Source organism: Chiloscyllium plagiosum, chromosome 3 (genome assembly GCF_004010195.1).
Source record: "Chiloscyllium plagiosum isolate BGI_BamShark_2017 chromosome 3, ASM401019v2, whole genome shotgun sequence".
Lineage (NCBI taxonomy): Eukaryota > Metazoa > Chordata > Chondrichthyes > Orectolobiformes > Hemiscylliidae > Chiloscyllium > Chiloscyllium plagiosum.
The window spans coordinates 82,213,761-82,357,939 of record NC_057712.1 but is presented as its reverse complement, the minus strand read 5'-3'; positions in this window follow the sequence as shown (position 1 = coordinate 82,357,939).

The following is a 144,179-nucleotide window of genomic DNA, read 5'->3' as shown; positions in this document are numbered from 1 at the left end:
CTGCTACATTGATGACTGCATTGGCGCCACCTCGTGCTCCCGCGAGGAGGTTGAGTAATTCATCAACTTCACCAACACATTCCACCCCAACTTTAGATTCACCAGGACTATCTCTGACACCTCCCTCCCCTTCCTGGACCTATCCGTCTCCATCAACAATGACAGGTTCAATACTGACATTTTTTACAAACCCACCGACTCCCACAGCTACCTGGATTACACCTCTTCCCAACCTACCTCCTGCAAAAATGCTATCCTGTATTCCCAATTCCTCTGCCTCCACCGTACCTGCTCCCAGGAGGACCAGTTCCACCACAGCACACATCAGATGTCTTCCTTCTTTATGACAGAAATTTCCTGTCCCACATGGTTGAAGATGCCCTTCAATGCATCTCATCCATGTCCTGCACCTCTGCCCTCAAACCCTATCCTTCCAACCGTAACAAGGACAGAACCCCCCTGGTCCTCACCTTCCACCCCACCAACCTCCATATAAATCACATCATGCGCCGATAATTCCGCCACCTCCAAACGGACCCCAGCACCAGGGTTATATTTCCCTCCCCACCCCTATCCGCTTTCCATAAAGACCATTCCCTCCGTGAATATCTGGTCAAGTCCACGTCCCCTAACAGTCCACCCTTCCCTCCTGACACCTCCCTCTGCCACCTCAGAAATTGCTAAACCTCCGCCCACACCTCCCCTTCACCTCCATCCAAGGCCCCAAAGGAGCCTTCCACATCCAAAGTTTCACCTGCACATCCACCAATGTCATTTATTGTATCCGTTGCTCCCGATGCGGTCTCCTCTACATTGGGGAGACAGGACGCCTCCTAGCAGAACGCTTTAGGGAATATCTCTGGGACACCCATACCAATCAACCCCACCACCCTATGGCCCAATCTTTCAACTCCCCCTCCCAGTTTGCCAAAGACATGCAAGTCCTGGGCCTCCTCCACCGCCTCTCCCTCATCACCCGAAGCCTGGAGAAAGAACACCTCACCTTCTGCCTAAGAACCCTTCAACTCCTTGGCATCAATGTGGATTTTACCAGTTTCCTCATTTCCCCTCCCCCCACCTTACCCCAGTTCCAACCTTCCAGCTCAGCACAGCCCTCATGACCTGTCCCACATGTCAATCTTCCTTCCCACCTATCCGCTCCACCCTCCTCTCTGACCTATCACCTTCACCCCCACATCCATCCACCTACTGCACTGCTTCTTTCCAAATGTCGATTTTCCTGCTCCCCGAATGCTGCCTGACCTGCTATACTTTTCCAGCATCACTCTAATCTTGACATATACCTATCCTTGGCAATGGTTATTGTAAACATAATTAAATTATGGTCATTATCGCCAAAGTGCTCACCTGCCTCCAAATCTAACACCTAGCCGGGATCATTACCCAGTACCAAATCCAATATGGCATCGCCCCTTGTTGGCCTATATGCACATTGTTTCCGAAAACCCTCCTGCACACATTGAACAAAAACTGACCCATCTAAACTACTTGAACTTTTGCATTCCCAGTCAATATTGGGGAAGTTAAAGTCCCCCATAACAACTACCCTGTTACTTTTGCTCCTATCGAGAATCATCTTTGCTATCTTTTCCTCTACATCCCTGGAACAATTCAGAGGCCTACAGAAAACTAACATTCTCCAAGAATGCCATCCTGTTCTCCCAATTCCTCTGCCACTGCCACATCTGCTTGGACAAGGAGACATTCCACTCCCAAATATCCACCTATTTTGAACAATGTGCTTTCCGCCCACCTCTGTCATGCAGATAGCCCTCCACCACACCACCTCCATTCCCTGTTTCATTGCTCTAAACCCCCCAATGCATTTAACACAGAGCCCCCCCTTGTCCTCACCTACTACTCCAGCAGTCTCCATATCCAACGCATCATCCGAAAACACTTCAGCCAACTCCAGCTGGACCCCATCACCAAGAACATCTTCCCCTCCCCATCTCTTTCTGCCTTCCGCAGGGGCCACTCCCTTCAACAGCCCTTGGTTTGCACCACTCTCCCCACCAAACCCCCGAACCTTCTGTACCTTCCCTTGCCATTGGAAAAGACCCAAAACCTGCCTGTACACCACCCCCCTCACCTCCATCCAGAGCCCCATCAGTCCTTCCAGGTGAGACAGAGGTCCACCTGCCTCTCTTCCAATCTAGTTAACTGCATCAGGTGCTCCTGATGTGGTCTTCTCTACATCGGGAGACCAAATGTAACCTTATGGAATGCCTCACTGAGCATGTCAGTTGGGCCCACAGGGTGCAACCGGACCTCCTGGTCACCATCCATTTTAATTCCCCTTCCCTTTCTGACATGACCATCCTTGACCTCCTCCATTGCCACAATGAACCAAACCGCAAATTGGAGGAACAACACCTCATCTTCTGCTTGGGCAGCCTACAGCCCAGAGGACTCAACATTGACTTCCCCAAATTCAAATAACCTCCCTTCCCATCCCCTGACTCCCTTCCCAGCCCTTCCCCCTCCCTTTCACTCCTCCCAGCCACCTACTGGATGCATTCCCCCTATTGACCCACTAGGACATATCCTCTACCTGTCTTCACCCAACACCATTTCACCACCCTACCCCCTCCACCACCTTTATCTGCAGCTCCCCCCACACCCACCCCTAGCCCTGAAGAAGGATTACACCTGAAACGTTGACTTCTTCATCTCCTGATGCTCCCTGGCTTGCCATGTTCTTCCAGCCTCCTGCTGTCTACTGTATTAAAATAGTGTGACGGTATTCTGCTTCATTTCGAAGTGTTTTAGTTCCGGGGATTAAATTGGTCAATGGGATTAAAAGTTACAGAATCACAGAATTATTACGGTGCAGAATTGTGCCTGCACTGGCTCTAGTATCAAGTGCCTTTTTCCCATTTTCCTGCAGCTCATTACTCTCCAATGCCCTCTTGAGCGTGCCAATTGAACCAGCCTCTACCAGGTTTCCAGGCAGTATATTCCGTATCCTAATGATTCACCTTGTGATGTTTTGTCTCACATCTCTTGCTGTGTTTACACATCACTTTAAATCTCTGCTCTCTTGTTTCTTTTGTATCCACATATGATAACTTCATGCCAAACGGTTGCAGTGGCAACCATATCTAGTTTCCCTGAAACAAATGTAAGTACAACGAAAAAAGAAATCAAAGGCAACCCTAAAACAATTTGATTAAGTTGCGTGGGAGGAGACCAGTGTCAACCATAAACACTGATATTGACCAGTAAGTCATTTTATTTGCTATAAATGCAATGTAAATTCTCCTAATTAATTGAAGGAAAATTACATAATTGTTTCCTGAAAAAGCATTCTAACCCATTGGCCATCTTTGACAAGGGTGAAAGAGGTTTGGGAAGCCTAAGATGTATCAGAATAAAAGACAGGAATTGAACTCCAATATTTCAGTCTGAGTCTTCAATAGAAAGCTGAACAGTCTAAGACTCAAAGCAGCTTATTGGTTATGGAAGGTGATTTGACTGAGAGGATGATGGCCCTGTGTAGAATACAATTACTGTTTCCAGAAGTCAGCATGTCTGAAAAGAGGCACAAACAGATTTAAAACTGCAGCTGAATGCTATTGCCGCTGACCATGCCAAAACTAAGTGTAAATTAACTTCAAGTATCTTTGCAGGAGATGGCACAATTTGGAATCTGCTGACTCATAAGAGTATAAGGAATTGGAGCATCATATGGCTCCTGAGACTTATTCCCTACTGAATAATATCACAGCTGATCAACTCTACTTTCCAAACCTATCTCCTTGTCTTCATTTTCTATGAATATAGTTCCTTCCAGGTAGGCATGACAAGAATGGAACATGAAGCATTTTAACCATTGAAGGCAGTCAAGCTGTTGAATGTAGCCATCCTGGCACACCTCCTTTCACATGTAACATAGTCTGCTTTCAATGAATTATTATAGCTAGTCAATTGTTCATAAGTTCCATTTATGCCAATGGTTTCTTTTTGGGAATTGAAACCTCTGCACACTCTGAGCACAAGTCAGAGAAAGCTGCCCCCATTTGACTGACAATGGACCAGCAGGTGGAGAGAGAACAGTAATGATGCAGCAGCACCAGTGGGATGTATCTCAATGATTCCTCCATTGTTTTGTCTGAAATCTTTCCAGTTATTCAAGCTCTCCTGGGATACCCCTTGTAGATGTATGGGATAGGGGTTGATGGAGGAGGACGGAGGGAGTAAGGTGGGCAGGAAAGGCTACAGAAAAGTATCCCAGATTTTCCTTAGTGCAAAATGAGGCTATTCAGCCCATTGTGCCTGCATTGGTTCCATTACCCAGTGCCTTTTTCCTATAATCCTGCACACTTCTGTCCAAGTAATCATGCAATGCCCTCCTGAAAAACTAAATAGTAATTGAAAGAAAATTGATGCAGAGTTAAGCTTAAAGAGTTTCTGTGCCCAACTTTATCTCCCATTTTAAATATTTTTAACCACAAACATTCACATATCAAGTTTGGCAGAAGTGGAATAAAACTGAACACCAATGTGCACTCACAGGATATATTTTTTCTGATATTTCTTCCCTAGGACATTGATAGCCTGAGCACTTACCTGGGGCCCTTGGTTTACAGGCTGTAACTGAGAGGAAATCACTTCTTTGCTCACAGCCAGTAAGACTAGGCTCTGGGCAAGGATCAACTCGGTCCAGGAGTTTATCATTTCTACAATGCCTATTTTCCAGCAACACTGAGAATGGTCTTGCTGAGTCTGCAATGTGGAAAAAATCTGCCTTACCCTATTCATGACAGCAGAGTTCCCACAGAGGACATTCTCAGCCAGCTTATGAGAAAATTTAATCCAACCTACCAATCCTATGAAAAGTCAATTGCATATAGCAGGAAATCACTTTAGACGTATCTGTGATTCAGACCAGAGCCAACAAGTTTGTTATGGATTCTGACATTTTACAAAATATAAGGGGAAGCAATGGCCTGCAGGTAATACTGCTAAGCCAGAACCTTGGCTAATGTTTGGGAACCTGGGTTCAAATCCTGCCACAGCATCTAGAGTCATTGAGAAAACAGACCCTTCAGTCCAAATTGTCCATGCTAACCATGTATCCTAAATAAATCTAGGCCCTTTTGACCCATATCCCTTGAAACCATTCCTATTCATATACCCATACAGATGCCTTTTAAATGTTATAATTGTACCAGCCTCCACCACTTCCTCCGGCAGCTCATTCCATATACGCATCACCCTCTGCATGAAAATGTTGCACCTTAGTCCCTTTTAAATCTTTCCCCTCTCACCTTACACCTATGTCCTCTAGTTTTGCACTCTGCTACCCTGTGTAAAATACCTTATCTATTCACTTATCCATGCCTATCATCATGATTTTATAAACTTCTACAAGGTCACCCCTCAGCCTCCGACGCTCCTGAGAAAATAGCCCCAGCCTATTCAACCTCTCACAATAGCTGAAACCCTCCAAACCTGGCAACATCCTTTAGCTCTTTTCTGAACCCTTTCAAGTTTCACAGTATCCTTCCCATAGCAGGGAGATCAGAATTGCACATGGTATTCCAAAAGTGGCCTAACCAATGCCATGTACAGCTACAACCTGACCTCCCAACTCCTATACTCATTGCACTGGCCAATAAAAGTGAGCATACCAAAAGCCTTCTCCACTATCCTGCAACTCCATTTTGAAGGAATAGTGCAATTTGAATTCAATAAATAATAACTGAAATTAAGAAATAACGATAACCATGAAACCATTAGCAATTATCAGGAATAACCTATCTGGCTCACTAATGTCTTTCAGGGAAGGAAATCTGTCAACCTCACCTGGTCTGGCCAACATATGACTTCAGACCCACAGAAATGTGTCTGATTCTCTACTGCCCTCTGAAATGGCCTAGCAAGCCATTCAGTTGTACCAATCACTATGAAGTTTCAATAAAGAATGAAACTGGATGGACCACCTGGTATAGACTTCAGCACTAGAATAGACAAAGGTAGAAACAGCCCTGTTTACACTGCAAAATCCTCCTTACTAACATCTGGGGGTTAATGGCAAAATTGGGAGAGCTGTCCCGCAGACTAGTCAAGCAACAGCCTGACATAGTCATACTCACAGAATCATACCTTACAGACAATGTTCCAGACAGCACAATCACCATCCCTGGAAATGTTCTGTCTCACTGACACCCAGCAGAGATGGCATCACAGTAGTATACAGTTGGGAGAGAGTTGCTCTGCGGGTCCTCATCAATGACACCAGACCTCATGAATACTCATGGCTTCAGGTTAAACATAGGCAAGGAACCCTTCTGCTGGTTATCACATATCATCTTGCCTTAGCTGATGAATCGGTACTCTTCCACGCTGAACAACACTTGGAAGGAACGTTAAGGATGGCAACGGTGGAAAGTGTGTTCTGGATGGAGGATTTCAACATACACCACCAAAAGTGACTTGACAGCAATACTACTGTTCGAGCAGGTGAGGTACTGAGGGACATAACAGGGAACATTTTCAGGGGACAACTGCCCTGCTGGTTGGAGTCATAGCTGGTACATAGGAAGATGGTTGATGTTGGTGGTGGTCAGTCATCTCAGCTCCTGGACATCTCTACAGGGGTTCCTCAGGGTACTGTCCTATGCCCAACTTTCTTCAGCTGCTTCATCATTGACCTTCCCACCATTGTAAGGTCAGAAGTGGGATGTTTGCTGATAATTACACAATGTTCAGCATTGCCCCTTGAAAGTCAATCATGTTACCATCACTACACCCCACTCTTAAAATCTTTGGGTTTACTATTGACCAGAAATTCAACTGGATTGCTATATAAGTACAGTGGCTACAAGCGTAAGTCAGAGGCTAAGAATACTGCAGCAAATAACTCACCTCCTAACTCCCCAAAGTCTGTCCATCATCTGCAAGGCACAAGTCAGGAGTGTGATGGAATACTCCCTACTTGCCTGGATGGGTGCAGCTCCAACAACACTCAAGAAGCTTGACACACTCTAGAACAAATAGCCCCCTTGATTAACACCACACTGATCCAAAAGTATCCATTCCCTCCACCACTGACACTCAGTAGTTGCTGTATGCATTATCTACAAGATGCACTGCAGAAATTCACCATAATTCCTAAGACAGCACCTTCCAAGCCCATGAACACTTCAGTCTAGAAGGACAAAAGCAAGAGATACATGGGAACACTACCACCCACAAGTTCCATGCAAGCCATTCACCATCCTGGCTTGTAAATATGTTGTCGTTCTTTCTCTGTCACTGGGTTAAAATCCTGGAATTCCCTCCCTGACCAATTGTCACGAATTGCTAGCGATACGCACCTCCCACAGATGAATGAAAATAAACACTGTGTCTGTCAGTCTGTCTACATGTGAGGTTATGATCAAAGAAGATTGGGCTTGAATCATAGATACTGATTACCTTGTTTAGCTTTGCCTTACTAAACTTACAGCATTAACAACTATAATTTTTTGCTGAGTTATAAACTTGGTTCCCAAGATTTGTTATTCATAATGACTGGTTGGGAGGAATTGGACAATTTTGATGGTAATTGCATATTTTAATTTCACTCTGTTGTGAATCCAGTGATAGGAAGGCTGATTTGGTTTGGTTAGCTATCTCTGGTTGTAATATTATGGAAAATAGGGATAGTGCATAACAGGCTTAGGCTTTGCTGTCATGAATAATCTCATTTAATGAGTTAACTTGTACACTTGTAAGTTGTTAATAAGTGCGCGATGATGTATTTCTCAGTGTGTCCATCCTGAGAATGACCTGTGCTAATGAAAGTAAGATTATATTTATTCGATGTTGACATCCACTACCTGCAATAATAATGTTTCCTATTGCTGAAGATATGTGCTGAGCAGGAGCTCTTTTTTTGAGCTCATAATCAGCTGCAGTTTTCTGACTCCTAAATTGCAACATGTCTTGAGTATCACCGCATTCCTTGTGTTGACATGTAACTGACAATATCATCACCAGACAGAGTGATAGACAATGTACATGTATCTCTCGCCTTGTGCTGCATCCATTGCTGGACTGACCATCATCTCACCCCTAACTGAACCACCCAGATCTATCCTCCCAGCATCCAGGGCTATGACATCCAAAACTATCAATGTCCAAATGGCTTGGGCTTGGAAAATGTCAAGAAGCTCAACCAATTTCACTTGAGCTGCTTTCAGAATCTTCTGAAAATCAGATGCAGGATAAAATACTAGCCACTGGGGCACTCACCCAAGTTGGGATACAAAGCAATAGCACCATGTGAGACAATCAATGCTGAAATCAGCAGAGTACAACCACTTACTGAAACAAATCTTCTATACAGAGCTTGGGTCTGGATGACCTTCTCATGGAAGTCAAAGGAAGCACTACAAAGACACTCTGAAGGCTTCACATAAGAGTTTTATACTTGACTTTAAGTTTTGACGTTAACCTCACCCAGGATTGTTGTATCCGGTGTAACCAAATAAATACAGGACAACCTCCTTTGAAAGGAAGTACCTGTCAGAGACAGAGATCAACCCAGGGAGAGGAAATCCTAAGCCAGCAACTCATCCAAAACTCAATTGCCTGTAATATCCAGTCCCACAATATTTACTGAAGAATGTTACAGCACACATCAGTTTTAGCAGTTACCTATGGACCCACTGGAACCCTGCCCAGCACCACACATGGTGAACATGGTCATCTTCACATCCAAGGACAAACAAGATTATTATTCCTTACACAAAACAAAGTTTGCTGCTTTTATTTAAATCTCGTCTTCCCCATGGCAGTCAGATGATAGTAGCAGCTGCTAAGTTTATGCAGCAAGTTGCATGATTTCTCTGTGGGCTTGGCTGGCTTGTTCGTTTAGTAAGTTGCCGATTTTTGGAGGCAGAGCTTGGCTGTGGTATCATGTCTACTGGGTCTGAGCTGGCTGAAATGCAACTTACCTGTCAAGCTCAGCAGCTGTCAGAAAATGTGACCTTCTTTCACCCAGTCTGTGCTGAATTTAGATCCAAGCCTCCAAAAAGAAAGAGTAGGCATATCCACCACAACTGTCTTCTGTCTTTACCAGAATATTTTGGCTAACAATGCTGCCTGCTGTATCTTGTATTTTAAGCCAATATTGTTACCTGTACATTGAGATTCCAGTTTGTTGTCTCTCAGGTGTGGGTGTCTGCATGTAGACTGTCCCAGAAACTGCTTGCTGCTAATCACTAAGAAAGGTTCTTCCACACTTTACATACTGTAACATTCCTTTATCTACATCTATACCCAGCAGGTTACCAGATACAGCTCTCTAATGTAGTGTCATGGTGTTTTTCACAGGCTCATTTTGGATTGCTGTCAAATTCTTTACAAATATCAGAGTGATCAGTTACATCATCATGATTGGTATGAATCTAATTATAACACATGCCTGAGGAAAAAGGCAGACTTTAACATTTTGTAGAAATGAAAGCTTACTGATTGACCATTCACTATGCATGCATCAATTAAACATTAGGAACCAATATTTTTATTCGAGTACAATTAATGAAACCAAAAGGACTGTCTGCTTTTGGTCAAGGCACCTGACTAACATCTGGGGGCTAGCGCCAAAATTGGGAGAGTTGACTCACTCAGGACTAGGTAAAGAACATCCTGATTTAGATGACTCATGGATCCATACCTTACATACAACGTCGCAAACATCACGATCACCACCTCTGAATATGTCCTGGCCCAGGTCTAACAGAGGTGGTCGAAGTGAGGACTGCAGATGCTAGAAACCAGAGTTTAGATTAGAGTGGTGCTGGAAAAGCACAGCATCCGAGGAGCAGGAAAATCGATGTTTTGGGCAAAAAGCAAGATCAGAGTTTTTTCCTGGGAGTTCTCAACATTGATTCTGAGATTCTGGATGTCATGAAGTCTCATGGCATCAGGTGAAACATGAGCAAGGATACTTCTTGCCATTTACCACATAATATGACACTATGCAGGACAGAAGAACCCACCTGAATGGCACCACATTCTCAAAAACTACCTAAAAATTCAATAGCAGCATCGCATACCATCTACAAGATGCATTGCAGAAATTCACCAAGGCTCTTTAGACAATTTTGGAAGATTTCCAACTGATCTGCCTTAATAGACAGGAAAGGTAAGAGGATTAAAATCTGCTAATTTTCTATAAAATTCACCCCCAGTCACTGACAATGACACTACACCAAACACTCCCCATTCCATGTAATCTAGAACTAGGGGTCATAGTTTAAAATTAAGGGCATGCTCATTTAAAACCAAGATGAGGAATCTTTCTTTTCTCCAAGAGGTTGTTAGTCTTTGGAATTCATTTCTGAGTGGGCAGTGAATGCACAATCTTTAAATCTTTTTAAGGCCAATGCATATAGATTCTTGATTTCCATGGGGATGAAGGATTATTAGGGATATACAGGATGTAGAGTTGAGGTTAAAATCAGCCATGAGTCTTATTGAATGGATGGAGCAGGTTTGTAGGGCTAAATGGCCTACTTTTGTTCCTTGTTCATCTTCAGTCAAAAGGTGTGGCGCTGGAAAAGCACAACCGATCAGGCAACATCCCAGGAGCAGGAGAGTCTATTTTTCTGATGAAGAGCTTATGCTCAAAACACCGACTCTCCCATTCCCTGGATGCTGCCTGACTGGCTGTACTTTTCCAGTGCCACGCTTTTTGACTCTGATCTCCAGCATATGCAGTCCTCACTTTCTCCTTGTTCATCTTGCCTACTTTATTTCTGTTGTGCCATCCACTTCTGAAAACATTATCGATGCTTTATCTCCAGACTTGACTGGCCTAATTTTTGCTGACCAGACTTTTATGTTCCACCTCTTATTAAGATCTGCCAAAGCCTGACTGCCAAGGTCCTAACTTACTGCTCTCTGTGGTCTAGGCCAACGCCACATCATTTCAAAACTCTCATCCTCCTATTCAAATCACTCAAAGACCTCATTCCTACTTATCTCTGTCACCTCCTCCAGCTCTACGAATCTCCAGAATCTCTACATTTCTCTACTTCTTGTTGCTTATCTATTCCACAATTTCCCTTGCCTCTTCTTTGGGCACTTTCTGCGTTATAGGCTCTGGAATTCACTCAGTGACCCTCTCCACTTCTCCACTCTTTCTCTTCCTTTGAGAAGCTCCTTACAACATATCATATAAATAAGATAATAAGATACATTGAAGTGCAAAATAGAACTCATGCAATTGTCAGGGTTATTCACATCAGATCAAGGTTATCCTCTATATCCATGGTGATATAATTTCTCTATAGACTCTCTGGTATTGAATAATGACAACACGCCCCCCCCCCCCCCCCCCCCCCCCCCCCCCCCCCCACCCACCCACCCACCTCCAAGGCTTTGCACTAAATCAGCGAGTGTGCAAAAGAGTTGTGGCTGGTCAGGTCTTTGTGCACTTTGTTTTCGATGATTCCGGTTCATGTCCAGTGCACACATATGTATTCCAAATGCAAACTTAAGAATGCTGAAGGGGTCACTCACCTTGATCTTGCTCTTGAGCACCTCTTTCTTCCAGGCCCAGAAGTCATTGATTGAATTGACTCAATGAAGAATCACTCCACAAATTGTTGACACTTTGAGATTATACTAGATGATTATCTTGAGGCCCAAATAATATCAGTGTCCCTCAGGATGCTCCCTCTAATTCCATAGGTCATACACCCGTCGAGAAAATGATATAACAGGAGAGAGAAACTTGAGCTCTGTGTACCTCCAGTGTACCTTCTGCATTGGATCTCAGCCTTCAGCATTAAACAGGACAGTACATCTCCTCTATGCACTTTTCTGTCACCAATACAAACTTTTCTTTCATGACAAACTGCAGCCACTTAGCTTTATAAGCAGGTATTATTTTCTCATTTAAGTGTGTTTTAGATCAAGCTCCATGGATCTTAATGTGGATAAATGTGGATCAAGCTTAATGTGGATAAATGTATGGTTATCCACTTTGGTGGCAAGAACAGGAAGGCAGATTACTACCTAAATGGAATCAATTTAGGTAAAGGGACAGTACAGAGAGATCTGGGGGGTTCTTGTACACCACTCAAAGAAGGTAAGCATGCAGGTACAGCAGGTAGTGAAGAAGGCTAATAGCATGCTGGCCTTCATAACAAGAGGGATTGAGTATAGAAGCAAAGAGGTTCTTCTGCAGCTGTACAGGGCCCTGGTGAGACCACACCTGGAGTACTGTGTGCAGTTCTGGTCTCCACATTTGAGGAAAGACATTCTGGCTATTGAGGGAGTGCAGTGTAGGTTCACTTGAACCCGAGTCACAAGAACATTGCTTGGATCTCTGGTTTAACAGTATAGCGATAATACCAGTAGGCCATTATCTAAAAGTTGGATAGAACTCTCAAGGATAGTGGAATCAAGGATTATGGAGATAAGGCAGGAACAGGATACTGATTAAGGATGATCAGCCATGATCATATTGAATGGTGGTGCAGGCTCGAAGGGCAGAATGGCCTACTCCTGCACCTATTGTCTATTGTCTATTGACATGACAATAAATTATTCAAAAAGGGAGCATGTCTTCTATCACAAGATTCAACACAGGATAACCATGGGCAATAGTCACATACTTGCAGCACAATCCTAAATTCATTCCCCTCCCAAACTCACGGCTCCATAGTGACCGCAACTGTGGTTCAAAAAGGCCGCTGTTTCAGCTATTGCAGCTCAGCATGACCACTGCATGAAGCTGTTACTTCCAAGCTGTCTGGCGTTTTGTTTCTTGGAGGTTTAAAATGATTCAGATTTACACAGAAAAATGGTTTGACAGTGAAAAATAATTTTTTTTTACCAGTATCATTGATCTGTTTTAGCACAGTGTTTAGCCTCTTCTTACAGCTTTGAATTTAGTGATAGTATGAAATGACAAGGGAGTAAGGAGTTACCCAAAGTCCAAACTAAGTGGCCAATGTGGTAACACAGCACCTCAATAGTTTTAGAAATGTTCCCAAGAAGAGGGGGTTCATTTTAACAGCTCACTATCAGCAATGGAACAGTGATTTGGTTATGTGCAGCTATGGAATGAAAAATAGAGAGGGGTGGAAAGTAGCTGGCAGGTCTGTTGCTGATCCATTCTCACCTGAAGTTAAAAGTAAAAGTAAAGAAGGAACATTTGACACCTATACTTTCACTGCTCCCTGCCATTTCTTATCTGGGTACATTTTATTCTCACCCTACTTGATATATAGGTATATATGTGTTTTCATATATGATGACTTGTTTTGCAGGAATGTTTGTATGTTGACACTGCATTATTGATAAAGTGCAAAATTTCTGTTCGTCCACCATGGATATTCATCCCACCCACACAGATACTGAATTGCTTTGGAAGGTTTTGCATTTCTATTGTAGAAATTGTATAAGCAGCAAGGTATTGTCAGGGTTGCTTTCTGACTTCTAATCTCTCTAAGGAGCTTACCAACTTCGGTAGGTAAGTTCAAGAAGGAGAGAGGTGAATAGACTGAAACTATTGTGAAGTTTAATAGGGAAGGCCGGATATTCTTGCTGTGAAAGGGTTTATAACTGAACTGAATGCCAGTCTTTCAAGAGAGAAACAATAAAGAGGAATTTGATGAAGTTCTTTGTATTCCATACTGACAGAATCAAATGCGACTTGCTTGTACTCTGTGTGACGAATATTGGGAACAGTGCAGTGTTAATTGAATCAGTTTTGATAACAGCTTATTTAAAAGGTATGCCAGGTTTAAGCTACCAAGTCTGGAACAAAATTGTAGTATTCACAGTCACACAAACCCTGATTCAGTCAACATGGCAGACAGCATTAAGTTACCAGTCGCTGTTTACTAGGCTGGTTGTTGAGAGTCAGCAGAGTTGAAAGCCCAATGCAACCATGGGAGTTTTTGTTCCTCGTTAGTATAATAAGCTTGGAGAATTCTGTGGGAGCCACAAAAAGCACAAGTTCCCTCACTTATCGCATTCTAAAATTTAAATTTCCTGATCTGTTTGGCCAGTGGTACATTTTGCTCCGTATAAAGCATGAGAGCCTCATTTACCAATTTAAATCAGATTCCAAATACTGATTAATGGGGGAGCCTGTGATTTTCTGCATCTGCAATGCATTAATCTTTCCTATTTTAAGTGGGTGTTAAAGGGTAACCATGTTCTTGTATGTGGAGAACAGATTCCTTCAAGCTACATTGCCTTTTGTTGCCACAAATTGAAACCAACAAGTATTGCTTTCATTGTGCCCCGCTAGAGTTAATGGAGAAGGAAATAAAGGGGGAAAAGAAAACATAGAATTGTTATAGCACAGAAGGAGACTATCTGGCCTCTTGTGTCCATTCAGCTTTCTGAAAATGCAACTCTGCCATCCTCACTCCCTAACCTTTAGGTCCTGGCTCTACAATTATTTGTCTGTTTATATTCTTGTCCAATTTTCTTGTTGAAAGCCCTCACTGCCTCCGATCCAATTCGCACTCTCTGCCTGTGCATTCCAAATCCTAATGACTTGCTGCAACAAAAAGATTTTCTTCATGTTACCATTGGTTTCTTTTTGTCAATAATCTTCAATTGGTGTCTTTCCCAGGTTTCAACTCTATTACTAATTTTAACTGTTATTCCCTGATTACCCTTCATGTTTCCTTTCTCTAAGGAGAAAAGTCCGAGTTTCTCTATGGTTGAATTAGACAGATTTTTTTTGATCTACAGGAGAGTCAAAGGCTATAAGGGTCTGCCAGGAAATTGAAGTTGAAACCACAATCAGATCAGACAAGATCTTATAGAATACCAGAGCAGACTCAAGGGGCAGAATGACCTATTCCTGCTCTCATTTCTTATATTCTTATGATCTTAATTTATTCAGCCACTTTATACTATGTCAATACTTTTAATGAACTGAAATATCCAAGTGGACGCATGTTCAACTGGAAGTGGGTTTGAACTTATAGTCAGCCAAATAAATCTGCACTGATTTTGTGTAGTACTCCAGCTTAAGTTTCATTGTAATGTTGTGAGTGAACTGCAAGCAGCACAAAGTCTATGCAGTAGCTCTAGAAGGGCTGAGAGGGAGCAGTTTGGAAGGCAAGAATTATCAGAATTACTTGCAATATACGAATTTCAAAGAAACAAAAACTTAAAAAGCAGAGTCCCCAAATTTTCAGAGGCAGCAGAAAATTTGTAGAAGAGTACCAGCCAGAGGAGAGAGAACACCATTTGACGCAATAGGTTTTCAGGTTCTAAAGTAATTGTTCATAAGAAACTGAAGGTGGTGTTCAGGGCAATGACATACTAAGCTGGATATCTCCACCCAAAGCCCAGCAATGTTGAAAGAAAATAATGATCTCATCAAGACTGGTAAGGCAAGAGGCTTGACTTCTAAGACTGAACTGTACTAAGCCTGTTTGGGATTTTCAACAACCTCTGTCTTAACACTGTGTTAATGTCTTTTAATCATCTCTTTTTAATGGTCACAAGGCAGCCTTCATGTCCTTATCCATCAATGGCAAAGGTTTGTCTTTTCAGGTATTTGAACTCCAGTAAATCAGAATAAAATTCACTGTTTCATCTGCTTATCAGATCCTCAGTAAAGAAAAATCTATTTTTATATCTGCTTTTTTAAAGAAAAACATCTTTAAATGTTGAGGGACATCAGGTGATAGCTCTCCAAACTGTTGACATCTCATCGAGTATGACGCTCAAATTCTGAAACCTAAGTGCAGGAGATTGTACATTATTTTACAGGCTTAAGGATATATGCAAACTTCAAGTTTTTACTTGAAGCATATACAATTTACGTGAATCCGATTCTTTAAGAAGCCATTGCCAGCTATCTTTCTCTTTCTCCTCCTCTAGAAAATTTTGAATATGGATGTGAAAGTTCCAAAACAAGAAGTTGTGTCAATACTCTATATCCAGTCATTCATAAGCACAAGGGCCTCCATTACAGGGACATAGGGATGAGGAGGATATATCCCGGGGTGGCACTATGGTAGAAGGTTGTGGGTCAGGTTCCTTGCTAAACAGTTATGTGTTAAATCCTAGCTACCACTCCAGTACAAAAAGCAATGCTACACTGCTAGAGGTGCTGTCTTTTGAAAGTGATGTCCTGTCTAGACATAAAAGATCCCAAAGTACTTTTATGTCGAAGAGCAGAAATTAGTCTTGGTGTTCTAACAAGTATTTAATCTTTAATATACATTTCTGAAACAGATTTTCTGTAATTATTTCATTGCTGTGTATGGATCCTTGCCAAGTATAAATTGATTGATAACTTTCCTACAATGGAAAAGTAACTGATCTGAAAAGTGGCAACGTGTTTTAAGGAGCCCTGTGATTTTGAAAAGCTCTATGTTGATTCAAAGACCATAAGACCTAATAGCAGAAGTAGGATATTCAGCCCATCAAGTCTATTCTGCTTTTCAATGAGATCATGGCTGATAATCCTCAAATGTACTTTCCTGCCTTTTCCCTATATCCTTTGATTCCATTAACAACTTCAGGCCATAAACACTGCCCTCTATTTTGATTACAAGGTCCTTGCTTCTTCCCAAGGACTTGTTGTATGAGTTTGCTGACAGTTGGATTTTTCCCGCTATTAACAACCAGTAACACTTTCTATCCATCTATATCTCTTGCTCATCATATTAGCATGCCCATTGTCTTTTGCTCTGAGCACCTTTACCATCTGTTCCAATTGCTTCTCCTATCCCTATTTTCAATAACATAAAAAATTATCACTTTCCCTGACCTCTTCAGTTCCAAAGAAAAGTCATATAGGACACAAAACATTAGCTCTGTTTCTCTCTCTGTAGATGCTGCCAGACATGCTGAGTATTGTCAGCACTTCATTTTTACTTCAGCTTCCAGCATCTGCAGAACTTTGCTTTTATTTGAATGCTTTCATATATCTGTTCCACGTTTATACAAAGACTATTTATAACAATCAGCAACTCCGAAGAAGAGTCGTTGGACTGAAATGTTAAGTTTGTTTCTTGCCCTCAGATGCTGACGTTTTTCAGGATTTTCTTCTTTTAGTACAGAAATGACAGAGGAAAGGCAGTATCCCTGCGAATGCTGAAACAAATATCAGATTTAAGAAGGTGACTCATTCCCTTGCATTTTTGAATCATTGAGAGTATAGGCAAACATATGTTTTGAGGTATTTTGTCATCATTCTGCAATATGCCCCATGGTTATCATCCTTCATACAGCAATTCTCTTTCTATACCCTCACAGTAGTGGTTGTGTGAATGTCCTTTGAAGAAAAACATTGTAACAACGGATAATGGATAGTCCTCATTGGAACTCATTCATAATCTCAGATTTTTTGCATCAGCCTTACTGTTTTTGTAGCACCTCCATTTATATCACTTTCTTCTTTCCTTCATCTTTTCCTCAGGGCATGGGATTCCCTGCCCTGAGGAAAGTCCTGTTACATGTTATCTTCTCTCTGGAGGGCATACAGCATACAGCAGTTTATCATCTGATAGTACAGAACTCGAATATTGCCAAAAAAAAAGACATATTTGTTGAGCCTGTTGTCTTGTAATGATTAGGACAATTCACGATAATATCAATTAAATGTATACAGTATGAGAGAACAGTATTGATTGGTGGATCACTTGTGACCATATAACAATTTAGGTTCAATTAATGACTACAGAATGTTAATATCCTTTGTGCCGCCTGCCATTAAAGTGTAGGTTTGGGTTTCTGAAGTCTGAAACCAACTGAGCATTTAGAAAGTGATATTCTTTCTTTATGATGAGATGGAATTTCTGTTGAGGCCACATTCTCCACGTCCCAGTGTGAGCCTCTCTCTAACGAATTGGCTGGCTTTGCCACGTTAATTTTTTTGGATGATGGCTCTTTAAGTGGGATAAATTTGGATTTCTCTGGAGCCAGGCTGACAGTCTCTAGTGAAGGGCAACGGGGAGGGATCACGTTAGGGGCTAACGTGGACAGGCAAAGCAAAATTGAGGGGCAAGGACATTGTGGGTCAAAAATATGGTACACCTCCTTTCACTGGCCACCAGATCAGTGGGGTTTTCACCACCTATTTATAGCAGAGTGGCAGCATAGTCCTTAAATGGACATCAATTGCATACTTAAGATTCTCAGTGGAGTCATGGGTGGACCCTGCTGATCCCACCCTCATTGCCCACAAAATTATGGCTAGGTAGGTGTGGCTGGGTGGACTGGCATGCTAATTTACCAGTTGACCCATCTGTTTTCCTGCCTGAAGCATCCTTTAATGTTCAACCTCATGTGGGCATTCAAGTTGGTGTGTGGAGCCTTGATAGCCCTGTATGTTATCGAGGCTTGGGAAGTTTGCCTTGGGCTAAACAGTCTGTGCCATCTCCAAATTTTGCAAACCATTTTCTTTGGAAAATATAACACTGGGGGAGATAGTGCTATTATGGTTATGTAACTGTACTAGTATTGGTGAGAAAATTGTAGTCCCGATATTGTCAGCAGTTGAGACACCCCTTGAGGACAACAGAAAATAAACACAATTTTTGGATCATTTTGGGGTAGAAGTGACCTGTACAAGAAGGTTGATTGCACATTAAATTGGAAGGGGACTAATATACTGGCAGGGAGATTTGCTAGAGCTGCACGGGAGGATTTAAACTAGTAAGGTGGGGTGGGGTGGGGGGTTGGTGGGACCCAGGGGGATAGTGAGGAAAGAGATCAATCTGAGACTGGTGTAGTTGAGAACAAAGGAGAGTCAAACAGCCAGGGCAGGCAGGAACAAAACAGAGAACATGGTGGGCTGTTAACTTAAACTGCATTTATTTCAATGCAAAAGGCCGAACAGGGAAGGCAGATGAACTCAGGACATGGTTAGGAATATGGGGCTGGGATATCATAGCAATTACAGAAACATGGCTCAGGGATGGGCAGGACTGGCAGCTTAATGTTCCAAGATACAAATGCTACAGGAAGGATAGAAAGGGAGGCAAGAGAGGAGGGGGAGTGCCATTTTTGATAAGGGATAGCATTACAGCTGTACTGAGGGAGGATATTCCCAGAAATTCATCCAGGGAGGTCATTCGGGTGGGGAACTGAGAAATAAGAAAGAGATAATCGCATTATTGGGATTGTTTTTTAGACCCCCTAATAGTCAGAGGGAAATTGAGAAACACATCTGTAAGGAGATCTCAGTTATCTGTAAGAATAATGGGGTGGTTATGGTAGGGGATTTTAACTTTCCAAACATAGACTAGGACTGCCATAGTGTTAAGGGAATTTGTTAAGTGTGTACAAGAACATTTTCTGATTCAGTAGGTGGATGTACTGACTAGAGAAGGTGCAAAATTTGACCTACTCTTGGGAAATAAGGCAGGGCAGGTGACTGAGGTGTCAGTGGGGGAGCACTTTGGGAACAGCGACCATAATTCTATTAGTTTTAAAATAGTGATGGAAAAGGATAGACCAGATCTAAAAGGCCAATTTTGACAGTATTAGGCAAGAACTTTCAAAAGCTGATTGGGGGCAGATGTTTGCAGGTAAAGGAACGGTTGTAAAGTGGGAAGCCTTCAGAAATGAGATAACAAGAGTTCAGAGACAGTATATTCTTCTTAGGGTGAAAGGGAAGGCTGATAGGTATAGGGAATGCTGGATGACGAAAGAAATTGAGGATTTGGTTAAGAGAAAGAAGGAAGCATATGTCAAGTATAGGCAAGATAGATCAAATAAGTCATTAGAAGAGTATAAAGGGAGTAGGAGTATACTTAAGAGGGAAATCAGGTAGGCAAAAAGGCGACATGAGATAGCTTTGGCAAATAGAGTTAAGGAGAATCCAAAGGGATTTTACAAATACATTAAGGACAAAAGGGTAACTCGGGAGAGAATAGGGCCCCTTCAAAGATCAGCAAGGTGGCTTTTGTGTGGAGCCGTAGGAGATGGGAGAGATACTAAATGAATATTTTGCATCAGTATTTACTGTGGAAAAGGACATGGAAGTTATAGAACATAGGGAAATAAATGGTGACATCTTGAAAAATGACCATATTACAGAGGAGAAAGTGCTGAGTGTCTTGAAATGCATAAAGGTGGATAAATTCCCAGGACCTGATCAGGTGTACCCTAGAACTCTGTGGGAAGCTAGGGAAATGGTTGCTGGGCCTCTTGCTGAGATATTCGTATCATCAATAGTCACAGGTGAGGCATCAGAAGACTGGAGGTTGGCAAACGTGGTACCACTGTTTAAAAAAGGTTGTAAGGATAAGCCAGGGGACTATAGGCCGGAGAGCGGTGGTGGGCAAGTTGTTGGAGGGAATCCTGAGGGACAAGATGTACATGTATTTGGAAAAGCAAGGACTGATTAGGGATAGACAATGTTGCTTTGTGCATGAGAAATCATGTCTCGCAAACTTGATTGAGTCTTTTGAAGAAGTAACAAAGAATTTGATGAGGGCAGAGCAGTAGATGTGATCTATATAGATTTCAAAAAGGCGTTTAACAAGGTTCCCCATGGGAGACTGATTAGCAAGGTTAGATCTCATGGAATACAGGGAGAGCTAGCCATTTGGATACAGAACTGGCTCAAAGGTAGAAGACAGAGGGTGGTGGTGGAGGGTTGTTTTTCAGACTGGAGGCCTGTGACCAGTGGAGTGCCACAAGCTCAGTGCTGGATCCACTACTTTTTGTCATTTATATAGTTGATTTGGATGTGAGCATAAGAGATTTGTTAGTAAATTTGCAGGTGACACCGAAATGTGATCTTGATCAGATGGGTCAATGGGCTGAGAAGTGGCAGATGGAGTTAGAGTCATAGAGTCAGAGATGTACAGCATGGAAACAGACCCTTCGGTCCAACCCGTCCATGCCGACCAGATATCCCAACCCAATCTATTCCCACCTGCCAGCACCCGGCTCCAAATCCTTCCTATTCATGTACTCATCCATCTGCCTCTTAAATGTTGCAATTGTACCAGCCTCCACCACTTCCTCTGGCAGCTCATTCCTCTGGGTGAAAACATTGCCCCGTAGGTCTCTTTTTTATCTTTCCCTTCTCACCCTAAGCCTATGCCTTCTAGTTCTAGACTCCCCGACCCCAGGGAAAAGACTTTGTCTATTTATCCTATCCATGCCCCTCATAATTTTTTAAACCTCTATGAGGTCACCCCTCAGCCTCTGATGCTCCAGGGAAAACAGCCCCAGCCTGTTCAGCTTCTCCTTTTAGCTCAAATCCTCCAACCCTGGCAACATCCTTGTAAATCTTTTCTGAACCCTTTCAAGTTTCACAACATCTTTCCGATAGGAAGGAGACCAGAATTGCACGCAATATTCCAACAGTGGCCTAACCAATGTCCTGTTTAATTTAGATAAATGTGAGGTGCTGTATTTTGGGAAGGCAAATTGTAGCAGGGCCAATAGGCTGAGAAGTGGCTGATGGAGTTAGAGTCATAGAGTTCAGAGATGTACAGCATGGAAACAGACCCTTTGGTCCAACCCGTCCATGCCGACCAAATATCCCAACCCAATGGTGAGGCCCTGGGGAGTGTTGCTGAACAAAGAGATTTTGGTGTGCTAGTTCATAGCTCCTTGAAAGTGGATTCGCAGGTAGACAGGACAGTGAAGAACACGTTTGGTATGCTTTCCTTAATTGGTCAGAGTATTGAGGACAAGAGTTGGGGCGGTCATGTTGCAGTTGTACAAAACATTGATTAGACCACATTTGGAACATTGCATGCAATTCTGGCCTCCTTCCTATCGGAAAGCGGTTGTGAAACTTGAAAGGATTCAGAAAAGATTTACAAGGATGTTGCAAGGGTTGGAGGAGTTGAGCTATAAAGAGAGGTTGAATAGGCTGGGGCTATTTTCCCTGCAGCATCAGAGGCAGAGGCTGACCTTATGAAGGTTTATAAGATCATGAGGGGGATGGATAGGATAAATGGACAGTGTTTTCCCTTTGGTGGGGGAGTCCAAAACTAGAGGGCATAGATTTAAGGTGAGAGGGGAAAGATATAAAAGAGACCTAAGAGGCAACCTTTTCATGCAGAGGGTGGTATATGTATGGAATGAGCTGCCAGAGAACGTGGTGGAGGTTAGTACAATTACAACATTTAAAAGGCATCTGGATGGGGATATGAATAGGCAGGGTTTGGAGGAATATGGGCCATGTGCTGGCAGGTGGGACTAGATTGGGTTGGGATATTTGGTCGGCATAGACAATTTGGTCTGAAGGATTTGTTTCTGTGCTGTACATCTCTATGACTCTATGATAATGTTCAGCAGCATTCACAACTCCTCACATACTGAAGCAACCAAGATTCATGTGCAGCAAGATCTAGACAAAGCTGAAACAAGTGCTGGCAAGTGGCAAATAAGATTTTTTGCCACACAAGTGGCCATGACCATCTCCAACAATAGAAAATCTAACCATTGCCCTTTGATGTTCACTATGTGCTGAAATTTTATCAACATCCTAAAGATAACCAATGATTGAAAACTGAACAGGACTGGTATTCAAGTATTATGGCTGGAGGAGCAATTCAGAGGCTGAGGATGCGGCAGTGAGTCACTTACCCCCTGATTTCCCCAGTGCCTCTCCACCATTTACAAGGTGCAAGTCAAAAGTGTGATGCAATACTCCACACTTGTCTGGATGATTGCAGCTCTAACCCAAAAAGCTTGACACCATCCAGGATAAATCAATGTGTTGACACTTTGTCTACCTGCATCAACATTCACTCCCTTCACTATCGATGCACAGTGTTAGCAATGTGTACTATCTAAAGGAGACACTACAACAAATCACAAAGGCTCCTCTGACAGTACCTACAAAATCCATGATCTCTCAGCCTTGGAAGGACAAGCGCAGCAGATAGATAGGTGCATCACCATCTGCAAGTTCTGTTCCAAACCACTCATCATCCTTTACTTCAAACAAAATTGCCATTCCTTTGTTACCCTGAGAACAAAACCCTAGCACTCCCTCCCAAATAGCACTGTGGTGTACCTACATCTATTTCACTGTAGCATTTCAAGAAGGCAGCTTTTCACCATCTTTTCAGGGCCATTAATGATAGTCAATAAATACTGGCTTAGCCAATGATGCCCACATCCCATGAGTGATTAGATAAATTTTAAAAAACGTGCATTTGACTGAGCAATCGTGCTGATCATTCATTCTATCTAAGATTATGCCTCAAAATTTATCTGTATTAGGAATTCAGCTCTTAAGGCTTGGGCCTTGATTTCCCTGACCCATGTATACCATCAGAGAATCTCTTCATTGCTGGAACATCCTTGAAGATTTACCATCACAGATGTTTGCTGTTCATCTGGAAGTTTTAATTGAAAGTTCACATCCCACTGAACTTTTTAGCTACACAAATATCGGAACTATTCCAATTTGTATATTGTATGAATTCTTAAATGGTGACATCATTTTTTGTTCTCAAATTAATACAGCACAGATGCTTGAGTAAAATCTCGATCTTTTGATCCAAAGTTGCTAAATTCAATTACTTGATAATTTAATTCTTTCAGCAATATATTTCCACTTTCCTATGTTATTTACATTGCTTTATTCCAATTATTGGATAATTCAATCTTTTGTGCAAAAACATCTTTAAATTATTAATTTACTTTATAGAGCAAGCTTTTCTGATTTGTATTGGTTTATTTAGTAACTACAAAAACCTTCTTATCGCTTGATCTGATAGTAAAGTATTTATGGCTTTCTCTGCTGTTTATTTATCTCAACTATCGTTCTCATTATTCAGAGAAATATGAAGAGAGAAAATGGGAGAGCGCAGAGAAGGAAGGAAGTAACAGGGAGACTCCCCTACATCACACACTTTTCAAAGTTTGCAGAAAATGATGGTCAAGATGTTACAGGCTCGCCATAAACAGAGGTTAATCTTTGATCATTGGGGAAATCATACAATCATAGAATCAGCACTCAGAGGCCATTATCCCAATGTGCCTTTGCTGGTCCCCAATATTCTAACTAATCCACTCATAAGTCTGCTTACACTACTCTTGTAGGCAGTATATATACCAGATCACAACAATTTGCTGTGTAACCTTTGGTTCTTTTGTTTAAACTGTGCCCTCTCATTACCCTACTAGCTGTCACAGAAATCAATTTTTCCTTATTTACACCATCAAAACCTTTCATGATTTTGAATACTTGTCTCAAACTTTTTGCATAACCTCCTCTGCTCAGTTTCCCCAGTCTCCTCACATATCCAAAAGTGCCCGTCCTTCACACCAGTTTAATAAATCATTTTGACACCCATCCTGAATTGTGAACTTCAGAATCAAAGACTGAATGTTGAATTCAGCCTAAATACTGTTTGATAGTTTGAGCATAATTCTTTGCTTTTTTCACTCTGTAGCTCTATTAATAAAGTTATTCCTCAGTAAATCCTTAAGTCATAAGAATTTCTAACAGCCTGCTCAATTGAATAGCCAACTTCAAGGATTTGTGTATATGTCTTCCTGGCTCTTTTAATTGCTACACTCCCCTTCACTTTAAAATTGTATAATTTAGTTCATGTTGCCTCTTCTCATTCTTTCTATTAATCTGGATCACCTCACATTTTCCCATGTTAAATTTCATCCATTATGTGCTTGCTCAATTTACTAGTTCATAGCCTCTTGAAAATTATTGGAAATCTTCAACATTGTTAACTATAATTCTGAATATTGTACCATCTGCAAATTTGGTAATAACCTTCTGTGAATATCCAAATCAACTCTGAGAGAATAAGAAAATTAATCCTGAAGGAAGTAACAAATCAATATCTGGCAGATAAGGAGAATCATCATCAGAGTGGACAGCCTCCAATTAAAGAACAGAAACATTGACTGGAATGATTTCTTCCTGACTAACATGGATATTCTGTCCCCATAGAGCTTTGTCCTACTTTTCTAAATTTGGGCATAAGTTGCAGATCCACGTGTTAGGGAAAAGGGCACTGCTAGAGTTTATCCAGCTAAAACCATGCAGAGTACGTAAATGTTTTGTTACATTAAGTTCCTGTTGTTTCGTAACTAAAAGCCTATCATGAAAATTCAGTGAAGAGCCTTGTAAAACGAACAAAAAGTAAAAGAAATACACATTTTATTTGTTAATCTTTTCCTTTCTGCTTTAGTGAGAGATAACGTAGAGACATTGAAACATAGAAAATGGGGACAAGTGTAGGCCATTTAGCCCTTTGAGCCTGCTCAGCAATTCAATACGATGATGGCCAATCATCCAACTCAGTATCCTATTCCAGCTTTCTCCCCATAGCCTTTAATCTATAAAGCCCAAAGAACTAAATCTAATTCCTCCTTGAAAAAATTCAACATTTTGGCTTTATTTGCTTTTAGTAGATGAGAGCTCCACATGCTTACCATTCTCTGGGTGAAGAAATTTCTCCTCATCTCAGTCCTAAATTGTCTACCCTGCATCCTTAGACAGCTTTACAAGCACCTGGGAAAAAAAAATCCATCAATTCTCCCCATTCTACATGTCATACTATTTTGGGGAAACTAGACAGACACAATTCATTGTGACTGACTGACTGACTGACTGACTGATTCAAGCATCTGTTCAATGGTCAAATATCCAGAACTTGGAACAAAGTCAAGTTCATCCTGACTGGAAATTCTTTTGCCTTTTATTCCTGACTGGAACACATTTCAGCTGAGGCAGTAACAACTTGAAAGGTCTTAAGAATCAAGGACTTGTTTTGTTCACTTACATTCAGTCATTGGTTATTTAGTCTTCTATCAGTTAGATAGGATTAAAAAGACATTTTGCCTCCACTGCTGCTTAATCTCATGTTTTCAATAAAAATAGTGCATGAGTTTTGATTGGATTCAAATCACTATTCACACCAAGACACTGTTAACGAACCCAATGTAGAATTAACTGCAGCATTCGCTTCTGTGACTCATAGCAGGGACATCTCACAACCGTCTTTTCAAAGAAGAGTAAATTCCCCAATTACAAAAACAAAGTGGTTTTGCTGCATTAGACATTACCTTGCATCACTTCAATTTGAGTCCACGCCTCTTCTCATTAACTTTCTTTAAGTGATTATATGATTTCCCTGCAGGGCACACAGATACTATGGGATTTAGCACGACAAAGCAATAAAAAGTGAACAATTGAAAATAAAGTACAGAAACAGGATGGTGAATTAACTCTTTATCATCCAGGGTCTACCAGTAATGTATTGCTACATTTATTACAGAAAGAGAATAGTTAATATCACCAACATATTTTCCATTACCGGCAAACTGACATTTCATTTCCGGCAGCAGTAGCAGAGCTGTAAATGGGTTCACATCAAATGTATTTATTTTTTCTTAACTTGAAAAGTTTCAATTCATTTGCAGAAGTCATGCAACGCTCAATTCCTTCTGAACACATGACTAAAAAGCTGTGAGCCATTTTGGAAGTGATGATTGCTATTTGAAATTCCAAGTGTGAAATTCAATTATAGGAAATGTATGTTTATTTTGTTAGAATCTGATTTAATGTACTATTTTCTTTGCCATTTCAGTGCTGACTTCTAAGAGAAAGGAACAAACTGAATAGCTGCAAGCTCAGTAAATTAATAACAGTAGCTAGAATCAGTCCTCAAAGGATTTAGACTCTGGGTCCACTGGCTATGTACCAGAGGTCTCCTGTGATTCCACTTCAGAATTAAAGACAAATCCACAAACTCGGAAATATGACCGATGCTGAAGATCAATCATCAGCTGTAAATTTAGTAGAAGACAGACCTCACTAGGAACTATAGACAACGAAACCAAGAAACAACCACTGGGAGAGCTCTGCATTTGTCAGCCTCTCAAAGAACATAACATTTTAGAAGACCTGGTAAATTTAAGGATAGGATCAAAATCACAAAACATTCTTTGCCCTAAAGCAGATTATAACACATTACACAGGCATCAATAAAGCCATAGCCGCAGCATGAGAAAAAAAATAAGATCTAAAGGACGATGGTCGCATTGGATGAAGTATCACTGTATATATAAGAACATACAAAGGGAATGAATGATTGAAGAGAATTCTTAAAAGGTTAAAGTTAGGTAATGAAGATAATGGAATTTATTCCCATCTGGTCTTTCTGATTAAAAATAAGGTTTAAGACGCAGGCTGAATGATACAAAAGTTGTTTATTTATTAACCAGCTCAAGTAGAGGGTTCTGCCTGTCTAGAAACGATAATCATAGGGATTTCAATATGTAGGTGGACTGGGAAAATCAGGTTGATAGAAAATCTTAAGGAAAGGAATTTGTAGAATGTCTACAAGATTTTCTTTGGAGCAGCTTGTGGTAGAGCCCATGAGGGAGCAGGCAATTCTGGATTTGGTGATCTATATAAGGCAGACGTGATTAGGAGGGTTAAGGTGAACCCTATGGGCAGTGACCGTTGTATGATAGAATTCACCCTGTAGTTTTAGAGGGAGAATCAGATGTAAAGGTATGACAACTGAGTAAAGATAACCACAAAACAGAGAGTGGAGCTGGTCAGAAATAAATGAAAGGGGACCCTAGCAGGGATGATGACAGAGCAGTACTGGCAGAAGTTTCTGGGCGTAATTCAGGAGGCAGAGCAGAAATTTATTCCAAGTAAAAAGAGACATATTAAGGGGAGAATGAGAAAATTGTGGCTGACAAGGGAAGTCAGGGACAGCATAATAGCAGAAGAAAAACATATGATATGGTAAAAGTTAATGGGAAGTCAGAGAATTGGGAAGCCTTTAAAAACCAGCAGAAGATAACTTAAAACACATTAAAGAGGGAGAAGATAAAACATATGGGGTAAGCTAGCTTGTAATATGAAAGGAAATTGCAACAGTTGTTTCTTAGATATAGAAAAGGAAAGGGAGAAGCAAGAGTAGACATTAGACACCTGGAAAATGAGTCTAGAGAAGTAGCAATGGGAATAAGGAAATGGTGGAGGAACTGATTAGATACTTTGCATTAGTTTTCACAGTGGAAGACATTAGCAACATACCAGAACTTCAAAAGAGTCTGTAGCCATCACTATGGAGAAGGTGTTGGGGAAGCTGAAAGGTGTGTAGTAGGATAAATCACCCTGACCGGATGGACTATACCCCAAGGTTCTGAAGAAGAGAGTTGAACAGGTTGTGGAGGTATTGGTGGTGACCTTTCGGGAATCACTGAAGTCAGTGAGGATCCCGCAAGACTGAAAAATGGCTAATATAACTCCCTTTTTAAGAAGGAAGTGAGATAGAAGACAGGAAATTATAGGGCAATTAGCCTGACTTTAGTCATTGGTAAGACTTTAGAGGCCATTATTAAGGATATGTTTGTAAAATTCTTGGAAGTGCATGGTAGAATAGAGCTAAGTCAGCATAGCTTCATCAAGAGGAAGTTATGTCTGACAAATCTGTTAGAATTCTTTGAGGAAGTGATGTGTAAGGCAAAGAACAACCAGTGGACATGATCTATTTGGATTTCCAAAAGGCCTTTGAAAATTAGCACATTGGAGGCTACTAACTAAGATAAAAAGAGCACTTGGTGTTAGAGGCAAGGTATTGGCATTAATAGAGGATTGGCTGACTGGCAAAAGGGAGAGAGTGGGAATAATTCCAGGATTACAGCTAGTGACTAGGAGAGTTCCACTGGGGCCACAATTATTCATGCTATACATTCACAATCTGGGTGAAGAAACTGAGGGCATTATTGCTAAGTTTTCAGATGACACAAATATAATTGGAGGGACAGGTGGTGTTGAGGAAGGGGGCAGACTACAGAAAGACTTGGACATACTGGGAGAGTGGGCAAGGAATTGGGAAAGTGTGAAGTTATGCACTTCAGTGGGAAGGATGGAGGCATAGACTAGTTTCTAAATGGGGAAAGGCTTTGGAAATCTTAAGCACAAAGGAATTTGAAAGGCCTGGTTCAGGACTCTCTTAAGGTTAGCTTGCAGGTTCAGTTAGGAAGGCAACTGGTAATTTAGCTTTCATTTAAGAAGGTTAGAATACAAGAGCAGAGATATACTGCTGAGGCTGCTGAGGTCAGACCACATTTGGAATATTGTGAGCAATTTTAGACCCGATATTTAAGGAAGGATATGTTAGTGCTGGAAAGGGTTGAGAGGAGTTTTACGAGAATAATCTTCCAGATGATGGACTTGTCATATTAGGAGCAGTAGAGGACTCGGGGTCTGTATTCAATGAAATTTGGAAGGATTAGGGGCATCCAAGAGACTAGATGCTGGAGAGACTAGGACTCGAAGGCACAACCACAGAGTGAAGGGATGAACCTATATAACTGAGATGAGGAGGGCTTTCTTCAGCCAGACAGTGGTGAATCTGTGGAACTCATTGCCACAGAAGGCTGTCGAGGTCAAGTCATTGAGTGTATTTAAAATAAGGATAGATAGGTTCTTGATTAATAAAGAGATTAAGGGTTATGGGGCGAAGGCAGGAGAATGGTGTTGAGAAACATGTCAGCCATGATCAAATGGCAGAGCAGACTCAATGGGCTAACTGGCATAACTCTGCTCCCATATGTATGATCTTATGGAAACTTTCAATAACAGAGATCAGAAGGTGTTTATTAAAGAAAATGTTTAGTACTTGTTTGGACTGTAAGCCACCAGAGATCAGGTACAAAGTTGAAGCTATATTTGAACTTTGGGGATGAACTAAAAGTGAGTGTAATGATTGTAACAAGGTAAGCCAGATGGATCTCATCGAATATGAATTCCCTGATTGGGGTTGTTTACCTGGTCCAATAAGGGAGTCCTGGCTAAACAAGAGGGTCAGAAGTTCTGTTCACTCTGAGAGCTAGCTTTGAGAAAGCTGGATCCACCTCAAAGACTTCATGGACTTATCACAGGCAACAAAGTTAGAGAATGGGAACATTAGGGAAAGTCCTGTTATGAGCTGCAGAGAAGCCAATGAAAATGGGATGATGAATGAATCTACTGATAAAACAATGAATAAAGTAAAAGAGATGTGCAGAATTATTAACAACTGGAGAGTTGGGGAGGGAGAGAGGGACAGTATGAGGAAGGGAGGAAAAGAGAAGGAGATGGAAAGGTGAGAGGGACAGTGTGAGGAAGGGAGGGAAAGAGGGTAGGCAAAGTATTGGAGAAGATTCTGAGAAACAGGATTTATGATTATTCGGAAAATCATAGTTTGATTAGAAATAGTAAGTATGGCTTTGTGAGGGGCAAGTCATGTCTCACAAACCTTATTGAACTCTTTGAGAATGTGACAAAACACATTGATGAAGGTAGAGCAGTCGATGTGGTGTACATGGATTTTAGAAAGGCATTTGTTAAGCTTCCCCATGGTAGCTCATTCAGGAAGTAAGGAGGCATGGTGTACAGGGAAATGTGGCTGACTGGATACATAATTGACTAGCCCATAGAAGACAGAGGGTGGTGGTAGATGGACAGTATTCCACCTGGAGCTGGGTGACCAGTGTTGTTCTGCAGGGATCTATTCTCTGTGATTTTTATAAATGACTTAGATGAGGAAGTGGAAGGGCGGGTTAGTAAATTTGCCGATGACACGAAGGTTGGTGGAGTTGTGCATAGTGTGGAGGGCTGTTGTAGGTTGCAACGGGACATTGACAGGATGCAGAGCTGGGCTGATAAGTGACAGATGAAGTTCAACCTGGCAAAGTGTGAGGAGATTCACTTTGGAAAGTCAAACTTGAATGCAGAATACAGGGTTAAAGGCAGGATTCTTGGCAGTGTGGAGGAACAGAGGGATCTTGGGGTCCATAGATCCCTCAAAATTGCCACCCAAGTTGACAGGGTTGTTAAGAAGGCATATGATGTATTGGCTTTCCTTAGCAGTGGGATCGAGTTTAAGAGTTGCAAGGTTATGCTGCATCTCTATATATCCCTGGTTAGACCACACTTGGAATACAATGTTCAGTTCTGATTGTCTCATTATAGGAAAGATGTGGAAGCTTTCGAGAGGGTGCAGAGGAGATTTACCAGGGTGCTGCCTGCACTGGAGGGCATGTCTTATGAAGAAAGGTTGAGGGAGCAGGGCTTTTCTCATTGGAGTGAAAAAGGATGAGAGGTGACTTGATAGAGGTGTACAAGATTTTGAGAAGCATAGATGGAGTGGATAGCCAGAGACTTTTTCCCATGGCAGAAATGTCTATCATGAGGGGGGCATAATTTTAAGGTGATTGGAGGAAGGTTCAGGTGAGATGTCAGAGGTAGTATCTTTACACAGAGAGTAGTGGATGTGTGGAATGCACTCCCAGCAGTGGTAGTGGAGTCAGGTATATTAGGGACATTTAAGTGGCTCTTGGATAGGCATATGGAAGATGGTACAATGAAGGGTATGTAGGTTAGTATGATCTTAGAGTAGGATAAAAGGCCAGCACAATATCGAGGACCGAAGGCCCTATACTGTGCTGTACTGTTCTGTGTTCTATGTTTTCATATAGTATAATAATATATTGAAATAAACCCAGGTTTGTAAAGGATAAATAAAACAATAAAGTCAGTTTTAACTTTTGTTCCTGGCTAAAAATAGGCAATTGTGGATAGTAAACAGTAATGCATTTTCCTCCCATTCAGTTCAAGTTGGAGCAAATGTAATAGAAATTCAAACATATGTATGATCACAGTTTGGACTGCCATCAACAAATGTTATAATTATACCTTAAGATTCCAAAGAAGACTTAATCACAAAAGCAGAAAAGACAACTTTGAAAATAAAATAAAAATCACAACTCAGTGGGAAATTGTAAAGATGAGGCATTCTTTTGCAGTAAAACAGATTTGTGTCTTTAAAGGCAATCATTTGGATTTCCTACTAATCTCTTAATGTAGTTTTGGCAGAATATTGGTGGAACCTTCAAATAAATGTTTTATTTGTAGAGGCACAGGCCATAATCTTCTAATTCTCCTTAGATTTAGAGGGATGGAGATGTACCTCTACTCAAAAAGAGGGATAAAACTTAAACCCACCCATTATAGAGCAACCAGTTTAACCTTGATGACAGAAAGACTTTAATAAATGATAATATAAGACAAATTCATTTAGACGCATCAGGATTCAATCAGCAAACACAGCAAGTTGATCGGTTTTGAATAAAGAAACAAAGAAGCATAATGAAGGTAATATGGTTGACGTGACATGGACTTCCAAAAAATATTTGATAAATGTAACAGAATGTTTTGTCAGAAAAAATAAAATCCATGGAATTGCAGGACAGGGTTCCAACATGGACCGGAGGTTGGGGGTGAGTGATGGGATAGACAGTATTGGTAAATGTTTCTTTATGGACTGGAGGAAGGTACAGAACAAACTTCCTCGGGGGGTAATACTCAGACTATTGGTTTTTTTGATCAATACCAGTGGTCTGGACTTGGGTGTGCCAAGCTCCATTTCAAAATCTTAGGTGATATAAAACTTACAAGACAAAAAAAGCATGAGGAGGGTTGTGCTCAACTTCGAGAGCACATATACAAGTTAGTGAAGTGGGCCGATATGAAGAAGATAGAAATTAATGCAGCAAACATGATGTGATACATTTTCGTGAAGGCATTAGAGAATGCGTAAAAAGTTTTCAGGCTATTATTCCATGGATATGGACTTCAGCTCAGTAAACCTTAGCAGAACCTAGAGTGGTTATCCTTAGTGGGGTAGGTGGAGATTTGATAGATATGTTCAAATTCGTAAGGGGTCTGAACAGAGTAGATAGGGAGCAACTGTTCACAATAGAGGAAGTATCAAGAACAAGAGGGCACTGATTTAAGGTGGCTGATAAAAGTACCAAAAGCTACACAGTACATGATTAGGATCTTGACTGCATTACTTGAGTGTGTGTTAAAGCCAGATGCAATCATGGCTTTCAAAATTGAATTAAATAGTTACTACTAATAATAAAAAACATGGACTGGGAGATGAGAGGGATTGGTGGGGTTGCTCTTCAGATTGTTGGCATGCAAAAAATGGGCTAAATGACCTTCTTTCAAATAGTAGAAATACTACAATTCCATGATAGTATGACACTACCTGAATTTCCAGCAGGAAATTCTACCTTACTACCAGCAGGTTACTGCCTATCATGGTTGAAGCGTCAAACTATGAAGATGTTTCAGTAGGATTCCTGAAAGTAACCAGGAAGTATGCAGAAGTGGTCAGTGAAATATAGGGTTAGATTTGGCTCAACTGTTAACACCTCTTAGTGATAAAATCTTCCAGTTGAACTCTTATTCTAGCACTTCAGCACAAAAACCAAGCTGACATAACTATTGTTTGGGTGCTACACTTTTAGAGGTACATTTGATAAAATGAGATGGTAAAAGTATGCCCTGTCTGATAAGGTGGATGTAAAGGCAGTGTCTCATGACACCAGCATCTCTTAGAACTGCAAGTGTATCAATCTGGAAAGATATGCATGTACAATTCCAGCCATGTTACATCACCACGTAGAGTTCTGATGATATCTTATGCAAAGGAGCTGCACATGTGCAGGTAAGAAGTTCAACACTGAAGTGGAGTTCAGTGAGGGTGGAGAGAGGTGAGGGGGTTACTGAGAGCCAGTGAGGACACAGGAAGGGGATAATGAGGACACGGGACAGGGAATTTGAGGACACGAGCAGAAGGTATGAGGACCGGGGCAGAAGCAGTGAGGACACGAGCTGGGGGGTGGGGAAGGGAAATGGTCACGGAACAGAGGTGAACACTGACCCCACCTCTTCACAGCCCCCCTCTCCCATATTGATTCCTCAATCAATAACAGAAAAACAAATAACCTGGTCATGATCACATGACGGTATGTTGGAGATTGCCATGCACAAATTGACTGCCATGTTTCTTATATTACAGTTGTGAATTTATCATCAAAACTCATCATTGGTTGTAAAGCACTGTGAAATGTCCAGTAGGCAGGACCCAAGGTTTGGAAGAGTTGATGAAAAGGTACGTGTTTTCTATATCACCCCTTAAGGCCTCATTTAATACCTTTACTCCATCCACCTCAAAAGCAGATTGGTACGAGCATGTACAAAGTGCACTGCCACAACTTACCAAGTGTCCTTCTACATTACTTTCCAAATGCGCGAATTCTACTGCCCAATAGGCAAAGGCACAGAAACATCACAGTCCTCCAAGTCACAAACCATCCTGAGTTGGAGTTATATTATTCATTCACTGTTGCTGGGTCAAAATCCTGGAATTCCCTTCCTAACACCACTATGGGTATACTGACACCATGTAGACTACTGTGATTCAAGAAGTTACCATCTTCTCAAGAGAGAAATTCAAATGGTGATGAATGCTGGCCTAGCCAATGATGCCTGACTCTCACAAATGACTGAAATAAGATGAACAAGTTTCTCTTATGGTTGCACTGGGTTGTTGGGGTGCAATCCATCAGCGTGCAACAGTGGAAGAAAAAAACACAAGTGTTTAAAGGGGCCTCACAGATATCTAAATTAAGTCCAATGTCCACAGCAGCTATTACCACCTCAGAGATCGTAACCCTAAAATCTTGTCTCATGACCCATTGAGATATACGAATCATAGTTTAGGAAGACCGGCATCAATCCCTTTGGAAATCTTCCTGCTGACATATTTCAGAGACAACAGGATCTGTAACCTGTGTTGCTATTTTACCCTGTAGAAGTTACCAGCTGCCTACATCCCATTTAAGAGGTGCAGTAAGTGGCATTGGGAGTCTGGCCATCTAATCATTCAGACAAGCACATTGCCAAAATGCAATACAGGCAGTACTGACTGCATAACTAACCGATTACAATGAAATCCCAGTAAAAATTTCCCATCATCTCAATGAGCACATAAACAGTTGTGCAACCCATAGATGTGCTTCTGGTCACAATGAAATTACGAGACAATGGATAAAGACAGTGGCTACAAATATAAAAAGTACAAGAGATAACAAAACACACTTACTCCCACTGTTGTAACTTTAGAAATGGCCTACAGCAGAAGCTGCTGATCTAAGCACTGTCAATGTGAGCTCGATAAAACCAAATAGAGTTAGCTGATGGTGCCCAGACAGTTTCAAAGTAGAACAAGAAATTCCTCAGCTTATTGAGGAAATTAGAGGACAAACCCATTCAGTTTTCATTTAAAAACATCAGATTAAGTTAGTTAAATAAATAAATCAGCAAGCATTGAAATTAAAGTAAAAATCCACATGACATGGTTTTATGTTTTCGTTGTAGAGAAACTGCAGTAGCATTACAATGACTAATTTCCTGAGCTCAGCCGTGGAAGATGAGAAGTAATGCTTGCACACACCAAAGGCCAATTATTTACAGTGATACACAATATCACAGTTACATTACCGTGATCTTGTTGGAATGAAACTGATTGAATTCCAGAGTAAATTTGACTGTATAACTGCAGCTGAATTGCACATCCCGGAGTGTGGGTTTCATATAATCGTTAACCAAGATACATTCCAGTGCAAAAAGGCAAGTAATCATTGGAGGCCAATTTTTTTGACAGGCATGAAGACTGACAGAGACCATATTCCTGCTTGTCATTCAGCCTTAACAAGTCTATGTAACATGCACACATGACACCTATATTAATTTTCTTTCTCAGTGTACAATTACTATTCATTGTCTCTGCCCACGTGCAATGTCCATCAAACTTTCCATTCGAGTTTCAAAAGTTAAATAGGACAGGCTTATTTTTCCTTTCAGCCTAATTTTTAACATTTCACTTGCATTACAGTAACTAGATTTTTGGAAAAAAATAATTGCTATGTTTTCCCTTTATATCTGTAGCCATCCACTTCTTTCCCCATGGACAGAGATAATTCACAACACTTTGGAGGTTCGCAGGAAAAAGCTGTCTTATCAGTAATAGAAGTATTCTGTTACAGGAGATATTGAAAGGTGGCAGTTCCACTTAATTTAGTCTTGAATAGCTACAGGCGAAGGTGAATTTATGAAATGACAATCACAGGAGTCCACAGTTTAGAGATAAAACTACAACATCATTGTGCCCATTTTCTTGACCTATTTGTCATGGCAGCCCATGGAGACTGGAGCTGGTGGAGTTTCCCCTTATTTAATTTTATGCTGAGCCTGCAGGGAAGAACCCCACAAAAGCTGTCAACAGAATCATATGCAAACAGCTTGGAGATGTTATTTTCTCTCTCCCATAAATAGTGGAAGAAGGACTGAAATAAGCAAAGCAAGGAATCAGAACAGTGACATTACCTTTTTAATTCTGGGCTATGGGACCAAAACTACTGATCACTCATTTAATTGGAATGTCAACACAATCTTTGCTTTTATTTGGAACTAATGGTGAGAACATCACTCACAAACTCATTTTGCATAAGATCCATGAAATGTCCGTCCCCTGATGTTACAGAGTCCTGTTAGCTTTTGTCTTCCATAACTGCTATCTGCCAAATGGGAGATACTTTCACTTGCTTGTCATCATCTAATGACAGAAGTATTACATAGAGTTATACCACCATTCAATATGAAAGTTAACTGACCATCACAAGTTCCAAATGTAGTCATTGCTATAGCATATGGGAGAAAGTGAGGACTGCAGATGTTGGAGATCAGAGTGGAGAGTATGGTGCTGGAAAAGCACATCCGGTCAGGCAGCATCCGAGGAGCAGGAGAATCGATGTTTTGAGCATAAGCTCTTAGAGACATAGATGTAGCTCAGCTTTCTTCCTTTTCTAGCTTTAGTTTAGGTTCACTACAGAATGGAAACAGGCGCTTCAGCTCAACAAGTCCCCATCAACTGTCTGAACAGTAACCCACCCAGACCCATTCCCCTACCCTATATTTACCCCTGACTAATGCACCTAACACTATGGGCAACTTAGCATGGCCAATTCACCAGACATGCACATCTTTGAATTGTGGGAGGAAACAGGTGCACCAGGAGGAAACACACACAGACATGGGGAAAATGTGCAAACTCCACACAGGCAGTCACCCAGTGCTGGAATTGAACCCAGGTCCCTGGTGGTATGAAGCAGCAGTGGTAACCACTGAGCCAACATGCCACCCCAACATGAAAGCTATTCTTAAGTAGCTATTCTTAGCTATTCTTAAGTAATCAGATAAAAAGGCTTAGACTACATTTTTATCGTAAAATTGCTGGCGTATTGTAAATTTGAAAGTGCAAGATGCTAGGCATCAAAACCTTTAAGCTGACTTTCACCAGAGAGGTACATCTCACTGCTGGACCTGAAAACAAAAATGACCACTGCCTGGGCGGGCATCAGGAGGAATTTTTTGTCAGCAATTAAATAAAATACTGACACAACTACATGGTCGTCAATCATGGGGCCATGAATTCAACCCTTGGCAGCACCACTGCCAGTGATGACCACTGCTGAGACTATATTTTGCAAGAGAGGGAGACTGGTAAGACTTTGGCAGAAGGCAGGTCAGGTATACAAGCCATGTTCCCATGTGGTGGTGTCCACTCCCATCACTGATAAAATGTCAGTCTTCTGCCCTTACCTGGGCAATTATGTGCCTCAGTTGTCTGCCCAGTTGTTACACAATGGAGATTCCTGTCATTGATAATATGCCATGTGTTGGAAAGATATCTGGCTCCTTTCCTAACACCTTGCCTCATTATATTGCCAGCCCTTCTACCTCCCTTGCTAGAACGTAAGGCTGGCAATTCAGCCCCTTGTGCCTGCAACAAATTAAATGAAATAAAGTTCATTCACAGATTATTTTCTGTGGGGCCTACACCCAGTGCAAATTGAACTGAAATGCTAGTTTTTACCGAACAGGTCTGCTATGGAGAAGACTGGGGGTGCATGGTTAAAACAGCAAGGTCGAGGTATGAGGTGCATTCCTAACACAATTCTCCATGTCATTTTAATAGTTAGATTTCTGGCAGCCCTCCAACCTGGCTTCATTAAAACTAATGGCACCCAGGACAGATTAATAGTAGGAAAATAATAAGATGAAGGACATGGGATCAAAAGCAGGCCATTCAGCCCATCGAATCTGCTCTACCATTCAGTGAGATCATGGTTGATCTGATAATCCTCAAATCCACTTACCTGTTTTTCCATGTACCTTTGATTTCCTGACTGATTCAAAATCTTATTTCCCACCTATCCATTCCAACCTCTCCTCTGACCTATCTCCATCACCCCCCACCTCCATCTACCTGTCAGTTTCCTAGGTACCTTCCCCCCAGACCCACCCCCCTCTCATTTATCTCTCAGCCGCCTTGGGCCTCTCCACATCCCTGATGAAGGGGTTATGCTTGAAACGTCGACTCTCCTGCTCCTCAGATGCTGCCTGACCACTTTTCCAACACCAGACTTTTTGACTCTGATTCAAAAATCTATTTCAGCTTTGATAGCCATCTGTGGTATCAGAGCAATGTTCCTCCAACATTGTAAAGACCTGACACAACAGTCAGGGTTAATCTTGTCATGTTCCCATGTGATGGTGTCCACTCCCATCACTGGTAAAATGTCAGTGTTATGCCCTTACCTGGGCAATTAAGTGCCTCAGATGTCTGCCCAGTCGTTGCACCATGGAGATTCCTGTCATTGGTAATATGCCATGCTAAAGGAAAGATATCTAGTTCTTTTCCTAACACTTTGCCTCACCAATTCAAACAATTCCACAAATTCACTACCATTTGAGAGGATAAATTTCTCTTCATTTCTGTCCTAAATGTGCGACCCATTATTTTGAGATTATGCTGTCTGATCCTAGATTCTTCCACAAGGAGAATCAACCTTCCACCCCTACCTTGTCAAATCCATTAGGAATCTTTTAAGTTTCAATTAGGTCACCTCTGAGTACAGACACAGCCAGCTCAACCACTCCTCAGAGTGTATTCATTGTTGGAAATCTCTAAGAAGCATAATACTGTCATCAAAACAACACTGTTAGCAGAGGGCATCAGAAAGTTTTGCCCGCTTATGGCAGCACAGAAGTGATCCCTTGTTTGCAATGTTCTGTGCTGTTTTTGGATTTTGTTGCTGTATATCTTACTTATCTGCAGTCCTCACTTTCTCCTGATTTAATTCAAAGCAATGCAGAGGTAGTTCTTAAGCAAGAAAGGTTAATTATGGAAAATTAAACATCTTCATAACATGAGTTTCACAAAGTTGTGTCATTTCAGGATGCTCAGTACTGTCAGAACACTCTTGTACAATCAACTACTTTACTCTCTAATTTGAAAATGCTGAAGTGATCAAGTAATGCACAAGGATTAGTAACCAAACTCATCAAATACCCAATCAATTACCATTAAACATTGCACTTTGTGGCATCCTTAGTTCATGATTAAATTCAAAATTAAAACTAATTCTTTCTCATTTTCCAAAGTAATGATACTAATGGAGGTGTAATGATGAGATGATTCCTTTTATTTTTGGACAGTCTCACATCTGTCATCTGCAAGGTATTAGAAAGGATTCTGAGGGATAGGATTTATGACCATCTGGAAGAGCATGGCTTGATTAAATGCAGTCAACACGGCTTTGTGAGGGGCAGGTCACACCTCACAAACCTTATCGAGTTCTTTGAGGATGTGACTAGAAAAGTTGATGAGGGTCGAGCTGTGGATGTGGTGTATATGGACTTCAGCAAGGCATTTGATAAGGTTCCCATGGTAGGTTCATTCAGAAGGTCAGGAGGAATGGGATTCAGGGGAACATAGCTGTCTGGATACAGAATTGGCTGGCCAACAGAAGATAGTGAGTTGTAGTGGAAGGAAAGTATTCTGCCTGGAAGTCTGTGGTGAGTGGTGTTCCACAGGACTCTGTCCTTGGGCCTCTATTGTTTGTAATTTTTATTAATGACTTGGATGAGGGGATTGAAGGATGGGTCAGCAAGTTTGCAGACGACACGTAGGTTGGAAGTGTCATTGACAGTATAGAGGGCTGTTGTAGGCTGCAGCAGGACATTGACAGGATGCAGAGATGTGGTCGCCCTATTATAGGAAAGATGTGGATGCTTTGGAGAGGGTTCAGAGGAGGTTTACCAGGATGCTGCCTGGACTGGAGGGCTTATCTTATGAAGAGAGGTTGACTGAGCTCGGACTTTTTCATTGGAGAAAAGGAGGAGGAAAGGGGACCTAATTGAGGTATACAAGATAATGAGAGGCATAGATAGAGTTGGTAGCCAGAGACTATTTCCCAGAGCAGAAATGACTAACACGAGGGGTCATAGTTAGAGGAAAGTATAGGGGGATGTCAGAGGCGGGTTCTTTACACAGAGAGTTGTTAAAACATGGAATACGTTGCCAGCAGCAGTTGGGGAAGCAAGGTCATTGGGGACATTTAAGAGACTACTGGACATGCATATGGTCACAGAAATTTGAGGGTGCATTCATGAGGATCAGTGGTCGGCACAACATCGTGGGCTGAAGGGCCTGTTCTGTGCTGTATTGTTCTATGTTCTATGGTCTATGTTCTAAATGTTAAACTACTTGTATCAGCACATTTCAACAGCTACTGCAAAGGCTTGATATGCAAACGTGCAGAATGCTCGTGAGGAACAAGGGACATCGATCATTTTTTTCCTAAACAGTAGTGTTCAGGGTTTTCCTCACAGATATCGAGTTGTGTTGTAGAACAATTGATAGATATTGATTGCTACGATAACAATTGCATTATTATTGAATTGTGCAGCCAACAGGGTAGTGCAGGAATGATAAATGGATCTCCCCTTCAGCTAACAATACCCATGTTCAGAGTTAAAAAAAGACTTTGGCAATATGGTAGCCAAAAGAATATAAATGACAAGATCATAACTTTTGAAAACACATGCAAGTAAATTAACAAGATTATGACAATGTACTGTTTACGCATTCAAATTTTTCAGAAAGTTGATTCAGGGTATGTTTGCTGTATGAAAAACTACATTTTTGAAATAATCTATCCAAGTTCCAAGTCAATAAACTATGTAAAGTATTTCAGGTAAAGCTGTAAATTAAAAGACATGCATCATCTCTCATTTCGTGTATTAAAGTAGGTGTTATAATTGGTTTTGCTATACTGCAGGATAACAGATTGAAATACTGATAGTTGAATACGTATTGGGCAGCCATTGCACACATTAGCTGAACTGATAATGTCAACATCAGTAACACAGTGTGTTAATTAAAGGTCATTATGTTCAGCCTGCAAACTGGAAACATAGAATGGCGGCTTAGGTCCTTCAAAAATAATAACATTTACAACTCTGTCTAAACTTTCATTAATATAAAAGAAAAATAATTCTGCACCTCACTGAGCCAGTTGATGACCAGCTGTGATGTAACTAACTTTAAACCAGTGTAGAATAAACAATCTGGTTTTAATCTCCACTATATATTAATCACCCCATGACACTCACTGCCATGTCTGTCAGACCGTAAACCTGATACTGCACCACAACAGGTGGGTGCCACAAGAGCTAACCCAAGCCATGGGTTGTGAAAATAAATCAGCCTTGCCACTTTCCTTTGAGAAATACCGTTGAAGCATTAATAGAATCACAGAATTATTAGAGGAGATTGAGGCCATTCCACCCATCGTGCATGTACTGTATCTATTACCTAGTGTCAATATTCTACCTTTTCTCCATATTCCTGCACACCATTACTATCCAAACAGCCATCAAATGCTCTCTTGAAAGCTTCAATTAAATCTGCCTCCACCACATTTCTTACAGTTCATTGCAGCCTTAAACGACTTAAACTACTCACCGTATAAAAACATATTTTTCACATAACCCTTACTTCTTTTGCGCATCACTTTAAATATGTATAATATATGTTAATGTAATAACATACTAATATTACATACTGCTAATGAGATCCAAGACACTCAGCTTATCTCTCTCTGGATGCTACTGAGCTGATATCCAGCACTTTCTGCTCTCATTACCTTTAAATCCTTAGTTTTTTTTAACTGCAGAACTTCTCAAAAAGTTAATGGAAAAGATAAACAAGGTTTCAGGCTTTTGAATAAAAATAACATCAATTAGTTCAAGTTATATATTGGACTCTTCTTGTTCTATCATTCAATGGTTTCAACACTGACCTGTGCCTCAGCTTTATGTACAGTACTTGCCTTTGCTTCACAGCCTCTTACACAAAAACATCTCGGCAGAGGCAAATGGGAAGGTCAGTGAGCGTGGAGGAAGTAAAATTACCCTGTTAAACGTAAGTCTTTTCAGCAAGGCAGAGAATTAAAGTGTAGCACTACATGGGTCAATTATTTTATTTAGATAGCAGTCAGGAGTCTTTGAATCTCATGAGCAGACTCATTCTTGGAGTCAAAAAGTATGGCGTTGGTAAAGCACAGCAAGTCAGGCAGCATCTGAGGAGCAGGAGAGTCGATATTTCAGGCATAAGCCCTTCATCAAGAAAACTTGTTGGAAACCTTTCAAAGGAAAACATTCTCAGGTTCATAAGTCTGATTGTTAGAGCAATTTACACCTGTTTATTAGCCTAGCACATGGAAACATTTTTCTCCCCTCTGTCATTTTATGCTGGAATTCATTTTTCTCAGTCCTCAATTTCAATTAATTGACCTTCATCCTTCCACCTACTCCTGAGATCATCTTCTCCATCTTTACACTTTCTAGACCCTTTCCTTGCCCAACTCACTGCGAATCCCAGATTATCTTTAATGTTGCATTGCTTTTAGAATAAAATGCTTTAGGAGAATGTCAGAACACCGTTAACAAGACTGGAGGCATTATGTTCTATCTTCGATTTATTCATAGATGTGATTATTACTGACAAGACCAACATTTGCAGGCCCACCTTTAGCTGCCTCAAAAAGAGGGCAGTGTACCATCTCCTTGAACTGCTGCAGTCCATGTGCTGCAGAAAACCTACAATGCCGTTACAGAGGACTTCAAGGATTTTGACCCAACAGCATTGAAGGAATTGTTATACATTTCCCAGATCAGATGGTGAGTGACTTGGGAGGGAACGTTTGGGTGTTGGTTATCCGATTTATCTGTTGCTCTTATCTTTTGAGAAGGAAGTGATCATGGGTTTGGAAGTTGCTGTGTAAGGAGTTTTGATTAATTTGAGCAGTGCATCTTGTTGATGGTACACACTGCTGCCACTGAGCGTCAGTGGTGAAAAGAGTGGATTTTTTTTTGCTGTGGTGCCAATCAAATGGGCTGCTTTATCACGGATGAAGTCAGGAGTCTTGATTGCTGTTGAAGCTGCACCATTAAGGTAAGTGGGAAATATTCCAACATTTTCCTAACTTGTAGATTGTGAACAGATTTAGGAGATCTAGGAGGTGAGAATCTCACAGCAGGATTCCTAATTTCTGATCTACTCTCAGGGGCTCAGTGGTTAGCACTGCTGCCTCACAGCACCAAGGTCCTAGGTTCAATTCCAGCCTCGGGTAACTGTGTGTGGAGTTTGCATATTCTCCCTGTATCTGCGTGGGTTTCCTCCAGGTGCTCCAGTTTCTTCCCTCAGTCCAAAGATGTGCCGGTCAGGTGAATTGGCCATGCTAAATTGCCCGTAGTGTTAGGTGCAATAGTCAGAAGGAAGTGGGTCTGGGTGGGTTACTCTTCGGAGGGGTGGTATGGACTGGTTGGACCAAAGGGCCTGTATCCACATGTAGGGAATCTAATCTAATCATAATGTTATGGCAAGTCCGATTCCATGGCAGAGTCAGTGATGGTAATGCCATTGAATGGCAAGAGGTGATGCATATTTATGAGACCAGGCATGCAGTTAATAAGGAGAAAGTGAGGTCTGCAGATGCTGGAGATTAGAGCTTAAAAATGTGTTGCTTATGCCCGAAACGTCGATTCTCCTGTTCCTCTGATGCTGCCTGACCTGCTACGCTTTTCCAGCAACACATTTTTATGCTGTTAATAAGGCCATTAACAAAGAATAATCCCTTAATTTTCAGCTCACTTTGCCTGGAAATTAGTTAGAAGATGCAGCACGCTGCACAGTAATTCAAGTTAGGTGTTGCAAGACTTGTCATGTGATTCTGCCCAAATTGATCACCACCACCCATCAGATTCTATAAGATTCTGCTCATTGTCTCTATAATGCTTCAGTGGATGCGTAACATGACCATAGCTACTCTTCATAAGTTGTCATGACTTGGTTGTGTACCTTCACTCTGCGGTGCAGATCATTTGTTGTAGATTTATGGTTGTTGGCTGCGTGATGCCTTCTGTATCAACTTGACATCTGTGTGATGGTTAGTTTGTCACCTATTTCTTCACAGGACTTGACCAATAACCATTCAACATCTTATGACTTTGGCTCGACGCATTAATATAGTATATCTGAAGAACCCAGATGTTTGTATGAAAATTTCAAATTTCTGATTCAAGTTGAGTCGACTGTCTTTGAAAAATACAATATTATTTCTTTAAGTTATCAACCTTTCTTACGAATCAGGGACGATGGATCCTCCCCTTGGAGTTTTACTTTCTCTATGCAATGTGTCTGTTCTAGGTATTCTGAAATATCCCCTTAAATGTTTGCCACTGCATCTACACTGACCTGTCCCTTAACCTTATTTGCTAGTTCTCTTTAGCTCACACTAATTTCATTCCCTCATAACTGCACTTATTTAAATTTACTATACTTGTCTCAGATTCACTCTTCTTTCCCTCAAGTTGAATGTAAATTTCAATCATATTATGGTCCCTGTTACTGAGGATCACCTTCTCAATGAGGTTGTTAGTTAGTCTTATCTTGTTGCACAATACAGTACGGTACAACTTGGTCTCTGGTTAGCTCTAGAACATTCTCTTCCAAGAAACGTCTCTGAAAACATTCCATGAACTCTTTGTAGGATAGAATCCTTGATTCATTGAATCCCTCCAGTGTGGAAGCAAGCCATTTGGCTCATCGAATGCACACTGACCCTTCGAAGAACGCCCCCCACCCAGGTTGACCCATCCCTGTAACCCTGCATTTCCCATAGCTAACCCCTCTAACCTACCCATTCCTGGACACTGGGCAATTTAACATGGCTAGTCCACCTAACCTGCACATCTTTGGACTGTGGGAGGAAACTGGAGCACACGGGGGAAAGCAACACAGACATAGGGAGAATGTGCAAAATCCACACAGTCACCTGAGCCTGAAATCAAACACTGGTCTCTTGCTGTGTGAAGCTGCAGTGTTAACCACTGAGCCAGTGTGTCACCCCAATCTAGGCTATCTTTGCCAACCTGGTTTTCCAGTTCATATGGGGATTAAAATTCCCTATGATTATCTCCATACCTTTTTGACAAGGTCCCAATATTTTTCCTTTTATATTCCATCTTACCACGTGGTTACTTCTATAGAGCATGTACTACAAATGACTTCTTGCTTTTATAATTTCTTATCTCTACACTTCGTAAACTTGGTCTTTTGTCTTTATTCTGTTAATACCATAATTAATTGAAAAAAATCCGTCCTTCTTTTCCTAACTTCCTGTTCTTCTAAATGACATGTATTCTTCAATATTCAGACACCAATTTATGGTCATTTTTTGTCAATCATTATCAAATCATATATATTTATTTCTATGTGCTCTATCTGTTAATCTCTTTGTTTCAAATGCTATTTGTACTGTATGGATTCTTTAGTTTTTTAAAGATTTTAATTATTTTTGTAACCTCTAGCATGATCTATTAGGTTACTCTTAGATTTGTACTCACATTCTATTTCTGTTACAGTCTGTTTATAATTTATCAATTTATCTGTTTATCAATACCTTTACCTATAATCATAGAGTTGCCTTATCTTCCCTAATTTGATCCACTATTTAGTTTAAATTTTAATTTCTTAGTTATTTGAATTGCTAGAACACCAGCCCCAGCATGGTTCAGGTGCAGTTTTTTTTCCCAACAGTACAGCCCCAGTTTCCTCAGTACTGGACTGTCAAGCTGAAGCACTTCTACTGAATCAGTCTTTGAGCCCCACATTTGTTTTTTTCAATCTTGTTTACCCTACGCTAATTTACACACGCCTCACATAATAATCTGCAGATGTGATTTTGCTTCTTAAGTTTTTGCCCAGATCCTTATACCTATTATATAATACCTCATTCCTGGTCCTGCCTGTACTCTTGGTTCCTACATGGACCATAGTGACTGGACATCCCTCTTCAGCTTGCTCCCCTGCCCAGAGCAGATGTCCCAAAAGCTAGTACTGGGCAGGCAATTCAGCCTTGCCCTTTGCTGCAGCGCTTGATGCAAATCCCCCCTCAATATATTTTGTTTAGATTAGATTCCCTACATTGTGGGGACAGGTTCACACTAACCCTCCAAAGAGTAGCCTACCCAGATCCCCATTTCCCTCTGACTAATGCACCTAACACTATGGGCAATTTAGCACTGCCAATTCACCTGACCTGCCCATCTTTGGAATGTGGAAGGAAACCGGAGCACCCGGAGGAAACCCACACAGACAAGGGGAGTATGTGCAAACTCCACACAGACAGTCGCCTGAGGCTGGAATTGAACCTAGGACCCTGGTGCTGTGAGGCAACAGTGCTAACCACTGAGCCTTCTCTATTACTTATATATTCCCTTTTGTTCCCATCTTGCGAAAGGATTTTAGTTTCTGATGCCACACTGCAGCATTCACTCCCATACAGACAAGCTGATGGACAATTACAAAGGCTAAGGCTCCTGTACTTCTGCCATCTGGGTGCTTTTACCTGGCTTACTCGAAGTCACACCCATGTTTCCCTGAATGATTTATAGCATTGGTAATGGCACTTTATTTGCTGATGGTTGAGAATAGACTGATAGAGTTGTAATAGTCAGATTGGGCCTTTAGGCAGGACATACCTGGACAATGATTCACATTTTTGGATGAGTGTCAGTGTTGTAACTGTTATGAAATAGCTTGGGACCTTTGTAGCAGCATCATTTGATAGGGTGGTAGTAAGGTCTCAATGTCACAAAATTTGTTGACGTGGATTTGAATGCTAATATGCCATTGTGTTATTGCAATGTAATCAAATACAATTAATTTAGAAAAGATTCTGATCTTAGTCTGTGTTCTTGTCCTATTGTTTTATATACAGTTTTAATGCAGATTTTATCAAATATTCTTTGAATAATTAAATGCATTTAAAGTTTATTGCAGTCAAATTGAATTGTCACTTCCTCAAAAAAATCAAGAACTTTGGTCAGAAATTATCACAAATGTTTAATTTTCTGTGGTTTACTGGGTTGTTTTTGCAGAGATAATCCTTACTTTTTTTCCCATTACTTAATATGGAACTGAATTAAGACTGATAGCTGCTTATGTTTCTTTCAGCCATTCCTTTTGAATACGGGAAACCACATTAGACTGTTTCCAATCTACTTGTACCTCTGCAGCAATTCCTTCATAATGATTGACATGCCTGACCAATTTTCTTTCTTAGTTTCTCTCAACACTCTCAAATAAGTATTATACATTCCTGTGATTGTTTCAACTTTTAGCTTGACCAGGACTTCATTTTTTTTCCTGAAAATCCATTGACTACTACTTTTTATGGGGTGGCATATTGTTCATGTCAAGTTCAGGTAGAGTGCTGTGGATCATTCTACCTTGTGGGGACCAACTGGACCGATTGCTTTGAAAAGCTTTTAGAATTGCTGGTGATGTGACTAGGACATAGGAATTCTTTTCTTCCTGGGGTTAAGGTCCAGGGGCATAAATGATCTAGTGGGATTTAAAGCCACTGCCAAAATCATGGATAGCAAAATTTCAGGCTAACACATGAAATGATTGTGTCTAGTAATATCAGGATGTGATTATTTTCACATTATGCAGGACACCATGAAAATGAAAGATAAATTCTTTGTTGAAAATATGTGTGATTGATAGGTTTGATGGAAATAATTATTTTCTCAGGCAGAAGAATCTTGGTGAGGTGGGACAAAGAAAATGTCAAAAGTAGACATTTCATGAATACTTTATAACCCCTTTATGCACAAATAGCCTTTATGTGACTCTATATATGATCTCCATATATGGGATTTGTCATAGATTAATAATTGTAAGCATGTCAAAAAAAAAGGAAGAAAAACTCCAAATCCAAAAATGTAAAGGTCTAAGAAGTAATCACTGTAGGTAAATGAAAACTAGACTGATCAGTTAATTACTGAAACTAGCTTCCTTAGAAATCTCTTGTGAGATTCTAAAATGCTGCACTAGTAATCCCTGTCTTGGCTTAATCTAATTCCATTTCATGAGAAGAAATGGCTAGGTACTGAGTATTAATTATCTAATGGTCATTCAATAGTCTTTAGCAATAAGCACAAACACACAGAGCAAGTATTCACAATCATTCCATTTTCTTACTTCGGATGCCAGTCAAATTGAAAAAAATTCTCATCCAAAAAGGTAAAACAGAATTGATGTTGGGGAAAGAAAGCATAAAAGCAGCGTGAGTTTATATCATAATCAATTATCCCCATGGGCTTTTTTATTGAAGCAAAATCAGATACTGAACACTGCTGTGAACATAGATAATCGAAGCACAATCAAGCAGAACATTATGAGGAACATTTTGGAGGAAAGCAGCCTGGTATCAGCTAGAGAGCTTTACTAATAGCGGTCCAGAGTCAGTTGTGGAGATAGTTGTTGAAGGATCTACAATCAAAGGATGAGGAAAGCGAGAGGAATTCAAAGGAAATACAAGTCACAAAACTAGATGATACTGGTATGAAAGACTGGAGGAAAAATTAAAGGTAGAGAGGGGTTAGACTGAAGGGACTTGTAAATGGGAACATGGATTGCAAATTTGCATAGTTCAGAATAAGAAGCCATTTGAAGTCGGTGAGGTCATGGAGTTATTAGGTAGTCTAATTTAAGATGGAATAGGATGTGAAGAGTAAAGATTGAACAAGTTATAGCTTATGAGGGTGGTTCTAAGGAGATTGATGAGAAGTGGTCAAGCCTATACTGATAATGAAATCAAATATAAGATCTTCAATACCATTGCAGGATGAGGTGCAAACAGAAATGGATGATGTGTGAAGGTGGTAATAGACAATATCTTTATTATAAATAATGCTGAGATTGGTACAAATAATATACCCAGATAGCATATAATCATTGAGCTCAGCTTGAGCAAGCATCAATGCAGCAAAATCAAATCAGTGACTATTATGAAGAGTTCATCGAGGAAGCCAAAAAGGATTGCATCGATCTTGCTGAAATAATATTTGTGAATTTATTTCACTTCCAAACTTGACGGCAGAAAAATAGTTTGGCAGTATGATGGTGGCAACTGAGCCAGGGATAGTGGTAAAGAGCTGGAACTTTAGTGTAATCAATGTAAATTTGGAAGCTGGTGCCATTCCTTACCAATGAGGGGCAAGTGTCAGGCAAGATGCATATGTAGCCAGTGTGGAAAGTTAACAGCTAGTGGGCGGAGCTTCCCCTTCAGTGACAGAGATGCTGGGGGTGGGAGAGATGGACACAGATTTCAGCCCAAGGTTTGTGGCACTGGGATTTACAAACTTAGGGGCATAGGAGTGGAAGAAATGTTCCATAGAAAGTCACATCGCCTGAATTTCTATCTTGTACTTACAGGGATTACTATTATAAACACATTTTATATAAGATTAGGAGAGGATTAATCAGTAAGGGAAATAGGTTTATCAGGAAAAGGCAGGAAAATGGACTTGAGGATTATCAGGTTAGCCGTGATCTCATTGAATGGCAGAACAGAGTTGATGGGCTGAATGGCCTATTTCTGCTCCTATGTCTAAATGTCTAATGGACCTGCACATAGACAAGGTTACACCTTAGGTGACTAGATGGCTTAGATGGAGTAAACATTGCTGATGTACAGGCTGCATTGAGACAGGTGATAATGGAGCTGAGCAAATTCTATACCAGACAAGTGAACATCAGAGGAGAAGTGATAGAAAAAATGATAGAAGAAATTAAGTAATTAACTGTGTCAAACAGGGAAAGGATAGAGGATAAGGACTAACAATGCATCATGATGATGGTCACAGCAAAGTATTGACATTGTGGAAACTAGACTGAGAAGATACAGTTTGGAATTTAATGGGTAGATATGGAAAAGAGTGAAGATTGAAGAAGATTGTAGCTGGGTTATTTCCAGAGGTCCAGTGCTGATCACAGTTTTAAAGGGCAGGAGGAAAGGAAACATGAAGATGGGAAGCTTTTGAAAATGCCAACAAAAGAGACCGTTTTTGAGAAAACTAGAAACAAAAAAGAAATTGCTCGAAAAGCACAGCCAATCTCGCAGAATATGTGGAGAGAAATCAGAGTTAACATTTTAGGTCCAGTAACCCTTCCTCAGAACTAATGGCAGCTAGGAAAGAATTGTCTTTTATGCAGAAGACAGGGTGGAAGGAGAGGGTAAAGAGTAGATGATAGATGGAATGGGGCCAAAGAGAAAGAAGAACAGTTGGGAAGACAAAGGAATGGATAATGATCAACAAGAAACTAGATTAGGAGAATGAATGTCAAGTATTAAATCACCTTACTGAGAGTCAGGAAAGATGGGAAAAGGCAGCCCAGAATGTATGCTGCATAGAAGTTGAGGAAATAATAGAAATCCGAGGCAGCCAAGTACATAATTTTCACTGTAAAAGTAAAATCCATTAATTTCTCATAGCATGACTACATTCAGAGGTATCTGTTTCCGCATTTGAATTACTGTTATTGACAAGGTTAGAGATCAACAGCTTAAGTGAGATTCACCTGGGTAGTTTTCATTCAGCTGTCATAGATACAATGAGCCGTATGGACTCCTTCTATACCATAAAGTTCTGCGATCCTATGAATCAGTCAGATTTCTGTCTACATTATCAATTGGACAGAGAAAGTAGCAATCTCATTGGACTAGTAAATCAGAGCTGAGAGCTAAAGTGCATGCATTGAAATCCCACCATGGCAAATGGTGAAATTTGAATTCCATGAAAAACACCTTGAATATAAAGCCAGTCTAATAGTAACCATGTAACCACTGCCAAATTGTTATGAAGAGCTATTTGGTTTACTAATGTCCTTTAGGACTGGAAATCTCCCATCATTACATGTTCTAATCTACATGTGATACCAGCACAGGATGCTCAGCAATGTGATTGTCTCAAAGGTACATCAGAAGGCATTCTTTCTTGTCTAACTTTGCTTTCCTGTGTTGTACCATCTGTGCCAAGTACTTATAAAATATGATCCATAGGAGTTGATTCATAGATGTCCTCAAGAGAACTGAGGGATGAGCAATAAATACTGGCCTTCTCACTAGCGTCCACAATTTATCAATGAATCAATACATAAAGGAAAGGTTGCTGGAGCATGAAGTTTGAATGCCATTGCATCCTTCCAATCCCCTGCAGGGGCACCAGTCAATTAGCAATGCACATCTGCATCAAACAAACATCAAAGACTTGCAAGGTGAATCAGCTTCATCAGTTTTACTGTGAAAAGGCTGTATCAGCTAAACAGAGCATTTGCTGACTTTTTCTTCTGAATGCAGGGGACATTTTTGTGAGAATCACAGCCTTATGATTAATCAGCACTGGTTCTCAGATTGACAAAGTTTTGTACTTAATCGCAAATTGAATATTTCACTACAAAAATAATTCCTCAGATCAACGTCCATAACTATAGAGTGATTTGCTGTTCCCCTTAATGTTTGAAAACAAATTGAAGCGCTGATAACCTGAAGCTGTAACAATAACTAGACATGGCTGTGGAGTTCGTTGTAAAATTCTCTAACACGAGAAAAGCTCCTCACCTTCAATGGCCCTGCAATTTTTTTTGTTCTTGCTTGATTGTCATTACTGCCTTCTAGGAAAGGATGTAGTCTTAATTTCACACAGTTTTAATATGGTGAAAGAGTGTATAGTTTAAGAAGTAGCATTGACAAAGGCAGGTAAAAAAACAAAATCACCCTGTCACCATGCCTTCTTTTCCCATGTCTACATGTGGTAGACAACAAAAGATAAGCTAGAGGCATTCGTAGCAGGAGCAACAGTCAGATCATGTGGAGGGCCTTTGGGTCATTTTCATTCCCCATCATTACTGTGATAACATATATGAATTCTGGTGCTCTTCTTTCATCCCATGTTTGAAATCTAAGAAATGATAAAGAGTGCAGTTATCTATCTTGTTTCTGATATTATCAAATACTTTCATTTTTACTCAGATGAAAAGAATTTGGGAGATTGCATTGACTCAGTCTATGATCTCTTTCTACTGGGAGATTGTCCTTCAACCCCATGTAAAGCCATGCTCATTTTGTAACTTTCCTGTATTAGCACTTGCAATCCTTCAAAAGCAACTGTCCATGTACCTGAGCTTCGTCATTGCAGATAAATATTGAATTTTACTTTTGCCACTACAGATGGTTTAAACACTGCCAGCTTGCCTGGAATTCGTGCTGCTCAGCTGTAAGTGTCACAGATCAAGTTACACAGGCAAGCTTCTCACATGCCAAGTTAGAGGAAGAGATTAGACTTTGGAAAAATAGTCAATGTGAGCTGACAGTAAGGTATTCATGGACCATAAGACTATGTTTGGCATTTTCAGAAGAATGGGGTGAAAAGAGGGTTCAAACCATTGCATTATTAAAGAAAGAGACCAAGATACTCTACAAAAAAGACTGTTAAAAGATCCTCTTATCCAGTGGGAGTTTCTTAAGGCAGTGACTGCCACATCCTGAAGCCTAATGAATGTGGTAGGAAAGGTCAGTCCTGCTGTTAGTACCGGTAGAGGAAAGGAAATGGAGACCAAGTGGTGAGGAAGCAGAGGAGATCAAAACTTACATTTTTCTGTATATCTGACCACAATCCTACTTGATTTTGAAAGGAATAAAATCCCAAAATTCTGTGACTCTACTTATTATTTTCATACAATGAGAAACAGGGCTAACAGTTCCCCTGACCCCCTGACCCTTTTTCCACCCTCCTTTTGTCTTTTATTCACTATTTACATTTCAACAAACCGGAGATCCCTCATCTGTTTCACATTAGCTGTATACACAAGAAACTTCCTACAAAAATTATGATAAATTAAACAAAGCTTAAAACTTAGGAATTTTTAGAGGAAATTTTTAATTTTTTTGCTATGCACATTGGCAAACAATCCAAACATATGCATGTACTTAGATGTTACAGTGTACAAGGAGATTCAGCCATCCATATGTTTCGCTGCACTCTGTCCAAATGCATGTCAACACTAGCTCAGAGCAAAGGACATGCTGATTTCCCAAATGATCTTTCCTATGAGTATTCAATTTTATCTTCATCACATACAATTATTTTGAATAAACTTCAAATGATAAACAAGACAAGAGCAATCAATTACAGCTTGTAACATGAACAACCTTTAAGCGAAGGAAATAGTTCCATTTTAAATTGTTACAACTATCTTCTTGTCAAGAACATCATTTACAACATTTAACATTTTAGTTAATGAACAGAACATAAAGGTACAAAACAATAACCCGGTGAGAATGTTTCAACTTTAAAAGCCTTTAGTATCTAACACACTGAATCACTTTAGAGTTACATTCTAATTTTTCATGTTAGGAACTGACTTAGCAGAGAGGGCTTTAAATGAGAATGTCTGGAAAGGAATACATAGGCTTACAGAGTAAAAGCGTATGGCAGGATTTCAGGGCAGCTACTTAGCTAATGATACCCAAAGTGGTACAGGAAAGGACAGAGTGTACAAGCATAGGAATTAGGATCATAAGCGAACAATGGTAAAAGGCAAAATTAATGGCTCTTTACTTAAACATGCATAGTATTCAGAACAAAATAAATGAATTAATGGCAAAAATAGAAGTTAGTGGGCATGATCTTATAGCCATTCTGGAGGCTTAGTTGCATGGTGATCCAACTCTGGAAATAAATATTCAGGGCTACGTAACTTCTTGAAAGGACAGGGAGGAAGAAATGGCATTGAATAAACTTTGATAGTATAGTGTAAGGTTGATTGCAATAAATTAACTTGGGATCAGAAATGTGCAATTTATGTGGATGGAGGTCAGAATGTTTCAAGTTTAATAATCTTTAGCATCTAACATACTGAATCACTTCAGAGTTACATTCTAGTTGGAGGTAAGAAATAACAAGGAGAAAGAGTCATTAGTGGAAGTAATCTATAGCCCCCTAACAGTAGCCATAGGACAGAAAATATGGGTAACTTTAATCTTTTATGTAGATTGGGACGAATGGCAAATAGCCATGAGGAAAAATCCATAGAGTGTATTTGAAGCAATTTCCTAAAACAATTTGTTGTGGATCCAATCAGGCTACTTTGCATCTAGTAATATAGAATGATGTAGGTTTAAAAACTACCTCAGAGTAAATGATCCAACAGAACATAATAACAATAACATGGTAGAAATTTTAATTTAGTTTGAGAGTGAGAAGCATAGATCAGAAACATTTGCATTAAACTTAAATATGGGTGATTACAAATGAATGACAGCATAGTTGGCTGGAGTGGATTGGGACAGGAGTTAAGCAGAAAAAAAACAACTGATTCATAATGTCAAATGATAAGAAAATGAACAGTTCATGAGTCACAACAATGATATATCCCAGTGGGGAAGTTGGACTTCAGGAAGGGGACAATCCAATCATAATTAAGGATAGAATCAAACTGAAAGAAGAAAAAACATAAAGTGTGACAGAGATTTGTGGTAAACCAGAAGATTTGGAAAGCTTTAAAATCTAAATGAAGTTGACTCAATGAAATAAAATGAAGGGTAATAAATAACTTTGAGGATAAACTAGTAAGTAATATAAAGACAGCAAATGAGGATAAAGTTATTAGAGGCCCCTGAGAGAAGAAGGCTGGGGAAATAATAATGGAGAACGAGGAAATGGCAGAGGAGTTGAACATATATTTTGCATCAGTCTTCATGGCAAAAGAAACTACTATCCTTCAAAAATACTAAATAATCAAGGAACAAAAAAGGGTAGAGGGAAACAAATAAATACAATACTATCAAGAGAAATAGGAAACTCATGGGACTAAAGACCAATAAGTGCCCTGGACTTGATGGGATGCACCTCAGTGTTGGACGCACTGGTAATGATCTCCCAATGATACTTGGATTCTGGAAATGTCCCATAGGATTAGAAAACTCACAATGCAACTCCCTTATTCAAAAAGGGAAGAAAAAAATAAACCTGCTAAATATTGGTCGGTTAGAGTCATAGACTCATGGAGATATACAGCATGGAAACAGATCCTTCAGTCCAACTCTTTCATGCTGATTAGTTAACCTAAATAAATCTACTCCCATTTGTCAGCATTTGGACCATACCCCTCTAAACCCTTCCTATCCATATATTCATCCAGATGCCTTTTAAATGTTATAAATGTATCAGCCTCCACCACTTCCTCAGCCAGCTCATTCCATACATACACCACCCTGTGCGTGAAAATGTTATCCCTTTGGTCCCTTTAAAATTTTTCTCCCTCACTTGAAACCTATGTCGTCTACTTTCTGACTCCCCAACCCTGGGGAACATACCTTGTCTATTTATGTTATCCATACCCCTCATGATTTTATAAACCTCTGTAAGGTCACCCCTCAGCCTTTGACACTTCAGGGAAAATAGCTCCAGCCTGTTCAGCTCTCCCTATAGCTCAAACCATCCAAACCCTGCAACACCCATATGAATCTTTTCTGAACTTTTTCAAAACCTCTCTATCTTCCACTTCTCCTTGAAGGTATTCCATAAATCTAAAGATCTTAAACCAAGCTTTTAATCAGTTATTCAAATATTTTGATAGGCGTCTCAATGTCAAATTTTGTCAGAGTATACCTATAAAGTACTTTGGGACATTTATTTATATTAAGGTCCAAATAAATGGAAGCTGTAACTGTTTAATGATAAAATTGACTACGTCACGGCATAATAGTTTACAAACTTTCTCACAGCAGTTTTAGTGCCTTTGGTGTCAATGAAACTCCAGATCTCCTCTCAATTATAGCTGGGTATGCAGCCCATTCAAATGGACAAAAGCAGCTCTCTCTCTCTCTCATCCCATTCTTAGTTCAATGAGTTGGTTTGAGACATTATTGATAATAGTCCACAAAAATATGCACAGTCTTAATGAAGAGAAAGTCACAAAACTTTGATCCCCATGTATGCTCTATTGCCACCAACACTTCACCATATAAATGAAACGTGGTAAGAAAAATAAACAGAACTATAGACCGGTGAGCCCGACATTGGTGATGGGAAAATTGTTGGAGGGAATCCTGAGGAACAGAATTTGGAAAGGCAAGGACTAATTAGGATAGTCAATGTGGCTTTGTGTGTAGGAAATCATGGTTCATGAACTTGACTGAGTTTTTTGAAGAAGTAACAGAAGATTGAGGGCAGAGCAGTGGATGTGATCCATATGGACTTCAGTAAGGTGAGTGACAAGATTTTTCATGGTAGACTAGTTAGCAAGGTTAGGTCAGACGGAATACAGGAAGAACTAACTACTTGGATACAGAACTGGCTTGAAGGTAGAAGAGAAAGGGTGGTGTTGGTGGTGGAGGAGGATTGCTTTTTATACTGGAGGCCTGTAACCAGTGGTGTGCGATAGGGAGTGGTGCTGGGTCCACTGCTTTTCATCATTTATATAACTGATTTGGATGTGAACATCAGAGGTGTGGTTAGTATGTTTGCAGATGATACTAAAATTGGAGGTGTAGTGGACAGCGAAGGTTACCTTAGAATACAACAGGACCTTGATCAAGATGGGCCAAGGAATGGCAGACGGAGTTTAATTTAGATAAATGTGAGGTGCTGCATTTTGGAAAGGCAAATCAGAGCAGGACCTATACTCTTTGGTAAGGTCCTGGGGAGTGTTGCTGAACAAAGAGACCTTGGAGTGCAGGTTCATAGTTCTTTGAAAGTAGAGTCACAGGTAGATAGGATAGTGAAGAAGGCGGTTGATATGCCTGCCTTTATTGGTCAGAGTATTGAGTATAGGAGTTGAGAGGTCATGTTGTAGTTGTACAAGACATTGTTTAGGCCACTATTGGGATATTGTGTGCAATTCTTGTCTCTCTTGAGGAAGAATGTTGTGAAACTTGAAAGGGTTCAGAAAATCTTTACAAGGGTGTAGCCAGGGTTGGAAGACCTGAGCTACAGCAAGAGGCTGAATAGACAGGGACTATTTTCTCTGGAGCAACAAAGGCTGAGAAGTGATCTTATAAAGGTTTAGAAAATCATGAGGGGCATGGATAGGGTAAACATGGTTAGGGTAAAAGTGCCTTTTCTCCAGAGTGGGGAAGTTGAAAACTGGATGGCATCAGTTAAGGTGAGAGTAGAAAGATATAAAGGGGCTTAAAAGACAACTTTATCACACAGAGGGTGGTGCATGTATGAAATGAACTACCAAAGAACGTGGTGAATGCAGGTACAATTACTATGCTTACAAGGCATCTGGGTGGGTATATGAATAGGAAGGGTTTCGAAGGATATGACACAACTGCTAGCAAATGTGACTAGATTTATTGAGGATATATGGTCGGCATGGACAAGTTGGACCGAAGGGTCTGTTTCTGTGCTGTATATCTCCATGACTCTTTTTTAAAGATTAGATTAGGTTACTTACAGTGTGGAAACAGGCCCTTCGGCCCAACAAGTCCATACTGACCCTCCGAAGAGCAACCTACCCAGACCCATTCCCCTACATTTGCTCTTCACTTAACACTACGGGCAATTTATGACTCTAAGTTTCACAACATCCTTCCTATAGGAGGGAGACCAGAATTGCGAGCAGTATTCCAAAAGTGGCCTAACCAATATCCTGTACAGCTACAATATGATTTCCCAACTCCTATACACTATGCATTGACTAATAAAGGCAAGCAAACCAAACGCCATCTACACTATCCTATCTACCTGCGACTCCACTTTCAAGGAGCTATGAACCTGCACTCCAAAGTCCTTTTGTTTAGCAACACTCCCCAGGACCTTCCCATTAAGTGTATAAGTCCTGCTCTGATTTGCCTTTCCAAAATGCAGCACCTCAAATTTATCTAAATTAAAATCCATCTGCCACTCTATGGCCCATTGGCCCATCTGATCAAGTTCCCATTGTACTCTAAGGTAACCTTCTTCACTGTCCACTGCACTTCCAAATGTTAAGATCTGTCATTGGGAAAATATTAGAGTCTATTATAAAGGATGTAATAGCAGGGTACTTAGAAAATAACATAATCTAATCAAACAGAGTCTGTAATTCTTCATGTGGAGAAAATCATTCTTGACCAATTTGTTAGAATTTGTTGAGGAGGTAACAAGCAGAGAAAATAAAAAAAAATCAATAGATGCAATAGCTTTGGATTTCAGAAAGGCTTCTGATAAGTTATCTCACTTAGGCTCACTTAATAGATAAAACTTTTCATGGCATTAGGTTTGGCTACTTAAGAAAAGGCAGACTGTTGTGATAATAGAACATTTTCAGGACAGCAATGTGCAACTAGTAGAGTGTCATAGGGATCAATGCTGGACCCAATTATTTACAATATATATGAATGACTTGGATGAGGGAAGTGAATTCACTATTTTGAATGACTCAAAAATAGTTCAGAAGGTAAGTCATGAGGATAACACAAAAAGTTGACAGTGAGATGGAGACAAATGGACTGAGTGGGCAAAAACTATTCAATATGGGACAATGTGAGGTTATCCACTTTTGCAGGAAGAATAGAGGAGCTGGAAATTATTTAAATGGAGAGAGACTGCAGAAAGCCACAGGACGTGGAGATTTGGGAGTCCTTATACATAAATTGCAAAAAGTTAGCCTTGAAGTCCAGTAGTAATACAAAAGGCAAATATAATGTTGTCTTTTATTTGAATGGGAATTGAGTATAAAAAAAAGGAAATCTTGCTAAAACCACACAAAGCATTAGATAGACCACATCTAGAACATTGTGAATATTTTTTGTTCCATCTAAGGAAAGATATTCCGGCATCATAGATGGTCCACTCAGTTAATTAGCATGGAGGGATTTTTTTTCTGAGCAGAGGTTGTGTAGGTTGGACTTGTACTTATTGGAGTTTATAAATATGAGACAAGACTTTTTTGAACATAAAACATTCTTAGAGAATTTGACATATAGATGCTGAGACACTGTTTCTGCTTGTGCAAGAGTCTAAGACCAGGGGGCATAACCTCAGAATAAATGGGCAGCACAGTGGCACAGTGGTTAGCACTACTGCCCCACAGTGCCAGAGACCCGGGTTCAATTCCCGCCTCAGGTGACTGACTGTGTGGAGTTTGCAGATTCTCCCCGTGTCTGCGTGGGTTTCCTCTGGGTGCTGCGGTTTCCTCCCACAGTCCAAAAATGTGCAGGTCAGGTGAATTGGCCATGCTAAATTGCCCATAGTGTTAGGTGAAGGGGTAAATGTAGGGGAATGGGTCTGGATGGGTTGCTCTTCAGAGGGTCAGTGTGGACTTGTTGGGCCGAAGGACCTGTTTCTATACTGTAAGTAATCTAATGTAAAAGATCACACATTTAAGACAGAAATGAGAAGGAATTTTTTCTCTCAGATAGTTGTAATCTATGGATTTCTTTACCAAAGAGGGCTGTCAAGACTGGATAATTCAGCGTATTCAAGGCTGAGCTAGGCAGATTTTTAACCAGTAAGATAAATAAGGGTTATGGGGAAAAGGCAAGAAAGTGTGCCCATGGAAAGTGTGAAAAAGGCTTCAGTGTTTATGATTAGAACAGTCAATGGAGATGAAGGAAGATGGGATTAGTTTATTCTGGATATGTGAGCAAGAATCCATTTTGGGCAGGTTCATGTTGAGGCTCTGACAGTACTATGAGAGAGGAAGTTCCAGGAGTTTGACAAGTGGCTATGAGAAATAGTAAAATCTTTCCAAATATTGGAAGGATAACTTGGGGTTGCTGTTGTTCCCAAGTGCCTGCTGCCCTTGTCCTTCAACTGGTAGTGATAATGGATTTAACAGGTACTGCTGGAGGAGAATTGGGATGTTACTGCGTGTATTTTGTGGATTTTGAACTAAGAAAAGCAGGCTATTAGTGTACCACTAACTTGGAGAGACCTGGAAAGTGATGAGATTCATACTACAGGGAGGAAGCAATGTGAGTCAGGTGGCAGAGGGGTACTCTGAGTTGTTCCATAACAGTGATGAGGGGTGGGGTAGATTAAAAGAGTTAGGCTACTGGGTGCTCCTGCTAACTTTTCCTTCCCAAAAAAAAGTATTGATCAGCTTTGTCCTACTCTGATTGGGCAGCCTTATAGTTTCCTCTCTTGGCCATTCAATCAGGGCATTCGAATGGCTGACTGAGGGGGATTGTTTGGAGATTCTAGGAGCATGCTTAGTTTGAACCCTACAATTCCGTGCATGCAGCAGAATGGAAATTCCTGCTCAGAAGAATTTATTATTTTTGAAAAATATTGCTTTTAACTGCATTCAATTTAAGTTCCTCTGGAATAATGTACTTGCCTACTTTACTTTCAAAAGCAAAATGCACGCTAATAAAATAAGACTGTTGGAAGGAATGTTTGGAACACAGAACCCCATGGATTATTTTCTTGAAATAAAAGGGGAGAGTGAGATAGATAGATAGATAGATAGATAGATAGATAGATAGATAGATAGATAGATAGATAGATAGATAGAGTAGATCGCCAAGGGATAAAGGGAAAGATGTACAAGTGGGGAAAATAAATGGAAAATGAGAGACAGAATGGCAACATGGAGCAAAGGGAGAGATAGAGGCAGAATAGGAAAGAAGAACAGCAGTGTATTGGACCAGACCAAACCCCCTCAAAATATGTTAAGAAAATAGCCTAGACCCGAACTGTTTTCTTATTTTAAAGGCAAGTGCCAGGCTTTGTGTTCCAAATGTAATTCAACAGATCAAACTATCAGTATTGAAGCAAAACACACTTTATTCATGTACTATAGTTGAAATACAACAAAAGAAATAATTGGAATAACTTAACTCTATTGGAAACTTAACAGGATAATAGATTATTTTAGCAGCTGTTCCAATATAGCAAAGTCCCATAAACACACCCTTGGCAAAGGCAAATTCAGTAAAATAGATTGCCTCACATGTAATTCTAGTAGCATGTAGAGAACCCTAGCTTTTAGCTGTAACAGAGAGAAGAAAAACAGCTTCCTCACACAGTGCTAAGACCCTAGCAGCAACTGCTACTGGAAAATTAAAATTAAAAATCCTGGTTCTCTGGCAGCTTGACCCCACCCATCCAGGCTGCTTCTGTTGTTCCAATTTTTAAAAAAGGCCTCACAAGCCATTTACTTTATTGGCTTTGGAGCAGAGCAGACTGCTCAAAAACTCTGTCTTAAACCTCCTTCATAAAAACAAACAGGACAAAATACACCTCTTAAAGTCTTAGTATTATCACAGTCGGAATGATTGACATGGAAAGGAGAAAGGACTAAGAGTAGGAAAGATTTCAGGATGGCTTTAAGTTTCTTAAACTATTTTTGGAGCTGTACTCATCCAGGCAGGTGGAGTTTATTTGATCACTCACATCCAAACTTTTACATTGCTTATGATGAAAATACTTTGGGAGCTAAGAGTTGAATCAATGGTCACATGATGCCTAGCCTTCAGATTTTTCATTATGCTGGGTTTTGACATTACTGAGGATAGAAATGTTCATGCAGCCACCTTGTTCTGTTGTTTTATTGTCTACCATCATTCCTGATGAAAGCAGCAGCTCTGCAGGGTTATGATCTGCTTCATTCGTTGTGAGATTGCTTAGCTCTGTCGTTGGAATGCTGATTCTGCTAGTTACCATGTAAATACTATGATGTAGCTTCACCATGTTTTCTCTTCCCTTTTTGGCATGGAAATTGTTGCTCCTGGCTTGTCTCCTTCCAACTTCATTGAAGTAGGGTTTGTCCCCCTAGCAATGCTGAGTGAGGTAGATGATAGGACACTATTTGTTTCTGAATACATTTCTGATGCTGTTGATGGCCCACAGCACTTTTTGCTGTCACGTTCTGGGCTGGTAAATTTGCTCTGTATCTATACCACTTAGCAGGTATGCCACAAAACACAATTGAGAATGTTCTCAGTGAGAATGGGGACTTTGTCTCCACTGAGGAATATACAGTGGTCACTCCGTGAATATTATAATGGACAGAATCATTAGTGATTAGTCAAACCAGTTGTTTTCTATTGTTTATGGTTATTTCACCACTACAGGCTTAGCCTCGCAGCTCTAATTTTTTCTTGTTGCCAGTAAACTTGGTCAGTAACAATTCCAATTATTCTGCTACTGTTGTTGATGGATTTTGCAGTGCACATCCGGACTGCATTCTGAGTCTTTTTTGCCTTCTATATTTCTTCCAAATAATGTTTAACATGGAGGTACATTGATATAACAGCTAAGGGAGGGTGATACATAGTGATCAGCAGGAGGTTTCCTTGGCAAAAGTAAGGACTGCAGATGCTGGAAATCCGAGTCGAGAATAGAGTGGTGCTGGAAAAGCACATCCAGTCAGGCAGCACCTGACGAGCAGGAAAATCGATGTTTCGGGCAAAAGCCTTTCATCAGGAATCAAGGCAGGTAGCCTCCAGCATGGTGAGATAAATGGGAGGGAGGTGGGGCTGGGGAGACGTCCGACAAGAGTACAATAACTTAATGGAGGTAGGGATGAAGATGATAGTTCAGAGAGGAGGGTGGAACGGATAGGTGGAAAGAAAGATTGGCAGGGAGGACAGGTCATGAGGATGATGCTGAGCTGGAAGATTGGAACTGGGGTAAGGTGGGGGGAAGGGAAATGAGGAAACTGGTGAAGTCCACCTTGAATGCCATGAGGTTGAGGGTCCCGAGGTGGAAGATGAGGCGTTCTTCCTCCAGGCATTGGTTGGTGAGGGAGTGGTGGTGCAGGAGGCCCAGGACCTGCACGTCCTCGGCAGAGTAGGAGGTGGAGTTGAAATGTTGGGCCACGGCACAGTGGGGTTGATTGGTGCGGGTGTCCCGGAGATGTTCCCTAAAGTGGTCTGTGAGAAGGCGTCCAGTCTTCCCATTGTAGAGGAAACCGCATCGGGAGCAACGGATGCAATAAATGACATTGGCGGATGTGCAGGTGAAACTTTGATGGATGTGGAAGGCTCCTTAGGGGCCTTGGATGGAGGTGAGGGGGAGATGTGCCCGCAGGTTTTGCAATTTGAAGTGAAGTGAAGTGCAGGGGAGGGTGGGTTATTTGGAGGCATGGACCTGACCAGGTAGTCACAGAGGGAACGGTCTTTGCGAAAAGTGGAAAGGAGTTAGGAGGGAAATATATCCCTGGTGGTGGGGTCTGTTTGGAGGTGGCGGAAATGTTGGTGGATGATGCGGTTTATGTGAAGGTTGGTCAGGGTGGAAGGTGAAGACCAGGGGGTTCTGTCCTTATTATGATTGGAGGGGTGGGGTTTGAGAGTGGAGGTGCGGGATGTGGATGAGATGCATTGGAGGGCATCTTTAACCACGTGGGAAGGGAAATTGCGGTCTCTAAAGAAGGAAGCCATCTGGTGTGTTCTGTGGTGGAACTGGTCCTCCTGGGAGCACATACGGTGGAGGCAGAGGAATAGGGAATACGGGAAGGCATTTTTGCAGGAGATAGGTTGAGAAGAGGTGCAATCCAGGTAGCTGTGGGAGTCGGTGGGTTTGTAAAAACTGTCAGTGTCAAGCTGGTTGTCATTGATTGAGATGGAGAGGTCCAGGAATGGGAGGGAGGTGTCAGAGATGGTCCAGGTGAATTTAAGGTCGGGGTGGAATGTGTTGGTTAAGTTGATGAACTGCTCAACCTCCTCACGGGAGCACGAGGTGGCACCAATGCAGTCATCAATGTAGCAGGGGAAGAGTTGGAGAGTGGTGCCGGTGTAATTACAGAAGATGGAATGTTCTATGTGGCCAGCAAAGAGACCCATGTGGGTACCCATGGCTACCCCTTGCGTCTGGAGGAAGTGGGAGGACTCAAAGGAGAAATTGTTAAGGGTGAGGATCAGTTTAGCCAAACGAATGAGACTGTCAGTGGAAGGGCACTGTCGGGAGAGGAAGAAACAGAGGGCTTGGAGGCCCTGGTCGTGGCAGATGGAGGTGTAGAGGGATTGGATGTCCATGGTGAAGATGAGGCGTTGGGGGCCGGGGAAACGGAAGTCTTGGAGGAGGTGGAGGGTGGTGTTTTGAATGTATGTAGGGAGTTCCTGGACTATGGGGATAGGACAGTATCAAGGTAGGTGGAGATGAGTTCGATGGGGCAAGAGCATGCTTAGACAATGGGTCAGCAAGGTTGGTCAGGTTTGTGGATCTTGGGAAGGAGGTAGAATTGGGCGGTGTGGGGTTCCCTGACTATGAGGTTGGAAACTGTGGATGGGAGATCTCCTGAGGCGATGAGGTTCTGTATGGTCTGGGAGATGATGGATTGGTGATGGGAGGTGGGATCATGGTTGAGGGGGCGGTAGGAGGAAGTATCTTCGAGTTGCCGTCTGGTTTCAGCGGTGTAGAGGTTAGTGAGCCAAACTACCACTGCACACCCTTTATCTGCGGGTTTGATGGTGAGATTGGGATTGGAGCAAAGGGAGTGGAAGGTTGCACGTTGTGAGGGTGAGAGGTTGGGTGGTGGAGGTGGGTAGACAGGTTGAGGCGGCTAATATCTCGGCGGCAGTTGGAAATGAAGAGATCAAGGGCGGTGATGGTGAGATTGGGATTGGAGCAAAGGGAGTGGAAGGGGTGAGATTGGGATTGGAGCAAAGGGAGTGGAAGGTTGCGCGTTGTGAGGGTGAGAGGTTGGGTGGTGGAGGTGGGTAGACAGGTTGAGGCGTCTAATTTCTCGGTGGCAGTTGGAAATGAAGAGATCAAGGGCGGCTAATAGGCCAGCACGGGGTGTCCAGGTGGATGGAGTGTGTTGGAGGCAAGTGAAGGGGTCCTCAGAAGATGGGCGGGAATCTTGGTTGAAAACGTAAGCTCAGAGGCGGAAGCGGCGGAAGAAATGTTTGATGTCATGACGCGTATTGACTTAATTGATGCATGGACAGAGGGGGATGAAGATAAGGCCTTTGCTGAGGACTGATGATTCGTCTTCAGTGAGGGGGAGGTCTGAGGGGGATGGTAAAACTCGGCAGGGCTGGGAGCTAGAACCTGGGGTAGGTGTGGAGCTGGGAGTGGGGGCAGAGTCTGTAACTGGAGTGGGCATGATGATAGGGGGAATGGGGGTGGAGTCATAAGCAGGGGTGATGTGTCCTTGCCCTGTTTTGACCTGATACCATGAGATTTCATGGCTTGAGAGCCAATTTTGAGGACTCCCAACTCAACTTCCTCACAGCTGTGTATCGCAATGCACTACCTGTGATGGGCCACGGTTGGACCATGACCCCACCAGTGAACATTAAGTTGTTGTTACTAGGACATTTCCACACCTCATCTCCTCTGGAAATCTTCACTTCAATTCCCACCTCATGGTCCCTAAATCCTCGTGTTACTTCTATCTTCTTCCAAAAATCCACAGATAAAGTCGCCTGGAAGACCCATAATTTCGGCCTGTTCCTGCTGCACTAAACATGTTTCTTCCAATCTGGACTCTAAAGTTTCTCCCCTTATTCTCACACTTCCCAATTACATTTGTGAGTCTTCTGATCCTTTATGTCAGTTCCAAGTTTTTGAGTTTGCTGGCCCCATGTTCCCCCTGTTCACCATGGACGTGGAAACCCTCTTCACATCTATCCCTCATCAGGATGGTCTAAAGGCTCTCCGTTTCTTCCTCAATAGGAGGCCTGAACAGTCTGACGCAGCACAGTGGCTCAGCAGTTAGCACTGCTGCCTCACAGCACCAGGGTCCTGGGTTCGATTCCCGCCTGTTTGTGTGGTGTTTGCACATTCTCCCCGTGTCTGTATGGGTTTCCTCCCACAATCCAAAGATGTGCAGGTCAGGTGAATTGGCCATGCTAAATTACCTATAGTGTTAAGTGCATTAGTCAGGGATAAATATGGGGTAGGGGAATGGGTTTGGGTGGGTTTCTCTTCGGAGGGGCAGTGTGGACTTGTTGGGCCGAAGGGCCTGTTTCCACACTATAGGGAATCTAATCTAATCATCCTGCTTCACCTGGCCGAGCTCATTCTCACTTTGAACAACTTCTACTAAATTCATGATTACAGCCATGAGTACCAGTTCTACTTTTCTCTTTGTGATGTATGTGCTACTTGGGCCCACTCCCACAACTCCTTCTCCAGTATATCAATTATGTGTTCCTTCTTGTTCACATCTGAAATTGGAAATATTAGTCAATTTTGCTTGCAGTTGCTAGTAATTTGAATACACTATCTTGGTCCTGTGCTATCATTTCCATTATTTCCCTGTTGCAGTATTCTGGCAAAGCCCAATACTTTCTAGAGGCACAACAATTCATTTCCTGCTGAGGCAAATTACAATTTTTAGGACTCAACATTAGTTCAATTTCTTTAGAACTGGAACACTGTCCTTCATTTTGATTACACCCCATTGTCTTGTTCATGTGAGTTTGCTATTGGTTGTTTTTGACTATCCACAGCTATGATTAATACCTATTTTGCATTGAGGTCACTCCTTTACTACCATTAGTATATACTTTATCTTTTGCTTGGGACACCCTTATCATCTTACCCACTCAATCCTCCTCCCCCTTTGTCAACATCATAAATATCATCACTTTCTATCCTTGTTCAGTTCTGAAGAAACATCACAAGATTCAAAACATTAACTCTGTTTTCTTTTTCTCCACAAAGTTGCTAAACCTGGTGAGATTCTCCAACATTTTATGTCTTGTACTTCAGATCTTCAGCATCTATAGTATTTTGCTTTTAAATGCAGTCGGCCTGTTCTACTGATAGGATAAGATACAGCCAGAAATAGTGAAAGAAGAAAAATAGAAACATAGGAGCAGGTGTCAGCATTCAGTCCCTCGTGTCTGACATGTTCTGACAGGTAAGATACTGTGAGATTATATCTGATTTTGTCTGGCTCACTTTTGGGACAACTAATCAAGTTTTCATCTTAGTTTCCAGATGTCATTATGCACAATTTTATAGGACTGACTGAGATAGCTGTACCATTTTGATTCTGAATATGTACCTTGATTGATGCCTCACAAACGTCCCAGTTATCAAGTAAGCCTGTTTGACCATTGGAGAGGATAACTAAGAATCAGTTACATTGATCTAATAAAACAAAGAACTGCACATGCTGCACAATGAAAGAAATTGCTGGAAAAATTCAGCAGGACTAGCAGCATCTATGGAGAGAAAGTGAGTTAATGTTTCAAAACTGGTAACCTTTCTTCAGAACTCTGTTTCTGTTTTTGTATCAGTTGCATTAATGTGGATCTGGAGTCACATAATAGCCAGACCAGTTGAGATCAGCTAATGTCTCTCTTTAAATATTGTGAACCAGGTGGGTTTTGTTATAATCTAATATTCATTCATTATATATAGCATTGTTAGCTAAGACAGCACTTATTGTCCATCTGTAATTGCCCTTGAGAAGGTGGTGAGCTAAATGATTATCATTACTGATGCTCTATTTTTATTCCAGAATCATTTATTTAATTGAATAGGATTTGAACTCATGTCCTAATGCTGTTTCAGTCTTTGTACATCATAACTATCATACTAGCCTTAATTTTAATGACAACAGTGGCACTGCGAACCCTCATTGTTTTGTTCAGCCTAACCTGACATTCTGTAAAGACAAATTCAACTATCATCATTGACCAGCAAACTTTAAGGTCTGCATGTCTGAATGAAATATTACATCGTGTAATTATTCAGAGTCCTTGGGGCAGTGTACTAAGTTGTAAATACAGCAAAGTGCTATGCTTTGAAGTAACAAAGGCCAACTAGATGTGACTTTGTTGGGTAGAAACTGCTTAGAAAAAAAACGTACTGAGAATAAGTATCAAACTACACAAAACATTGAACAGGAGTTGGGATGAGAACTTTGAAAAATAATTCTGTTTCTTATTCTTAGGCTGTCCCTCTGGATTGAGAAAGATTTACTCTATTCTGATTCATTGGATTGTTAGGTGACTGAGAAGTCTAAATCATGATCTGCAAATACCACCACATGTGGGATAGATAATGCTTAAAGTTGGGGGAATATGTCAACTCCTTCTAATGCTCCGACTTCACCTCCGAATGTTTCTGACAAAGTGTTTTGGTGTACTTACTGTATTTCCTGTTGAGTCTTCTCCATTTTGGTCACTCACAAGGTTGGGATTCAAATGAGTTGGGTTGTGTGCCTGACCTCTTCAAGGATGTTTTGAAGACAAGTGTTCCAACCTTATAACACTTGAGGGTCACCTGCTGTGACTGAGTTCTGAGTAAAGCAGCTGTTAAGCAGAAGTTAAGTATACAAACAATAAGTCATCTAATGGAGCTGGTAATGAGTGACTGGCACCTTAATCCTGAGGAGAGGATGCAACTTTTGCACTGCCTTTCTTGTCGCCAGATTCGGAGGATCACGTAAACTATGGCACTACTCTCAGCTTTGAGATCCTGGTACTCAAATACTCTTTTCCTCAATAACTGACAGAACTGTGGAACAGAAACAAAAATAGAAATTGTTGGATGTACTCAACAGCTCTGGCAGCATCTGTAGAGAAAAAGCAGTTAATGTTTCAGGTCTAGTGATCTTCTTCAGAACTAGTTTTTTTAGCAGTTTCTATTTTTATTACTTTTTCCTTCAGTGAGCTGAAGGCTGAGCTGATGGACTGGAGCCAGGAATGAATTCCATTAGCAATGTCTGCATTTTCTGAGAGGAGGCTTCCAAGATATGGGAAATGGTCTACCTAAGGTCTTTCTAAGGTCTTTCTACAATCACGTAGCACAGCAAAATACCTCTCCCCATAGATTTATACCAATAGTGACCTATGAGAAATGGGCTATTTCCCATAGGTCGCTATTAGTATAAATCTATGGGGAGAGGTACTTTGCTGTGCTATGTGATTGTAGAAAGACCATGGTTTTCGAGGTGACAGGTTCATTTTCTCGTGATTTGGTGAAAGAATTCAACTCCTGAGTGATCGCATATAAAAGTGTTACCTGCTTAAATTCATGTAATTGAATACAAGGAATAGCATTTTGTGAACAACAAAGTGTAGCAGGATGGCATATTTTGAAGTTTTGTTTAAAAAGTATGTTGGATTGAAAACATGAACAGAAACTCAAGGAGAACAAATAATACACTATTGAAATTATTATGTGAAACAGAGATTGTTATTACACTGAAAAATAACTTGCAGTGATTAGAGATAAAGCTGTTACCTAATAAGAGAGATCATTTCCTTTACACCTTCTGTAAAAGGTCTCATGTACATCATTTTGATAATTAGCGATAAGATGACTCAGATGTTGGTTTACACAAATTAGCTTTTAAATATGCCCTAACCATGGTATTGCCAAAGATAACATTGTGGAGCATTCCCTGGACTTGAGAAGTAAACTAAAGCTCTCAAAATGATCTACATGTGCAAATAAAAGCTGAAACAAATACTGGAAATACACAACAAAGTTAATCATAACTGGAAACAATGATTCAAATTGATCAAATTGCATTACAGCGACAAATATTACAAAAATAAAAACATATTGGCTGTACAGAATATTGAAATGCCCTTGTGAAAGTTATTATATAGATGCACGTCTTTCATAATTAAATTTAGGTCTGGTCTTGGTGTTCTGATGGTAGTTTAATACTGAACTTTGAATCTACCATTACCATTTACAAACAGTTGGACATACTGAGCAGTTTTAATTTTTATGCCATTAGCGAGCATTTGTGCTACTCAGATGAGAAGCTATCCAGTTGGTCAAAGTTTTATGAAAATGTCACAAGCAACTTAAAAATTGCTATGCACTGCTATTATTTCTTTTTTTTAATATTTGCGGCTATATAGAAGAAAAGTAAAGCAACAAGGTATTGTCTCCATTTATAGTACACTTCTGTATTCCATTTGCTGGGCACAGAATTGCCATTGTCACATTATGGGATCTCTTGAGAATAGCAGGCAGACATGAAAAAGGTGCACTTTTTAGTTATTGGGAAAATAAAGAAATATTGTCTGTAATTCACTGGAAGTATTATTCTGTGAAATAAAACACACATAAAATCACTTGGTAGCTGTGCAAGGCAGAACAAAAAGTGATGTGTGTAGGAGTGGTCGGAAGAAAGGATGAAATGCAACTATAAAGACAGAAATTGCTGGAAAATCTCAACAGGTCTGGCAGCACTTGTGGAAAGAAAGCAGAGCCCAGTGACCCTTTGTAATGTTGAAGAGCAGCTTTGAAGGACCAACTATTGACCAAGCTGGCTGAGCCCTAAACTGGGACTGCTGCAGCTAGTGAGGGAGCAACAAGTGGGGTAAAACATCCATCACCTCATTTTCACCAAACTACCTCTGCAGATGCATCTATCCGCAAAGTACCAGTAAGAATGGTTCTGCAAATTGCTTCTGGAGACAATGTCCCCTCTTGCACATTGAGAATAACTTCCATTGCTGTAAATGTGCTAAACGGGATAGATGAAGGCTCCTGCTGATGAGCTTTTGCCCGAAACGTCAATATTCCTGCTCCTCGGATGCTGCCTGATCTGCTGTGCTTTTCCAGCATCACACTCTTGACTCTAATCTCCAGCATATGCAGTACTTACTTCCACCTAAACAGGACAAATGTTGAATAGACTTAGCAACTCAAGACTGGGCATCCATGTCATGCTGTGAACCAACAGGATCAGCAATATTGTACTCTCATACAACCTACAACTTCAGTATACCTCTCATTCTACTACTATCTTCAAGCAAAGTGAACAGATCTGGTTCAATAAAAAGTACAGGAGGGCATTCCATGAGGAGCATGAAGCTTGCTTAAAAATGAGGGCGATCTAACTACAAAACAGGAATACATGCTTGCTATACAGCAAATACAGCAAGTTGAGAATATAGCTAAGCAATCCCGTAACCAATGGATCAGATCTAAACTCTGCAATCCTGTCACATCCAGTCATGAACATAGTGGACAGTTAAACAATCATTGGAGGAGGAGGCTCCACAATTATTCCTACCCTTGTTGCTGGGAGGGCCCAGCACATCAGTGCATAAAATCTGCAGAAAGATGTGCCAAGTAGATAATGCTCTTCAGCCTCCTACAGTAGTTCCCAGTATTACATATGTAAGCCTTCCATCAACTTAATCAGTCCACGTAATGTTGAAGAATGGCTGGAGGCATTGGATACTGCATAGCCTACTCTGACCTACAAATGACTCCAAACCCATAGCAATGTGGTTAACTGCCCTCTGAAATTGCTGAGAAGTCAATCAGTTCAAGGGTGAATAGGGATGGGCATTAAATACTGCACTTGCAGGCAATGGACCCAACCCATGAAAAAGTAAATTTACAGAAAGCAAACTGCTCAATGATCGTCTGGGGAGAGAAGCCCCTGCCCTGGCATCAGATTCATTCCAGGTTTGGGGTTGGTGGGTTTGGTGTGACCAGGGATCAGGGATCGAGCCATTTGCTGGCATTACACTTCTCCTTTCCCAAAGCACAAATCAGAGCTACTTGCTCATGCAACGCACTCCTAGCATTCCTCACATATTGACATCCAAAATACAAGGCAGCAAAGTTTCTAGTCCCTGGAGAACAATGATCCAAGCTTCAAAATTTGTCTGCTTCAACTTTAAGCATATTACTTCAGCAGATTATTGTGGTGCACTGATAATCTCATCTTCCGCAAGGTGTTCATCAAGTGAGCTACAATACAAATAGACATTTCCAAGTTTAACTTACAAGATTTGGAATCAATTCCATCTCTATTGTTTAACCAGTAAAAGAACTAAACAAGCCATTAATAACTTTGAGAGATGTGAAACTGTCAGCTTCTGGCAACATTGAATGTTGCTGCTGTTTGTGAACAAGAAGACAGCAGGTCTCTCAACAACCATTATGAGACTGACATGACAGCCCCAATGGATCATATTTTATTGTAGCAGAAAGTTTTCAATTTAACTCACAAAGCACCAGATAGACTAATTTGCTATTTGTTAATTCAGAATTAGATATAAGAAGAATTAAAAATCTGACTGGCAATATGTAGAATTTACCTGCGATGCCATTTTGTTGAAATTGCATACAATGTGTCAGTCTCCACCTTAAACATTCAATATCTTCCATTCTTATCAACAAAACAGAAATACAAAATTACAAAGCTGGACACAATTAGGAAGTGGGCCATGAATTTTGTCAAAAGAGGCTGAAGCATGGGGAAAGATTACAAAAACAGATTCATTCCTGAGGAGGAGGCAAACAAGAAATGTCCTTGCAAAAGTATATAAGGTTGGAACTGCTAAAGAATATTCTTGAGCTTGACTTCCTGATTGTACAACAAGAGAATGGAAAGGGAAAAAAAAATCTGCATTTGCATTTGTAGATATTAGAAATCTGAAATAAGAACAAACAAACACTGTAAAAGTTAGCAGTTGTGATGTGAAATGAAGTTAAATTTTTAGGTTGATTGTCAAAATCCCTGGTGACTTACTGGGTGCAGATCCTGAGACTATGACAGCCTCTGAGGATAACACAGTGTCAGTTTCGAAACTGGTGGCTACAAGTGTCAGGTCTGGTGATGTCAGTTCTTCCTCAGAGATTTGTAGTAGTTGGTCCTTGTGAGGCAGTCTTTGGCTGGACCGGCAGTTCTGAGAGCATAAATATGGAAGGAAAACGTGAAATTGAGAGAGAACAGTTGTAAGCCAGAAGTTTGCATCACCTGGAACTTGCATTTGATGCCAGAAACTCAGGATGATGGTGTTGTGAAATTTGTGAAGGAAGTTAAGGCAGTAACAGATCATAATGCTGGGTGCTGTCAGCAATATGAAACACAATGTACTCTGTTACTCTGTCACAGTTCTCCATTCTTCATTGTCAGCACTTCTCAGTCAAGTTAAGGGAGATAGCCTTCCAGCACAGTAAGGCGACAATAGCCTCTGATAACAATTTAGGGTTTTGGACACTGTCAGTCTGCTGCGGGGTGGGGGGGGGGGGGGGGGAGGGGGGCGGTTTGTTAAGGTTCAGGATTTGTTACTCACAAATGGTGAGGAGCTGAATGTTTGCCAGCCCATCACCCTTCTTGATGGGCTCCCCACCCCCACCCTCCACCCCTCATTTATCTCTCCTGCAGGCTCCCTGCCTCTATTCCTGATGAAGGGCTTTTGCCCGAAACGTCGATTTTCCTGCTCTTCGGATGCTGCCTGACCTGCTGTGCTTTTTCAGCACCACTCTAATCTAGACTCATCACCCTTCTTGAGTCTTTCTACTCCATTATTGGGGTTGCTTTCTTCCTGGAATGAGAGAGGGGCAAGTGTTAAACAAGATGAGTGATGTAGAACAGTTGTTAATGTTGGTACAGGTTGGGAGGTGTCTGGAGTGAGAGAATTTTTCCCTCTTTGGTTGATTTTAAGTTATTCATTGCTGGTTCCTAAAGAACTCCCAATTCTTTGCCCTAAGCTTTGATTGGATACTTGCCTTGAATGCCGCTGGTAACTGCAGATGATTCATCCTTCTCATCAAGTCCTTTTTAACCAGAGTAAAGTTTTGCTGGACAGTTTGAAATAGCTGATGAAATTACTGCCACTGTTTCTTCATTGATTTTCCCATTAGTTTATTTTCTCAGTCTGCTTTGGACAATTCTTTCTTCATAGCTCTGTAATTACCCTTTGTTAAATTGAGGACATTAATTGGAGACCCGAGTTACTCTCCCTCAAATTGTATTTGAAATTCTATCATGTTGTGGATTGCTGCATCCTAGCAGATCCTTAACAAAGCAATCTTTTACAAATCCTACATCATTACACATGATGATGAGATTTAAAATTGCCTACTCCTTGTAGATTCTGCAACATCTTGCTCCAACAAATAAACCAGAATATATCCACTGAAGATTTCATAATCACAAAAATTCTGTTCTTAAGTCTAGATTTATCCTGAGCTAGTTGTTTGGCATTTCCTCCTGAACTTTCACTTGTCTTTACACAGCAGACAGCTGAACTTTCATCTCCCATTAATTTAGAAATTAAGCATTCCATTCTTCTTTCATATTCCGTTCTGCAAGTGTTTCCTGAACAGACTGTTTCGATTGTGTCTCTGATGTTTGACTGGTGTCATGGATTGTGATTAATGCGAGGCTATGCATGTGGTAGACATTGCTGCAATTGCTGGTCAGTAGTGTCTACACTCTGTGACAGCCATTTTGATTAGCACTTCAGTGTTACTAATGCTGCAGATGGATTTGATGAAAAGTTGTATGTTGAAAGCTTTATATTTACAGCTTTTGTCATGTCTTTCCATATCTGAGGACTATTTGTTTTTAGAATTTGCAGAAGTCATCTATCAATTTTAGCCAACAATGATAGTCACTAGTTTTCTAGGGACAGGCCATATGAATTTTTGCAAACAGTGTGATGTTTTCCATGCGGTTGATAATGTTCACCACTTTGTCATATTGTTTATATCGTCAGATTCTGATTTGTTGATCATTTCATGTACACAGCTCTGGCACTTCCTCAATTCTGACCCTCTGACAACAAGGCACTCCCTCAGTACTGACTTTCTGAAAGTACAGAGCTGAAAATGTGTTGCTGGAAAAGCGTAGCAGGTCAGGCAGCATCCAAGGAGCAGGAGAATCGATGTTTCGGGCATGAGCCCTTCTTCAGGAATGAGGAAAGTGTGCCAAGCAGGCTAAGATAAAAGGTAGGGAGGAGGGACTTGGGGGAGGGGCATTGGAAATGCGATAGGTGGAAGGAGGTTAAGGTGGGGGCGGAGAGGTCAGGAAGAAGATTGCAGGTTAGGAAGGTGGTGCTGAGTTCGAGGGTTGGGACTGAGACAAGGTGGGGGGAGGGGAAATGAGGAATCTGGAGAAATCTGGGTTCGTCCCTTGTGGTTGGAGGGTTCCTAGGCGGAAGATGAGGCGCTCTTCCTCTAGTCGTCGTGTTGCTATGGTCTGGTGATGGAGGAGTCCAAGGACCTGCATGTCCTTGGTGGAGTGGGAGGGGGAGTTGAAGTGTTGAGCCACGGGGTGGTTAGGTTGGTTGGTCCGGGTGTCCCAGAGGTGTCCTCTGAAACATCCCGCAAGTAGGCGGCCTGTCTCCCCAATATAGAGGAGGCCACATCGGGTGCAGCGGATGCAATAGAATAAAGTGGTTCTGATACAGTGATCAATGTAGCGGAGAGAAAGGTGGGGCATGTTGCCAGTGTAGCTGCAGAAAATGGACTCTTCCACGTACCCCACAAAGAGGGAGTAAGGTGGGTTCTGGCTGGGGAGGTAGAGGGGTCTAGAACAAGAGGATCTGAGAGTGCAGTGTAGGCAAGCTAGGACTCAGAGGAGCTGAAACATCTTCACTCAGACGGTGATGAATTCTCTCTTGCAGAAACTTGTGAAGGCCAAGTTTCACAAGTTTCACACTGAATATATTTGAGAAGGAAATAAATGGATTTCTAGTTGCTGAAGGTGCTGAGGGATGTGGGGAGAGAGCAGGAGTATGGCGTTGAGATACAGGATCAATCATTATCTTGTTGAATGGTGCAGTAGGTTTGATGGGCTGAATGGAGTAAGTGAGGTGTGGAGATGCTGGAGGTCAGAGATGGAAATGTGTTGCTGGAAAAGCGCAGCAGGTCAGGCAGCATCTAGGGAACAGGAGAATCGACGTTTCGGGCATTAGCCCTTCTTCAGGAAGAAGGGCTAATGCCCGAAACGTCGATTCTCCTGTTCCCTAGATGCTGCCTGACCTGCTGTGCTTCTCCAGCAACACATTTCCATCTCTGATCTCCAGCATCTGCAGACCTCATTTTCTCTTCATAGAAATGGAGAGGTCTAGGAAGAGGAGGGAGGAGTCTGAGACGGTCCAGGTAAATTTGAGGTCGGGGTGGAAGGTGTTGATAAAGTGGATGAACTGTTCAACCTCCTCGTGGGAGCACGAGGCAGCGCCGATACAGTCATCGATGTAGCGGAGGAAAAGGTGGGGGTGGTGCCAGAGTAGCTGCGGAAGATTTCCACATATCCTACGAAGAGGCAGGCATAGCTGGGGCCCATGCGGGTGCCCATGGCTACTCCTTTGGTTTGGAGGAAGTGGGAGGATTGGAAACAAAAGTTGTTCAGAGTGAGGACCAGTTTAGTCAGTCGAAGGAGGGCGTCAGTGGAAGGGTACTGGTTGGTACGGCGGGAAAGGAAGAAGCGGAGGGCTTTGAGTCCTTCGTGATGGGGGATGGAGGTGTACAGGGACTGGATGTCCATGGTGAAGATAAGGCGTTGGGGACCGGGGTTACCCACGCCCTCCACCTCCTCCATGATTTTCGCTTCCTCGGTTCCCAACTCAAGGAAAGATGGTATTAAACTCAAAAGGATGCAGAAAGATTTATAAGGATGTCACCAAGAGTGTCCAAGGTAGTCCTACAGTTTTGGCAATCTAACCTAGTATGTTGTTAAAAATCACACAACACCAGGTTATAGTCCATCAGGTTTAATTGGAAGCACACTAGCTTTCGGAGAGATGCTCCTTCATCAGGTGATAGTCACCTGATCACCTGATGAAGGAGCGTCGCTCCGAAAGCTAGTGTGCTTCCAATTAATCCTGTTGGACTATAACCCGGTGTTGTGTGATTTTTAACTTTGTACACCCCAGTCCAACACCGGCATCTCCAAATCATAATCTAGTAAGTGTTCTGGAAAATCTGGACTCACTTCCCAAAATGTATTTGCCTCCCTACATCTCTTTTGTCCACTACAATGGCTCACAAACTGAAGTTCAGCTGACAGGAAGGTGAGATCTGTGTTCAGATCGTTTTTTTTTGTGCTGAATGATCTTCAGTTTTGTGGTGATTATCACAAATTTAAAGGCGGAAAGTGCTCGCCAGCTGTTATTTTGAGTAATTGATGTCAATTAGAAGGCTGCTGAAGTGTTCTCCGGCTGGGAGGGAACACTCCTGTCAGTTGATTGTTGTGCTGTGTCCATTCATCTGTTGCCATAGCCTCTGCTCAATCTCACCAATGTACCATGCTTCAGGGCATCCGTGCATGCAGCGTATGAGATAGATGATGTTGGCCGAGTCACATGAGTACCTGCCATGTGCATGGTGGGAGGTGACCCCATGTGTAATGGTGATATCTGTGTCGACACTCTGACACGTCTTGCAATGTCTATCCTTCTTGTTAAACACTCTGCCCCAGGCCATGGTCCTGGCAGCCAGGCATGGGTCCCTTTGCTGTGCCACCACCTCTGGAATGGACGTTGCCACTTTTTGACACCATCTCACCCTCACTGGTGCCCTCGACACTGTGAATCCTTTCTCAACCTCACCAAAGCAGATGCCACCTACACAAGGTGCCACATTGGTGCAGACGCGACTCCACCACTGTCATGAGTCGGCTTCAGGCCCAGCTCGCCAATGCAGTCACTGCCTCAGAGTATCGTACAGGGCCCCATCCACCTCCACTGCTGTGTCCATGAATCTGTTCAGGACATAGACAATGCCAGGGACACAAACTCGGCCCCGCTGCAGCAGCCATGAGTCAGCGCGAGGACCACCTCATCGATAAAACCAAATTCTCCACCATACCACCGCCACAAGTCCACACTGGGCCTACTTGTCGATCACCAAGAGTCCACGCTGGGCCTACCTGCCACTGTTGATGCTGTTGCTGAAAGTCCTGAAGTAATGCCTCATAGCTGGTGGAGGGGAGTGGGGGGGAGTTGTGGAAATGGGGGGGTCTGTCAGTACTGAGGGAGTGTCTCATTGTCAGAAGGTTGTAATGAGGGAGTGCCTCATTGTTAGATGGTCAGTAATGAGGTCGTGAGAGAGTTTAGGACTGTACGAGTGTCAGTATTGAGGGAATGCCATGATATCAGAAGGTCAATACTGAGGCAGTGCTGCGCTGTCAGATGGTTAATAATAAGGGAGTGCATCATTGTCGGGCAGTCAGAATTGAGGGACTGCCACGCGATAAAGTGGTTGGTGCTGAAGGAATGCTGCACTGACAGAGGGTCAGTAATGAGGGAGAGTCAGTGCTGAGGGAATGTCTCATTGTCGGATGGTCAGTCCTGAGGCAGTGTTTCATTGTCAGTGCCTCATTGTTAGTTCTGTGGGATTTCTATAGTGTCAGAGGGCCTGTCCTCAGGGAATGCTCACTTTCGGAGGGTCAGTACTGAGAGAGTGCTGCGTTATCAGAGTGTCAGTTCTTTTCCAATTCACAGCCAGTATTAAGGGAGTGCCACAATGTCAGAGGCTCAATAATAAGAGAGTGACTCATTGCCAGAAGGTCAGAATTGAGGAAGTACCACATTATCAGATGGTCAGTTGTGAAGGAAGGCTGCACAGGTGGAAGGTCAGTACTGAAGGAGTCCGTTATTGTCAGAGGGTCATTTGTGATGATAGTGATCTTTGCCAATGGCCTTTTTAACCATACCTTGCAAAATTTGATTTGATTGATTTATTTATTGTCACATGGATTTTGTTACAATGTACAGTGAAAAGTGTCGTATAGAGTTGCTACTTTCCAGCACCATCTTTAAACGTGGAAAAATAAACCAAAGCATAGAAAGTAAAGACAAAATAGTAAAGAAATAATACAAAAGTGTTAAACTTTACAGTCCTTTGTGTTAAATACTTCGTGATGGGCCATGGATCTGGTGGCCCTTTGCTTTGCCACTGCTGCTGGAATGAAAATCACCCACTCTTCAGCGTCATCTTGCCTCCACCAATGCCCTCACCACTATGAGTCCTTGCTGAACCTTGCCAGTGCAGGTGTGACTGTCAGCGGGTATCACACCCATCCAAACTTAACTCCGCAACTGCCTCCATGTGTGGGTGCGAGCACTGCCTCATGGATGGACCCAAACTCTGTCTGACACCAGCACAAGGAGTATGCACTGGGCTTACTTACCGCCGCTAATGCCATGAGCCTCTAAGTTCTTCAACAAGAGGTAAGTAAAACAAAATAGAAAAAAGTTTTTAAAATGAGCAAAGAGAGAAAAAAAAGAAACAGAAAGAAAAGTGGACAGAGCACACGGAGCGGCCGAGCTCTGGGCTCAGAAGAGCTAATCCACCACCATCTTACGGGAAGTGCCCAGTAATTGATTGAGAACCAAACTTCCCTTAGTGCAGGCAGAAATCATATCTCCCTCACATCTCGCTACTTCTGGGTGTTTTAATGATTATGTCAACCCTTGTGTTTTTATCTAGGATCGTTAAGCTTCATTGAGGATCGCTTTGTACTTGCATCAATCCTCCAGGAGCTGTATAGTACTCTGAATCTTCAGATTGTCTCACAAGGATTTTTGAATATTCTCTGCAGATATGGAGGATGAAATAATCAGCCATTCTGTTTGCTTGCTCCCCATCTGAAAGAAACACAGAATGAGCTTTTTACTTGGCATCTGCTCACAAAGCTCTCAAAGGATTCTGACAGCTTCTGTCTAAATGACATGCATTTAAATATAAGGGGGATGTATACAGAGATCTTTAATTGTTGGACCTCTCCAAAATAATCTTTACCAACATGTGGCATTACGGAACAACTAAAAGCAAAATGTCTCACAATTCCTCACATTTTTCTCAGTTAGAATTAAAATTCTGTTTGAATAAGTTTCAGCACTCAGGATGAACATACATATTGGAATTGCATTCCCTCTATATTCCAAAGATTTACCCAATCGTCAACTGCAACAGCGGAAAGCTTTAATTCCTTCTGAAAACATCAATAGCTGGGGAGGTGTGTCCAAGGAGATTTCTGACATTCTCTTATCAGTAAACAAAAGGGTAAGCAGGAAACATTTGCCCTAATCTCTTTGCAAATCATTTTCTAAAGATGTAATTTCTTCCAGAAGGAAAAAGGATCATGTTTTAAAATTCCAGTCATTTATGTTTGTCCTAAAGCAATATATCATTGTCAAATACTTCTCTGTCAGCTGCACGGTGCACTGGTTACATCTGTGGACACCTACGGCCCTCTGGGAGATTTCATGGTGGCTTTTTGTTCAGTGGCAGCAGGTGTGAGGTCATCCCAGTGCTATTAGTTTTGCCATGGTAATAAAACCGAATCAAATGAATACAATGATGTCTCTATAATCCTTTGTGAATAAACTTTCTCCACTTAATTTAATATACTGATACAATTTCCAATCAGTCCTTAAAAAGATTAAGATTCTATAGTCATTTTTGAGATTGACCAACCAAGAAGTCACAAAAAGTCACAGAAATGTGGGCTGTTATATCTCTCAGGCTTTGATCTGGCATAAGCTTTGTAGCATGGTTATAAAATGTCACTGAAGACTGCAAAACAGTTCATTTGAAACAGTAATTAAAGGCTGGCAGCTAACCATTGTGATATGATGGACATTTTTGTAACAAAAGCTTCTTAAAATAAATTTACGATAAGGTTGTGGGAGAAAAAAATACAGCATCAGTCTTGGTTTAATATATGCTATTTTCAAATTCATCAGCTCCCCACAGGCCTTTTGAAGAGATTCTGCTTCTTAAACAGAATAAGAATGAGAAATGTGGAAAATGAAGACATCAAAAACTCAGCTGGATTCAAGCCACCTTCCACCTTCAGCCACCCTGATAAACTAAGCTGAAAGAGAGTCTTCTCTTATTTCCTTTAACAAAAGCCAGACAATGGGTGGCCACTGACCAAGCCGTTTTTTTTCTTATTACGGCTAGACATTATGCTAGGAATCTCCATTCAGCTGAGGATAATGTGCAGCCACATAGGCCTCGTTGGGGCAGAGCTCAACTTATTTCAGGAGACCTTGCCTTTTAATTTAATCCTGGCTTTACTGACTGAGATGCCAGGATATTGAAGAAAGTAAACGAGAACATCACTGGCCTGTCTTCAGATCTATCAAAGGTTGAGATAATTAGTGGTGGTTCTGTGGCTCATTCATAACTCCCAGCTCTGTCTGTGGGAAGGAACTTTGACAGCAATGCACTCAAGAACTTTGAATGGCACTTGGAGCCTGGGAGGGACAGATGCACTGTTTGGAGGAGCTTATCTGTTCTCTTTTGCATTAAGGCAGTGTTTACCTCTGTCTTTTTCCAAATTACTTTAATTCTGTTTGCTTTGCTACTAGACAAACAGAGAATGAGTTTGAGAGATAGATGCTATATTATTTGTTAGTAATCATTCCAAGCCTTTGTTTAAGACAAAGAATCATGCTGAGACTATGCTAAATCATCAATTTCTATGTTAGTTCAATTTGTGAATTAAAAGAAAGTTGATAATTGAAGCTGTATCCTCCAAGCCAGCTGGCATTTCGAGGAAACTGCACTTATCATTTGTAGTTAGGAACTTTATACTCAATCACAATATAAGCTGAAGAACTGACATGTATAGTGGTGTTAAAACTTGAATGAGCCTGACACACTTCAATGTATTTGTGTATGACACACCAAATGCAATTTTGATCAAAAGAAGGACAACTTTTATCATAATTTGACATGTCTTGGCTTTCAATTTAATGCTTCAAGAATAAAAATAATTACTTCAGCTATACCACATATTATCCTAAATGGCACATATTTATATATGTTGAAATTTGTGCCCATCGAGTCTCATTTTTAAAGAATTAATTCTTCTTTGGATAATGAGGACAATTCTGTGAATATGATGCATATTATTAATTAGACAGGTTTCCATGTGTGTTTTAAACCATAACATGAATTTAATGCCAGCAGAACCTGTCTGATTATTATAGAACTCATGTTATACTGTTATTCTAATATTACTGCTTGCCAATAATAAATTAGAAATGATAGTAAAAGTTTCTTTCAATGCATAAGAAACAAACAAGGCAAAAGTAGACATTGGGCTGCTCCAAATTGATGCTGGAAGGCTAGTGATGGGAGATAAGTAAATAGCTGAAGAACTTAATTAGTACTTTGTGTCAGTCTTCACAGCGGAAGACATGAGTAATATCCCAACAATTAAGGAGAGTGAGGGGGCAGAGTTGTGTATGGTTGCCATTGCAAAAGAGAAAGTGCTAGAAAAGCTAAACGGTCTAAAAATTGATAAATCTCTTGATACCAATGGCCTACATCCTAGAATTCTGAGGGAGGTAGCTGAAGAAATAGCAGAGGCATTGGTTGTGATCTTTCAAAAGTCACTGAAGTCAGGGAAATTCCCAGATGATTGGAAACCACTCGCTCAAGAAAAGATCAAGACAAAAGATGGAAAATTATAGGTCGATTAGCCTAACCTCGGTTGTTGGTAAAATTCTAGAATCCATCGTTAAGGATGAGATTTCTAAATTTTTGGAAGTGCAGGTCAAATTAGAACAAGTCAGCACGGAATAAGTAAGGGAATATTGTGCCTGAGAAACCTGTTAGATTTCTTTGAAGAGGTAACAAGTAGGTTAGACCAGGGAAACCCAGTGGATGTTATCTATCTAGACTTCCAAAAGGCCTTTGATAAGGTGCCTCATGGGAGGCTGCTGAGGAAGGGGAGGGCCCATGGTGTTCGAGGTGAGCTACTGGCATGGATTGAGGATTGGCTGTCTGACAGAAGGCAGAGAGTTGGATTAAAAGGTTCTTTTTTGGAATGGCAGCCGGTGACAAGTGGTATCCCGCAGGGTTCAGTGTTGGGGCCGCAGCTGTTCACTTTATATATTAATGAACTGGATGAAGGGACTGGGGGCATTCTGGTGAAGTTCGCCTATGATACGAAGTTAGACTGAGTGGCAGGTAGTACTGAGGAGGTGGGAAGGCTGCAGAAAGATTTAGACAGTTTAGAAGAGTGGTCTAGGAAATGGCTGATGAAATTCAGTGTGAGCAAATGCGAGGTTATTCATTTTGGAAAAAAGTATACAGGCTATTTTCTAAATGGTGAGAAAATTCATAAGGATGAAGTACAAAGAGATCTGGGAGTGCTAGTCCAGGTTAGCTTGCAGGTTGAGTCCGTGACTAAGAAAACAAATGCAACGTTGACGTTTATCGCAAGAGGGTTGGAATATAAAAAGAGCTATGTGCTTCTGAGACTTTATAAAGCTCTGGTTAGGCCCCATTTGGATACTGTGTCCAATTTTAGGTGCCACACCTCAGGAAGGACACACTGGCACTGGAGCATGTCCAGTGGAGATTCAGACGGATGATCCCTGGAATGGGAGGCCTAACATACGATGAATAACTTAGGATTCTGGGATTGTATTCATTAGAGTTCGAAGGTTGAGGGGACATCTGATAGAAACTTACAAGATATTGCATGGTTTAGAAAGGGTTGACGCTGGGAAGTTGTTTCTGTTAGGCGGGGAGACTGGGACCCGGGACACAGCCTCAGAATTAAAGGTGGTCAACTTAGAATAGAAATGAGGAGACATTTCTTCAGCCAGAGAGTGGTGGGCCTGTGGAATTCATTGCCATGGAGCACATTGGAGGCCGGGAAATTAAACGTCTTCAAGGCAGAGATTGATAAATTCTTGATCTCGCAAGTAATTAAGGGATATGGGGAGAGTGCAGGTAAATGGAGTTAAAATGCCCATCAGCCATGATTAAATGGCGGAGTGGACTTGATGGGCTGAATGGCCTTACTTTCACTCTTACGTGTTATGGTCTTATGGTCTATGCCAATGCTTTCTTATCTTCCATCCAATTTCATGGTGTTCTTTTGTTACAGTCGTAATCTTATGTTCCACATGTGGCTCTTGCCAAAAGGAATTGAATTTGTAATGTCACAATTCTAGACATGGCCACTTCGTTATATTTTGTTGGTTCAGAAGATGTTGTGTGCCATTTGGGGAGGAATGAGATGGAAATGTGTTGATATTTTCTTTGCTCATGCCATGCCTGTGCATACTCAATTATCTGTCCTTACAAACAAAGTTACATCTGCCCTGACGTGTTGAATGTAATCTATCAAAAGAGGCTACAATTCTGGAGACAGGCACCCGTAAAAATGTCACATCTCTTGGGACTCGTCTTTTGAATCAGATAAATGACAGGGTCATGCAGCAAGTTCTGGATAACATTCAGGCTTGGGCTGCGAGGCAGCAGGAAACATTCATGTCATAAAAGTGCCAGGCAATGACAATCTTCAACAAGAATAAGTCAAATCATCTTTGTTTGCCATTTGACAGCATTACCATAATCGAATTCCCAATCATCAACATTCAGGATTGAGCCTTACCTAAAAAAGTAACTGGACCAGGGACTTGCACCCAAAGTCATATTAACCATTCATTCCCTCCATGCCATTGCACAGTGGCAGCAATTGTACCTTATACAAGGTACATTGTAGTAATGCACCAAAGGTCCTTTAAAAGCTCCTTCCTCAGCCATAATCGCTACCATTTAGAAGAATAGGGATAGCAGAAACATGGGAACTGCACAATATGCAAGTTCCCTTCCAAATCACACACCATCCTGACTTATAAATTTATCACTGACATTCATTCATTGTAGCTTGGTCAAAATCCTGGAACTCCCCCATTAACAGTACTGTGGGTGTCCCTGAATTCCAAGGAATGCAGCAGTTCAAGATGAAGTCTCACCACCTGCTTCATTGAAGTTAGGAATGTTGGCCTGGACAGCAGCATTCACACCTTATTACTGAAAAAGAAATCATGACCAGTTGCTGGAAAGGTGACTCTAACCTTTTAAATGGGTGGTTCCTTTCAAGCAACTGTAGATATCCGATGAAATGTGGAACTAGCAGTATAGTGTCCATCACTCATGCAACAGATATCCTGCTTGTTCGGGAAACCCCTTCATATCATTTTGTTCCCTGAAAACTGGCCAAGCATATGACTAAGCTCCACAATTTCTTCATTTAACAGATTTCATCAAAATGGGGGCTATTTTCCCTGGAACGTCGGCAGGTGAGGGGTGACCTCATAGAGGTTTATAAAACCATGAAGAACATGGATAGGGGGAATAGACAAGGTCTTTTCCATGAGGTGGGGGAGTCCAGAACTAGAGGGCAGAGGTTTAAGGTGAGAGGGGAAAGATTTAAAAGGGATCTAAATGGCAACTTTTTCATACAGAGGATGGTGCCTGTATGGAATGAGCTGCCAGAGGAAGTGGCGGGGGCTGATACAATTACAACTTTTAAAAGGCATCTGGATGGATATATGAATAGGAAGGGTTTAGAGGGATATGGGCCAAATGCTGGCAGGTGGGACTAGATTTATTTAGGATATTGTTTGACATGGATGAGTTGGACCAAAGGGTCTGTTTCCATGCTGTACATCTCTATGATGGCTATTACTGGTGACCCCAGTCAACCTTATCCATTTTATCAACTGAGAGGGCTTTCACTCCATTATCATACAGCTGCTTCATGGACAATAATGTTGGGTGAGGTGTAAAGCCAATAGTCCACCCCAAACTGATATTGCTTCGAGTTGCTGAGGCTAAAGTGTCTCCCTTTGACACTGATTTCTTTATTGATAGTACAAGGGCAAACTCCTGGAGATGAGTAAGCAGTGGCTTCAGTAGTCAGTCCCCTATTGATTTCAAAGCTTTAATGTTCCATGGGTAGAGTTATTGCTACAGTTGAAGATATTTCATTATTACCTTGATGGATTTATCATTTATAAGACAGTGCCGTTAATATAGAGGCAAATCTTGTCCACTGTGTTGTGAACATTTTTCAGCTGAGTGATGATTTTCTAGTCTGATTCTCTCATGCACAGACTGGGTTCAGTTCAGTGCAGCTCTTTAGCTCCACCCTCATAAAGTTTAAAAGAACCTGTTACAAATGCCTGATTTTAATAGCAAGCAATGAAGCAGCTTGTAAATTCACAAAAGTTTAAAAATTATTTGTGACTGCTGAATTCATGCCAGCGATGGGGAATTGTCTGATGGACATTTTCTGTCAGAGACAGTGCATAAAGGTTAAAATGTAAGTTATGTTTGATAGCCTCCAAAATACTGCAGTGACCCAGAGGAATCACGTCAACTGCTGACTGGCTGATACCAACTCCTATTCTCCACAGAGCTACTATTTATGGATTGTGCATATTAGACAGTAACTGTAAGGTTAGAGGATTTTGGTTAACTAGTGAGTGGCTGATAATAACTTAGCAACATTCATCTTCAATTCCATGACTTCTAAATGCACCGTTTAACATTTATCAACACTGACTTAGTTGTTCTGGAATTTTTCACAAAGGTAATGGACATAACCTTTACTTATCTTCCCGTGGTCTGACAGGAAGGTCTCATTTAGGATTCTGCTATGTGCTGTGTCTCTACATCAATAAACAGTTCCCAATCTAGATCCCCAGCCTAGTAGAGCCGGGGACTGGTGGTGGTGAGGTTTGAGAGCAGATAATCAGATGGTGGTGTTTGGCCTCACTGGAATCATGTGGGAGCATGTGAGGAACAGCATGTGGGCAATAGGTTGATTCAGGTGGTTTATTTGGCAGAGGTACTTGAGGAAAAGGAAGAATGGGATATTGTTTTGGGAATGGGTTATGAAACTTGCCAAGGAAAGGTCTGTGTCAAAAAATGACACAAATTAGAGAGATGTCATGAACCTTGTGAATAGGAAGGCCTGGACCTGGTGGTGATTGGGGCCTGCTGAATCCTGGTTTGCTGGAGGTGGGGAGAGGGGAGGAGTTGGAAAAGTCAGAGTCATGTGTGATTGCGGAGACTCCTCAGATAGACACTTAGATCAAAGGTGTGGCTGTAAATCTCTTCAATTCCTGAATCCACAAAATTCTCACCTTTAGCAAGTTGCAAGCCTGCACAAAGTTCAGACAGCCCGACTGGCAACAGATAAAGTTTTTAAAAAATTAAAACAAAAAGAGAAATCACTGAGAGGAACTCAGCAGGTCTGGCAGTGTTTCCAGACAAAGCAGAATTAACATGTCTGGTCCAATGACCCTTTGTCAGAACTGTTCTTTTCTGATTTTAGTTGTCCAACATAGTCTAGAGTCACAGAAACTGACCTGTTGGTCCAACTCATCCAAGCTGACCAGAAATCCAATCTGACCCAGTCCCATTTGTCAGGATTTGGCCCATGTCCCTTTAAACCTTTCCTATTCTTTACCCATCCAGATGACGTTTAAATGTTGCAATTGTACCAGTCTCCACTACTTCCTCTGGCAGCTCATTCCATATATGCACCACCCTCTGCGTGAAAAAGTTAACCCTCAGATCTTTTTAAAATCTTATCCCTCTCATCTTAAACCACTGTCCTCTGGTTTTAGACTCACCCACCCTTGGAAAAAGACCTTAGATATTCACCTTATCCATGCCCCTCATGATTTTATAAACCTTTGTAAGTTCACCCCTCAGCCTCTGACACTCCAGAGAAAAAAAGCCCCAGCCTATTCAACCTCCCCCTACAGCCCAACCCCACCAGTTCTAGCAACATATTGTAAATCTTTTCTACACACTCTCAAGCTTAACAACATCTTTCCTATCCTACAGAAGGGCGAACACAATTATATGCAGTCTTTTTTAAATAAAAGAAAACAATCTGACAATGAGGCATAATTTGCTTGAAGCATCCTTTTGGCTGCCAGTCCTACCTTCAAATATTAGTTAAAACCAAAAGTGGACAAGCTGGAATTGGATTTGGGTTGAGACAGGAATTCTGATACTTTGAAACCCACCTTTCTGATTCAAATCAGCCTTTAGTCAAATTTAGCCTCATCTCCAAGCTTCCTGTTTGTCTGAACCACTTATCAGTTTTCCATTTCTTTGCAGAAGCTCTGAAAATAATTTGGAATTCTAAAATAAAATGATAATTTGGCATTATAAATCCTCAGTCTAGCATTTCTCTCCAATGTAACTAAGGTCAAATAGTTTTTCAAACTTGTAATTAAGTTGAAATGGGGAGTCTAAATGTTTTAAGAATTGCATAACTTCCAATTTTTTTTCTACTTTATACTGTCCCAAAGCTAAGAAGTAGCTGCTATTGTTGAAACAGCATTTGTGAGTGATTCTGAGATGAGATTATTGTTATGACAAATACTTGTACATCTCAGAAAGAGCACATCAGGATCTGGTTGGACTAAAGTGCTGCATAAACTCCCAATTGTCTCTGGAGCATTCTCCAACAACGTTCGAATAAAATGTTCAACAAATAAACCAAATCTTTGGCAGTTTGCTAAATAAAAAGAACATTTTGCACAGAGGATTCATAAGATAAGGTAGCATGTGGCATTGTCGGTAGTGTTTCTGAATCAGAAGCTCATTCCATGGCTTGATGACCAGGGAAGGCCCTCGAGATGGAAATACACAAAAGGATCACATTGCTGGCTTGCAGACCCTCTCCAGGATGTGTTTGCTCCAAAGATTATTCATGGAATTTTCCCCTGTACCGAGGAACATAATTAAATTTAAAATGCAATGGGATTACCTTATTAACTGCACATCTTGGTTAATTAATATGCAACTTCCTACCCTATCACTTGCTGCGAGCCATCTAAATGCTGATTTGTGACATGGAAATCAGAGCAGGTACCTGGTGACATCAGTCTCCTATTAGCTGTGAAGAGTCCCAAGTCATTCAGAACAAACAGCTTTTCAAAGTATGATCCATTGACAACAGCCGCACATATCCCTCACCCATGAACACTGGCATCTGATATTTTCCAATCTCACGGCACCTCTCTGATCCACTTACAGAATGTTTAGAAATGACTGACCTGCATTGCAGGTGAACCTGTAGCTAGCATTGAAAGGTTATAGGAAGGATACTGTGCCCATGTGGTAAGGTACCCAGCTCATGGATCATCTCATGACTGCTTGCCTGCCCTTTTAGTGTTTGCTCACTTTATGCTGACCTGACTGTTCCCTGCCACAAGCAAATAACTGTCATTCAAAGCTGTAGGGGATTAGTTCTTGCTGAAGTCCATGGAGGCTTCCATTAGCAACAAGGGTCCCAGCAGAGTAATCAAGAGCAGCCTCCCATACCAGCAGGACCCCTTGCCCCACACACAACTTGTTCATCTTGCTTCAGCATGCTGCAGCAGGTTCTCTATATAGAGATCCTTCCATGGTAGATACCGTATGGACATGAAGTTAGGCACCATTGCTGGCACTGTTACCTTCGGGACTACACAGAGACTCAAATAAATGGATGTTGTATAAAACGAATTAAATTTATACAAACATGATACTTTATATACAGTGCACTGTCACCTATGTTAGGACAGTCCCCTCAGAAGTTTTTAATTCTTCCTTGCTTTCACTCCCAGCATGCCTTAGTGTTTTCCTAGATTTTGCAGCAGTGCTGGCAGGACCCTGCTCATCAGTGGAGCTCGTTTGCCTTCAGAGTTTGGTTGGGTGACCCTGGGGGTCAGATGTACTTACTTTGGATATGAGTGGTCTAGTTAGCGTGCAAAACAATACTTTTCACTGTATGTTGGTACATGTGACAATGGAGAATCAAATCAAATCAAATGTGCTTCTTCTTGTCAGAGACAAGTGGACCCTCCTTTGTGTGAACTTCCCACGGTTTGATGGGGGTGCAGGTAGGGTGGACGTGAGAGACCCAGCCACCTCTGGAATATCCTGAGTGGAGTCTTCTAAGGGCCAGTATGTGGTTCCTCCTCCAGCTTGATGCCACTGGGCACCATTTTGTTCCTTGTAAAGAAGAGGAGTGAGCAACAAGTTCCTGACAGCCTTGTCGCCATGTCTTTAGTTCTGAGGACTATTGGCTGGGACAATGGAGACCCTGAGGTTGCTGGACCTGGCTGTCTGTGGCAGCAGCCAACCTGACCATGGAGGGAGGCAGACCGTGACATGGGGCAGCTGCGTCCCCATAACCCAGCTGCACTCCTATGGCCTTTGGACTAAGAGAATCATTGGGTTCCACACACCTATCTGACACCTCTGTATGTGGGGATGAAATCTTTGACTGCCGACTCCACGTGAGCAGTTGCCTGGTCTCCAGTTGTACGCTGAGTGCTAGGGGCCTGGGATGTTCCTTGTTGCAGCAAGATATTCACCAGATTAAACTTTCTTAATATGATGTTCCCACTGCGAAGTCAATATCTGAGCTGTTGGAGGAGGCAGGGGGCAACCTTGCCAACTCTGAGGGGAAGGAATCCCATTCCTCAAAGATCGAGCAGGTGGTTTCTGAGGGAGCTAGCTGTATCTCTGCTGGGATCCTGGGCATCCCATTAGTAAAGACACAAGGGAGAGGAGGTGTCAATGAATGTGACTGACAGCAAGGATACTGCAATAGTTTTGGTGAATTGCAGAATGGTACTTATTCGGTTGGCGGGATGTGGATCTCTCAGCATACCCACAAGAGCAGTCCCAATCTTCTTTTGTGAGAGATGGGATTCTCTCCTCCATAATGTTATGCAGCCCTCCATTGTCCAATCCCTTTTTCCGCAATACATGCTGTCTTCTTCAGCAATGAGTGAAAAGGAAGGAATAATAGAGATCAATGTGGGTGGCACAACTATTAGTGCTGGTGCAGGTGATCGAAATATGGGGAGGGGTGCTGGGTGAGTGAATAGGCAGTGTACGATGAGTTAGTGGTAGGGGAGACAAGCAGGAGGCTAGGAGAACATAGCAATCCTGGCAGCATCAGGAGGTGGAGAAGTTGACGTTTTAGGTGTAACCCTTCTTCAGAACTGGGGGTAGAATCACGAGTAGATGGGATGGTGAAGACGGTATTTGGTATGCTTTCCTTTATTGGTCAGAGTATTGAGTACAGGAGTTGGGAGGTCATGTTGTGGCTGTACAGGACATTGGTTAGGCCACACTTGGAATATTGCGTGCAGTTCTGGTCTCCTTCCTTCAAAAAGATGTTGTGAAACTTGAAAGGGTCCAGAAAAGATTTACAAGGATGTTGTCAGGGTTGGAGGATTTGAGCTATACATAGAAGTTGAATAGGCTGGGGCTGTTTTCTTTGGTGCATCGGATGCTGAGGGGTTACCTTATAGAGGTTTATAAAATCATTAGGGGCATAGATAGGGTAGATAGACAATGTCTTTTACCTGGGGTGGGGGAGTCCAGAACTAGAGGGCATAGGTTTAGGGTGAGAGGGGAAAGATATAAAAGAGACCGAAGGGGCAACGTTTTCACACAGAGGGTGGTATGTGTATGGAATGAGCTGCCAGAGGATGTGGTGGAGGCTGGTTCAATTGCAACTTTTAAAAGGCATCTGGATGGGTGTATGAATAGGAAGGGTTTGGAGGGATATGGGCCGGGCGCTGGCAGGTGGGACTAGACTGGGTTGGGAAATTTGGTCGGCATGGACAGGTTGGACCGAATGGTCTGTTTCCGTGCTGTACATCTCTATGACTCTATGACTGGAGGTGCAGGGGGAGCTACGGATAAAGGGGGTGGAACTGGGGAAATAAAGTGCGAATGGGTGAAAATACTACAGGCAATTGGAAAAACGATGGAGCATGAGTGACAACTGGTTGCAGTAGCAGAGATGGAGTGAGTATGAGGTAGCAGAGAAAGGTGTGACACTGAGCTGCAGTGGAGAAGCTAATTGATCTTCCTGTAGCATTATGGGCTGTATGTCTGGACCATGGAGACTGCACTGACCTGGGTGATTTACCTTCGACCACGCTGACAACATCTGTTATTGTATCCTCCTCTGGAAAGATAACATGCCACCTCTGGACTATCGCATCAATAGGACTTTAGATCCTTGATGGAGAATCATGGCACCATCTTCCCATTCTCTGATATGTTTGGATTGAATGTCAGTCACTGAGCAGGGCAGGCTTTGGAATGCCAGTGTACAACAACCTTTAACATGTCAGGGGGAAGTGCTATGGATACTGGTCTCTTGGCAGATATTCGTCAAGTGGCGAGGTCTTTCGGGAACAGCCTGTGATAAGATGGGGCTTGAGTCGAATGAGAGAGACACCATAAGGGCAGGGTAGGTACTAAATTAGGCAAGTTTGGTAAAATAGGTTAAGAAATCTTGCAATGCTTTGCAATGAAAAACCCTCCAAAAAACTTGGCAAACACGGACACTTGGCCATAATAAATTTAGATTCAGTACTTTAACTCTGTCTGTTCCCCAGGCATGTGACCTGATTTTTAAAATAATTTTGGTAGTGGGTTTTGCAGCACATCAATTCCATTACAATAAGACACTTGGTCACTACATCCCCTGTCTCTGCATCTGTGTACAGTGAGAAATAGAATCTCAGCACCATATATTGATGCTCATTGTTTATGTTTCTTGATTTTTCATCTCAAATTGATTCTCCATCGCATTACTAACTTTTTCACCTCTCTACAGACTTTATCATCTCTTTTTAATTCCCTAATTACCCCTGATTTCCTCAACTGCTAAATTAAACAAGAACTATGTATCATTATCAATGAATCGTTCACACTTACTGATTTTGTGCACATGATCCTTATCCTTTTAAGGTTTCTGAGTGCTGTATTTCAATGAGCTATCTCCAATGATTTCCGCTATGAGATATATTTCCATAGCATACTATAGAAGTGTAAATTCAGAGTTAACTGCATTATTAAAGTTAATATATTTACTTACTGATAAAGCCTATGGTTAGAAGTAATTGTAATTGGAAATCAGTTAAATCAAATTTCATTTGTAATACAGGTAAATCGGCTCACTCATTTTAAAAAAAAGTGGCAAAATTTAGATTATGTGAAAACTTATCAGACACTGCTGGCTGCAGAGAGCAAACTATTTACTATCTGATGAGAGAACACAGAAGCTAATATTTCAGGCACACATGGGGTAATAAGAAGAGTTAACAAACATTTTATTAAAATTAGAACAAACCAGTGAAGGAGCAAGTTGTAATAGCAAACCAGAAACACGGGAAATGAACAGATTAACAGGATGACAATGAGAGAAGCAATTGAGCCTTGTGAATGCTCAAGTAATGTAAAGTAACCCAAGGAAGGGACAAAAAAGACAGATTTGTAGTACATTGATCGGATTGCGAATTGAAACAGGAGAAGATTGCAAAAGTAGAATATTGTTCACTGGCCTTAGGGCTCATGCCCAAAACGTCGATTCTCCTGCTCCTTGGATGCTGCCTGACCTGCTGCGCTTTTCCAGCAACACATTTTCAGTCCACACTTTCTCCTTAAAAAGAAAAGCCAGCCAACAACAACAACAATGCAACCCCCATAACCAATGTTATGGCACTCAGCTTTTTTTTCCCAAAATGTGAAAGAGTTAATTGTATAAGTGCTTTATATTTGGTTGTTTTCTGAGAAAATCATATTCAGTGACATCAAGACATTCAAAAGTTCAGCATTACTGGAATTTCTTTGAGCAAGCCAAAAATAATGAACAAAGAAAGTGCAATTTTCAAGGGAAGGGGGAAAATAAAGTCTCTGCGGTTGATTTTTGACCTCAGCTGATATGAAACCTAACTGTGTAATAAATACCGGACGCCAGTAAGTGATTCACTCCAGGTTTCTAACAAATTGTTCAACCTTATTGGTATTGCTTGCTGTGACATATCATTTTTATTTATTTATTTATTTATTTGCTAGGTATTCACAAACACAGCAGGTATTTGGAAAATAATCAAATTTTATGCTATCAACATTTTAAACGTTTACATTAAACATTCCTGCTATTTTATTTAAAATTATGATTGCACCTTTTATGTAAATCTTATGGTTAGCAATTATCTCCTTTGCGTGCCCATTACAGCACTTCCCCAAATTGTTCTAAAACATCATATACTCCTATTTACTCCTCAGCACATATGCACCAAATATAAAACCTGTACCTACACAAAAATAGGGCAGACATTTTCAAAATGACACAAAGAATTATTTAATCTTTGAGAAGCAATCACTTTTTCTTCAGTAATAGGAAAGGTGGAATGTACAGTTTGATACTTGCTTACATTAAATAAGTTTTCTCTTAGATACTTTGTCTTATAACCATAGTTAATGGATCCTTTTTATTTGTTCGATTCCAACTGGGCTAAAGCCACTTACACTAATTTCATTAGACAGTCAGTCACCCGACTCTGGCCTTAAGTGACATCTTATTTTAGTGGAAATCAAAGCAAGATTCCTGAAGTGATAACTCTTTTGTGTCAGGATAAAGTAGGATTTGGTCCTGTGAGATTGTTTGCTGCAGTAGCAATGGATTAGACTTTGGGTTCCCTTATTTAATTACCCCAAACCCAGCACTGAATTATGTGAATGCTCGGCTGACTGATTCATTCTAGTGTAGTCTTTGCTGCCACTGTAAACACTTGTTGGTATCTTTAAGATCACTTGTTGGTGCTCAAACAGAATTAGTTTGATGTCAGATGAGATTAAAGACATTTGTTGACCCACGGAATGCCAGACAGGGAATTTCCAATTCACAACAAGTAGTATAAGCTAGTTAAATAAGAGGATCCTGACCTTAAAAATATTTTTTTAAGCAGCCATTACTGATATTAAATGCAAGTATTAAATGCAAGTAAAGTTCTTTAATTCTGGACAAACATTGAAAAATGTTAACATCTTTTCTGATAATAGTTAAAGGCACAAAGGCAAATGTAGGCTGCAGAAACTGATGCTTGAGATTCTAACTTTGATAATGTTACACCATGTAAAATTTGAAGAACATTCATCTTGTTTAGATGTGCTTTACTTCAATACTGTAACCAATTGTTGGAAAGAACTCCATTTCTTACCTACCTAAGGAAGTGAGAAACTCATTACTACATCAATGAAAGACAGTGGTCTACATTTAGAAAGTAGACTTGAGGGAACTTATAGTTAATGGTCTATAACTGTCATCAGATTGTGTGGAGTGTACATAAATCAAGGTGCATGAGTCTCTGATAAACCCAAATCCATTAAATTTAAACCTAAAGTCTTTATCGTTTTCAGTGCTGCAAAATTAGTTTAACCATTGCAAACATTGCAGATTGGGAGATTCAGTTAGATACTATATGTCTCACTTCTGAGATCTATATTTAAATCCAGATGTTGCAGAGGGAATGAACATTATTTCCTTCTGCTGAACGTGAAGACAGGATTTTTATTCCTGTCAGCATTCTGTTCGTACGGCAAATTTTCTTCTTATTCGTCTGACTGGAGAAGAAGTTATAGATGGACATCAAGGTGAATGATCCATTCAACAGCTTCAACTAACCAAGACTCCCTTTTGATGGAACCACAATTTAATAATATATATCTATTTCAGTTTTCTGGGATTGTTTCTGCCAGACATTGCAAAATATTGCCCACCTATGAGTGGGCACAATTTTGTGATGGATGCCACATATTACACGTTATATTTGAAGAGCCTCAAATATCCTGGACGCTATGTACATCAGTACCTAACTGACACTGGGTTTCTAATCAGTAATGATTTTCTGATTGCTGAGTTTCTCCAGCAATTTCTGTTTTTGTTACATAGTATTAACACTGTAAAAGTTTTGTAAAAGTGAAATAATGGGGCCTTCCCTCTATCCCACAGCCTGTACTGAAAGAAACTTACAACTATTCAACTACAGAAGCCATTACTGCTGCAGGAGTCTGACTTCGTGTTTTCAACACTTTGACATGTAGAAAGAAATCTTCAAGCAAGTACCATGGCTGCAATGATAATAAACTGACCTCAATTTTCCTCTTTCTAAGTACCTTCAATCTGTGCCGCCTGTTAATCTATTGTATTTTAGTTAATAGCTGTATCAAATTTTACTCAGTAACTTGTAAAGATAATTATGCAATAAATTTAACCAAGGCTGAAGTTTTACTGCTGTTTATTTTCAAATTGAAACACACAAAAATGTAAAAGGGAACTAAATAAGCTACATAAACTTGGATCACTAATGGATCACTAGAGTCTGCTTAGACAGACTCAATGATGGTGCAGGGTATGGCAGAGAAGAAAAGATAGAAAATACTACATTCCAGATTCCACCATCTCATGGAGCATTCTGCTCTGTGTGCAAAAGGGTTTGAGAGTTGGGCTTTGAGCTGTGCAGTCACATAAAAAACCAGGGTAAGAGCTTATGAGTCTTAGAAGTCATTCTCAAAGGGAAGGTCTTATGAAGAAAGGCTTAGGACTCCTGGCTGTTTTCATTAGAAAGAAGGTTCGGAAGTGACTTAATAGAGACATACAAGATGATCAGAAGATTCGATAGGGTGGACAGTGAGAGCCTTTTTCCTTGGATGGTGATGGCTAGCACGAGGGGACCTAGCTTTTAATTGAGGGGTGAAAGATGTAGGACAGATGTCAGAGGTAGGTTCTTTACTCAGAGAGTAATAGGGGCATGGAAGGCCCTGCCTGCAACAGTAGTAGACTCATCAACTTTAAGGGCATTTAAATGGTCATTGGATAAATATATGGATGATAATGGAATTGGTTAAATGGGCTTCAGATTGGTTTCACAGGTCCAAAGGGCCTGTACTGCGCTGTAATGTTCTATATTCTATGCTCCTTGAACTGAGGGACAGTTGACAATGCAATAAGTGTTGCTTTTCGAAGGAGGCATATCGAGAGTGCACAGCTTAGAAAACAGCACAACTATGAATGTAATATCATGAGTGTTTATTACTGATGGGATGTTCAGTAATTTGAATTTGTTTCTGGTTCGTGTCACTGATAAGCCCTGACATGATGATTGCTATCAAACGAATTTTAAAAATAAATTCATTTGTAATGCTGTATGGAAAGCATAAAATGCAAGAAAATGTAGAGGATGTAAAGCAGATACTGCAGGAAAAACCTAGTCATGACTCTGATTTTCAGTGAGGTTTATTAAATCTGAGGAGATTGGATATTAATAACATGTTTATTAGAGAAAAAAGTTTATTATTTTTTAAAACTTTGGAATGGCTGAATGAGTCACAGTGGTCTCTTCTGGATTTACATATTTCTTAGGTCTATGAGTTGACAGCAGTGGAATATCCCTTTGATTAGTTCTTGACAAATTTGTGTTAATATGCCATCGTTGAGAATACAACTTGTTGAATTTACGGTACATAGCAGTTTGAACTTTTTTTTTGAACACATTTCCCAGATATATTCCTTTGGAGTAAAGTCAGATAAATAATGAGGCCAAGCTAAAGAAGGAGAAATGAGAAATTAGTACAGGTAACTGCAAACTTGATCAAATAGATTACTAGAAAGGATGCCTTAGAGGATTTCAGAATGAGTCACAGAGCTGATTTTAATTGCCTATGAACCTACGGCTGGACAGTATCCCCCCAGTAAATTGTTGTGGGTAACAAAACTTAGGCAGCTCTACTCTACTAAAGTGCTATTCACTGTAGACACATGGGTCTCACGCCATTGATGACCTGAACTCCACAAAGAGGAAGGCAACTATTGCAATCTGTTGTTGGGACATCAGCCTCCTCCTGTGGGTTGCTTAAATGCATCAGTTTTGGTTACATTGTAATGCAAAATAATGCAACCATGCTGATGCACAGAACTGGCTTGGCATCACAGTTCCTAGCTTTCTAACTGGATGCAATTGTTATTCCAACACTCGTGAAGTGATAGTTCCTGACATTGTGACCTGGTATGTCTGTTGAACTTGCTCCGTAAAAGTTGACATAAGAAACAGAGCAATGTAACCATCCAAAACCAGGAAGACTGCATATTTATGTCATGTTTTTCCTGCTTTTGCTCACACCTTGGTTAACGTGCCGAAACTTAAGTATTAGTTTTTATACAAAGTCAAGGCGTGTTTCAGTTTGTAACCATTAGCTATCAATAATCCTCTCATGTCTTAAATAAAGGTAGGCTCTATTAACGTAATTAACCTTTCTGAAGATCTTTTTTACAGAGGTTTCGGTGGGGTGTTTGTCATAAGGATTCATAAAGCATGAGTCCGACATAGTTTTTATATTTGACTCACAGCAGTTTTCAGGACAGTCCCTAAAGATTGTGAAACTGGCTTACACATATGGCTATCTTATACTCAAGCTTGAGAAACCAAAAGAATATATACCTTATTAGGAACAGCACAAGAGGATTTGAAATTGTCAACGAAGGAGACAAGACCATAAAATTGATAATCATTATTGGCTCTATGAACTGATAGAGAAATCAATTCAAATCAAATCTGATACATCCTCTCTTCCTGTGATATTTGCAACATGGAATGATCAAAGTTGGACTTGGATATTCTTTAATAGTTTGATCAAGATCAGACTAGCTACTTCTAACATTGAGTATTGCTGAAAAAGACATTTTACTGAAGTTTTTGCACTTGCATTCATCACGACACTCCGCAAGAAATACCAATGGGAAGGAAAACAACATTGACACTGTATAAGAGGAGATTGTGTGGCAATGCCTCTACCAAACAGACGCTTCTGGCCAATCAATCACTATTCTCTTCTCCTTTGGTGTAAATGTCATTTTCCCTTTCTGCTGGTATTTCTTATGTATTTTCTTGATGAGTGCAAGATGAAAAACTTCAATAAAATGCATCCTTTTTTCAGTAATTTTGAAATCTTATATCTGTTAAATGTTGAAGAATCATCACCGTTACAGCATTTCAAAGGACTATTCTCTCTATAAGACCATGGTTCACTTATTAAACATCTTTCCTTGCATGCAGCTGCACCAGTGACCCCTTTATCTCTTCATTCCTATTGTCTTGGTCCTTGAATTGTTGCTTCTCAGTGGAACAGTAGTTTCCTTGTATTTTAATATAGTATATTTGCTGCTGGCTCTGTCATTTCCACTACATAGGAAATCCACGTTCAGTCTACAAATGAGATCCCCAGTTACCTACCATTTTAACTCTCTGTGTCTCTTTAGGGTTGGAGCTGAATGGCCACTGCTGTTCCTAAATTCCTATGTCTGGAAAGAGAGGAATTGAGAAGGGTAAAATGGTTGCAATTGGGAAGAGAGAGAGAGAGAGAGAAGAATGCCCTTCCAGCCAAGAGGAGAGAGGACAAGAGAATTGTGGTTGGCATGGGAGGTCAGAAGTCAATGGGGTCAATATTGTAACAGTTTGGAATCATGGCTTCTTCTTAAGGCCAGAGGCAAGCGTTCCTGCTTCACAGGAATTGCTGAAAAGTGGGAAGCTTGGCAGGTCAGCACTTCCTGCATTAAATACGCTATTCCAAATCTCCTTTTGCGCAATTATTGTTAGAATGCTGATGATATCATCAGTCCATGTGTTTTTGATGTTAACTAGGATTCCATGTATCTTTTGTTTTCATTAAATTTAAATAGGAGTGAATTAGGTCAGATGCTGAATCTTTTTCACAATAAATTGTACAGAATTTTTTTTTGGAATTCAAACTGGAAAAGATTGCTGCTTGACACTGTTGTGTTGCATTGTGCTTTTTGTTTTTTTTCCCCACAACTTGCAGGTCAAAAGGTAGAACAGTGTGGTGTTCACTTCATTGTTACAGAAGGTCATATGTCTTTTGATGAAGCTGGACTTGATCTTTTCTCATGCAAGCTGGCATTAGGTGCCTTTTGGTTGAAAAGCCACCTAGCAAAAGCATTTATAAGTTGTCATTTGTCACAGACCTAAGAAAGGGCAGTTGAACATGGATTTCCGAAAAGCTAGGAAGCAAAGAAAGGTCCCATTCTTAAATAAAATAAAACAAAGAACGACCAGCTGCTGAAGATCTGAAACAAAATAAATTACTGGCAAAACTCAGCAGATCTAGCAGCTCTGTAGGAAGAAAGCAGAGTTAATTTTTGAAATCCAGTGACCCTTCATCAGAACTCTGACCTGAGGAAGAGTCACTTGACTCAAAACGTTAACTCTGCTTTCTTCCTACAGATGCTGCCAGACCTGCTGAGCTTCTCCAACAATTTCTGTTTTTGTCTCTCTCATTCTCATTCTCTTTGCGTGGAAATGTTTTCAAAGTAGTAGTTAATAAGCTACTTTGACACTTGTTAATGGTAAGTTTCTTCAAAATAAATACAGTTTTTTGTTTATTGGTGAAAGCTTTGTGAAATTCCGGAAGAAGGGCTTATGCCCGAAACGTCGATTCTCCTGTTCCTTGGATGCTGCCTGACCTGCTGCGCTTTTCCAGCAACACATTTTCAGCTCTGATGTCCAGCATCTGCAGCCTTCACTTTCTCTCAAGCAAATTTACCATCCTAGTAATGCAACAGGTCATTTGTACATTTGTGAGGGCTTGTAGAGTAGTGGATCTCAGTCTCCAGGGGACACCTTTCATCAGAGTTATGTGCTGTGACAAATGGATTGAAGTGTCAGAACAAAAGCCAAGGCATTGACTCAATTAGGAACACAGAGCTAGAAGGGAAGAATAGTCAATGCTGCCCTTCAGGCCTGTTCCATCATTCAGTAAGATCATAGTTCATCTTCTACCTCAATTCCAAACCCATGACCTCCACCATCTAAAAGAAAAAGGGGAGCAGATACACAGGAAAACCACTTACCTTCAATTTCCCTTTCAAGATGCACACGACATTCACATTATATTACTGTTACTTCACAGCTGCGGAGTCAAATTCCTGGAACTCCCTTACATAACATTCTGGGTGTACCTTCTATGTTCACGGAGATAGCTCACTTCATTAAGGGACAATTAGGGATGGGTAATAGATGGACAATTGGTGAGGAGTAATCTCATGAAAGACTTCTTTTAAAAATCCACTGTTCTGCTCTATCTCCAAAACCTTTGATATTCTTAGTGCCTGGTCTTAGTTCTAGGTCCTCCAGTTAAGGAAAACTCAGCATCCACCTTGTCAAGACCTATTGTCAACTCAATTATTTTAAGATGGAAACATTTATGAGTAAATCATAATAATTTGTTTACCACAGGACAAGGTCTAAAAGCAAAATTATCCGAAATGTTCTTTCTCTATATTTGTTATCAATAGCTGCAGGAAAAATAAAATACTGTACAGTACATAAAACATATTCTATAGTGACAAGTTGAAATGGAATGTTGAATTTGGTTATTATGATACATTCAAAAATAATAAGTTAATAAAGCTTTCAGAGTTTTTAATCTGTATATATCTGAGCAATCTTTGCTCTCCCACAAATAGCTCTTAAATTTCAAAGAATATTTCCAAGGTGACTGTGTATAACTGGTTCACCATTCCACCACACTGTCTTTGTGCAGCAAGTTTGCTGTTAATCAGATACATTTCCCATCACATTTAAAAGAAGTTAAAAAGGCAAATTTTATAAAAGACTTTATGCATGAGGGTCAGTATAATAAGCCAGATACAAAATCAATTCATTATTTTCATCAGATGCCAATTAAAAAAAGGCTTGAGTGAGGTCTGTTCCAAAGCTAATAATGTTATTTTTGCACATGTTGATGTGTGCACAATGGTCTCACACATGGTTAAATCCGTTATTGTTTGGTTTTGACAGTTGCCATCAGAATTTTTGGAAATCTGAATATCATTCCATCCGTGCCTTAATCTTATGCTTCACTGAGTTTAAACATAAAAATGTTATTAAGGAAATTTATTCATTTGAACTGACCAAAACAATATTAAAGGTACAATCTTTACAACACCGTTGTCTTTCAGTCTTTGCTTATTCCAATGTTTTCTGCTTTAAAACTGTCAGCTTGTGAATATGCTCTTTGCAATGACTTACCCCTGCAGAGATATCTGGAATGGGAATATTGCCTCCACCCCCATGTTCCCATTCATCATGTCACTGGAGTGGAACCATACAATAGCACTGCAGGAAACACTGCAAAAAGTAGCTCTTTTGAGTCTGCACTTCGATTGTCAGCATTGAGCTTTCCTTTCTCACTAATTTTATTTCACCTAGTGTTTTAAAAGATCCTTGCTGCGATATGAGGTGGCCTCTGATACTTGCGGGCTAAGTCTTCATGTGAGCTTTAAAATGTCTGTTAAAATGCAAAGTCAGGTCCAATCTTTTGGCAGAATTTTTATTTGGGAAACTGATATGGGAAGCAGTTTTAAGTCCCAACCCAACACAGCATACTTTAGCATTCCCAAACCAGCAGGTCCACCAGCTGATTTGGGAGCTGCCAACATAAAGATGGAAAGAAAAAAATGCCAAGTAATGTTTTTAAACAATATTTTAAGATGGGGACAATGGCCTCATCAGAATGTTTGGAAACATGAATATAGTTCCTTCTTTGCCATAATCTTATGTTTTATTAATTTAAACAAAAAAAAGAACAACATTTATTCATATGAATAAAGAGTGAAATCCCACTAGTCACTGTTCATAAATTACACAGTGTAATATAATGACCTCCTTTCTATTCCTTACCTCCAGCCAAATTCTATCCTTAAACCCTCTGCGACATCCTTTTTTCTCCAGCACTGCAGTCCAATTCTTAATCAAAAGCTCCAGCACTCCTTTTTTTTATTCCTGACCTATGTTTTCTGAACAACCTGAAACCCAGAATACTTAACACTCAGTCCTGTCCATTCTTGAGCAGTTTCTCCATTATCACTATAGCATCATAATGTCACATGGTCACCTGTGCCTGTAACTCCCTATTGATATTAATTAGACTGTGTGCATTTACATGCATACAATGTAACTCTGACTTCATTTTTTCTTTCCTATGTCCAACTCCATTTATTAGCTTATTGTACAATATTTCCATGTTATCTGTCTGTTATTGCATTTTGTGCATGCTGATATTACTCTGTAATATTTTCTCCTTGTTCTCACAACTTAAACCCTCCCCAACAGAATTTGCAAAACAACCCTCAAGAAACGGCACGGTGGGCGGCATGGTGGCACAGTGGTTAGCACTGCTGCCTCACAGCGCCAGAGACCCGGGTTCAATTCCCGCCTCAAGCGACTCTCTGTGTGGAGTTTGCACATTCTCCCAGTGTCTGCGTGGGTTTCCTCCGGGTGCTCCAGTTTCCTCCCATAGTCCAAAAATGTGCAGGTTAGGTGAATTGACCATGTTAAATTGTCCATAGTGTTAGGTGAAGGGGTAAATGTAAGAGTATGGGTCTGGGTGGTATACGCTTCGGCGGGTCGGTGTGGACTTGTTGGGCCGAAGGGCCTGTTTTCACACTGTAAGTAATCTAATCTAAACTCAGTCCCTGCTCTTTTCAGGTACAACGCATTGGGCTTGTGCAGGAGCCATCTCCTCCTGATGAAGGGCTTTTGCCTGAAACATTAATTTTCCTGCTCCTCGGATGCTGCGTGACCTGCTGTGTTTTCCCAGCACCACACGCCTCCAGCCATATCCTCCACAGCCAGTCCTAGTGTGCCATGAATCTCAGGCTCTGCCTGTTTCACCATCTTTCCAGTGATGCATTCACTTTATTTGTACCCACTTGCACTTGGCATTGGAAGCAACCTGGAGATTGCTACTTTGTAGGTTCTTGTTTCTGCCTTGCTTCGTAAATTCTGATTGCAGGATTGCATCCCTCTTCCTACTTATGCTTTTAGTAACTATGTGAACAATGTCCTCTGGCTGTTTGCCCTCCCTCTGAAGAGTATTTCACAGCTGTTCTGAGATGTCCATGATCCTAGCAGCAAGGAGGCAACATAGCATCCTGGATCCACAATGATTAATCTGTCTGCTTCCCTAACTAAAGAATTTCCAGTTGATACTAGCCCTTCCTTCCTGTTCAGTTGGGTCTGTTGTGTTGATATAGACTTGGCTCTTGCTGCACTTGTTCATGAAACTGTTGCTCTTATCACTCTCCAGAATGGAAAATCAGTTAGTACATGGCACCTGGTGATTCTTGCACCACCTGCCTACTTATCCTGAACTTCCTGATGGTCACCCATTTACTATTTGCCATTAACTTGTGTTGTGACCTCCTCTCTGTACACGCTATCCATACATATGTTTGCACCTCATGGGAAGGGACTGTGGTGTCCTTGGGTAAACCAGGTCCAAGTTGATACCCATCCCAAAAAAGGGTTGAGCTAATTACCCAATAACAAAGAGCCCAACCAGACTGCTGTGCGAGAGGATTCACATACCCCTCTGCAGGAGGATAACAATTCAGTCAACACCTCTTCTGATCAGGGCAGCTGGTCAAATCTCTGCAATGACTGTTCGTCGAAGCCAGAAATATCAAAAGGGATATGCTGGAGAGGGGTGAGAGATTCAGGTTAATAATTAGAAATGTTCTCATGTTAACAATGGAAAATGTAAATATATTGTTGTGAACCGGTGAGAAAGGTTCACCACTCTTTATTTTATAAACCCCTCTGTCATTTGTGACAAATACTTTTTTATGTGCTTTTGTTGTTGCATTCTCTTCTCTTTTAAGAACATCACCAGCTAAGAAAAACAGAGGTAATGTGCTTCCAAAGAAGTTGGGGAAGACGGGTATCCAGTACAGACAGCAAGATAAAAGAAGTTGCAGTTTACAGATTTTTTTAGAGCCTTTAATTTGCAAATGTGCAAACCTGATTTCCAATTATTTAGCCTTTTGTCTGTTTCCTTAAGATTGGAGAAGCTTGCAGAAAAGCTGAAATTTTCAGTCAACAGAGGTTTTCCAAGTTGTGTTTTTCTTTAATTGCAGTTGGTTTTGCTGAGATTGAGAGGGAAGTTAGGAGCTTTCCATCTGCGTCAATGCTCAGTCCATTTTGTTTTATCTCCCTTTTGTTACTCAATGCAAAGCAATGAAATATGGGTTATTTATATATTTCCAGTTTAATCACATAACATTTTTCAAACAGAACACTCTACAGGTAACCTTTCATCTCTAATATGTGAAGTTATTATGCATGTCCAAGTAAACAAGTGATGCAAGTTTCTTGACACCTTGTTGAGTTTCAGTGCTTATTGATTAAAATGATAATTTGAAGCACCTACCATTTTTTATTCCATTTGGATGGCCTGGGCTTATCTGATAATCACAGCAGCTAGTTTAGGTCAGCCGTGTGCTTTCTTTGAAAACAATTTTAAGTCCATGAATGTTTCAGACATTGAAGTCAAATAATGAAAGATGAATATTGATTGTCCATTTTCAGTATAATTATAACACTGTTAATGATAGGAAAATGTAAACATGTTAATAATGAGAAATACTGAAATGACTCATTGTGGAGAGGTTTACTAAAACACAGAAGCTGGTGAAATCATAGGAAATTATGACAAGTTATTTGGACTCAATGTGCAAAACATCTTTCTCTAATGCATTTACAAAGACATCTCTGTATATAATATATGCAATCCAACAAACAACTCTGATTGCCAAAGTTTGGTCACAATCATTTGTAAGCACACTTCCAACAGTCTGCATCAGTCCGTTAATGTAAAGGTGGTTTGGCCTTTTTAAACAGAGTATCTGTCACGACCTGGATGGCAGTAATGTGTTGCTGATTGAAAATGTCACATGGGTTGCTGATGGGGTGTCCGAGTGTCCTCATGGCTCTCATAAGGCTTTCTCTGGTGACGCCCTTGCCAGGAACACAATCAATGTGGACATGAAAGAGGCTGGAGGAACCCAGCAAGCCAGATAGTATCAGGAGGTGAAGAAGTTGACATTTCAAGTATAACCCTTCTTCAGGCATGGAGGTGGGGGAAGGGGGAGCTGCAGATAAAAGTGGGGGAAGGGTTCTGGATGGGGAGAGGGTCAGAATGGTGATATAGTGATAGATGAACACGGGTGGGTGGGTACAACCTGGTTGGTTGATGGTAGGCATGAATCCAGTGGGGAGCGAGAAGGAAGGGTCGATCAGAGGAATGAAAGGGAGGGGGAAGGGTTGGAGTCGGGGGATGGGATGGGAAGGTTAGTTGAAATTGTTGAGTCCTGTGGGCTGTAGGCTGTCCAGGTGGAAGATGAGGTGTTGTTCCTCCAACTTGCAGTCTGATTCATTGTGGCAATGGAGGAGTCTGAGGATGATCATGTCAAAAAGGGAGTGGGAAGGGGAATTAAAATGGGCAATGACTGGGAGGTCAGGTCAGCCCTTGCGGACCCAGGTGAGATGCTCAATGAAACATGCCCTGAGTTTGCATTTGATCTCACCGATGTAGAGAAGACCACATCAGGAGTACTGGATGTAAACTAGGTGCAGGTGAACCTCTGTCTCACTTGGTAGGACTGGGTTGCAGTCTGGGTTGCAAGTCACTCCTAACCTGCAATAGCTATTCTCTGAAATTACATAACAGGCCACTCAGTCAAAGGTCAATTTGTGATAAGCAACAAATTCTGGCCTTGCCAGTGACATCTGCAGCCCATGAAATAATAGAGGAAAAATGATTGGGTGATGTCATTGAGTCATATAGTACAGAAACAGACCCTCAGCCCAACTTGTCTATGCCAACCAGGGATCCCAATCTGACGTCGTCCTAATTGCCAACACTTTGGCCCATATCCTGCTAAACCCTTCCTATTCACATCACCATCCAGATACCTTTTTAAATGTTTTAATTGTACCCATCTCGACCACATCCTCCGGGAGCTCGATCCATACACACACCACCCTCTGCATGAAAAAGTTTTCCCTTGGGTCTTTTTTAAATCTTTCCCCTCTCACCTTAAACCAATGACTTCCAGTTTTGGATTCCCCCATCCAAGGAAAAAGACCTTGGCTATTCACCTTATCCAGGCCCCTCATGATTTTATAACCTTCTATAAGGTCACCCCTCGGCCTCTGACATTCCAGAGAAAAACCCCAGTTAATCCTGCCTTGCCCTATCACTCAAACCCTCCAGTCCTGAAACATCCTTGTAATTTTTTCTGCACCCTCTCAAGTTTAACAACATGTTTCCTATGGAAGGGTAACCAGACTTGTACACAGTATTCTAAAATTGGACTCACCAATGCCCTGTATAGCCGTAACATGCCAACCCAACTCCAGTACTCAATGTTGTGACCAATGAAGGCAAGCATGCCAAATGCCTTCTTCACCACCCTGTCTACCTGTGACTCCACTTTCAAGGAACAATAAACCTGCACCCTTAGATCTCTTTGTTTGACACACTCTCCACGGCCCTACCATTAATTGTATGAGACCTGCCCTAGTTAGCCTTACCAAAGTGCAACACCTCACATTTATCTCCCATTGGCCCATCTGATCAAGGTCCTGTAGTACTCCGGAATAATCTTCTTCATTGTCCACCATCTCACCTATTTTGGTATCATCTGCAAACTTACTAACCACATTTCCTATATTCATATCCAAACTATTTATATAAATGACAAAACGTAAGGGACCCAGCACTGACCCTGCTGATCACAGGCCTCCAGTCTGAAAATCAGTCCTCTACCACCATCCTCTGTCTCTTAACTTCAAGCCAATTTTGCATCCAATTGGCTAGCTCCCATGGATCCCATGTGATCTAACCTTGCTAACCACAATATGGAACCTTGTTGGACACTTTGCTAAAGTCCATATAAACAACATCTAAAACAAGTATGTTTATTGATAGCATGAATATTTTCTCTGAATCTTATCTCAGGGGTAGTGTGACACTAATGTTGCAAACAGTCTGATTCAGCCTTAGATAGTTGTCAGGGGAGGAATGGATTTCGTAGCTGGAGATTGTGAATGGGACAGATGACATTCGCTTCAATCATCCCAATATTAAAATGCAAGACATTTTAGTTTATCCAGTATTTGTCGTTGGAGAAGCAGCTTGTCAATTTAGTAACAGTGAAAAGTCAAGAGAGATGGCAGTGAGGTAGGATTGGATGTCGTCTGCGTAAATGTGAAACATAAGCTTTGTTTTCTTTGGAGGATGCAGCATGCAAATGAGAAATAGAAGCTGGAAAAGGATTTGGTCTTTAGTAACAGCAAAGGTAACTTGTGTGAAAGTGAAAAAAAAAAGCCATTGACGGCATTTCTTGGGCTATATTGAGATAAATAAGAATGTGGAACCAGATGAGTGCAACCTCACACAGCATTGCGATGGAAAGAGACTAAAATCAGAGGGTTCTTCATGCAGACACCAATCAATTCCTATAATGGATTTCCTGGCAGATTAGTGGAGGCAAAAGTCCTGGAATCATTTAAGCTATAATTTGTTACAGCAACGGCAAGAATGTCGAGTGATTCTGTACAGACAAATTGAGATTAGTCAAATAGCTCTGTAAATATATTGTGATCTTATGATTCAGTGGAGTGTTGTGTATGTTTATAAGGAAAACAAGGCTTGCACTTATATGGTGCTTTTCACAGCCATCCAAAATCCCAAAACACATTACAGACAAGGAAATGCAGTCACTGTTGGAAAGCTAATTGACCACAGCAAATTTCCACAAACAGCAATGTAATAATGAACAAGTAATCTCTCTCTGTGGTGTTGATTGAGGGATTAACATTGCTAGGACACCAAGGATAATTCCCTACTCATCTCCAAATCTTCCTTTTTACATTTATCAGAAATGTAGACAGGGCCTATGTTTAACACTTTGTCTGAAGGATGGTACCTCTGACAGCACATGTGCACACTCTCGCTACAATACTGGAGTGTTAATCGAGTTTGCCTCACACATGTCTCAGAATTAGATTTATAGACTTGGAGAGAAGTATTTTACCAACTAAGCCACAGCTAATACTCAGTACTTTATATTTAAGTGTGGCATGGACAGTCAAAACAGTGACAGGGGGTTTGAGCAGTGGGGAGAACAACAAAGGAAAAGGAAGAGGAGAAGATCTTTAAAACGGAAGCATGCTGGCAACATGTGGAAAGGGCTGAAAATGTGTTGCTGGAAAAGCACAGCAGGTCAGGCAACATCCAAGGAGCAGGAGAATCGACGCTTCGGGCATGAGTCCTTCTTCAGGAGGGCTCAAGCCCAAAAGGTCGATTCTCCTGCTCCTTGGATGCTGCCTGACCTGCTGCGCTTTTCCAGCAACACATTTTCAGCTCTGATCTCCAGCATCTGTAGTCCTCACTTTCTCCTAGAACATGTGGAAAGGAGCAGAATCATAAGCTGGGTGTGGAAATGCAATTCAATCCAATTAATTAGATTGAATGGGAGGAATATTTTTAATGCAATCAGTAGCAAGAGACAGAGTTCCTTTATAGTGTAGGTTTTGCAAAAGTCTTTTTTGCTTGAAATAGTCCAGAGGTAAGCAAGAGTGGGAATCCAACATACCAGCAATTTCATGTGAGGCAAAAATCCAAAACAAAACAAACAGCTGTTATTTTAGAATTGGGACCTGATCAAACTTTCTAAGGTTGTTAAAGGGACTAACGTAACAGATCCAAATAAATGATCCACCATGGTGAAAAATTCAAAATTAGGAATATGCATGAAAACAAAGCAAGGTATGTTTATTGCTGCCAAAGTGTAATGGAAGCGTGAAATAAGTTTTCAGCAGAAGTGTTATCATTGACTGTATGAATGTTATCAGAAACCAATCAATCTGTTCCCAGAGGGAAAAAGGAAATTTGAGGAAACATGCTGATATTGTAGATATGTGAGGTTGATGTATAAATTATTAGTTTATTAACTGCAGTTTAAGGTTCTGTTTATTTATCTCATTCTTCTTTTTTGGAGTGCTATAAGCTGCAATGTTGACAGGCACCATATATTAGGCAAAGGGCTGATGAAGGGCTTTTGCCCGAAATGTCGATTTTCCTGCTCCTTAGATGCTGCCTGACCTGCTGTACTTTTCCAGCACCACACTCCTGGCACCACATATTCCACATTATAATAGAAACACTTATGCTATTTTTTTTTCACATTTGAACATAAGGTCAAATTGGATCCTCCAAAACATGAAGATTTGTGTTGGATATAAAATTAAACCTGAAATCTATATTTCCAAACGACCTACTTCCAGTTTTGGTGAAGATGGGAGGAAGGTGAGCGAGAGTGAGAGTTGGCATTGGGTAACCAACCCATTCCCAGGAAATGGGTTAGCCAATGAAATGATTCACAATTTCAAATTGCATTATGGCAGCTGGTTTCCACAGGTTTCAGGAAACCTTGAATCTTAAGGAACAAAAAACACTTTTGGATCCACAAGGTAAATTCCTTTTCACTTACCTATTGCCTTGTCCATGAACCAGGTACATACCCATTCTTTCAATCATAGCAGATTCCTAACATGAGCTTCAATCTTCATCTCCCTTTATAGCCCTCAATCCTATACCCATTTTGAGCAAGTCCACTTCTTCAGCCAATCTCAAAACTTTCCAGGCCTCTTTTATCCCATGATTTGATACCAAACTATGAGCATGTGTTCTTCAAATAGCTGCCGAAGTAAAGGCAAAACCAAGGTCTGTTTTAGGTTTTCGACTTCAAAGTAGCACTATACATTATACACTAATACTAAATATTGCATATGTAATAACCGTAGATGTACCAAGATCTGATCTTATCATAATATTAAGTAAGCTATAAATTACCTTTTCATATGTTCACATCCGTGTGCTGTTAGTGCTTTTATCTCAGAGTCACACTGTAGTATGCCCTGAGTGTTCCTTCCAGTATGCTCTAAACCTACCCACACTGTGGTAATTACTCTCAGTAATTTGCAGCTTCCTGATGTTATTGCAAGGTTGATCTAGGGTTCCAAAGCCCTTACACAACACCTTTCCTCAAGTTTTTCACCTCCTATCATAAACATTGATTAACAGAGACATTCTCATTTTGATTAGGAGATACATTCTCAATGAGTTACTTTGATTTACTGTACAACATTTATTGTACATATTTTTGTTACCTATCCTACCCCTCCCCAAGTCTTTGACTTGATTCATCTGTTTTGATAGGTAGATCAGAAAAATCTAAGATCAGGCATACAAAAACTTCAGGTAATGGAGGTGAATTTGTTTTTATTCTATGCAATATCTCAAGATATCAAGATTCAATTGATCTGGCTAAGAGAACTTACAGAGTGTATGAGAATTACAAGGTGACTGCACTTCCTCAGCTTCATTATTAGCATTAGGTACCATTATTAGTTCTTCTAGGAAGAAATGAAGTGGTCTACCTATGCATTGTTATTCTTCATATTAAGGAATTTGATCCCTTAGAGGATTGTTTTCTAAGGTTCTATTCCTAGACAAAAATGTAGTTGTTGGTTTGGAAATGATTTAATTTGTTGCTTGTTATCTTCTGCAGACTGTAGCATATGTTCAAGAAGTGACCTCCATTGCTACAATTATTACATTGTTGGTGTAAGGCTGGATAGTTTAGCATTTGCTGATGTGGCATTTTGGAACCACACCAGTGACAAGATACTGTCATATTATATAGAACAAAGAACAAAGAAATTTTACAGCCCAGGAACAGACCCTTCGGCCCTCCAAGCCTGAGCCGATCCAAATCCACTGTCTAAACCTATCGCCCAATTCTGAAGCATCTGTATCCCTCTGCTCCTCACCTATTCATGCATCTGTCCAGACACATCTTAAATGAATCTGCTGTGCCTGCCTCTACTACCTCTGCTGGCAATGCGTTCCAGCCACCTAATACCTTTTGTGTAAAGTAATTGCCGTGTGTATCCTCCTTAAACTTTTCACCTCTCACCTTGAAAGCATGACATTTTGTTATTGAATCCTTCATCCTGGGAAAAAGCTTATCTCTATATAGCCTGTCTATACCCTTCATATTTTGTAGACCTCAGAAAGGTCCCCCCAATAATCTCCTTTTTTCTCATGAAAGCAAACCTAACCTACTCAACCTCTCTTCATAGCTAGCACCTTCCATACCAGGCAACAGCCTCGTAAACCTTCTCTGCACCCTCTCCAAAGCGTCCACATCCTTTTGGTAATGTGGCAACCAGAACTATACACAGTAGTCTAAATGCGGCCGAACTAATGTCTTGTACAATTTTAACATGACCTGCCAGCTCTTATACTCAATACCCTGTCTGATGAAGGCAAGCATACTATATGCCTTCTTGATCACTCTATCCACCTATGCAGCAAACTTCAGGGTACAATGGACCTGAACTCCCAGACCTCTCTGCTCATCAACTTTTCCCAACGCTCTTCCGTTTACTGTATAATTCGCTCTAGAATTAGACTTCCCAAAATAATCACCTCACATTTGCCTGGATTGACCTCCATCTGCCGCTTCTCCACCCAACTCTCCAGGCTATCTATATTCTCCGGTATTCTTTGGCAATCCCTTATGCTTTCTACTACTCCACCAATCTTCGTGTTATCTGCAAACTTGCTGATCATACCAACAGTGCCCTCTTACAGATCATTTATGTATATCACAAACAACAAAGGCCCAGCACTGATCCCTGTGGAACACCACTGGTCACCTTTCTCCATTTCAAGAAAATCCCTTCAACTACTACTCCCTGTCTCCTGTAGCTCAATCAGTTCTTTATCCACCTAGCTGGAACACTCTGCACACCATGTGACTTCACCTTCTCCATTAGTTTACCATGGGGAACCTTATCAAATGCCTTACTAAAGTCCATGTATATGACATCTACAGCCCTTCCTTCATCTATCAACTTGGTCATTTCCTCAAAGAATTCTATTAAATTGGTAAGGCACAATCTTCCCTGATCTCCTATTGCATAGGACTTTACGTTGATGTTGTCTCATGTGATATGTTGTTCAGCTAAGAGGCTGTCTCCTCTGGTCAGATGGTCTTTTATATATTAAATAGTCAATACCTCCTTTAAAGTATTTTGCATTCAATGGAACTTGTGTAATGTAATGCTTCTTGAACAGTTTTCTGGACTCCAAATCCAATGCTATTTGGATTGTTCATTCCAGCATTAGTTAGTTTGGTGACTGATTTATCTAAAAAGCTAATATTGATTCTTTGCAAAGGAGTTCTTGTTGTAGGTTCCTTTGGTTGCATGGATCAGCTAGTATAGAAAGGTTATGAATAAAACGGACTATCCTGGAAGTGGATATCTGCTGTTGAAACATGATCTTGCCAATGTATTATTTGTTCTTCTAGTGAAATATTGATCAAAAGCAGTTATGAGGTTGTCAAATATAATTAGTTTCTCATTGATCTGTTGTCTGTGTTGATCTGATGTTCTTCCCACTTAACCAAGAAATATGTTAACCTGTTCATCATTTGATTTGGTGTCCAATGCTGAAGCTGTTTGATGTCTTAGCAATTGTGCATGCCATGTCTGCCAATTAACCCTGCTATCAAAAAAGGGATCTGATAGCTTCAATCCTTCCACCAGAAAATATACACCAGCGAATTTGTTGATAGACACTTGAAGTTAATGACTAATTTGTGGATTTGAAAGAATATTGCTAAGATTTTCTCCTTGCATTGCACACATTTTCTAGTCTTACTGTATTCTTACTTGATTAGTGTGGTTGTTGAATCTTTGTTGTTGTAAACATTGGCATTGCTTCTGCTGTTTTAAATGTTCTTTTCAACTTAAACTTTGGCTTTCCTTTTTAAATAAAGCATTTTCAAAGGGATGAATAAAGATATTCATTTCATAAGATGGCTAGAAGGTTTCCCAATAATTTGTGGGTAGAACTTTCTCAAAATGGCTTCATGCAATAACATTCAGATATTTTGACTGTATCAATGATGTCTGCCACCAGTCAATGACAATTTTTAATTGTATCAAGGTTAGCTGCCATGACATCATTCAAACTACTTATTTCTATATTTCAAGTATTTTCATTCTAAATTTAACACCAGATGATCAAATTCAAGCTCTTTACCTTCATTCAATATTTTGTATTTTAATTAATAAAATTGACAAAGTTTGTTCTTTGTGTTACGATTAGACCTTGGGGAAGGTTCGCTAATTCATTATGGGATATCCTAAACTATTAAGATCCTGGATGAGAAGGGATGAACTGACTCCCCTTCATTATTCACCCAACTCTTTAGTAGGTTACAACAAGGTTAACTGAAAAAGGATCCATTCCTTTGCATATATCATTCAGCCCCAAATGAATTTATGTGTTAAAGGGAAACAATTTAAGCAGGCTTTCCTGAATTAACAAAAAGTTTATTAGTTATTAAATGTGAGCAAATTTAACAAACCACAGATAACCCAAATTAGAAATGACTTGAATCCATAAAGATAACACTCAACAAAAAAAAATCCTCCTTTCTCTGAATTGTTTGGAAAAAGCAGATAATTGTATGTGCCATTGTTGCAGTAGAGGATACCAATAACATTGACATTTTAGGTTCTGTGTGCTGATTGAAGTTCCGATATCTTTCAACAGTGACTGAATTCTAGCATTCAGGATGCGAGAAAAAGTCCTTTGTTGTCAGTTTAATGTTAAACTGTATCGCACTACTGAGTTAAAGCAGGTCTTTACCTGCAACAGAGGGGCTACTAGATGATAGTTCTTTGACTGTGATCTACACAGCGTTTGGACCCAGGCTGATAGGCATGAGAGCAGTCAAGCACACTCATCCACTCCAGGAGCATTGAAACTGGCTTTTTAACCTCTGTCATTTCCAAACAATTCAGTGACAGGAGGATTTTTTTTGTTATCTTTTATCTTTGTGGAGGGCCCCTGCAATTTCCTCTTGTACTTTAGACAGCAGTCCATGATCCCTCGTCAGTTCAGACTCTCCCATGATCTTATCCTCTCGCATTGCTAAATGGGTGACACTGTATGGACAAAAAAAGGATTGGTGGCAGCAAACTGTTGAAATCACCTATTATTCCACCACTACTTACTGGCAGTAGCAACAGATAGCACATACTTCACCACAACGCACATTCTCCCCGTGTCTGCATGGGTTTCCTCCGGGTGCTCCGGTTTCCTCCCACAGTCCAAAGATGTGCAGGTCAGGTGAATTGGCCATGCTAAATTGCCCGTAGTGTTAGGTGCATTAGTCAGGGGTAAATGTAGGGGAATGGGTCTGGGTGGGTTGCTCTTCGGAGGGTCAGTGTGGACTTGTTGGGCTGAAGGGCCTGTTTCCACACTGCAGGGAATCTAATCTAATCTAACTCAACATCTCGCACTACCCTAGCTTGGAATTGTATGCTCATTTCTCCACTGTTGTCAAGTCAAAGTACTGGAACACCCTTCCTTGCACTCTATGGTGTAGCTGCCTCACATGGACTCTGTTGACAATTACCTGCTCAGGGGCAATTAGGACTAGACAATAAATGTTGACCTTAGCAGCAATGCTCACACAGACCAATGAACCAACAATGGGAGGATTCTTTTTAAGCTTAAAAAGTCAGCTAAAAGAAATTTAAAAATCAGTAACTAAATGGTAAAAAGATGCTTCAATTGAGTTTTTGTCACTATTAAAGGCACCAAGTCACATTATTTATAAGAATAATGAGACCCAATCTTTAGAATTTAATGCGCAGTTCCTGTGTGATTCACCTTGAAGACTACAAGCCAACAGATCACAAATTACAACAGCTAATTTAAATCCAATGCCTTTCACCAGTGAATAAGAGCAATCCTGCTGTAACTAAGCAAAATTCAAAGTCATGCTGCATATAGCATGCTGTTGCCCTAATGTACTGAGACATCAGACAGAGACTAATTTCTCACATGATGTTGCACCATACCTGATGATGCAGTTAAGGGAAGAGGTTCGTCCTCAAACTAGGAATTGCTCATTCGGGAAAAACTCAAATCAAGATAGTGGCAGTTCTAACCAAGTTGCTGACAATCTGAAGAATTGCAGTAGATGATTTCATCTCATTTCAAAATCCTAAATCTCAATTTCCACTGACTCTCACAGATGGAAGAGCAACAATCATTGTGAAGCAGATGGAAATTTGAGATGGAGAGGGACAATATCTTCAAAAAACCTGACAGCAAGAATGAGACTTTCAAAATCTCTTAACTAGGAGCCATTATAGGTCAGTATTGATGGTTGAATAAGTTTGTTTTGAATTAAGACAGTTAGTGGTTTGCAATTACTTCATTATGGAAGGTAGACTATTGGACAATGAAGTGCAGTACAATAATCAAATCTGGAGCATGTTTAAAGGGAAAAAAGCATGGATGAGAATTCAAAAGTAGCTGAGTCAAGGTAGGCCTGGTGTGAGACATTGAAATGAAAGTGGTTAATAGGTGGTCTTAACAGTAAATAGTATAAGAGCAGAAGTACATTTTGTCAAAATGAGAACAACCTTGGTTCAGCTTTAGAGATGCCAAGGAGATGGATAGTGTCAGTGATTAAGGTATGGAGTCTGTTTCTGGGTTGCAGTAAGCAGCGGTGCATGTGACTGCTTCAAGTTTCCTTAATTGCTGATCTTGGCATGTCTATTACAAAGACAGAAGGCTGGAGGTTTTGGCTCTGTTTAACTAATTTCTTGATGCTAGATCACAAACAATCCAAATAGGTTCTAACTTGAAAATCTCTGCACCAGATCAGGTGACAGGTAATCAACTTGGAACAATTTTTTGTAATCCTTGTCTTTAGTCGTTGGAGCCTTCAGTAGGATTATTCTCAGGTTACAAGAGAACTTGAATCATAATTTGGCATGATTATGGAGAACTGTTTAAAAATTCAGTATTTGATTGAAATCATTGATTAAAAATTACTAGAGTGAATTCTTTATTGTCAATGAGTATGCATAACTAGAAACAATAATGTTTTCTTTGACTCAGGAATATGTGTCAATGCTTTTGGATAAGGTTCACTTAATGTGTTCATTCTAAGGAGCCTATATTTAGTCTTTAGTTGTGTGGATTTCAAATAATGCAAAATTTGAGGGATTTGTGACAGGTATACTAATTTAATGATATGTAGAGGAAATGTTCTTAAATAGTTACTCAAACATATGCAACAAGTAGAATGTCTTGTATCACTAGGTTTTCATTTGAGGTGAGGCCTATTTTGTCTAATCTGGGATATGGAACCAGCGCTAGAAGTGAATTAATAATCTAAGTTTGAATGGAGAGAAATAACTTGAATAAACAGCAGGTATATCGATCACTCTGTCCCTAAATGATCAGACTGCTTACTCAAATTTCTGTGCTAGATAAGGAATAATTATTGTATCTGTTGCTCCCAATGCGGTCTCCTCTACATTGGAGAGACTGGACGCCTTCTCGCAGAGCACTTTAGAGAACATCTCCGGAACACCCATACCAATCAACCCCATCGCCCCGTGGCCCAACATTTCAACTCTCCCTCCCACTCTGCCGAGGACATGCACGTCCTGGGCCTCCTCCACTGCCGCTCCCTCACCACCCGACACCTGGAGGAAGAACGCCTCATCTTCCACCTCGGAACAATTCAACCCCAGGGCATCAATGTGGACTTCACCAGTTTCCTCATTTCCCCCCCCCCACCTTACCTCAGTTCCAACCTTTCAGCTCAGCAACTGTCCTCATGACTTGTCCCACCTGTCAATCTCCCTTCCCACCTATCCACTCCACCCTCCCCTCTGACCTATCACCTCCGTCCCCACGCCCATTCACCTATTGTACTCTTTGCTACCTTCTCCCCAACCCCAGTTCCACCCCCCAACCCCCATCTATCTCTCCACCCTGGAGGCTTCCTGTCTCTATTCCTGATGAAGGGCTTTTGCCTGAATCATCGATTTTCCTGCTCCTTGGATGCTGCCTGACCTGCTGTGCTGTGCTTTTCCAGCACCACTCTGATCTAAACCCAAGGAGTAATTTCCTACAACTAAACGTAGGGAAGGCAAAAAAACAAAGTTAATTGTTTTTTCCCTGCCTGGTGTGCAAGTGTCATAGTCAGGAAAGTTGGGAAAATGCTGTGAATGTAATAAAATAAGTAATTTGTCAAAAAAATCAAAGAGAACAATCCTTAAGGGGGCAAAAGGGGAAACCACAGTCAGTCAAGGGGCTGATTTTATTTCAATGGAGAGTGGCCACTGTATATAAAGGCACTTGGTCTAACCATAATCCGGGGATCTGTGTCTTTGCAGTCTGGGGTTGATCATAAATGCAGGTTAATTGAAACCAATCTGGAGAGGTTGGTTTTGATGCGAGTGAAAGATTTGACTGGAGGGTGGATCTGCTTCTCCTCCTTAGAGCTTAGGTGGGGATGTGGGGTTAGAAATTGTTCATGGTGGTGCCAGTACAGGAGGCATGATGAGGTGTCCCCAGTGAGTGAGCAGGAAGTGCAGAGGGTTGGCGGGATGAAGTGGGAGAGAGGTATTGAGTATACCTGATCCATACAAAATCAAAGTGTAGTCCATGAGTCTTGCTGCAAAGTAAATGGTGGACTCATGAGTATGAGGTAGCAGAGAGAAGGTGGTAGTAGTCTTCATTGTGAAACCCAGATGATTATTGACTTTTGTTTGACAATATTGTACATACTCTTCACCTGGGACACATCACAGGTCCAATGATGCAATTTGTGCTCAAACTGATTACTTCTTGTATTAGTTCATGGAAAAAACGGACTGATCCACCAACATCTCCAGGTCCCCTGACCATGAAGGGAGGATGGAGCTTGCTTTTTATCTGGTGTGTGACTCTGTGACTTTGAACAGACTCAAGCAACACAGTTTGAGGGTTGTTCCTGGTTTACAGCTCTGAACGCTTATGCACCTAGCCTTGAACTATGGTGCTAGATACATGCATGTCAACCAAAAGGCCCAATTGGTGACAGGCACTTCAGCCTCTCCAGTCACATGACTTTTCTTTTGTAATACTTCCAACAGCTCAGTTCATAACCAACGATTGAAAAGTGGAAGCTTGCAGGAGAAATCATAATTACGTGGGGGAGGGGACAGGGTCAGATGTACACTGTCCTTAACTGAAAATGGGGAAAGTTATGCCCCTTCTGTTCCTGAAGCAAACTCGTTCCCTAGGGTGCTGGAAAAGCAGAGCACAGAACTCCTTATGCCTGAAACGTCGATTCTCCTGCTCCTTGAATGCTGCCTGACCTATTGTGTTTTTCCAGCACCACACTCTTGACTCTAATCTCCAGCATCTGCAGTCCTCACTTTCTACCCATTCCCTAGGCACTGACTTTGGCACTGTCTCGCCTTGGCTACATTATAAGGCTGAATCTAACTGGTCACAATTTTATCATGTCATCCCTTAAATGAATCCAGCCCAGATCCAGGACCAAGGCCACTTACATCAACCTTCATGACACCACTTGCCTCAGCTAATCAGCTGCTGAAACTCTTATCCATGGGCGACTGCAATTTACTTGTTAATTCATGCTTAAAATTCATGGGCAAATTCTGGTGCCCTAGTGGCTTGCATCTCATCACAGGGAATGACATAAAACGAACGTTATATCAGTTACATCCTTAATCAGGGGCAATGGGCTGAAGGTTCTCTTTCCCTGCTGTAATAATCCTGACCCTATGACTCTAGGTTCTCAGAGGATTGGAAAAGAAATGTAGAAGTAGGAGCAGAAGGAGACCATTCAGCCCTTCGAGCTTGCCGTAGCATTCACTCTGATCTTGGCTGATCGTCCAACTCAGTACCTTGTTCATGCTTTCTCCCCATACTCTTTGATCCCTTTAGCCCTAAGAATTGTATCTAACTCCTTAAGCATTCAACATTTTAGACTCAACCATTCTCTGTGCCTGAGAATCCCTAAAGCTGATTACTTTCTGGGTGAAAACGTTTCTCAACATTTCAGTCCTAAACATCCTATGCTATATTCTTCAACTGTGACCACTAGTTGTAGACTCCCTGATAATCAGAAACATCATTCCCCATGTTTACTCTGTTTGTTTGTATAGCTTTATAGCTTTCTTTGAGGTCACTGCGCACCCACCCCCAGCACCCCCACACCCCCCCAATTCTCCTAAACTCCAGTAAATACAGTAACTCCAGTAACTGATCCAACCTCTCTTTTTCATACATCAGTCCCTTCACCCATGAATCAGTCTGGTAAATCTTTGTTAGACTACATATGTAGCCAGAAATCCTTCCTCAGATAAGGACACTGAAAGTGCACACAATGTTCCAGGTGTAGTCTCACCATTTGGAGATGCCGGTACTGGACTGGGGTGTACAAAGTTAAAAATCATACAACACCAGGTTATAGTCCAACAAGTTTAATTGGAGGCACACTAGCTTTTGGAGCGTAACTCCTTCATCAGGCAGTGAAGGATCTCTGCTCCTGTACACAAATCCTCTTACGGTGAAAGCCAACATACTTTTGATTAGCTACACTGGCTGCTGTACTTGCTTGCTTACTTTTTTGGAAAATAGGGTTGTAAATAGAGGGAGTTGTAGTTTTAATGAGATGCAATGCATCAAAAGATGGCTGTCATCAATGGCAAGATCCTGAAATCATTAGTCAAGATTTGAAGGGAAACGTTTTGTTGATTATATTATATTAGATTCCCTACAGTGTGGAAACAGGTCCTTCGGTCCAACAAGTCCACACCAACCCTCCGAAGAGCAACCCACCCAGTCCCATTCCCCTATATTTACCCCTGACTAATGCACCTAACACTACGGGCAATTTAGCATGGCCAATTCACCTAACCTGCACATCTTTGAACTGTGGGAGGAAACCGGAGCACCCGGAGGAAACCCACACAGACACGGGGAGAACATGCAAACTCCTCTGAGACAGGAATCGAACCCGGGTCCCTGGTGCTGTGAGGCAGCAGTGTTAACCACTGAGCCACCATGCCGCCCCATGAGCCATCGTGTCGAATCCAAACTTTTTGTCCCTTCTCCATTTCTGACAGCTTTTCTCACCTTTACTTTCATCACATCTAGAGGAAAACTTTCACCCATATCACAGATTAGTCTAAGACATATTTTCTTCTATTGAGAAACCCAACCATGACTTTAAATGTGTTCCGACTAGTGGTTAATTAGCAGCATTGAGGGTTTTTTTTGGGAAATGAACATTGAACAGAGTGTGAAGTCACTTGCTATTTCACAATTGCCTGTGTTGTGGTGCCACCAAATATACAGCCCCATCCTGAAGACTTTCTGGATGTTGAGTTAAAATATTATTATTATAGGCATTAAAATGGATATTGTTAGAATGCTCGAAAACAACATGCATCACAACAGAGCACCATCTGAGGACACCAGAAGGAAGTCACAGCTCTGACAAATAACTTTTTACATGTGTAAAGGGAATCACATAAAGGGAGGATATACATCCTTCCCTGAAGGAGGTGCAAAGTGTGCATTCAACAATATCACTTTGCAAGGGGCCATTATGGATCACACTGTGGAGTAATTGAAAGAAAACACAGCTACACCAATCCTAATTCATCCAGTACAAGTGCTGACTCTGCTCTATGATCTGTAAACACATCCAAACATTTCATTCTTAGAGTAACCACACTAAGCATTTTAAATCTAGGCTCAAGAATAATGTAAAATTTATCTATTGAGAAAATGTATGCCTACTTGAATAAACTAAACATTGGGAAAATGGCAATTGAGGCCTCATGAGATGCAGCATGGATGCTGTGCAGCTGTATTAGTTATGAAGCAGTCTACTACAATAATTCACATAATTACATACAGATGCTGATGAGACACCCCATTGTGGTTCATCCAACTAGGGTAAGAAATTTACAGTCCCCATCACATCATTTAACTATACTCAATGAATCAAAAATGCCTTGCCACCATCATCTTCATCTCAAGAGGACTATTCCATTCCAACTGTGATCACCATTGTTACTACAAAGCACTACTTAAAATACAAGTTTGCAATTCAGTTAACTAATTTATCATTAACACCATGAGATGTAATATTCTATCTGCCTTATGTGCAAAATGTTATCACTTGACGTCTGAAATTCCAAGCAGGTCATATTTTTTGGATATCTTTTCTGTCAACCAATTTAGTTATTTCCTTAAAGATTCCTCAAATAATTTCAGTATATTTGTTAGGCATAAATTGATGCTTCTAAATCCATAGACAAGCATTAAAATGCAGCTAAGTGATTTTACCATGACAGCTGTTAGTATAAATTATTCTCATTGATGTCACTGTGATTAACAAATATTGCCGCCTTGAGGAGGTGACCTGTCCTCACTCAAACCATTAGCATTGGTGGGGGTGAAGGTGAACCTAGAGTGGCAATAATGGGAGTCCATTTTACCCTTCCCACTCTCTGCATCAGACAATCACGAGGAGCATGGATAGGATGAACAGCCAAGGATTTTTTTCCCCAGGGTGGGGGATCCAAAACTAGAGGGCATAGGTTTAAGGTGAGAGGGCAAAGATTTAAAAGGGACCTGAGGGGCAACTTTTTCATGCAGAGGGTGGTGGATGTATGGAATGATTTGCCAGAGGAAGTGACGGGGGCTGGTACAATTATAGCATTTCAAAGGCATCTGGATGGGTATGTGAATAGGAAGGGTTTAGAAGGATATGGGCCAAATGCTGTCAAATGGGACGAGATTTATTTAAGATATCTGGCCAGCATGAATAAGTTGGACTGAAGGGTCTGTTTCCATGCTGTACATCTCTATGACACTATGACTCCATAGTTAGCAGGAATGTGGAGAGGATGGGAGTGGATCGGGGAGAGGGAGTGGATCGGGGAGAGGGAGTGGGCTCCTTAAATCCTTCATTTAGATCAGAGTGGTGCTGGAAAAGCACAGCAGGTCAGGCAGCATCCGAGGAGCAGGAGAATTGCCCTCCGTCCACGCATCAATGAATTTAATATGCATTGACATTGAACACTTCTTCCGCCACCTCCGCTTCCAAGCTTACTTTTACAACCCTGGACTCCCACCCACCTTCTGAGGACCCTTTCACTTGCTTCCAACACACTCCATCCACCTGGACACCCCGCGCTGGCCTTTTACCCACCCTTGACCTCTTCATTTCCAACTGCCGCCGAGACATTAACTGCCTCAAACAGTCTACCCCCCCACCCCCACTCCAACCTCTCACCCTCACAATGCACAGGCCTCCACTCCCACCTCACCATCAAACCAGCAGATAAAGGGGGTGCAGTGGTAGTCTGGCGCACTGACCTCTACACCACTGAAGCCAGACACCAACTCAAAGACACTTCCTCTTACCGCTCCCTTGGCCATGACCCCACCCCCCATCACAAAACCATCATCTTCCAGACCATACACCTCATCACCTCAGGAGATCTCCCACCCACAGCTTCCAACCTCATAATCAGGGAACCTCGCACTGCCCGATTCTACCTCCTTCCTAAGATCCACAAGCCCAACCACCCTGGCCGACCCATTGTCTCAGCCTGCTCCTGCCCCACCGAACTCGTCTCCACCTACCTCGATACTGTCCTATACCCCCTAGTCCAGGAACTCCCTACATATGTTCGAGACACCACCTACACCCTCCACCTCCTCCAAGATTTCCGTTTCCCCAGCCCCCAACACCCCATCTTCACCATGGACATCCAATCCCTCTACACCTCCATCCACCATGACCAGGGCCTCCAAGCCATCCGTTTCTTCCTCTCTCGACATCCCCAACAGTACCCTTCCACTGACACTCTCATTCGTTTGGCTGAACTGGTCCTCACCCTTAACAATTTCTCCTTCGAATCCTCCTACTTCCTCCAGACCAAAGGAGTAGCCATGGGCACCCGTATGGGCCCCAGCTATGCCTGTCTCTTTGTCGGCTACGTAGGACAGTCCATCTTCCGTAGTTACACCGGCACCACTCCCCACCTCTTCCTCCGCTACATTGATGACTGCATCGGCGCCATCTCATGCTCCCGCGAGGAGGTTGAGCAGTTCATCAACTTCACCAGCACATTCCACCCCGACCTTAAATTCACCTGGACCATCTCTGACACCTACCCCCCCCTTCCTGGACCTCTTCATCTCCATTAATGATGACCGACTTGACACTGACATTTTTTACAAACCCACTGACTACCCGAGCTACCTGGATTACACCTCTTCCCACCCTACCTCCTGTAAAAATGCCATCCCATATTCCTAATTCCTCTGCCTCTGCCATATCTGCTCCCAGGAGGACTAGTTCCACCACAGAACACACCAGATGGCCTCCTTCTTTAGAGATCGTAATTTCTCTTCTCACGTGGTTGAAGATGCCCCCCAACGCATCTCATCCACGTCCTGCACCTCCGCCCTCAAACCCCACCCCTCCAACCGCCCCGGTCCTCACTTTCCACCCTACCAACCTTCGCATTAACCATTTCTGCCACCTCCAAACGGACCGCACCACCAGGGATATATTTCCTTCCCAACGCCTTTCCGCTTTCCGCAAAGACCATTCCCTCTGTGGCTACCTGGTCAGGTCTACGCACCCCCAACAAATGACCCTCCCATCCTGACACCTTCCCCTGCCACCACAGGAATTGCAAAACCTGTACCCACACTTCCTCCCTCACCCCCATCCAAGGCCCCAAAGGAGCCTTCCACATCCATCAAAGTTTCACCTGCACATCCACCAATGTCATTTATTGTATCCATTGCTCCCGATGCAGTCTCCTCTACATTGGGGAGACTGGACGCCTTCTAGCAGAACGCTTCAGGCAACATCTCCGGGACACCTGCATCAATCAACCCCACTGCCCCGTGGCGCAACATTTCAACTCCCCCTCCCACTCTGCCAAGGACATGCAGGTCCTGGGCCTCCTACACCGCTGCTCCCTCACCACCTGATGCCTGGAGGAAGAACGCCTTGTCTTCTGCCTCGGAACACTTCAACCCCAGGGCATCAATGTGGACTTCACCAGTTTCCTCATTCCCCCCCCCCACCTTACCTCAGTTCCATCCTTCCAGCTCAGCACTGTCCTCATGACCTGTCCTACCTGCCAATCTCCCCTCTCACCTGTCCGCTCCACCCTCCTCTCTGACCTATCACCTCCATCCCCACTCCATTCACCTATTGTACTCTTTGCTACCTTCTCCCCAGCCCCATCCCACCCCATTTATCTCTCCACCCTGGAGGTTCCCTGCCTCTATACCTGATGAAGGGCTTTTGCCTGAAACGTCGATTTTCCTGCTCCTCAGATGCTGCCTGAACTGCTGTGCTTTTCCAGCACCACTCTGATCTAAACTCTGGTTTCCAGCATCTGCAGTCCTCACTTTTACCTCCTTAAATCCTTCACTTGACCTTGCCAACTGCTAAGTTCTAGGCTAGCCCACCTACCCTTGCCCTTATTTCAGACTAATATACTGGCAATTAATGATCCACCAACTAGAAGATTCCAACCCCTCCTACTGTGGGGGGTGGTTGGGGGGGGCAAAGATGTTGGAGACTGGAGAATTACCCTATCAAGACCTCATGCTCGAAGGGACTTGTATCTCAAACGATGGCCTTCTGACCAGCTCAGGAAGACTCCAAAAAAGTCATTTTCCTTTTGGTTGCTCTATCATCCCCCTCTCTAGTCTTTCCCTCAACATCACCCAATCCCTTATCCATTGGTTCAAACGTCAGTTCCAGGGGACGACGCAATGTCTGAATTCTGGGGCGACACAGAGTTGGAATTGCTGAGGCTGTGAGGCAGAAGTGAACAGTGGAAACCCCACCTCCAGAAATTGATAATGATTGACAGCAGGATATTATTAAGCTGGAGAGAGTTCTGAAGAGCTATATCAGGTTTGAGTTATGAAGAAAGCCTGGGTAGGCTGAGACTTTTTTCATTGAAGCATAGGAAGTTGCGAGGTGACCTGATAGAACTTTATATGATAATGAGTGGTATAGATAGAGTTAATGATCATTGTCTTTTTCCTATAATGGGGGATTTCAATACTAGGGATGCACATGTTTAAGGTGAGTGGAGAGAGATTTAAAAAAGATGTGAGGGGCAAATTTTTACACAGAGGGTGGTTTGCGTGTGGACTGAACCTCCTGAGAAAGTGGTGATTGTGGGTACAATTGCAACATTTAAAAGATAATTTCGTGAATCGGAAATGTTTGGAGGTATATGGGCCAAGAGCAGGCAGGTAGTACCAGTTTAGTTTGGGATTATACTGGGCATGGACTGTTGGACTGAAGGGATGTTTCTGTGCTGAATGACTCTATCTATCTATCTATAATTCTGACAGTTCATAATGCACCACTTTTTGAAAAACTTTTTTTAATACTTGCTATTGGTAGTTATTAGAAACTTTAAAATTTATCTCCAAGAGTTGTTGAGAATTTCCCTATAATGGCTTAACAACATTACAACTAACAATGACATAGATTACCCTAACATCTTGTTTTATTTCCATTACTCAAACAACAGGCCTTTATTCAACTTGAAGACTTTTTCAGTTAACACTTTTGGGATTAGTACATTAACAAATTGTATAAATTAAGTATTGTGGCATAATTAGAATCCAAATAAGCTCTCTATTAAAAAATAACACTGTAACAAGAATGATATCAAAATTGCTTACAATAGGTGGTGACATGAAATGAACTATTTTAATATTTATACACTTGAGTTAATTGTCAACTGACTTCTGGGCATAAACCTGTCATTTTCAGTTGACAATCATGATTGAAATTGGCCAGTTTTATATTTCACAGTTTTAGTGTGGGCAGCAATTACTTCCAGAAGGAAAATTATAATGTGTACACAAGGATTATCAGTCTCTTTTGGAAAAATTTCCTCTTGTCCTGAAACATATTTGAAGCCAATAAAAGGCCCAATGAGGGAAACTGATATTTTTAAATTAGGAATTGTTTTTTTTTTTGCTGAGTTTAAGAGTAGAACACAGGGTAGAATCCAGAACTGTTCTCTGATGTGCCCTCAGGAATTGGTTGCAGCCTCAGGGATCACATGAGGAACAGTCACCCATTGCACTATCGGCAGTAATTTTGACATTCAACTGGGATGGAAACTCAATGCATCTGGTCCACAGAATCACAGAATTATTACTTTACAGAAGGAGGCTATTCGGCCCACCATGCCTGCACTGGCTCTGTTATCTAGTGCCAGTCTCCTGCTTTTTACCCTCACATCTCTGTCCGCCATCCTTATCCAAATAACAATTTCCAGCCTGTGTTTCTTTTATCCCAATAGCCAACGTGGCAAAGCTTCCTCCTTTTCCATGTAACAATCTCCAATCCTTCTGTTTTTACTTTCCCTGACTGAGTTGAAAAACTGATCATTGTGGTAGGATTTGTATCCGATCCCTCCTGGTGTGCTGTGGATCCTGTGATATAGTGAGTAACATTTCCAAGATTCTTGGTGGGATGTATCCAGGAACTTCATTTTAACTTTGTAAATGACCGTTGGACTCCAAAGACCAAACAGAATTTTAAATTCAATGTGACATTTTGAATGGAACAGAATATTCTCTGAATACGTAAGATTGCTCTTTGGGAATAATTCACCAAGATATTTTTTTAAAAATCCATTAAATTCACAAAGCTATATATCTAAAATATAATCTTTTATATGATTTTTGTTGAATAGAGGGAAAAAAGTACAAAAGTGCAGACTAATCATCATATTACTAATAATTTAGTGAAATAACATTAGACTTAGCAAAAATCATTGAAATTCAGCTCATTTTCTGATCATTGGCATACTCCAGGCATAGAGGATAGGATGGAGGTCCTATATAGCATTAGGAGTGCCCCCTTCTGGAGCCAGCTGATGGGAGCCAACAATATTACCCCACTAGTCATTCACCTGTTTTTACTCAGTCAGGGAGAGTAAATTGAATTTTTACATTTTAATCATAAGCATTGCATTACAAGTTTGATTTCAGAAGAAAGGATATCACGACACATGTTTCTTTCGCCTGACTTTCATTTGTTTACTTCCACAATTTTGTCTCTTTTCATCACTGTCTCACCTCAATGTCACATTCCTCCATTTTAAAAAACAATTCCAAACTTCTTTTGTGGTCCTGTAATTAAGTGCAAGTTTGGTATTTCACGATTTGCTTCCTTTTACACTATGGATACCACGACATAATAATGCAGCAAGACCCATTTCGACAAACATTATTTATATTCAACTCATGTACACACATCCTTGTTCAGCTTTCTCGTTGCTCTTCAGAATGGTTATTCAACAACTGGAATAATTGAGTCTGTGTTGAAAACTGTTTTTTAAGCTATTGGTAAGGTCAGAATAAAAGTACAATAATCAGCCTGCTCCCATATTTATTAATGTGATTTTAAAAATGATGTCCACCAGGACATTGCCCATTATGAATAAAACTATGGATTCTAGTAGGACAGAAAAAATCGGAATAAGTCAGTCAGAGCTGTGTTGATATTATAGAGTCATAGCATGGTTTAAATCTGTTAAAAGAAAATAGAATTAACATACACATTCCTCATGGGAATTTTCATGACACTAATTTATTCGCAATGTACAACAACCGATTGCTCTTTGCTGCTGTCTGATTATACTGTGGCTTTACATAATGAATATTGTTTATGGTTCGCTTGTTAATAAAGTGTACCCTTCTTTAATGACATAGTTTTCATATGGCTCCCAACAGGGGAATTATAAAGCAGAGCTATTTAAATTAGTATTGATGGGACTTTGCTTAATGGTGACAGTCTGATAAATGGGACAATTTCATTTCCTCAATGGCATCCCAATTAATAGGTTTCAGCTATACTTATGACCCTTCCCCTCTGAATTACTAATATAACTTTAATGGTGTACATTTACTGGAATGTTAGAATCTATTGTTATATGAACTTTTTTATTGGGGGTAGGAGAAATTAAAGCACAGGATCTACTTCATTGTGATAAGATCAATTGCCTGCATATTTGAATCATAACATGATAGTCTGCAACATTGCCAATATCTCAGGCATCAATAGTAAACCTATAATAACTCTATTCCTGCACCATATCTTTTATCATTTCAAATCTTAACGCAAACCTTGACAATTGCAGAACTGAGAAGAAAGCAAATCAGTTTGATCCCACATCTCCCTTTCATCTCACTTTTTTCTGGGTGTGTTTTCTGATTTGAAGTTAACAATGTCTCTATTTTGGCCTTTTAGAAATATCTACTCTTCGAAACACTATTGATTTCTGACTCAAGAAATCAATAGATAGTGTCCCCTGAGCATCAGCAGATTGTAATCTGCATGGCTCAATATATCATCTTCCCAGCAGACTGATTAAAATATTCTATTCTGTCAACAGGACCCTATCTACACAAAAGGTTGGGACACTTGTTATTCTGTGAAATAAATCTATCAAGATTAGCAATACATCTTTCCATGTTCAGTCCCCACTTACTATTCTGCTTCATTAGTTTGTGAACTGTGTTCTGAAACCCACTATTACGTTGCCTTATTAAAATCTCACATTTTTGTGTTCTGCACATTTATGTAAATAAATGGCAATGGGCCACATAAAATGAACTTATCATTCCACACTCAAATAAATTTGCTGATTTCTGCCAGTTTCACATCACCTTGTCTGTTCAGCAATCTGAGAGCTCCTGTTACTGCTGCGATTTGATCACACAAAATCCAAACCTGGGTCACCTTTTAAAAGTTAATCAAAAGCGTTCATGCCTTTTTAAAACAAAATGATCATGGGATGTGGGCATTGCTGGCTGGTCCAGCATTTATTCATTCATTTTCAGAAATGTAGAAACATACATAATAGGAGAAGGATTGGGCCATTTGAGCCTGCTTCTCTATTCATTTATGATCATGGCTGATCATGCACTGGAGAATATAATGGTAAGCTGCTTTCTTGAACCTCTGCAGTCTGTGTAGAGATGCCCAGGATGTTGATAAGAAAGGAATTCCAGGGCTTTGTCTTAGTATTAGTGCAGGAATGGTGATATAGTTCCAAGTTAGGATAATATATGAGTTGAAGGAGAACTTCTGGGTTGTGGAGTTGGTGCTATACATTTCAGTCACCAATCAATACCTGATATCATGGCTAATGCCCTGTCCAGGGTGTCTTGCAATTGGCAATATGAGTCATCTTTTTCCTCCTCTGTCTGCCCCTGTCAGTGTACAAAAGTGGTTTTGGTGTACCTTGTATGGAATCTGATTAGATTAGATTCCCTACAGTGTGGAAACAGGCCCTTGGGCCCAACAAGTCCACACTGACCCTCCGAAGAGCAACCCACCCAGACCCATTCCCCTACATTTACCCCTGACTAATGCACCTAACACTACGGGCAATTTAGCATGGCCAATTCACCTAACCTGTATATCTTTGGACTGTGGGAGGAAACTGGAGCACCCGGAGGAAACCCATGCAGATATGGGGAGAATGTGCAAACTCCACACAGACGGTTGCCCGATGCGGGAATTGAACCCGGGTCCCTGGCGCTGTGAGGCAGCAGTGCTAACCACTGAGCCACCGTGTCGCCCATGGGTGGTGGGTGATGATACCATAATTTAACAGCTTCCATCCAATTGCTGTTGTGTGTGAGGTGAACTACATGGGTGTGACATTTTTCTTGCCTGAAGGACAGGAGCATCTTATGAATAAGGAAGAGGAGTGTGCCATTCAATAAAATCATGGCTCATTGGATTCTAATTTCAACTGTATATTGCTGCACATCTCTGGTAATCTTTCATTCCCTTGGTAATCAAGAATTTGAGGAAGGGAATTCCACCGAAGAATGGAAGGCTGGATCCAAGAAAAAACAGGGGCTGTGGTCTGGATCATGGAGTTGTGAAGTAGGAGGAGTTTGATTTCCTGGTTGTTGCGACTGATGATGGTTATGATCAGTCGAGGTAAGAAAATAAGGTATTTAAAAGACAACGACAGTAATGTTCCAACGTGTGCTCAGAGTGTTGCCGGGCAGAGTCCTTACTTTAAGGATAACGTTGCAATTATCCCTGCTAAGATTGTTCTCATGTTCTTTTTCCTAATGTCCTTGAGGAAAGGAAACTGCTGTTCTTCCCTTGTCTGGCCAATGTGTGACTCCAAACCATGGCAATGTGATTGACTTTGGAGCTGCCCTCTGGGCCATTAGGGATGGGCCATAACTGCTGGTCTGCTCAGGGCCACCGTTATCCTGTAAATGAATCAAACAATAGACTTTGGCAGGAAAGATTGGAGCTATGATGCAGAGCTTCCCTGTTTGTTTGACAAGATACTCTTTTATAGACCACTTGTAGGTGCTACATTTTTCAGTGACAGGCGTTACATGTATCTTCCAAGCAAGCTTCAGCATGTTAAACTTTAATTGTAAAGTATATAGTTGGCATAATCCTATCAAATCACAGGACCGTTCTCTCATTCGAGACAGATGGCTTTTGGTGTTTTAACCTGAGGATCACCATGCCTCGGGTGAAGGGAGACACTGTGAAGGAGAGTCCTCGATGGTAACCTCAATTGGTGCAGAGTTAAAAATTACACAACACCAGGTTATAGTCCAACAGGTTTAATTAGAAGCACACTAGCTTTCGGAGCGATGCTCCTTCATCAGGTGATTGTCACCTGATGAAGGAGCAATCACCTGATGAAGGAGCGTCGCTCCGAAAGCTAGTGTGCTTCCAATTAAACCTGTTGGACTATAACCTGGTGTTGTGTGATTTTTAACTTTGTACACCCCAGTCCAACACCGGCATCTCCGAATCAATTGGTGCAGGAATTGAACCGACACTGTTGGTATCACTCTGCATTGCAAACCAGCCAACTGAAGCTAACTGATCCTCTATTTGTAATTGTGTGGGAGAAACAAGTAAAAGCAAGAGGGTGAAGTGATGCGTGCTCTTTGATTGTGCCATTGGAAATTCCATACTGTTGACAAAATCCACCCCTACCTCTCCCAGCTCGGGTATGCTTTTTTATTTGCATTATTTACATTGTTTTGTTTTATTTTCATGGAGATATTGTCACAAAGTAAGGGGGCAATTCATAATTTAAAATGTAGCAGTTAAAGAAGAGATTTGTGACTGTTATGTTTTCAATACAAAACAAACTAATCTTCAAAAGCGCAGTTAGCTATGTAAAAGAAGAAGCTTTATTTCATTGGTTGAGCTTTCCATTGAGATCAGAAGGAGAACAATTGATAAGGTATCAGTACTCTGTTTTTGAATTCAGATGGAATCCAGTCAAGCAGCTAGGTTACTAGATGAAAGGAAATGGCTAAGGCTCATTGCTCACATTAAGACAGTTAATATTCAAGCTCCTGTTAAAAGGAGACATTTTCTTTGAGGTGAGATAGTTTGAAAAGTAAACAATGATATTACTGAGTCTGAAGAAAAGAAGAAAGACTTTGGATTTCTATAGTTTCCTATATCTGAGTTAAATACTTTGCACCATCTCTGCTCTATTTACACACACACACACTTTCACAGACTATGTCTAACTCTTGTGGGCTCATTGTCAATAATTGTCAGTTAACTTGTGGCAATATTAGACGAATAGGGCTTTATCTTTCATGTTGTTATCACCCTTTCTTCTAACATCACCACAATTAGTTTGTCTATTGCGTCTTGCAGTGCTGTATTTGGTGCTGTATGTCCCTGGATATGGGCACTGGGATTCAGTCTTACATTGTATTTTTATAACTGAGACATTTTGTAGCGGTGAGGTGATGCTATAGCTGGATATTATTGCTTTATAAATGGAATTTCTTAATTTCATTCCAGAATCAGTGCATCAATATCATCTTACTTATTTCCAATTTTGCCTTTTTCTACTGGAAGTTATTAAAATCTTAGTTAATATTCCAGCAGTCAGTAGGAGACTACGGGTGCGCTAGAAACACATGCACTTGCAGACACACACACACACACACTCTCTCTCTCTCTCACTTTCCAGACTGAGATCCTCTTGAATGCATGCTTCAGTGCAATTTTATTGGGTGTGGGCCTCAATTACAGTTCTTACAAGAAACCAACCCTTAACAGCAATAATAGCTGAACATGATACCGAATCCCTCCTGTTGGAACAGCAAATACTTTTGGTTGGTAATTTAATTTGTAGATCTGATTATTTATACTATGGAACCTCTTACATTCAGTGTGACTCCATGTGAACTCTCAACGTGGCATTCCACATTAGTGTCTTTATTGCTTGCATAGTCCTGAACATCAGTGCTAAATTGTATTCGATCAACTTTAAGAAAAAGGCTTGTATAAACATTAACATGATTGTTTATAGTTCTCATTTAAATCTTGTAAATACTTTGTTAGAATACACTGTATAGTTTTACAACTAAAAATTGTAATTGGATTTGATTGGTTTAATGAAAATATCTTTCTCTGCTCTGTTGTTTGTCCCAAACTATATGAGCTCTATTAGCTTCCATTTTTATTCTGTAAAGCAGCCCTGTGTTAAGCGCTTCAGCATGTTTATGGTATACAAAAAAATTGTGGAACATTCACCACAAAAATATATACTTGTTTGAATTTTTACTGTCCTCAATGCTTGATAATTTTGTGATTTACTTTTAATCTTTGAAAGCACATGATAATTAAACATATTCCAGCAATATTCATTTTCTGTCCCCCAGTAAATCTCATTGGTCCCCTATTGTGCATTACTGTTATTAGAATGAAATGTATCTGAAGTGTAATGGATAACTGAGAGGAATGTCAGGGTTTAAACTAATCAAAGTATTTAAATATATTTTAAATTACACGTACAATGCTGGAGTGCTTTCCAAATAATATTTGAATTCTGAGCTTAGATTGATGTATTGAAATCACACTCATGTTCCTTTTTGTGACTGATGCAGACTGCCCTATACTATATTACTATATTTCCTTAACACACATTTTCAGATTAAACTTTAACTGGACTTAGTATTGTGAATTTTAAATGAAATACTGGTCCTCCTCGCTAAAAAGAGCTTTTCACTCCAATATCTAGGAGAAAGCAGAAAAGGAGCAGTAGTGTTGTATTGATTGAGATACATTTAAGATTTTTTTCCATTTTGCTTCTGGTGGCTAGCCAGATTAGTAAGCTTGCCAACAGCTGCAGCCAAGGAGTAGAAAAGAGGGAGAGAGAGAGATTGTCGAGACATGGGATGGGGGCAGAATAAAGGTTAGGGAGAGATTAGAGCAGCAGAATGGGGAGAAATCAGAAGCCTCGTGGAGAACAGATTTTTGAGGAATGGGATTGTTGGATTTGAAAGGCTGGGAAGGTGACAGGATGGAGGTCAAAGGCTCCAAGGAGGTGAAAGGCAGAGAGGGCAATACCAGGAGAAGGTTGAAGTGGGGAGGGGAGAAGAGGGGACCTGGTTTCTTTTAAAATTTTGTTTCCCTGCTTGCAGCCACCCAAATTCAGAGGCTGTTGGATGGATAGGTCTGTGATTCCAAGCCACATCCAAGCACCTGGCAGTTGTTCCATTAAAATGGAGATTATATGTAATGTCTTTTAAATTAATCTGTGGGCCAGTTCACTTACTGAGAGTGAGCAGTTGGACTTCCCAACCCATCCTCTGATTCATCCATTTTAAAATCAGAAGTCAGCAGTTTGAATCATTTTGCCTTCTTTTATTTTTAACTCTCCACATGGCCTGGAAGATTAAAAATGCTGTTAAAAGGTTTACATGCCTAATGCAAAAGAGCTACTTTGACAAAGTTTTACAAAGAAGTTGGCCTCTACATCAAAGAAAGCAATAAGCCCACCTTGATTGCATTCAAAAATGTCTAATTTTTTTGAGCCATTTGTTTTCCATATTATGATGGTAAATTGAATTTTAATGGCTCAGGCAATGTCCAGATACCATCATCAAAGATTTATATGTTGTTATAAAAGATGCTAAAGAACTTAAAAATCTTGTTATTTTCAGGAAGGGTTAAATACTTGGTAAATCAAGCAATGAATTTCTGGCACTATTGTTGAACTTTCTGTAGATAGTTCTGTGGAATTTCAATTCTTCTCAATAAAATTGATTGAATTGTATGGTTTGACAGCATGGTGTTTTTTTTCCCATTTATTGGAGAGTTCAAAATTGTGAGTTGAACATTATTTTAAAAAACCTCTCCTAAATGTAATTCAATCCTGCAGCATTCTACTCTTATACACAAGTATAAAAGTGAAGGTTCTGATCATCAAAGGCATGGACATGCCAATGGAAGTTTGCTATAAATACAATTAAGATTTGTAACAATGGCTGAATTGTAACATACAGAAAATGCATTTGCAGAATTTTAAGATTCTTGGACTTGACATTAAGTTGATTACAAATGATCTCTATTGAATTTGTCTGTATCTTGAATCAATCAATGTCTTGAGCAATAGCTACACAGAGAAATAAACAATATTACCTCTTCTGCAACATACAGAGAACATAACTTTTGAAAATTTCCTTCTTCTTGTCCTGCTCTATCAAGTGTGAAGGAAAACTTATAAACTTTAAAGGGCTCAATTCATAGCCAGTTTTTCTTGAAAGGAGTTTTTATTTCTGTTTCTAAACCGATCTGTTCATTAATATTGTGTTTACTTATGAAATAAGCCACTCTTTCATCTGAAGACTACATAATCCTTATTCATTACTTGTTGCGAACACAAGTCTTCTCCTTGCTGGCAAAGATTTTTCATGATACCAACTATGCAGTGATGAAGTCTCGAAACTTTATCACTTCCATTTATATTGTTCTTCCTTTACCAACTAGGAGAAAGTGAGGACTGCAGATGCTGGAGACCAGAGTTGAAAAGTGTGGTGCTGGAAAGCCTGCTGTGTTTTTCCAGCACCACACTTTTTAATTCTTCCTTTACCAAACAAGTTATAAGTTAAAACAATGTGAGAACCTTAAAAGTAGTTTAAATTAAATTTTAATCCTAATATACATGTGCATGTTGCAGCCAAAGGCATCTTACTATTTATTTGTTCGAGTGTTTTTCCACTGACAGTGCTCATCAATGCTAATACTGCTTGCCAACAGCCTGCATTAATTCACATTAAGACCAACACAAGTAGTGATTGTGCCAACATTGTAATTGCTGATTTATTAATTAAAACATTCTAGTTTGATTAGAAATGGATTTACATTTAGTACACATTATTACAGTCTAGCACTAAATGGTTTAAGGCATATTTTTGTCTTCCCTAGCTTTGGAAATAATTGAACAACAAATATAATATGTTGCACGATTGCGTATACTTCACCAACAGGTGAGAGGAAGAGGGAGACACTTGAGATCATTATGCTGTAATGGTTAATTGCTTACACATTATTTTACATACCTAAATAAATCTTTTGACTAACTACATGTGCCTTTACTTATTTTCACTGATTAAATTTCTCTAAAGTTTCTACTTTCCATTTGCTCTCTTCTTGATTGTGCTCATTGTGACTGTACACCAGACTCATATGGTACCTATATGGAGTATTCTGTACTTTGCAAAGACTCAGTTGCACTATAAATTATACTTTGATCATTATTGTTAGAAAGGCATGTGACTGACTGAGAAATAAGCAAGCCACCACATGTTTCATAATGATAGCTGCTTTTATTTTATCAATAGCTCCATGGGTATTCTACCATGGGGAGAGATTTGCTTGTGATCTCACACTCTTGTGTTCCAATTCTTCTCTGATGGTACGTCAGGCACAAAATTGTGAGATTGCTAAAGGTTCCCAAAGATACGAAAGAGATTAGCCCTGCTTAAGGCCCCCAACATGTACATAATGTTGTTTTTGATTCAACCTCATTTGTTTGTGTAACCCAGCTAATAGATTAACAATCTAAAGGCTACCAAGGAAACATGATCTTTTTTATATGAACTGCCTGGACTGTTATGTACATTACAAACACAGTAAAGTTGTATTTTTTTTCATTGGTAATCAGGAGGGTACAGCAGACTAAAGTTCAAAATCTTAACATGTGCCATTGAGGATTAAAATTCCTTCCACAAATACTTTCCAAAATGAAATAAATCCTTTCCATTCAGTTAATTAACATTGACATTTTGAATTTTGATACCAGGCGCAGTGATTGCTAACTGCACAGTAAAGCCACAAAGAAAGTCACAAAAAAACAAGAAGAATAAAAAGGAAAAGATTTTCAACGGCCCATTATTACATAGCCCCACTACTACAGCCTTGCTAAAATTCAAGCAATCACATGATTCTTACAATTTGACACTCCTTTTATATTGCTTCGATCTTTATTATTGTGCGAGTGTTAATGACATAAGTGGCAAATCTAATTGGGAGGAATCATAGATTCTATCAAAGCCAAGCAGCTAATTAGACAGGAGAGAAATTGGTTTCTGTCATAACCACTTCTAGCCAATAAGTTTCATATTGTCAGAAAAGGAATCATTTATCAGTGTATTTTCCTATTTCCCTATTCTTGCAGTCTGCAGCTACTATTGTGACTACTAGCTTGAATGGAAAATAGAATGATAAAAATTTACAAGATAAAGGAGGCCTTTTCCCCCATCATATCCATCCTGGCCCCCATAGGAACTATTCAGCTAGTCACATTTTCCTGCCCTATCTTGTCTGCCCTCTAATTCGTCACTTTCAAATACACATCCAGCTCTCTTTAGAAATCTTGCTTAGAATCCATCTCCACCACTCTCCCAGTCAGCGCATTGTGAATGTTAACAACTCTCTGAGTAAAAACATTTCTCCTCATCTCCTATCTTGCTGTCTTGCTGACAATCTTGAAATTGTGACCTCTAGTTACTGACAAAAACAGAATATCATTCTTTACCACATAAAAATTGTTCATAACTTTGAAAACTTCAGTAAGGTCATTTCTTAATCTTCCGTGTTTCAATGATATTTAGCCCAATTTCTCTAATCTTTGCTTGTATTTAGAATTCTGATGTAATTTCTGATGTAAAGATCTCCTTTGCACTCTCTCTAGGACTTTGACATCCTTCCCTAAATAAATGCCTATAACTGAACACAATACTCCAATGTGGTGTGACCAATTGGAGAGGTATAGCATCACTCTGTTGCTCTTATACTCTTTGTCTGTATTTGTAAATCCAAGGGTCCTATAAAGTTAAAAAAAACGTATAACACCAGGTTATAATCCAACAGGTTTATTTGGAAGCACGAGCTTTTGGAGTGCTGTTCCTTCATCAGGTGGTTGTCAACCTGTTGGACTATAACCTGATGTTGTGTGACATTTAGCTTTGTACATGCCAGTCCAATACCGGCACCTCTAAAGGATCCTATAAGCTTTCTTAACAACTATTTCAATTTGCCTGGCCATTTTCAGAGAATTTTATGAACCCCAAGGTCCCTCTGCTCCAGTACTCCCTCAAACTTGTACTTTTGAGCCTGTATTGTCTCTCTGTGTTTGTTCTACTAAAATGCATGACCTGAAATTTATCTATGTTGATACCACTCTGCCAGGTAACTGACCATTTGGCCAACTTGTCAATATCCCTCTGAAGTCACTTAACATCATCCTCAAAATTCACTATTCTCCCCAACTTAGTATCATATGCAAATTTAGAGATTTTGCCCTTAACACTCATCTACAAATCATTTATTTAAATAATTAAAAGCAAGGGTCCCAACACTGATCCCCGGGGAACACCACTTTCAACTCGTCTCAAAACTGACAAATGCTCAAATATACCTACCCTGTTTCCTATCTTTTGGCCAACTTTTAACCCAAGCTGCCAAGGACCCATCAATCCCAAACATTTCTAATTTGCTAACCAGCCTGCCATGCCACCCTATCAAATGCTTTCTGAAAGTCCAAATATATTACATCCACAGCACTACCCTCATCCACTGCTTGTGTACTTCATCAAATAACTCAATCAAATTTGGCAGACATGACCTGCCTTTGAAAACGCCATGTGGACTGTCTAGAATTAACTTATTTTTCTCTAAGAATATGTTTATCTTATCCCATATTAGCCCTCCATCAGTTATCCCACTAATGATGTCAAGCTGTCAGATCTGTGGTTTTCTGGGTTATTATCCTTTGTTCCTTTCTTAAACAACAGTGTCACATCTGTAATGTTCCCCAGAACTAATCCTGTGTTCAGAGAGGCCTGGAAGATTTTTGTCAAGAGTTCCAAAGTTTGTTCCCTTACCTTTCTCAGCAATCTAGAATTTATCCCATTAAAGTCCAGTGACTTCTTTACCTGGAGAAATCCATCGTGTCGTACAAAAAGTGCTCTTAGAGATGTAACCATTCAGAATTATTTATTGGTTTTTGTTTTATCATTTACATTTATCCTCAGCAACAAATTATTTATTTTGTACCCTTTTGATAGATGGGATCTCTTCACAAGTATTAAGCCATTGGAAAGTTCTGAATTATTTAAGGTTTCTCCGCATACATTAAAGTTCAGAGCCATTTTACATGAAGATGAGAAACTGCTGCTGCCTCTTCGCAGCTTTCTTTGTTTTATGGAGAATATAACACAAAATACAGATTGACTATCCAAAGGAAAGATTACCCTTTACTTGCAAAGATCAATGCATACAGTGGTAGGCAAGTCCTAGTCCATTTGTGAGCATGCTCCATTGCACGCTGTCCATGTCAATGTCTGAACAATTGCTGTTCAGGTCATGTACCAGATGGTTTTGTTGTCCATGGAGCTGTGCCTGAGCAACAAGTTGTGCTTTGAGGAGGAGAAGGAAAATTGGGGGATACAAAATACAGCTGGCTACTAATTCTGAAATACAATATTCTGAGCTTTTGCTTTCCTGTCATTTTCCTGGCACATAGGGCATCAAGTGATTATTTATTTCTGTTTCTGTTTTATTGTGAAAAAAGCTAACAAATTCAAGTGCCATGTTTATTAATGATAAAAGCTTTGATGTGCTAAACATGTGGGATTGAAATATGAAACGCTTACATAAAAGACAAAAGAAACATGTAACTATAATAAGTTTATTAGTGTAAAGGTTACTTAGACTTCGAGTAAGAGACATCAATCTTATTCTACACCGCTGAAATGTTAACACAGGAAACTGGGTGGTATAGGAAGTCAGAGCACTGCTATTTAACCTTGGAGACTGTGGTTCAAATCTAGCTCACAGACAGGATAAGGGTTTCTTCCTTTGAAACTATTAATGGTTCACAGCAACCTCCTTCAGATATTAAATAACATAGGAGGTTAGACATTGCATGAATGCAGGATTTTGGGAGCTTATTTAATTATATACTTACTGTTAGACAAGGAATTCAAGCCATTGCATACAAAGCAATAGGTTTTTGATATGATCTGGGGAGTGGAAACTCATTATTACAAACTCGGGTTAGAAGGCAATGATGAACTTTGGAAATTTGAATTAATATAAAGCATTGGAAATGAAGATTAACATAATCAACATCTCAGGAAAAGATGTTTTAATATTTCAGTTTTAAACTGCATTAGAAGTGCATCTATTTCAAATATTAATTTCTTGGATTCAAACTTCTGGTTGTTAAAAATATTTTCCATATTTGCTATTGTTATAAACACTGTGAAGAGAATCAGTCTTGCATCAATTTCCTAAAGATAGATAGCACCTTGGGTCATTACCTATGTGATTTGCATGGCTTTCTCCATTGATACTAGTGAAGAATGCAATATGACCCATGGCATTGTCTGACCTAGGGAAGTGATGTTAAGTGATTGAGTCTCATCTTATATGAGCACCATGTTCTGATTGTAATTTATAATTTAAAATATTTGCAATAGTTACTAGTCACTTGTACCAATTATTGCAATGCAGCACTCCACCAACTTCAAGTTGCTTGGTTATGTCAATAATTGCTGTTTCACCAGTGCTAACTTTGCTATTGTTAGTTGGATGTGTGAGTAGGTATTGCATCAAAATTATGAGCATTTCCTATGCCAGGTTGTATTATTTGAAGCCCCAACCTAACATTTCTTAAAGGGGAGGTGGATTATGGATTGAGATTGGTAATTATGCAGGTAATCAAGGAAGCTATGAAGAATAAAATAACATGGGAGGAGAGGGGATCCAAGGCTCTTGAATGCAGACTGGAAGTCTTGCTGGAGCCAGTCCAGAGAAGCTTTATACATGCAAATGAACAGTGGATATGTGGAGGGAGATGGAGAGGGAGAAAGCCAATTAGGAAACTTCAGAAGTCAATGGGAGCAAATATCTGAGAAGATCAATGTGCCAAAGGAGAAAGGGATTTCACTCCCTTAGGTCATAGCTCAAGTCTGTGAATCAAAGGGCAATGGCTCGCATCCCTCTGCAGCAATTAAAATGGCTTCATTCTGTGGAAGTCCACTGTACCTGGTACATTTAAGCAACCACACAAACCAAATGGTGATTCTGGGTAACAAGGGCTATCCACTGATCGCGAGGATGATCACTCTGATACAAAGACTATAAACATGCATAGGCACAATGGGTCAAATAGCCAAATTGGCCTCCTCAGGCCAAATCCTGAGGACAAAAATGTAGAGCACAAGACGTTCAGCCTCAAGGACCACAGTAACTGCTAAATTCACCACATTCACAACACTCAGCTACCAATTTCAATTGATCAGATCATATACCTGAAATACATAACTGCGAATACTTAGCCCTGCTACAAGAAGCACACACTCATTCACAGATAACACACATAGATTGATAATCAGCATTTACTACTACGACTTTGCATCAAGGCTACTGTACTCACTGCTCACAAATTGGACTTCTCTGTGCAGGGAAAGCCACATGCAGACTGCATGACCACTTCCCAAAACACCTCCATCTCGTGCTGATACATGACCTCCAACCTCTCCTGACCTTTTCTTTTGTCTTACTTGTTCTCCCTTTCCCCTCTTTTTCAACATCATGAAATCCATTACTTTTCACTTTTATCAATCCTAAAGAAGACTCCTACTGGACTCAAACTTAATTCTCTTCCTCCATCTACAGATGTTGCCTGATCTGCTGAATTTCTTTAGCACTTGGTGTTTTTACTTCAGGTCACTGTAAATCCTGATATATATTCTGCTGGATACTCTGGGGATCCTCCAGTGTGGTCCAGTTGGAAAAGTGCAATTTCAGTAAGTCTAAGGCCTGCTTTAACACATTTTATGTGGCACCATGGCTTTCACTGCATACATATCACAGAATCATAGAATTATTATGGGGCAGAAGGAGGCTATTTGGCCCATTGTGCCTGTGCATGTTTATAGTCTTTGTACCAGAGTGGCCATCCATGTGGTCAGTGGATAACGTTGGTTATCAGGAATCACCATTTGGTTTGTGTGGTGGCTTAACTGCACCAGGTACAGTGGACTGCCACAAAATGAAGACATTTTGATTGCTGCATAGGGATGTGAGCCATTGCCCTTTGATTCACTGCCTATAGTCAGACTTGAGCTGCGAACTAAGAGAGTGAAATCCCTTTCTCCTTCCAGTAGCGGGCAGACACATGCAAAGCATTGGGCCCTTACAGGGGAAAGTTGTAATCTTAGTGAAGCTGAGTAATCACTCTTTAAAATGTCATCCTTGGATGTGGTCATCACTGGTTGGCCAGTATTTACTGTCTGTCCTGAGCTGCCCTTTGAGAAAGTGGTGGTGATCTGTTCTCTTTAACCACTGCAGTCCACGTCCTATACATAGACCCATAATGCTTTTAGGGAGAGAGTTCCAGCATTTTGACCTAGAGACTCTGAAGGAACATTGATATATTTTCAAGTCAGGATAGTGAGTGCCTTGGAGGGGAACTTTCAGGTGCTCCCCATTTGTTCTGCTGCCCTGTTCTTGTAGCTGGAAGTTGTCATGGGTTTGGACGGTGCTGTATGAGGAGCCTTGGCGATTTTCTGTTATATAATTGTACTGAACATCTGTGGTCGAGGAAGTGAATGTTTGTGAATGTAGTGCCAATCAAGCGGGCTGCTTTGTCCTTAATAGTGTTAAGCTTCTTGAGTGTAGTTGGGACTGGACTCATCCAGGGAGCATTTCATCACACTCCTGGCATTGCCTGCAGATGGTGGACAGGCTTTGTAGAGTCAGGAGGTGAGTTACTCGCTGCCATATTCCTAGCCTCCAAGCTCCTGTTGTAGCCATTGTATTTATTTGGCTGGTCCAGTTCAGTTTCTGTTCAATGGTAACCCAGTGTAGCTTCAGTGATGGTAGCGCTACTGAATATCAAGGGACGATGGTTAGATTCTCTTTTGTTGAAGGTAGTAATTTCTTGACATTTGTGTGGTGCAAATGCTACTTGCCATTTCTCAGGCCAAGCCTACATAATGAGACGAAAAGTGTGGCGCTGGAAAAGCACAGCAGGTCAGGCAGCATCCAAGGAGCAGGACAGTTGACATTTCGAGCATAAGCCCTTCATCATGAATGTTAAAGGGCTTATACCTGAAACGTCAATTCTCCTGCTCTTCAGATGCTGTCTGGCCTGCTGTACTTTTCCAGCACCACACTTTTCGACTCTGACTTCCAGCAGCTGCAGTCCTCACTTTCTCCAAACCAGTATATCATCCATTTCTTGCTTCATTATCTGAGGAATCACAAATGCACTGAAGATTGTGCAATCATCCCCGAACATCCCCACGTCTGACCTTATGATGGAGGGAAGGTCATCAATGAAACAGTTGTAGATATTTGGACCGAGGACACAACTCTAAGGAACTCTTGCTGAGATGTCCTGGAACTAAGATGACTGACCCCCAGCAATCACAGCCATTTTCCGCTGTGCCAGGTATGACTCCAACAAGTGGAGGATTTGCCTACTGATTCTCTGGTCATGCCAGTGCTCCTCATCACTATGAGAAAGTGAGGACTGCAGATGCTGGAGATCAGAGTCGAGAGTGTGTTGCTGAAAAGGTGCAGCAGGTCAGGCAGCATCTGAGGAGCAGGAGAATTGGCATTTCGGGCATAAGCCCTTCATCAGGAATTCAAATTCAAATCGGAGAATTGTTTTTGAATACCCTGGGCTAGAGTGGCCACCTACTGAAAACCCTCCTCTCTCTCCTTCTCCTATTTGTGTGGGTCTGTTCAACCTCTGTCATGCTGCATTCGAAAATTAACATCAGTGCACTTGTGGAGCAGCTAGTTTGCACAGAAACCTTGAAATGTATTGGAAAACTGCTCGTGCTGTCCCTTTGTTTACAAGGAGAATGAAGAAGAGTTGAATAAGTACAGACCGGTTAGTGTGATCTCAGTAGTTGTTAAATGTTTGAAATTATTGCTGTGGTGGGATATTTATTTTTTAACTAGCCTGTTCAGGCACGTAAAGGAACACATCTGGAGGAGGTGGGACTTGATCCCGGGCCTTCTCTGAGATAAGCACATTATCACTGCACCTCGAGAACCCTAATCTGAGGTGAGATGAAGTATCACTAAGGCACTGTGTAATTAAGGATGGTCAGTATGTGTTAATTAAGGGAAGGTTGTCTGACCAATTGATTCTTTTGAGGACGTAACGGTGAGGTTTGATGATGTTAGAGCAGTTAACGTGGTCTAATTGGATTTAGGCAAGGCTTGTGGCAAGTACTCACATGGCAAACTGGTTAAAAATAAAAACCTCTGGGATCCGGGGGAATGTAATAAACTGATATGGCAGGAAACAAAGAATAATTGTTAATTGGTCATTTTTTTTGACTGGAAGGCTGTGTCCAGCAGCATTCTGAAAGGTTCAGTTTGGTATATTGTGTGCAATTCTGATCTCCCTGCTGTAGGAAAGATGTTGTGAAATTTGAAAGGGTACAGAAAAGAATTACAAGGATGTTGCCAGGGTTGAATGGTTTGAGCTATAGGGAGAGGCTGAATAGCTGGGGCTGTTTTACCTGGAGCGTCGGAGGATGAGGGGTAACATTATAGAGATTTATAAAATCACAAGGGGCATGGATA